The sequence below is a fragment of the Neomonachus schauinslandi genome, chromosome 9, assembly GCF_002201575.2.
Source record: "Neomonachus schauinslandi chromosome 9, ASM220157v2, whole genome shotgun sequence".
NCBI lineage: Eukaryota > Metazoa > Chordata > Mammalia > Carnivora > Phocidae > Neomonachus > Neomonachus schauinslandi.
Genome location: NC_058411.1, coordinates 51,784,725 through 51,928,903, shown reverse-complemented (window position 1 = coordinate 51,928,903; position 144,179 = coordinate 51,784,725). Strand labels below are relative to the sequence as shown.

The window sequence follows — 144,179 nt, the reverse complement described above, 5'->3', positions numbered from 1 at the left end:
TTAAGTATATAATAGATGTTAGTAGTAGTTGTTACTGTTAGTGAAAATTCTCAGAACTACCAAAAACTGATTTATAGCTTAACTAAATCATATTTTTCACTTCTACTTTGCTGCTGATTTCATTTGGATTCTCTTTTAGAATGAAATTATAAAAAAAAATTCAGGGGTGCCTGGGTGGCTTAGTCTGTTGAGCGTCTGACTCTTAATTTCGGCTCAAGTCATGATCTCAGGGTTGTGGGATTGAGCCCCACATTGGGCTTCACACTCAGTGGGGAATCTGCTGAAGATTCTCTCTCTCCCTCTCCCCCTCCACCCCTAAAATGAATAAATAAATCTTTAAAGAAAAATTCAAGGTTCATTTTATAGTAGGGCTTATGTGCTACACAGATGCTACTTACTATTTAAATAAATAGAAAAAAAGTTAACAAATCTATTTTGAAGATTTTATTTCTTTGAGAGAGAGAGAGTGTGAGCATGAGTTGGGGGAGAGGCAAAGGGAGAAGCAGACTCCCTGCTGAGCAGAGAGCCAGATGAAGGGCTTGATCTCAGGACCCTGAGATCATGACCTGAGCTGAAGGAAGATGCTTAACTGACTGAGCCACCAGGTGCCCCAACAAATCTATTTTGAAAAGGATAATTAAAATACATTAATGTAATTGAATGGAAAATATGTAACAATTTTTTGGTGTTTTTGTTTTTGTTGCAGGAGTTAAAGATAAAAAATTTTTCTATAGTCATCCAAAGTTAAAGAAATTAGAAGAAGTTGTAGTTGAACACTTCACGTCATGGAATAGTAAGTCATGTTTGTAGCTTCAAGGCGAAACAAAGCTACTGAAAGAGCTAAAACTCTGACTCATTAGTTTGTGCTCACACTTTATGGAGAAGATGGGCTTTTAATTACTCTGGATAATAAACCTAAAAAAAAAAGCTTTAAGAAATTTTGGGAGAGTGGGACGAGGGACATGGTGGGAATGCTAAGAACAAAGTATTCTATGAAAAAGAAAAATAAGCCTGGGGCAATAGAAGGCAAGCAGACAGTAAAGCAATATACAGTATAATGGTGGGGAAAAGTAAAGCAGGTAAGGAGATAGTCATGGAGGAGTGCTGTTTTATATAGGGTGTTAGAAAAAGCCTGTCTCTAGGGTGATGTTTGAGCTGTTACCTGATGGAAGTGAGGGAGCAAGCCGTGTAGATTTTGGGGGGATGATCATACCAGGCAGAAAGAATAGTAGATTCAAAGTCCCTAAGGCAATGGGGTGTTTGATACGATTAAGGATCAGTAAACAAACCAATGCCGCTGGAGTAGTGTAATGAGGGTAAGAGTGGTTTAGGCGAAGATTGAAAAGGTGGCCAGGGACCAGATCATATATGGCTTGTAGGCCAAGTCAAGACTTTGGTTTTTATTCTATAAATGTTTATGCTTTGTGAAACCATTATAGGGACATTTAGAGCAGTAGAGTGATGTGATCTGACTTACATTTTTAAAAGATCACTCTGGTAGCTTTTGCCGAGTATAAACATTAGCCATTTAGGAGACTATTGTCATAGTTTAGAAGATTACAGATGATGGTGGCTTGTACCAAGAAAAGTAGTAGTGGAGGTGCTAAGTGATTATAGATTCTAGATATATTTTGAATTTGGAGCCAACAGTATTTGCTGATAGATTAGACATAGGATATGAGGGAAAAAAGGAATCCTATGAGTGTGTGTGTATGTATGTTTTGAATAATTATATAAGCAAAGAAAAAATTAAGAACATACAGAAAAAAGAGCAACACATTTAGGTGCTTTTGAGATACCTAGTGGAACTGTGTAAGCATCAAATAAGTGAATCTGGATCTCAGAAGAATGGTCTGGGCTTTTTTTTTTTTTTTTAAGTCAGAGAGAGTGAGCACAAGCATGGGGAGTGGCAGGCAGAGGGAGAAACAGGCTTCCCTCTGAGCAAGGAGCCCAATGTGGGACTTGATCCCAGGACCTTAGGATCATGACCTGAGCAAAAGGCAGCCGCTTAACCGGCTGAGCCACCCAGGTGTCCCCAGGCTATTTTTAATCTCTTAACATATATATGAATAAATTTTGGAATCACAGCATAAAGGGTAATATTTAAAGTTTCAGGAATGGTTATGATCCCATTACCAGGAATACAGTTTAGAGACGAGAGGACCCAGAATGTAGCCCTGAAGAATACTAACATTTAAAGTTTAGAGGAGGGGTGCCTGGTTTTCTCAGTTGGTCAGCATGTGACTCTTGATCTTGAGGCTGTGAGTTTGAGCCCCACATTGGGTGTAGGGGTTACTTAAAAATAAAAAAAAAATTTTAAAAAAGATAGGAAAAAAGCCACAAAAGAGGTTGAGAAAGAGACTGGACAAGTGAACGGCAGAGAAGCTGAGGGAAGAGACTATTTCAGTAGGAAGGTGTGGACTGTGTTAGATGCTGCTGAGAGGTGTGGTAAAATGAACTAAAAAGTGAGCATTGATTTGGCAATATGGAATTTATTGAGACTTTGGTAGAGGACCTTCAGTACACTGAAGGTAGAAAGGCAGGCTGTAGCCGGTTGAAGGTGATAGGCTTTGCATTGAAAGTAGCAGTTGGTCAGGAGCTGGTCAGATGTAGAGGCTTGATAATTCAAAGGAGGTTTATCTAGAATAATTTTCTTTGCAACAGCTTTTGCTTTTTCCTTAGGTATTGTGAATTAACTTTACATGTGTTAAGTCATTTAATTTGTAGGGTTGTTATGAAGACTAAATGAGTTAATACATAAAATGCTTGGGGTGCCTGGGTGGCTCAGTCGGTTAAGCGTCTGCCTTCGGCTCAGGTCATGATCCCAGGGTTCTAGGATCGAGCCCTGCATAGGGCTCCCTGCTCAGCAGTGAGTCTGTTTCTCCCTCTCCCCCTCTACCTGCTTGTTCTCTCTCTCTCAAATAAATAAATAAAATCTTAAAAAAAAAAAATCAACTTAAAAAAATAAAATGCTTAGTGCAGGGGCGCCTAGGTCACTCAGTCATTAAGCGTCTGCCTTCAGCTCAGGTCATGATCCCAGGGTCCTGGGATCGAGCCCTACATCGGGCTCCCTGCTCAGCGGGAAGTCTGCTTCTCCCTCTCCCACTCCCCCTGCTTGTGTTCCCTCTCTTGCTATATCTCTCTCTGACAAATAAATAAATATTAAAAATAAATAAATAAAATGCTTAGTGCAGTCCCTGGCATGCACATAGAGATTAATATAATAGAAATCACAGGAAAGCTTAAAAAGAAAAGAAAACATACAGAAAACCCATACAACATTCAATTATTAACCAATTGGTGTGTGCAATTATTAACCAATTGCTATGTGCAAGTCTGTATACTTTATATTCCATTCATTTTAGATATGAAGAAATTAAAGCTTAAAGGGATTAACTAATATGGTTACACATCACCCAGAGAGTTAAGTGGCCCACCCTCAAAGATCATGTTCTTGTGTATTCTGCCTCCCAAGCACAGAGACCTTGAGATTAGCTTTGTGATTGACTATATAGGATGTATTCTATAGTTATCCGTGGAGAACTTGAAAGTATCATAGATTTGGGGACAGAATCCCATGGCCTGGATTGAGAGAGTGCTTTTTTTTTTTTTAAGATTTTATTTATTTGTTTGACAGAGACACAGCGAGAGAGGGAACATAAGCAGCAGGAATGGGAGAGGGAGAAGCAGGATTCCCGCTGAGCAGGGAGCCCGATGCAGGGCTCGATCCCAGGACCCTGAGATCATGACTTGAGCTGAAGGCAGACGCTTAACGACTGAGCTACCCAGGCACCCCGAGAGAGTGCTTTTAGTGGACAAAAAGAAAAGGAAATATTTATGAATTCAGTGGGAGCGCTACAGTTCTGTGATTCTGACTTAGAAGGTAAAGGGGAATAACTGGCATCAGGAATGAATTGAAGGACTGGCTAAAAGTGTTTCAGGTAATATTTTGCTTGATTTGTTTAGGATTTTATTATGACAGCCAATGAGAGGTAGGGAGCCAAGAATATTAAAATTATTAGAGAAGGTAGGAGGAAAACCAGCAAAGGTTTAAGATGTCTTAAATTACTTTTTTGAAAGAAATTCATTAGTATATAGTTTCAGGGTTGTCTTGAAATAGTTCTTGGGTATATGCTTTAAAAAAAAGTTCTAATTAAAGTATTTTTTTATTATATAGCTCAAAACACTTCTGAAAAGAAATGTGATGAGACCAGAGTTATGATCTTCTCTTCATTTCGAGACAGTGTTCAAGAAATTGCAGAAATGCTTTTACAGCATCAGCCACTTATTAGAGTGATGACTTTTGTTGGCCATGCCTCAGGGAAAAGCATGAAGGGATTTACCCAGAAGGAGCAATTGGAGGTAATTACTTTTGGAGATGATGAACACTAAAATAAAATTGATTAGCTTTGTACTTATGCCTCTTTTGTTTGAACTCATTGGTCAATCAGCTACTTCTTAAAAATAATTTTATAGTAGACATGTAAATAAACATAGCATATTTTTGAAAGATCAAAAAAGTGTTTTTTTGTGGTTTTGAGACTTTTTTTCAAATAAGGTAATGTATAGTGGTTAAGCAGAAAGGCTCTGAAATCATACTACATAGGTTGGAATCCTGGCCCTACCACTTAACAAGTTTCTTTACTTCTTGTGCCTCAGTTTTCCTTATCTGTAGACATAGTTCTTGGAGTTGTGAGCATTGAATGAAGTCATACTATAGAGCCTTCAGTAAGCATTGAATGAAATCATACTATAGAGCCTTCAGTAAATGTTTACTTTTATTTGTTTTAAGTTTTGTTAGTTATATATTCTAAAGAAATAATGAGCTTATTTTTTCTGTTATTTAAAAATCTTAATTTAGGGCGCCTGGGTGGCTCAGTTGGTTAAGCGACTGCCTTTGGCTCAGGTCATGATTCCGGAGTCCTAGGATCGAGTCCCGCATAGGGCTCCCTTCTCGGCAGGGAGTCTGCTTCTCCCTCTCGACCTACCCCCTCTTGTGTTCTCTCTCTCTGTCTCAAAAAAAAAAAAAACCTTAAAAATCTTAATTTAAAAATAAGTTTGCCTGAGTGGCTCAGTTGGTTAAGCATCCAACTCTACTTTTTTTTTTTTTTTTTTTTTGACAGAGAGAGACAGCTAAAGCAGAAACACAAGCAGGGGGAGGGGAGAGGGAGAAGCAGGCCTCCTGCTGAGCAGGGAGCCCGATGTGGGGCTCGATCCCAGGACCCTGGGATCATGACCTGAGCTGAAGGCAGACGCTTAACGACTGAGCCACCCAGGCGCCCCTAAGCGTCCCAACTCTTGATCTCAGTTCAGGTCTTGATCTCAGAGTCGTGAGTTCAGGCTCTGCATTGGGCTCCATGCTGGGTGTGGAGCCTACAAGAAAAAAAAGGAAAAAAAAAAGAAACATGTAAAAATATGGCCAGGGGTGCCTGGGTGGCTCAGTCAGTGACGGTTCTGACTCTTGATTTTGGTTCAGGTAATGGTCTCAGGGTCATGAGATTGAGCGCCGTGTCAGGCTCTGTGCTGGGCATGGAGTCTCTCTCTCTCCCTCTACCACCGTGCCCAGCCCCCTCCCCAACCCCGTGCACTCTCTCTCTTAACAAAAAAACAAGGTCAGAGGAAACCATTTATCCATTTATGCTCTGAATAAGAGTCATCAGTTTTCTAAGTGCTGTATATGTTTTTTTGGAAATTTTAGACTATTGATTTTTTTTCATAACTGTATACAAGTTTTTGCAGATTAGCTGTAGGTCTACATTTGAATAGTCACTGACAATTAGGTGTGTCTTTTTTTTTTAAATTAGGTGTGTCTTTAATATCTAATTATTTTTGACAGAGCTTGATTTTGTAAACATTAGTTAGAGGAATCCTATTCTTTAAATGTCTTTTATACCAGTCCTCATTGCACTCAGAAGAGTCTGTTTAAGCTGACTGTATCTGGTGAGGACAGTCTAAGAGGTTTTCCTGAGTCTTAAAGAGAATATCTGTACCCATCTCAAATCTGATTATATGTATTTTAAAAGGTTCAGATATCTAGCAGGTTATTATTACTACTCTTAACATTTATATATGAATGAAAAATGATGTGGATTTTTGTCGAGGGTTAAGCATTTTTTAAAAATTTTATTATGTTAATCCCCATACATTACATCATTAGTTTTAGATGAAGTGTTCCATGATTCATTGTTTGTGCATAACACCCAGTGCTCCATGCAGAACGTGCCCTCTTTAATACCCATCACCAGGCTAACCCATCCCCCCACCCCCCTACCCTCTAGAACTCCCAGTTTGTTTCTCAGAGTCCACAGTCTCTCATTGTTCGTCTCCCCCTCCGATTCCCCCCTTCATTCTTCCCTTCCTGTTATCTTCTTTTTTTTTTTTTTTTTTTTAACATATAATGTATTATTTGTTTCAGAGGTACAGGTCTGTGATTCAACAGTCTTACACAATTCACAGCGCTCACCATAGCACATACCCTCCCCAATGTCTATCACCCAGCCACCCCATCCCTCCCACCCCACCACTCCAGCAACCCTCAGTTTTTTTCCTGAAATTAAGAATTCCTCATATCAGTGAGGTCATATGATACCTGTCTGAGCAGGGAGCCTGATGTGGGGCTGATTCCCAGGACACTAGGATCATGACCTGAGCGAAAGGCAGATGCTTAACCAACTGAGCCACATGGGCGCCCCTGTTTGAGGCCTCTTTTGTGATCTAATATGTGATTTGTTCTGGGGAATGTTCTGTGTGCACTTGAAACGAATGTGTATACTGTTGTTTTAGGACAGAATGTTCTGAATATATGTTAATTCCATCTGGTCCAGTGTGTCATTCAAAGCCACTTCCTTTTTTATATTCTGCTTAGATGATCTGTCTGGTGATGTAAGTGGGGTGTTTCCATTTTAATAACTTTGGCTTGTACTCTGGGTGAGATGGGAAAAGAAGCCCTTGGAGAGTTGGAAGCAGAGGAGGGTCATGACCTAGTTTATATTTAAAAAAAAAAATCACACTGGTTGCTATCTTAATAAAGTATATGGGACTAAGGGTGCAAACAGGAAGACCAAGTGGAAGTCTTATTGTGATACCAAGTTAAAGCTGATGGTGGCTTAGACTAGAGTGGTAGCAGGGAAAGTTGTGAGAAATGGTTGGATTCTGGATATATTTTGAAGGTCAAGCTGAGGGGATTTATTGGCAAATTAGCATGGGGTATGAGATTGAGGAGTGTGAAGGCTGACTCCAAGGATGACTCCAGGAATTTGGCCTGAAAAATGAAAAGAGCTGCTATTAATGAAGATAGATAAGACTGCAGGAAGAGCAGGTTTTGGAGAGAAATATCAGGAGTTTGGTTCTGGATGAGTTAACTTTGGCATGTCTATGAGATTAGTGTTTTTCTGACTATGAAAATTGATGGAGGACTAGTTTATTTCCTCTTAGTATGTCACAGACAGATACTTTTGAATATTAGAATAATGAATTAATAAAAAAAGTAAAATTAATGAAAACAATGTTCACAGCCAAATTTCTTCTTATTAAAGCCAACAAATGTAGTATTGCTCTGTCAAGTTTCTAAATACCTACTCTTAATTTTTGTATTTATGTTGTTGTTGGCTAGTAATAAGCAGTTTGTGAACCACACCAGTAATAAACAGTTTGTGAACTACACTTTGAGTATCTTTGTTTTATTTTTAAAATTTTTTTTATCTTTGTAAGATTTTTATTTACTTGAAAGAGAGAGAGCGCAAGCGAGCACGAGCAGGGGCAAGGGGCAGAGGGAGAGGGAGAAGCAGACTCCCTGCTGAGCAGGGAGCCTGATGCCAGACTTGATCCCAGGACCTGGGGATTATGACCTGAGTCGAAGGCAGACATTTAACCAACTGAGCCACCCAGGTGCCCCTGAGTAGCATTGTTTTAAACATCAAGCAGAGAGATATTGAATAAACAGTCGAATATATAAATCATGACGTTTATTAACATGTATACCTTATATTATACATGGGAGATATGCAGGGAAAAATGAGTAACTTCCTAAGGTGGCTTAGAATTGACTTAAATACCATATTAATAGGGAAAGGAGAGGAGGAACATAGGCTTCTTAGGGCAGAGAGTAATTGATTTTTGGGAAAGATGAATGGGCCCTTAGAAGAATAGAAGGGAGGTGTGATAGTTTATAACCAAGTCTGTCTGGCTATAAGGATGGCTTTTAGTCTCCTCTCCTGTGATGAGTCAATTTTTTCTGGTTGATGAAAATCCCAGGGAGGGGATTTATGGACAGATAAAGGGAGAGCCTCTCCCTGCTTTTGCTGTTTTTCAAGTGTCTACAGCTCAAAATAATCAGTATATCAAAGCAGTATATTTTGGGGCAGCATGTCCTAAACTTCCCCAGTCATATTTTGGGATGGCTTATTCTGCTACCCTTCGTTGGAATGGCAGTATAGAAGGTAAGATAGGAATTTTAGGAGTAATAAAAATTTTACTTTAGGTAGACCTAACAATAAATTTAGGTCTAGGATATGATTAGCAGTAATTGCTCTGGGCTGTTTACCTGCCCATGGCCCTTTAGTGACAAATAATATCTGGAGTTTCTCATTTATGTGTAAACTTAGCAAACATTTTTGGCATCACAACCATTATGAAAGCAAAGACTTAGGATTGCCTTTTGCATTTTACCAGTCTGTTTTGGTTTATATTGCCATTTTGCTGCTACTTTTCCTATTCCATAGTATCCTGGGTTCTGATTTGTAATCTGATTTCACCATTTTGGGGTGAGTGGAAAAAGTGTGTTTGATCTACAAGTCTCTTACAGTTGTATTTGGTTATTTTTAAATCATTTTTATTTTAGGTTGTGAAACAGTTTCGTAGTGGTGGTTATAATACATTGGTTTCCACTTGTGTTGGTGAAGAAGGTTTGGATATAGGAGAAGTTGATCTTATAATATGTTTTGATGCCCAGAAGAGCCCAATTCGTCTTGTACAACGAATGGGTAGAACCGGCCGCAAACGTCAAGGCAGAATTGTTGTTATCCTTGCCGAAGGACGAGAAGAACGTGTAAGTGGACTTGTAGAAACATGATTTGATAATTGAAATTTGAGAAATAGAGCTTAAGATAAATGTCAGTCTGTTAACATTCAAAGTCCAAACAATCTGTAGGAAATTGTGGTTGATTTTTTCCCCCTACTTTGTAGTAGATTCTGGGTATTCTTTTCTTGTAATTAGGAGAATTTTTTAACTGGATTCAGTTTTGTAACTTTTATCCATATAAAATGCATTTTTCTACTTCAGTAGTAATTTAAAGATACTTAGATACAGAAATCAATATGTATTATTTTTTTTTTAATATTTGAAAGTTCTTTAATTTTTTTTTAAGATTTTATTTATTTATTTGAGAGAGAGAGAACACGAGTTGGGGGGCGGGGAGAAGGAGAAGCAGGCTCCCCGCTGAGCAGGGAACCCTAAGGGGTGGGGCTGGGGGAGGGGGCTCAATCCCAGGACCCCAGGATCAGGACCTGAGCTGAAGGCAGATGCATAACTGACTGAGCCACCCAGGTGCCCCTCAATATCTATTTTGTTTTACTATTTCCCTGTGCTTCTAAGGCCTGTTTCTTGTTTTTAATTTAGTTTTTTCTTTTATTTTTAAATACAGTGAACTGAGAATGGTTTTTACATTTTAAAGAGTTGCCTAAACCAATCAACCAACCAACCAACCAACCAACCAACTAACAACAATATGTGCCAGAGATATTATGTGGCCTGCAAAACCTAAAATATTTACTTTCTGGCCCTTTATGGAAAAGTTTGTTGATGCCTATACAAAGTGATAAGGAACTTAAATTATATTCATACTTTGCTACAATCTTGAGTGACAGACCTTCCTGGAATATGATGTTATACCTAATATTATTTTGTTTGTTACACTAAAGTTATCAACTAACTTGTAACTCAGTGGGACCATTTCCTTGAGCAAATATGTAGGTTTATATTAAAGATTTTTTCATTAATTATGGCAGTTATAAAAAATTGATTTAAAATGTTTTATAGACTCTTTAAAAATCATCCTGAAAAATGACTTTTTCCCCTGATACTTTTCATGTGATTATAGCATATTATGTAACATTCATTTTATCTGTAAAATGATTCCAATAAATTAAATATCTGGCAGCTTGTAAAAATCTATGTACTATCAATGTGTGGAATTAGGTTCTAACTGTATTAGCTTAGGCAAACCACTTAACCTATGTATTCAGATGTTAGTTTTCTTATCTGTAAAGTAATCATAATGGTCCACATTTAATGAGTACCTACTCTCCTGGGCAGTGTTCTAAGTGCGTCAGATGCATTATTTCATTTAATCCTGTACAGGGAATAATGTTTTTCTTGTATACAGTGAAGAAAGCTGAAGTGTAGAGAGATGAAGTAACAAGCTGGAATACGGGAATAGTATTAAAAAAAAAGGCAGTTTACATTTAATATATATAAATATTCACCTTATTCAAAAATAGATCCTAAATAAAAGGTAGATTTCCTTTGTGCAATATAGTTATGAAGGTAGGCTTTTATAATACTAAATTTTGAACTGATTTTCAAGAGTTAATTGAACAGGTCTCAAATTCAAGATAATAGATATTCTCAGTATTTAAGTGGATCAGAGTTTAATTTACCGTTTATAATAAATCCAAACAAATATAATAACTTTTTATTATGGCTAAGTGACTATTACAGAAATAATGTACTTTGACATTTTTCTTTGCAGACTTATAATCAAAGTCAGTCCAACAAAAGAAGTATTTATAAAGCTATTTCAGGTAACAGGCAGGTTCTTCATTTTTACCAAGGAAGTCCACGAATGGTTCCTGATGGAATCAATCCAGAATTACACAAAATGTTCATCACATGTGGTGTCTATGAACCAGAGAAGCCTCGGAACTTGCAGCGGAAGTCCTCTCACTTTTCCTATAAGAACGGTAAATAAAAAACTTTGCATTGGAGCCATGTATTTTTTTCCCTGTTGTTAGCAGGCTGTATGTTGATATATTTCCTTTTTGAGAAACTCAGTGTACATTCTAGGATGTTATGGGTGTTGGAAAGAATAAGAGATTATTCCTGTGGCAAAGGGAAGGAGACAGTGACAGAACAGAGTGAGAAACTCAGTGTTGGGAAAATTAAAATGTCCTACCAACCCAGAGAATCCTCTTTACAAAATGTAGAAAAGGAAGAAAACTTTTATTATTGAATAAGCACTGAATCAGATTATAGTGTGCATCGTAAACAATCCACTAAGATAATACAAAGACAGAAATTCTATCCTATACATCCCTTCAGGCGTTATGATTCTTTACATACATATTCTCAAGATTAATAGTAACTTGTCCTATGAGAGGATAGCAGTATATACTTTCATAGTTCATCCCCAAATCACTTGGTAATTGAGGTAGCCATTTCTGTTAGCTTCGTTGCCTTTATTCAAAGAAATAATAAGACTTCTGTTATCTTTGCATGCATATAGTGAAGAGAATGGTGCCTAGGCTAAACTTCCCTGTTGACTGGGAGATAGGGACACTATCTTCCTTGATGTTTACACTGCAGAGAGCGATCCTACATCCTTAAGAAAAACATCTATGGTTGAAACGCTAACTAGAGGCTTGCTCAGACTTTACAGAGATTTGCATATAACATCAAAGAGTTAAAAGATTTAAAAACATTAGGTGTCTCTGGAATTGCTTTAAGGAGACAGAATGGTTTCTTTCCCTTTCTGCGAAAGAGAAAACAATTTTTTTTTTTTTTAATTTACATGGGATCGTGTCCAAGATAGACCAATTTCCTGGTGTTTCTGAGTCAGTGAGAAATTCTTTGGTGCCAGGGAGTGTAGCTAGTAATGAGAGTGTTACTACTTTAAGAACTACAGAGATTTTGGTGATATCAAGAAAATATCTTGAAATTTTAATACTGTGAAGATGAGAAACTAAAATTTTTTTCTTTTAAATTTTACTTAATCTTTAATTAGGGCTTTTAAAGAATCACAACATTATAGTTATATTTTAAGATTTGGAAGGAACATTGGGGGTCATCTGGTCAAATTACCTATCAAGATAGGAGTGGTTTCTGCAGCAATTTTTTAAATAATATTTTAAGAAGAACAATGTCATTTTGTTAACTATAAGCACTATGTTATACACAGATCTCTAGAATGTATTCATCTTATGTAACTGGCACTTCAGATACTTCGAGCAACAACTCTCCATTTTTCTCTCCACCCAGCCCCTGGCAATACCATTCTATTCTCTGCTTGTATGAGTTTGATTATTTTAGGTATCTCTTATAAGTGGAATCATGCAGTATGTGTGCTTCTATGACTGGCTTATTTCACTTAGTATAATTTCCTATAGGTTCCTTCATAGGAAATGGTAGGATTTCTTTTTTAAGGCAGAATAATATTCCGTTGTATGTACATTCCACATTTTTTTTTAAAGATTTATTTATATGAGAGAGAGAGAGAAAGAGAGAGAGAGTGCACAGGCAGGGGGGAGGGGCAGAGGGAGAGGGAGAAGGATACTCCCACTGAACGGGGAGCCCGATGTGGGGCTGTATCCCAGGACCCCGAGATCATGACTCAAGCTGAGGGCAGACTCTTAACCAACTGAGCCACTCAGGCACCCCACCACATTTTTTGTATCCATTCATCTGTGAGACATTTGGATTGCTTACATCTCTTGCATATAGTGAATACTGCTACAGTATGCATGGGGTGCACATATCTCTTTGAGATCCTAATTGCAGTTCCTATGGTACTTCTATTTTTAATTTTTTGAGGAACCTTCATGCCATTTTCTCTAACAGCTGCACCTCTCTACTATCACACCAACAGTATATAGGGATTTTAATTTTTCCATATCCTCACCAACACTTGTTATGTTTTGATCTTTTGATAGTAGGCATCCTAACAGGTAGGAGGTGATGTTTCATTGTGGTTTTGGTCTGCATTCAGTGTTCTTATTAAATGCATATTCAGCCTCAACTTGAATATCTGTTAATGGAAATTGTATTTATAAGGGTTTATTTCCTATGTAGAAACCCTGTATAGAAGAAGATTCTTTCTTATGTTGAAAAATCTGCCTTTCTACCTTTTTCTCATTGATTTAGTTTTATCTTCTAGATACAAAAAATGGTTTTGATCTGTTGTTTACCTGTGTAGCAGTTCTTTATGTATTTGAATACAATACCTCTCAAGTTTAACTGTTGGTTCCACTGGTTTTCATACCATGAAGTTTCAAGATCCTTTCCCTCCTAGTCACTTGCTTTGGATTCACTTAAATTTGTTAATGCTCTTTCCCTTAACTCAGAGCTCTAAATCAGTGCTTTTTGGATATGCCTATTAAACCTCATACAAATCTACTTAATAGGAATATGCCTGTCCTTTTACAACACTTTGCCAAATCTTTGGTTAAAGTGAAAAGATTTTATGTACAGTTGATTCTTGAACAACACTGATCTGAACTGTGTGGGACCAATCCTATGCAATTTTTTTCAAATTTACAAATACAGTTCAGTAATGTAAGGGTACTTTCTCTTATGACTTTCTTAATATTTTTTCTACCTTTATTATAAGAACATAATAAATAATACATAAAACATACAAAACATATGTGTTAATTGACTGTCTATGTTATCAGTAAGGCTTCCAAACAAGAGAAGGTTATTAGTACTTAAGTTTTTGGGGAGCCAAAAGTTAACTGCCGATTTTCAGCTAGGGGCTTAGTACCCCTAACCCCTGCATTGTTTAAGGGTCAACTGTCTTTTGGATTCTTTTGAATTTATTTATTTATTTAACTTGATTAAAGTTTGCATAGATTATTCTTAGTGATCATTATATTTTTATAAATGTTAAGATTAACCATATGTTTAATAATTGTTTCTAAAATGTAACTAGAGATGGATGACAAATTTCTTTAGTAAAATTCGAGAACCTGTTTTTTTTTTTTTTAATTGAGACAATATTGGTTCATGTTTATTTTTTGTGCTTTTTTCCCCATTCTCCCTGATTTTTCAAGTGTTAGGGATTCATCTTGCTAAGGTATATATAAATGTAATCTTCTGTAAATTAGCATAATTCATCTGGGCTTAGAGATCTGAACTTACTTAAAGTGACTAAAAGAGAGGAATGCTTTCCTATTTTAAAAGTCTCAGATTGTTAGATCTAAGAGGAGCCTGAAAGATCACTTAGTTCAAACCCCTTATTTTACAAAAGCATATTCTTATACAGTGTTTGGAAATAGCTAAGACAGAAGTTTCCTGATTCCTAATTCAGTTGTCTTTCTGATTTTTTTTTTCTGTCCTCATCTGTATTAGACCAGAGTTACTACTTTATACTATTTACCCTTTTTCAGTTTGCTGATTATTTTCCTCTATAGAGATTATGGAAGTTAGAAAGGGTTAATTTAATATACTTTTTTTAAAAAAGTGTATTATTGTCATTTTTTAAAGCAGTAGGTCTTTTCTATCTACCTCTACCCCCCCCATTTAAGACTTAAGTTAAAAATCCTTTTTAGTCTTGACATCTTCCCCCACCCCCAACCAAGCTTCAAATAATCTTTCAGATAACAATGATAGAATCATACCAGTTTTCATTTGTAAGTTTTTTTGACTCTTTTGTGCCAGGTCTTAGATACAACATGGAGAGAGTCCAAAAGAAACCAGGATTGAGAGCCTACCTACCTGGCTCTGTTATATTTATGAAGTCATTATGGAAAGTTAGCTCCTGAACAGGAGGCTGTACTAGTACTTTCAAAGAGGTGAGAAAAGTGATAACCAGGATGATTATGTGAAAAATACTGGTTTTAAGGAATAGAATCAGTGGTTTAGTAAAGATGAATAGATATAAACAGGTGGAGAGTTTGAGTTGATGTTGTATATTTTGTGTTTGCTTAGCAGATTTTTTTAAACTTCTTTTCAATTACTTTTTCAACTTACAGGAATGAGGCAGAGTAATTCAAAGAAAGATTGGTTCTTATCAGCAGAAGAATTTAAATTATGGAACAGACGTTATAGGTTAAGAGACAGTGATGAAATTAAAGAAATAACATTGCCTCAAGTTCGGTTTTTATCTTTAGAAAATGAGGAAAACACACCAGTAAGTTGAACATGTTTTCAGATACTCTTTATAATGATTATGCAGTAGATTTGGGAGTAGAGAGAGTGTTTATGATCAGAATGTCAAGTTGCTTAAAAAATTAAGAATGTTAACAGTTTAAAAAGAATATTAAAGTCTAAGTTTATAGAACTAATTTTCTTATATTCTTTATTGTGTATATATTTTTACTTGAGTGTACTACATATACATAATATCTGCTCTTTTCCCATTACTTTCTACTATATGAGCATTTCCACATAGGCATCCTTTACATGATTGTTATGTTACTCTGCATTATACCCCTTGACTCTTTATTTTCCTGTTAAGTTTTTGAATTCTTTTCAGTGTTACTAACATAAAATTATGTTTGCTTGACTATTTATTTTCCTGTTATGTTTTCGAATTCTTTTCAGTGTTACTAACATAAAATTATGCTGTCATGAGTGTCTTTGTACAACTCTTTTTTTTTGAAATTGTGTAGAACTTTAAATTGGATGTTATTATTTCTCTTATTATAAACAAATTATTGGTGAACTTAATAAAAGTCAAGAGACTTGATCAAAGGTTACATATATGCCTAGAGAGCTGGAAAAACAACCTCAGGAAAGATTCCTTTTAGAAGATTTATAGGGTTTGAAATATGGCTATTCAGAATTTATATTCATTTACTACCAGGGAAAAGTGAGGAACGGCAGCATGAAAAAATTAAGATCATTATCACTGAGAGGTTATGAATGCCTCTTTATTAGATGAGAGGATATAAATCTAGCACAACAGTACTTTTGAAACCACACATTTTCTTAAATATTTGCTCTTAACATGGAACTGTATAAACAGGAATATAACCAAGTACTAACTCAAATAATAGTTACTTTCAAAATGTATTTAGAAGGGCATTTTTGTACTTTATGAAATTAGTTTCTTTAGCCTCCAGAGATTTTAGTTGAAAATACTCAAAGGAATTCAGATTTTTTATGTTAGGCTTATTATCTGTTTATTGTTTTTTTAATCAGTTTGTGAAATCTGAGTATGTGTATTTATCATATTTATTATTTTTAAAATCATTAAGACTCAAGAACCAACCATGGGAATTCATCAACTGTCTCTTTCTGAATGGAGAGTGTGGCAGGATCATCCTTTTCCTACGTATCAAGTTGACCATTCAGATCGATGCCACCATTTTATAAGCATTATGCAAATGATAGAAGGAATGAGACATGAAGAGGTAGGGTTTTATTACAACTTTCTCTTGCTGGGTATGATTGTGAAAAGAATACTTGATATTCATTCTTCTTAATTTTTTATGAATTATTTATTTGAGAGAGAGCACGTGGGCAAGTTGTGGGGAGGAAGAGGGGGAGCAGGGAGAGAGAGAATCTTAAGCAGACTCCCCACGGAACACAGAACCTGGCTCGGGGCTTGATCCCACAACCCTTAGATCACAACCTTAGCAGAGATCAAGAGCTGGTTGCTTAACTGACTGAGCCACCCAGGCACCCCTATTCTTAATTTGAAATCATTATTATAAGAAACAAGTATTTAATATAAAGAATTAGAATATTTTGTTTTTTTTATAAAGTTTCTTGTGACTCAGTAGGGAACCAGCTTTCTGCCTTAGGTGGAGAAGTAGACTTAATTAGAAGACTATCATCTGTCAATATAGATAAACCAGAGTAAAATTTTAATATACTTAATGATTTATATAAACCGTTAGTAAAGCTAAATTAGCATTCTTGCTAGATTGGATTTATTGAAATATTCTCCATCACATAGGTCATTTGGTATGTCTTTTATATCCTGGTGGTAGTTTAGAGAATTATTGATTCCTTGAGAAGCTTGATTATTCTTCCTTGGGAGAATCAGAATGATGAACCTACTCTGATTATGAAATCCAAAATTCCTGGGTTAGAATCCCAGGTCTACCGCTTACTAATCAAACAAGTTAACCTCTTTGGGCCTCTGTTTCTCTGTAAAATGGGAATAATGATAATACTTTCTTCATAGGGTTGTTGCGAGGATTAAATGAGTTAATATGTGTAGAGCATTTAGAACAGTAACAGGCACACTCAATAGATTGTAGCTGCTATTTTTATTATTAGCTATTATTCATGAATACATATAAATAATTAGTTGTGGATCCCAGCAAAACCTATGCTATCAAATTAACACATATTTATTTAGTGCCTTCTGTATGTCCTCTTCTATTCCAGGCCCTGTGGTACATCAGTGAAGAAGACAGATGAAATATTCTGTCTGTGGGGAGCATATACACTAGCAGGGAGACAACCTTCTCAAATTAATATTTATTGTATTTATTATTTATTGTTCAAAAATTAGAGCGTTAACTGTTTAAGTCCCTGAACAGTAGAGGAATCCTGACTAAAGTAGCCACTCAAGGGGAAGAGAGGAAGGAGGGTAGGTCATGAGTTGGGGGGACTGTAGTTTTAGATTTAGTGGTAAGTATGCCTTAGAAATTTACTGTAAGAGTTCCTGTGGCACCTGGGTGGTGCAGCTGGTTAAGTGTCTGACTCTTGGTTTCAACTCAGGTCATGATCCCAGGGTTGTGAAATCAACTCCACGCCAGGCTCTGTGCTCAGTACAGAGTCTGCTTAAGACTCTCCCTCTGCCTCTGCCCCCACCCCTAGTCTCTCTCTCTCTCTCTCAAATAAATAAATAAATCTTAAAAAAAAAAAAAAAAGAAAAGAAGAGAAATCTACTGTAAGAGTTCTTTGTTGGAAAATTTGTTAAAAATAGTATATTCCACCCTACAGCCTAATGGATTTACAGGTACACTTATTTCAGATGTTCTAAACGTTTTTCTTAGTTCTTACCCTTCTCAAGAGGGTAAATTTAACACATGTATGTGTAGTTTTCATTTATATATATTGATTACTGAATATCTATTTGTATGAAATTAGAATAGTTATTCAATTAAATGTTAGAAGTGAAGAACTTAGTGCTTATAATATTTATTTTTGAAGACTTATTTATTTGAGAGAGTGTGAGTGCAAGTTGGGGGGGGAGGGGGAGAGGGAGAGGAGAAGTAGACTCCCTGCTGAGCTCAGAGCCCGATGCAGGTCTCGATCTCAGGACCCTGAGATCATGACCTCAGCTGAAACCAAGAGGTTGTTGCTCAACTGACTGAGCCACCCAGGCACCCCTATAATCTTAGTTTATGTATTTATTAAATTTGTTCTTTCTGTAAATAGTTATCATGGGTCTTTCATGTATTAAGTTCTGAGGATACAAAAATATTAACTGATTAAAGATAATTTATGATAATTACACAGTAGTGCCATTTATAATTTTGTTTGATTTATTTGAATAATTTTTAAGTTAGGGGCACCTGGGTGGCTCAGCTGGTTAAGCATCGACTCTTGGTTTTGGCTGAAGTTGTGATCTCAGGGTCATGAGATAGGGCCCCCTTATGGGCTCCCCGCTCAGTGCAGAGTCTCCTTGGGATGCTCTCTCGCCCTCTGCCCCTCCCCCTCTCATATGTGCTCATGCTTGCTCTCTCTCTCTCTCTAAAATAAATAAATAAAATTTTTTTAAAAAGAGTAATTTTTAAGTTATAAAAAAATCATTTGATTTTGAGTAATCATTTGAGTAATGTAATATTGTTTAGAAAATAACATAAAGTAGAAGTCATCTCTTAGTAATGGCTCTTATTTCCTGTGATTTTTTTTTTTCATTTTCCTTCTTTCTAGGGAGAATGCAGCTATGAATTGGAAATTAAATCTTACTTACAAATGGAAGATGTTAGCTCAATATTTAGTGCTCCCAGGAATGAATATAATCCTCTTGCCAATGGCACCTTTACTAGTAACAAGAAATCTTCATTTTCAAGGAATATAAATCAAGGCAGTTCATTCTCAATGACAGAATCTGATGAAGAATGTGCTAAAATTTTTAAACAAACTCATATCAAACCTGTTAAAATTGCTTCTCTAAAAAAAAAGCCTCTAAAGAATTTAAAAAAGATCAGCCTTATGTAAAAGGAAATAATGATGTTATTATGGATTCTTTAGATACTGATGGAAGTACTACTATTGAAAATATTTTTCAGGTAGACCTACTAAATGATAAAAGGGCATCAGATACAGATGAAGTTGCGGCTGCCATATGTGCTATCCATGAAAATGTTAATCGGCCGCGTGGATTAATGGAATGTCAATTTACAAATAAATCTAGTTCATTTCCTGGAAATTTTTTAGATTCTGGTTATAACAGTTTCACTGATGAGAAATATGTTTCATCTAGCTTATTTCTTCCATTTGAGGAAGAACTTTGTGTAGCTAAAACAGATGACCAATTTTATAATTGTCTTTCACTAACAAAAGAGGTACTAGCTAATGTAGAGAGATTTTTATCTCATTCTCCTCCACCTCTCAGTGGACTCTCAAATTTGGAATATGAAATTGCTAAAAGTTGTGAACTTGATCATTTGCCCTTCCTACCTTACACCGAGTATTTACAAAATGATAAATCCACTTGTTTGATGTCATATTTACCTGTAAATTCTCAACAGGATTTAGAATTGAATTCACTTAAATTTATTAATCATCCTTCTGAAAAAAGTTGCTTTTATAGTGCAACTAATGATAAGATTTCTGATGAGCCAAGTTCCTATGACTATGTTGATAAAGTACATAAAGATAATAAAAATGAAAATATAGTATCCAGCAACCATATTCAAATAAACATAGGCCCTCCAAAGTATTTAGTTGAAGAAAAAAATTGTGATATGGATAACAGTGGCCCCCCAGTATTGCTCACTGATCAGGATGAGAGTTTACCACTATTCAAAGATGGTAATACAAAGTTTAATGACATGAGCCTTTCTCCCTCGAATGATAAATATAAATCTTCATGTGTGTCAGACAAAACTGCTTTAAGTGAAATGGCACTGGTCTCTCACTTCCTAATTTCTGATGAACTGTTGTTAGACGATAATTCTGAACCCCAAGATCAAATTATCTGTGATACTAATAGTTGGAAATCTCATGAAGATTTGAAAGGTGTACATAAGGAAAAACTGAAGCATGATGAATATGTTTTTGACTGCTCTAAGGACTTATTTTCTGTTACTTTTGATTTAGGATTTTGTAGTCCAGATTCTGATGGTGAAGTATTAGGACATGCATCAGATACAAATAAGAATAAATTTTTAGATCTCTCTGGAAGGTGTTTAGATATTAAGGAGACCAATGATGCAAATTATGTTTCAAATCAAGCAGTAATACCACTAGATCATGTTGCTAGTTCTACGAGTAGAACTATTACTATCCCATCAAGTGACGATAAGTGGAGTCCAAGTTTTGCACATTTTCCACAGAGTGCAGCAAAAAATAAAGGATTTCTGTCTCCTGGTTATTCTCAATTTTCTTTGCCAGTAGGAGAAAAAATTATGAGTACACCACTTTCTGAATCAAACACATTGAACTCATTTTCTAAGAGGAAAGAAATGCCTAGGACACCAGATTCTCATAAGGGAAAATTAAGTCTACAGAGTTTCAAAGAAACCTTGAATTCAACTTTTGGTGATTCAGGACTTTCTGTAGAAAAGACTAAAAGCAGGTCAAAAATCAGTCTTCGTCAATCCTGTCATCCTGCTGAAGGTAAGATTCCATCTTAATAAAGCACATACAACTCTGTTTACTATAGCATTGACTATATCCCTATGCTGTAATTTTTATTCCCATGACTTATTCATAGTTAGTATTTTTTACTTCACCTAATTGAAATAGAGGATTTAAGATTATTTGCCATGCTATATGTATACTATAATAGTTCATTAAAGCGGCACTAAAGCAGTTGAAAGGAAAACTTCCTGGAATGAGTTGGTTACTATACCTGAGCCTTGCATTTAATTCTAACTTCTTTAGAAGGTAATGAAAAACAAAACTGGTTGATTATACAGTGCTCATCTGTAAAAAGGATTTATTTATTTGTCTGGGTAAATTTTTTTTGGCACAGAGTGTGAGGAGAAATTTATTGTGTGAATTTGTATTATTTATTGCTGTGTAAAAAATGACTCCCCCAAACTTAGTGGCTTACAATAACATTTATTTGTAGTTTAGGAATTGGAGAGTTGCTTAACTGGATAGCTGTGTTTGAGGCTTTCTCATCAGGTTATAGGCAAGATTTCACCTGAGGTTGCAGTCACCTGAAGATTTGACGGCATGGAAAATCTGCTTCCAGGATAGCTTGTTCAAAAGTGGGGTGGTGGTGGGAAGGGGAGGCACATAGGAATCTCTGTCCATAGCAATTCTAAAATGCAGAAGAGCTGAGATTGGAAGTTCCTTGTTGAGGACTCAAGGCCCAGAAATAACTCCCCATGGTTCTTGGCTTCATCCTTTGGATGGTTGGTCCTTTTTCATAACATGTAGCAGAATTTCCTTAGCTGTTTCCTTTTAGTAAAAATTTGGGGATTTTTTATTTTATGGGGATTTTTAAAGGCCTCTTTTCATTTTATATTGTCTTTGCCCCTTCCTGTTGTTGTAGCTGGCTGTGTTTCTTCCCATAATTCTCGTATATCTTTGTGGATCTCTTGTGAATCTTATTGGGGTTCATTCCATTAGATACTAGTCATGCTCACAAATCCTTTGGGCAACTCCTCTACTTTGGGTTTCTGCTAAGATGTCTGGAGATAGTTCCTTAATCTTCTTGGAAGGCCTGTTGTTTAAGAGGATCTGTGAAAGACATCCTTAGACTATATAGAGGGCCTTTTATCTGACTGCACGGTACTGTGGGGCACCATCTTTGATCTTGGAGGTCTTAAAGCATTTACAGTTTCACCTTCAGCTTCACCTGGATAGTAGTCTCCTGGCAGTCCTCTAGATTAGATCTTTGCCTGGAAGATTTCTTAATTTAGTATTGTTTGCCAACTAGAGAAGCTGGGAATTTTCAAAACTAGTAAGTCTCAACTGTTTCATGTTTAGTAGTCCTTTCTTTAGGACTCACTATAGGGTTGCTTCTTATATCTTTACAGTATAGCATTTGGCTTCCTCCAAAGTGAGTGATGCAAGACAGACAGCAAGGATGACACCTCAATAACTTTTATGACCTAGACTCTGAAGTAACCCACCTTCACTTCCATTATATTCTTTTGTTAGAAGCAAGTGACTAAGTCTGGACCATACTCCAGGGGAGAGGAATTATGATCCAGCTTTTGAAGGAAGGCCTATCAAAGAATTTATGAACATATCTTGAAACAACCACAGGGCTCTTACAGAAGGTTTCCTAAAGACACAGAACGGTATCCGTAATCCGAATCTTATGGAAGTGCAGAAATCGAGCTTTGTTTAAGTACCTGAAAATTTGAAGTATTTGATTTTATACATCAGATTTTTTTTTTTTTCAAAGTTTTTATTTATTTGACAGAGACATAGTGAGAGAGGGAACACAAGCGGGGAGAGTGGGAGAGGGGGAAGCAGGCTTCCTGCTGATCAGGGTGCCCGATGCGGGGCTCAATCCCAGGACCCTGGGACCATGACCGGAGCCGAAGGCAGACGCTTAACAACTGAGCCACCCAGGCACCCCCAGATGTTTGTTTTTAGCATTCTTTCCACCCTCCTGAATATGTTCTAGTTACAACATTTTGGTGAATATCTTACCAATTTTTATTTCATGCTTGTGTACAAACACATGTATATGTAGACATATGTATATACATATATAAAAAAGAACCTCTTCAAATATTGTTTTGTAGCCTACATTTTCATGCTTTAACTCCTTTAGAATGAAAGTAAGACACAAAGGGCAAAGCGATAGTACATTATAGAGATGAATTCTGGAAACTTTGACTAATAGAATGAGACTTTGCACTCTCCCGGCCTCCTTTTGGTTAATTTGTAAAATTGAATCTGAGTCAAAAATGTGGTTATTAGCAAAAGTTATCATCTCTTAATTTTCTCACTGGCACTGTTTTATTTTTCTGTCTCATCTTATGCTGATTTTTTGGCCAAACTTCTGAAAATCTTTTTAAATAATGCACCCATCAATAAAGTAGTTGTGATTAGATAAACAAATCTATTAACCGGATTCATTTTTTTAATAAATTATAGATGAACACTTAACAAGCAATGAAAGTGAAGATGATGAGATTTTCCGAAGAAAAAGTAAAAAAACAAAAGGAAATGTTTTAGAATCCCCTGAGGTGAGTCATTTAATAATCACAATAATGTCATCTTGTAAAGGCTTTTTTCTCCCCCACCTTAAGTCTTTTTTTTTTTTAACCTTTTACCTAATTATCTACTTTATCTAGGATCAGAAAAACAGTGAAGTTGATTCCCCACTTCATGCTGTAAAAAAGCGCAGGGTTCCTCCAAACAGAGTAAGTAGATAATAGATAATGTAGAGTAATTAAAATTCTTTTAGAGTAATTATTACAAGAAAAATACATGTATAGGTGAATGTAGGTATATATGATCTAATAGGTGTATGGTTAACACAAAAATAGTAAATCCTATGTGATTGGAATTTCTATTTCAAATTTATACTTCTTTAAAAACTATTTTAGTCAGTATGCTTTAGCAGTTCCCTAAATATCTACTCTATATCTACTGTGTAAGATGCTGGGGACACTACTATGAATATTATATCCTGGTACTGTGAAATCTACCTAAAATCCACCTAAAATCTAATAGGAGAGACAGATAAGTAAACAGATAATTTCAATATAATTTTTATTTATTTATTTATTTATTCAATATAATTTTTAATAAGTTAAGTGATAAAAAATGATAAGCCCTTATCCTAGTCCTTGGGAGTTCTGGAAAGTTTCTTGAAGATAATAAATACCTTGGCTAAATCTTAAAGCATATGTGGCAGTGAGTCAAGGGAAAGCATTGCCAACAGAGCAAGCAGCTTAAAGAATGACAGGAAGCGGGGAAATAGCATCTTTATTATTAGATGGTAAAGACAAAGAGTGCCAGGAAGTAAAATTGGAAAAACATCAGGATCAGTTTTGGGAAGGCCTTATTCTTTCATTTCCTTACTGACTGGGTTTGAAAGAAGGAAAGGAAGGAGTTCAAGATGAGAGTCTGTTTCTTGGCTAGGGCTGTTTGGAATATGTGTTACAAATTTAGAGAAGATAAAAAGATGATAAATTCAGTGTTGAATATGTTTGAGTTTGAGGATTTTGTGGAATAGTGAAGTGCCAGTGTCTGGCAGGCATTGGTGACTATTTGAATCTGAAGTTTGGGTAGGCTAAGGATGTTCATTTGTTATCAGCTATAAGCTATGTGTAGGAAATGTTGAGATTAGGAAATCTTGTGTTTTTTAATTCTCTAATGTAATCTAGGATAAACTGCAAAATTAATAAAAATATGTAATCAATTCATACTCACTTTGTATACTCCTATAATACTTCACTAGAAAAATTGCTTTAACTTGCTACCTTAACTCGTCATAAATGAATTAAAATATTGATAATGCTGATGATCAATCCATTTTAAAGTAAAATTATTCCTGTTAATTGAAATTATTTTGGTAAATGTCTTATTCTTTTGATTGTTTTTATATTATTATTTTTAAAGATTTTATTATTTGAGAGAGAGAGAATGAGAGAGAGAGCACATGAGAGGAGGGAGGGTTAGAGGGAGAAGCAGGGAGCCCGATGGGGGACTCAATCCCGGGATTCCAGGATCATGACCTGAGCTGAAGGCAGTCGCTTAACCAACTGAGCCCTGTTTTTATATTATTTTGTAAGAGAGAAAGTGATAGGTTTCATTGTCAAAATTTGTTACGATTTTATTGGTTTCTTGGTTTGAAAGGACTCCTGTATGTTTGGACTGATTTTGATAGCTATATTTATAGGCTTAATTAATTTTTGTAAAGACCTTTAGGATCTTCTAGAGGAGGTAGTTAAACTAAAACAAGTTTTTATCAAATAAATTTGATATAATACTAAATTGAATTAATACTATACTAGTATTACTATATAACCTAATTTAGTGTTTTAGTACTTAGTATCACCTAACTCTTAAATTCTTTTTTTTTTTTAAGATTTTATTTATTAATTTGAGAGAGAGAAAGTGCACATGAGTGTGGGTGGGGGAGGGTGTTGGGCAGAGGGAGGTGAAGAAGTGAGCCTGACCTGGGGCTTGATCCCAGGACCCTGAGATCATGACCTGAGCTGAAGGCAGATGCTTAACTGACTGAGTCACCCAGCCTCCCCTAACTTTTAAATTCCTAAGTATTATGTATTTTTAACATTGCTCTGAGTTGTGAGAGTACTTTACTTTTCTAAAAAAAAAAAATGTTAGGTCAACTATTTAAAAAGAAAAAATTGAAAATAAAACTAATAACCCATGAGAAATACATTAAAATACAATTTGATTATATTTTCTTATGCAAGAATTCTATTGAATTATTATAGTTAGAATTATCATCTAGTGATGAAAGTGAGAATTTTCACAAACGACATCCACAATTAGAAGACTTCAGGGATCAGAACAGGACTGCAAAAAGGGGCATGAAAGTCCGAAAGAGTCACCTTAAGGTAAACTTTTTTCATTTTCTTATTCATATATATATATTTATATTTAATACATGTTATATATTTATATATATGATTGTATATATAAAGTTATATATATTAATAAAAATTAGATTTTACGTAGGAGTAGATTCCTCACTATAATTTCTTCATAGAAAACAATTCAAAAATTCAAAATATTTTGACCCTAATTTTACTGTTTTACTAAATGGAATTAAAATCTCAAGGTGATAGTTTTGTTTCTTTCTTGTTTTGAAACTATCTTTCTGTATTTTGTTATTTTAAATGACTAAATGAAACTTTATTGAAAATTTAAGACTCAAATTGAAAAAATACAGACAGAAATCTTGAGTTTTAGAATATTTGCTTTTACAGTCATTACATCGTTTTTCTTATTTCTATGCAATAATCAAATCCTTAGTAAAGAAGTCTCAGCACCTTTTTTTTTTTCTGAATAGTCTTTTTGTGGTGCAGTAGTTTTCCTGGCAAAATTAATTAGCCAGAAGACTCGGGAGACTTTATGCTTTTTTTTTTTTTTTTTTTTAAGATTTTATTTATTTATTTGAGAGAGAGAGAATGAGAGACAGAGAGCATGAGAGGGGGTAGGGTCAGAGGGAGAAGCAGGCTCCCCGCTTAGCGGGGAGCCCGATGCGGGACTCGATCCCGGGACCCCAGGATCATGACCTGAGCCGAAGACAGTTGTTTAACCAACCGAGCCACCCAGGCGCCCCGAGACTTTATGCTTATTAAGAAATATTCAGCAAGCTGACATGCTGACATGTGCTGTATTTTCCTTGTAATAGAATTATCAGAAATTTTAAATAGGTGTGCTACTTTGTCATTTCTTCTTGCAGTTTTCTTTTTCTTTTTTGTCTTAAAAGCATTGGCAAAAAAATCCATTTTACAGAACTATTTCCAGTTATTTAAGAAAGTAAGTGATTTCCTTAAGGGTGTCTCCATGTTTTCTAATTTGTCACAGCTTGCAGCTAGGAGGTTTTTAGATGACGAAGCAGAACTTTCCCAACAAGAGGCAGAGTACATTTCATCAGATGAAAATGATGAGTCAGAAAATGAACAAGACTCCTCATTACTTGACTTCTTAAATGATGAAACTCAACTTTCACAGGCTATAAATGGTAAAGATGTAATGATGCTTCTTTTTCTTTTAATTTTCAGTGCTTTTAATATGGTTATATTTAGATATTTTAGTCAGTTTTTAAAGAAATTTACAAGGAAGTAAATTTGGTATGTGTGAAATATTTGGTCACTTTCATTCAAATTCTGTACTATTTGCTATTTTTTTAGATTTGGTTGTTTATAGGCTTCTGCTAATTTGATCATTCTCACCAGAATGATCTGGCTGGCTCAGTGTCAAATGCTCATTTAACAAGTTTAGTGACTACTGTGTGCTGGTACTCTGTAAGGTTCTTGAGAAAGCTGTATCAGTGAACAAAGTGGACAAAAATCTCTGCCCTTATGAAGCTAACATGTGAATGGAAAGAGACAAAGAATACACATAATAACTGAATTATTTAGTACGTTATAAGACAAACAATTTACAGAAAAATGAAAAAAATGAGTAAGATGAGGATTTGGAGTGGCAGGGGCTGGGGATATTAATAATGGACAAGCAATAATTTTAAATAAGGTAATTAGGGGCAGGTCTCATTGAGAAGGTGATATATGATCAAAGACTAGAAGGAGATGAGGACTTGAGCAATGCTGATTGTTAACAGCAGATGAGACACAAACCTAAATTTATTAAATTTGCCAAGTAAGGGAGCTCTACTTTTGGAAAATGGTGTCTCCAAACAATGCCTGAGCAGATCTTATATATAATACATTAATTGCAGATGATTCAGATTGGCTGTAATAGAAATAGGAAAGATTCTGGTGTACTTCTCAGTGTTCTAATCTTTCACAGATCTTGCCATTTATTCTGCTCTTGTACTCTCTGTCATGATTTAAGACAACAGATTTTCCCAAGGGCTACTTTAAAGACAAAAGGTCTTAGAGACTAAGTTCTTGGTACTATGTCCTTGATACTGATATGATTTGCAGAATAAGAGTTCTTAGTATTATGCTCTTGATGTTCATGAACGGAGTGGCTTTTGGAGGTTTATAGTATAATCTTGTGGGGAATGTTGATGCAAAGACAACAACCAGTAGACAGGCCCCGAGGCAGGAATGTGCAGCATGTTCCAGAAACAGCTCTGTGACTGGAATTGAATGATAGAGCTGCGGAGTGGTAGGAAGTAAGATCAGAGAAGTAATGAGTGGCCAGCTCCTGGTCTGACTTATTGCAGCAGTATCACTTCAGCTTCCGTGTCGAGAATGGCCTGCAGGGGAGCAAAGGTGGGAGCAGAGACCATTTAGAAGGTTATTGCAGTAATCTAAGGAATGCTAGTGGTGTTTACCAAGGTGGTAGCAATGCGAGTGTGAGAAAGATTGGATTCGGGATATTTACAGCTGACAGGATTTTCTGATGGATTTGAGAAAAAAAAGAGGAGTCAGTGGGTTTGAGCAACAGGAAGGACATAGTTGTTGTTGTCGTCTGATATTGGGCAGGCTGCAGGTAGAGCCCTTAGGATGGAGAGAAGGGAGATCAGCAACTCCATTTTATTTTTTAAATTTTTTAAAAAGTTTTAAATTTTTTTAGTAATCTCTACACCCAACGTGGGGCTCAAATTCATGGCCCCAAGATCAAGAGTTGCATGCTCTTCTGACTGAGCCAGCCAGGCGCCCCTGAAACTCCATGTTAGACGTAGTGCATTCGAAATATGGAGGATTTCAGAGTTTTTTTGTTTTCTCATTTATATGACATTTGGGAAAAGGTAAAACTATAGGGACAGCAAATAGGTTATTTATTGTTTGTTGTAACGATGTATTTGTCAAGACACAACTGTACCATAAAGGAAGATGAATTTTACTGTATGTACATTATACAGAAAAAAATCTATGAAACAAAATTCTCTGAAAGCTCCTTGATTCTGAGTTCTAAGAAACTAGAAGTAAGGGTCTCACTAAGTTTATAGGGATTTAGCATGAGTAGGAAGTAATCAGGTGGATATCTAGTAGTTGATAGCTATGCTATGGAATGGAGATAAAGGAAATATTATTCAAAGAAAAAATTATACACCTGGTTCCGCACCCCATGGTCATTAAATTATCAATGTTATCTCTGAAAATAACCTAAGTTAATTAATCACTCCAAAAAATGTAAGGGAAAATGGGAGACAAAAATAAAATTGCTTTCTGATTATAACCTTAAAAAAAAGGGCAGACATCAATAAAAACTTACGCTTTTCCCAGTTTTCGCTTGACTGAAAATTATGAAACATGCTTACTATTACCTGTGCCTTTTGATGTTTTTAAGCATATGCTTTCTTTTTTGCCTGAATTTCTTGTGTTTTATTCAGTATTTTCTATATATCAAGTACAGTTCTCAAGTTCTTCATATACATTTATTTTTCATGAAAAGGCACTGTCTTCAAACTCATTTTCAGAGGAGAGAGATAGCTAAGGTAGAGAGCTTAAATAAATTGTCACAATCATCCAACCAGCTAGTCTGATTTCAAAGGCGAACTAACTTTACATTTTTTAATAATTGTTTTTAGACTTGTTTCAATACATATTAAATATTTTTTGTGTGAAATAATTCCACAAGGCTTGAATTATGTAAATTTGAGATAGGTCAAAGTTAAATACTTTACTAGTTTTCATTTAAATAATTTTGCTACTTGAAATTCTTATCTTTACACAGAGTCTGAAATGAGAGCTATTTACATGAAATCTTTGCGCAGTCCATTGATGAGCAATCGGTATAAAATGGTCCGTAAGAAACATAACATAAATATTTTCTCACAGGTATGAACTATAGAAATATAGTAGAGAATTTCTTGATGAGAGTGTTGAAATGTGTTCCTGTTAATGAAGCCTCCATTGTTTCTAAAACTAGACTGTTAGAGTATTTGGGATAATTTCTGCCCTGAGTCAGGAAGGTGGATTTAATGCCTTTTATTCCTAATTTGATCAAATTATCCTATCTTCAATTTGAGCCAATTAGAATGTACTATTGAATTGTTTTCCAGTTAGAAGAATATTTAAAAGAAGTGAATAGAACTTCATCATAACTGTTAAATATTTAATTCTTGTATGTTCTCTTGTTTCTCGAAAATTATTTTTTATAAAGATGTTATATTCTAAAAATTATAGATTATTTTCCATTTATGGGCAACATTTTCACATTAGTCTTCTTTGTTTACAAATTGCCAATATTCAGCCTGGTAATACAGTCATTCATATCTCTATACTTCCATTGTGTTTGTTATGTAGCACTTATCCACATTGTTTATAAATTATTGTTTCTTTTTCTGGCTACCTACAATGGACTATAAATTTTTAGAGGGTAAATCATTCTTTTTTAAAATCTCAGTCTCCCCCTTTTCTTTCATAAAGAATATAGTCAGTATATGTTGATTGAGTGCAAGTGACTGAATTGATAAAGTGAAATACTCATAAAGATCTCATGTACTTAAAAGAATATGTTAAATACATACTGATTTTATGAAAGAAACTTATAATGTATAATGTATTTTTACTATAGATTCCTGAGCAAGATGAAACCTACTTAGAAGATAGTTTTTGTATTGATGAAGATGAGTCTTACAAAAGCCAATCAAGTGAAGAAGAAGTGTGTGTTGATTTTAACATAACTGAAGATTGCTTTGCAAGTGGGAGTAAAAAATATAAAACCCGACATGCAGTAAAGCTAAAACAAATGGAGATGAGACAAAATTGTGCCCATTCAAAAAAGAAATTATCCAGAATTATTTTACCAGATGATTCAAGTGAGGAGGAAAACATTGTAAATGATAAAAAAGAATCCAGTATTATGGTTAACCCAAGTACTATTAATAAGAGCAAACAGCAGGACCATTGTTTGAATATAGTGCGTTTTGGGTCTTCATTGCAGTACAAGGACCATTCTGCTCCAGTTGTTAATCAGTCACCGAAGCAGAGACCACAGACACCACTTCATTTAAAGGATGCAGTTTCTGATGTCTCAGACTTCAAACCTCAGAGCTGTAATAAAATGGAAGCTACCTCACCGTCATTTCCTACTGCTGATTCACAGAAAAACTGTAGAAAATTTCCAATTCATTTGAAGGTATGGATCAAATTATAGAAAAAGCCTTCATATGTTTACCAAAAGAGTTTTTTAATTTTTTTTTTTTTTTTTTTTTTAGTAATCTCTATACCCAATGTGGGGCTTGAACTCACAAACCCAAAGTCTAGAGTCACATGCTCTTCCGACTGTGCCAGCCAGGTGCCCCTGGCCCTTGTTTTGCTTTCTTTTGTGTTTTGTGTTAAATAAGACAAAGAAAAATTAGCAAGTAGTGAAATCTTTTTTTTTTTTTTTAAAGATTTTACTTATTTTTGAGAGAGATCACAAGTAGGCAGAGCGGCAGGCAGAGGGAGAGGGAGAAGCAGGCTCCCCGCTGAGCAGGGATCCCAAATTGGGACTCGATCCCAGGACCTGGGATCATGACCTGAGCTGAAGGCAGAGGCTTAACGACTGAGCCACCCAGGCACCCCAGTGGTGAAATTCTTTAAACAAGAAAATAGCACGCTAAATTATATTGATAATTCATATAAGGATGCTTAGATTTTAATTTTTTTAAGTGTGATAATAGTTTTCTTAATAAAACTCTGTAAGGAAACTTGCTAGTTTTATAAAAAGAATGTAGGAAAATGGGCTTCCTGCAAAATAAATTTAGCAGAAATTATATGCTCAGAACTAGTTCCCCACAGATTAACTTTTCTTTCCCCCACTTCAGATATGTAACTCTCTCTATTGGGGAGAGAAGTTTAGGGACTACTGCCTGATTTCCTTCCTTTAAATTTCTCTCTTTTTAGAATGGCCAAATAGTCCAGTTTCTGGCTTCTCCCTGTCTTGTTATTGCTGAAATAATCCCTAAAGCCACTTTCAGTTTTTAAGAGTTTATAATTATAGTAGTTTTGTTAAAATAGGGGTTAAAGTTTCAGTAATTGGAATCTCTTAACTGTACATGACATTCCTTTCCTTGATTGTCATCTTGGAGAGAGACTTAGACCTAAACTTCTGTTTCTCTAAATATTTTATTCTGGGTGTTTCAGGCCATTCTGCCTTAGCAACATGCTCTTGTATCAACACTGTAGCTCTTTGATGTTTCCAGTTTTTTTGGTTTTTGTTTTTAAAGATTTATTTATTTGAGAGAGAGAGAGAGAAAGAGAGGAGGGGCAGAGGAAGAGGGAAAGGGACAATCTTGGGCTCCATGCCCAGAAGAAGAGGGACAATCTTGGGCTCCATGCCCAGTGGAGTCCAACATGGGGTTCAATCCCACAACCCTGAGATCATGACCTGAGCTGAAATCAAGAGTCGGAGGCTTAACCAACTGAGCTACCTAGGCATCCGAATGTTTCTAGTTTTAAATTGTCCCCAGGCTTTTTTGCACAAAGTTGTTTCTTCAAGGCATAATTAGAATAAAGGTGACTAGATCAAGTCTTGTAATAGATTGAAGAACTAGAGGCTAATTAATTTTCTGAGCCTCAGTATCCTTAGCTTAGTATAAGGATAATAATCCCAAGGGTCAAGGTAGATAATATGGCCCTGGGTTTAAGATGGTTCAACTTTAATAATTTTTTGACATTATGATGGTGCAAAAGCAATATGCATTGTGTAGAAACCATACTTAAAATTTTGAATTTTGATCTTGTTCTGGGCCAGCAGCTTGCAGTTTGATACTCTCAGGTCATGTTGGCAGCTGCAGCTTCCAGTCAGTTACACAATTATGAACATAAACAACTAATACACTTGTAACTTTCTGTATGCATACAGCCATCCTGTTTTTCACTTTCAGTACAGTATTCAATAAATTACATGAGCTATTCAACACTTTTATTGTAAAATAGGCTTCGTATCAGATGGGTTTTGCCCAGCAATAGGCCAGTGTAAGTATGCTGAGCAACTTAGGTGTATTAAATGCATTTTCCCCTTAATGATCTTTTCAATTTAAAAAAAAATTTTTTTTTTTTTTTAAAGATTTTACTTATTTATTTGACAGAGAGAGAGACAGCGAGAGAGGGAACACACACAGGGGGAGTGGGAGAGGGAGAAGCAGGCTTCCCGCTGAACAGGGAGCCCCATGTGGGGCTCGATCCCAGGACCCTGGGATCATGACCTGAGCCGAAGGCAGACGCCCAACGACTGAGCCACCCAGGCGCCCCTAAAATTTTTTAATTAACATATAATGTATTATTTGTTTCAGGGGTACAGCTCTGTGATTCATTAGTCTTACACAATTCACAATTTTCACCATAGCACATATGCTCCCCAATGTCCATCACCCAGCCACCCCATCCCTTCTACCCCCCTCCACTCCAGCAACCCTCAATTTGTTTACTGAGATTAAGAGTCTCTTATGGTTTGTCTCCCTCTCTGGTTTCATCTTGTTGAATTTTTTCCTCCCTTCCCCTATGGTCCTCTGTCTTGTTTCTCAAATTCCTCATATCAGTGAGATCATATGATACTTGTCTTTCTCTGATTGACTTATTTCATTTAGCATAATACCCTCTAGTTCCATCCTTGTCATTGCAAATGGCAAGATTTCGGTTTTTTTGATGGCTGCATAATATTCCATTGTATATATATACCACATCTTTATCCATCTGTCAGTGGACATCTTGGCTCTTTCCATAGTTTGGCTATTGTGGACATTGCTGCTATAAACATTGGGGTGCACATGTCCCTTCAGATCACTACATTTGTTATCTTTGGGGTAAATACCCAGTAGTGTAATTGCTGGGTCGTAGGGTAGCTCTATTTTCAACTTTTTGAGGAACCTCCATACTGTTTTCCAGAGTGGCTGCACCAGCTTGCATTCCCACCAACAGTGTAGGAAGGTTCCCCTTTCTCCTCATCCCCGCCAACATCTGTCATTTCCTGACTTGTTAATTTTAGCCATTCTGACTGGTGTGAGGTGGTATCTCATTGAGGTTTTGATTTGGATTTCCCTGATGCCGAGTGATGTTGAGCACTTTTTCATGTGTCTCTTGGCCATTTGTATGTCTTCTTTGCAGAAATGTCTGTTCATGTCTTCTGCCCATTTCTTGATTGATCTTTTCAACTTATGATGGCTTTATTGAGAGGTAATCCTATCATCATACATTGAGAAAGATCTGTATATGCACAGTCCTCTGAAAATCAGAAGCACTAGCTACATTTCTACATTGGCATGCTCTAACTAAAAAATGGATACATCTAGTAATACTTTGAGGACTGTGAAAAAGGATAAATAGATTTTTACAGAAATATGTTTTAAATTTTCTTCTGTTGTTTATACTACATTCCAGTGTAGTATGATTCTTCTCACTTGAAGTTAGGAGGGGTAAGAACATGAGATAAGTTTTTTTTTTATGGTGGGTTTTGCCTTGGGAAGAGGTAACTTTTTTATACAGTCAATATTTTTCTTTACAGTTTCTGAACTTCAGTATCATATTTAGGAAGCCATTTTCTACTTCAAAATAACTAAGTATTCCCAATGTTCTCTTTTGGTTCGTTAGTGCAGTTTTTTACATTTATTTTTTGTTTTTTTGAAATTGAATACTGAATTATTTTGAAGATTACTTCTCAGTGATCAGGACTTCCATCTTTAGCTTAGGATGTAGAAAACTGGAAAGAACATTGTTCCCATTCTAGTCACAACAACAACAAAAAGCCAGATAATCCACAGAATCATGGTTTTACTTGAAACTATTATGGAGCTGAGGTTGTAGGGAAACCAATGAGCCTCATTTCTAAGGAAAGACAAGTGTCTCCAATGAGAGACCAGTTGATTTGGGACAGTCACTGGGCATTATATAATTTGGTAAGAAGAATTCAGCTGAAAATTGCAAAAGGCAATGAACTAGCATGAGAGTTTAGAACCCTTGGGAGTTGCAGACAGAGAGGAATTCATAACCCCTCATGGGCTAGTCTCCGTAGAATCAATCAGGTGTTCCCAGGAAGGACTGAGCATCAGAGAAAGTCTCCTTGCTGATGCCACGCATTGGGGGAAGTGACCAGCAGTTACTGTGGAAAAGGCAGCAAACCCCATCTGGTTCTTTCTCCATTTCCCCTATAGAACAAAAAGGTTTAAGCTGCTGGGGATGAGTAGCCGACCTTATAGTTACACCTCAGACCCTAGGTGAAGATCCTTTGCAGATGGAGAAAGGCAAAAAGAAAAAACTGTTCTATATCTGAGACAGGAGTATGAAAACATCTTAGGCCTAGAACATTAGAGATCTCCAACCACTGGGAGGGAGGGCAGGATCATTGAAAAGATCCTATTTCTGAGACAGGGACACAAGTCCTGCTCAGGCTGAAGCAGGAAAGTAGAACTGCCCCCCGCCCTGCTGCCGCCATGTCACCTCCTATATCTAACGTTCCCTCCAACCAGGCTAGCAAGCACTAAGTAACAAATAAAAGCAATCAGCTGCTGAGAGGGACAAGAGTATGAAGAGAGAAACTCTCTGAGGTGCAGGCTCACAGAGAAGATCTAAAGCTGAGAGACCATTTAGAGGAATCATCTGAAAAACCCTGTCCCCACCCTAAATACAAAGTAACACTATGGGAGTTTGAAGCATCTGATCATACCTAGGGTAATCATAGCAATAAGAAAACCGGGACACCTGTGTGGTTCAGTCAGTTAAGCGTCTGCCTTCAGCTCAGGTCTTGATCCTAGGATCCTGGGATCGAGTCCCACATCGGACTCCCTGCTCAGCAGGGAGTCTGCTTCTCCCTCTGCCTGCTGCTCCCCCTGTTTGTGTGCACATGCTCTCTCCCCCTCTGACAAAAAAAACAACAAAAAAACAAAACCCTAAACTCATTTTGACTAGATTGGTTAAACCCCACACACTAAAGGCCTAGCCTTCCCCCCCCCCCCCCCACCCGCAAAAGGCATACTTATTTCTAGGCCATTTACCTTAATGACTACTGTCTTACACAAGATGTTTGGCTTTCAACCAAAAGTTACAACATATATAGAAGGAAGAAAAAAACATTCTCAAGAACCAGATTCAGGTATGACTCAGATGCTAGAAATACCAGACAGGGATTTTAAAATAACCTTGATTAATATGTTAAAGGTTCTAGTGGAAAAGTAAAACAAACATGCATGAACAGAAAGAGACCATCATTCCAGAAATGGAAAATATAAAGAACAAGAAAGTGGAAATTCTAGAAATGGAAAGCATGGTAAGAGTGAAGAATATCTTTAATGAGCCCATCAGTAGACTCAAACACAATAATGGATTGAGCCAACAAACTTAAAGCTAGGCCAATAGAAATTAACCCAATATGAAACACAAAGAAAGGGTGAAAAAGAAAAACCGCATGGAGCATCCAAGAGCTGTGGGACTGGTATCCAATAGTCTAAGATACACATAACTGGAATTAAGGAAAAGAGAGAATAGGTTAGAAGATATATTTGAACAGGCAATGGCTGAATTTTTTTTTTTTTTTAAAGATTTTATTTATTTGACAGAGAGAGACACAGCGAGAGAGGGAACACAAGCAGGGGGTAGTGGGAGAGGGAGAAGCAGGCTCCCCGCTGAGCAGAGAGCCCAATGTGGGACTCGATTCCAGAATCCTGGGATCATGACCTAAGCCAAAGGCAGACGTTTAACTACTGAGCTACCCAGGTGCCCCGAGAATTTTCCAAAATTAATTGGCAGATGAGTATCTGAGTCTGTTTTCAGTTCTTTTTGGTATAGACCCAGAGTGGAATTACTGGGTCATATAGTAATTCTGTGTTTAACTTTTGAGGAATCGCCAAACTGTGTTTCACATTGGCCGAACTATTTTACATTCCCAACAACAATGTATGTTCCAGTTTTTTCACATTCTGACATTTATTTTACTGTTTTGTTTTGTTTTTCATTATAGCCATCCTACTAGGTGTGAAGTGGTAGCTTGGTCCTTCATGTATATAGTCACTTTGATCATATTGAAGGAAGAAAAAACAGTTAAAAAGAGGAAATTGTAATTTAGTAAGGAAAATCAACTTCAGGTGTTAGAAGTTTATGGCACTAATATATATTTAACCTGATTGTTATCAATATTGTCCACCTTTTCAGGTTGGTAGTACACTGGAGGATTCAAGAACTTCAGTGGCAAACTGTTCCAATTCAAAACCACATTTGGCTAGCGCACATGCTTCTCTTAGACTTCCACAGGAAGGCCAAAGAACTTGTATTCTTGTAGATAGTTGTGAAATCACTTCTGGATCCGAAGTAATTTCTTCCCTAAGAGCAATTCATGGCTTACAAGTAGAGGTTTGTCCTCTTAATGGTTGTGATTACATTGTGAGTAACCGCATGGTGGTGGAAAGGAGGTCTCAATCTGAGATGTTAAATAGTATCAATAAGAACAAACTCATTGACCAGATCCAGTACCTACAGACCATGTTTGAAAGAATATGTGTGATTGTGGAGAAGGACAGAGAGAAAACAGGTTTGTATTTTTAAATGTTTTTGTTTATAAGGCTGTAAAGGAACTCAACTATTATTTAGTTCACTCTTCTATTGTCAGGATGTGGAAAACTCTTAAAATACAAATACCTGACTCAAAAATGTCACTTTATGTTTATATAAAGCCATAATGTTTTTCATTAGTCATTGTGTTTATTTTATGCTGCTATTATTATTAGCTTCATAAATAGGTTTCTTTATTTCTGGATTTTTTTAGTCATTGTGTTTAAATGCAGTTTGACAGTTAAAGGGTGAGAAATTGAAGGCAAGTGAACCAGTCATGCCTTTTTTCAGGAGCTCCAGAAAGGATAGGACCTTAAGGCAGTAGTGGGCAAAAGGAGGAGGATTTAGGGGAATTAGGACACAGGATTAGCAGTAGTTGGTGGAAGGAGGCAAGAATTACTGTAATCGATTAGACTGATTTCTTTCACTGGGCAGCTAGTTAGGTAGTGGTGCTTTTTATTGAAATTATGAATATCAGAGAAGAGCAGATTTGAGACATAAGGGTGTTCAGTTGAATATTCGGGAGTTCTTATTAGGGAGCTGAAATGGGTGCACAGGAGCTTCAATTAGGGAATTTCTTTGGGTGATACTTAATTGTAGGGGGAGCCCTGAGAATGATAGAAAAGGTCATGGAATATGGAATCAGAAGACACACTGAATTCTGGTGTCACAATAGCTATGTGATGTTGCATTGACAAATCACTCCCTCTGAGGGGTTAATAATATACTTGTCTTATTCATCTTGTGATATTATGAGGGCTAAGTGAAATCATGCAGGCAAAAGCCAGTATGGAAGAACTCAAGAATTATGCAGTCACACAGTATATAGTAAAAGGAAATAATGTAGTTTATATAAAATATTGAGTTGGTAATTGAGCATTGTACCTTTTTTTTTTTTAAAGATTTTTATTTATTTGACAGAGACAGACAGCGAGAGAGGGAATACAAGCAGGGGGAGTGAGAGAGGGAGAAGCAGGCTTTCCGCGGAGCAGGGAGCCTGATGTGGGGCTCGATCCCAGGACCCTGGGATCATGACCTGAGCCGAAGGCAGGTGCTTAACGACTGAGCCTCCCAGACGCCCCTAGCATTGTACCTTTTTATCCTCATGCTGTCACTGGTAAACTATGCGGCCTTGGATAAGTCACTCTTTCAGTAGCCAAGTTTTTTTTTTCTTTCTCCCTCCCCCACCCCCCCCACAAGTGAGGACTTCAGATTAAGTGATCTCTTGGGTCCTTTTAATGCTAAAATTCTATAATTTCCTCTTTACCAACATATCCTTTATATAAAGGAAATAGATTTAGAATAAAAGGAAAGTAACATGGCAAAAGTTACAGGAAAAAAAAAAGTTATGGAAAAAGTTTTGTTTTGTTTTTCCATAATGAAAAGTGCCCCCAAAAGAACGGAGGATAGAATATGAAAAGAAATGAATGGGAAAGGTTAGGGAAGTAATAGGCAAGAATTAAAGATGACGTTAAAATGGGTGTGCAGTGTTTTGAGTTACTCTTGGAATAAATATATAAGATTTTGTATCAGTTAAGCCAGTGCTTGAGCTATTCATCAGTGCTAGCATTATAAAGAATTTTAGAGATAAGTAATATGGTGTTGGTCTTCAGGAATGAATTAGCTAGGAATATAAGCTCTCTCCTGCCGACTCATCTTCCTGTTTAATTCCAACTGAAGACACTCATAAAGATAATTTTTCCTATTTTATCTCCCAGATACTTGAGAATCACTTTAAATCTTTAGTTGAGGCTTTCTTGTTAGCATAACATGGCACTAGTTTGCTTAATGGTTGTAAATCTTGGGATTTTAATAATATATAGTATTAATAATTCTACTTAACGTAAGTTACTAAGGTTTGCATTTTCCTAAATGTGAAATATTTAGGAGACACATCCAGGATGTTTAGGAGAACAAAGAGCTATGACAACTTGCTGACTACCTTAATTGGTGCTGGAATCCGAATTCTTTTCAGTTCCTGCCAAGAAGAAACTGCAGATTTGCTAAAGGAACTGTCTTTAGTAGAACAAAGAAAGAATGTTGGTATTCATGTTCCGACAGTGGTGAACAGAAGTAAATGTGAGGCACTTCAGTTTTATCTGAGTATTCCCAATGTAAGTTATATAACTGCATTAAATATGTGTCACCGGTTTTCTTCTGTGAAAAAGATGACTAACAGGTACGTCTGTTTTAATATTTTTAGATGGTTACTTTTAAATGATTCTTAGAAGTATTTCACAGAAATTTTAATTTTTTTTAAAAATAAAGATGTATAGCACCTGTTAAGATTATCTCATTTAGTAAAGACTTTTTGCTTGCCAGTATGTTACAGCCACTGCATGCAGGTGTGGATCTTAATGGGGGGTAAAAATAGGCACTGCCTTTAGGGAGCTTAGAGTCCTCTGGGAGCTAGACAGACAGCTCTTATATTTGAGCTTGCATTCTAACATTCCTGGGCTGTTTAGTTCTGGAACTAGACAAACGTGACAGTGTAAATTTTACTAGTTTTTGTCTAGTGCTTGAAAAGGAAGATTTCAGAAAATAGGTTATTTTAATTAAAATAACCTGTGTAAGATATTGAAATTATTATTATATATGACTTTAAATATAGAGAATATTTTATTTAAACTCGTGCTAAGGACATATTAACTCTTTTACGTTTGGTAGTCTTTAAGCAAGTAAGAATATTAAATTGTACAAGTCAAAAGTTCTAATTTATTTTTCAGCTCACCTCAAGAAATCTCCATATATGCACAAGTAACTCATCAGAAGGCTGAGGAAATATATAGATATATTCACTATGTATTTGACATGCAAATGTTACCAGATGGTCTTAACCAAGGTAGACTACAATCTGATGCATGATCATACTGCTCAGGTGAGGTTATGAAAGAACTCTGGCGATACTAAATGTACTTCAATAATCACTCCTGTGGTTTGTTATGATCAGTTTAAAATATGTAAAAGAATATTTTCCTATTTTATATTGTGTACATTTATATTTATATAGATTATAAATTATTTTAAAAGAAAACCTGATGTTCAGTAATCATTTTGATTAACTAGATTATGAAATTTATTTTTTATTGAATAAAAAAAGGTTTACTGAAGTTGCTATTAAGAAGGTAAAAGCTTGGGCGCCTGGGTGGCTCAGTTGGTTAAGCGACTGCCTTCGGCTCAGGTCATGATCCTGGAGTCCCTGGATCGAGTCCCGCATCGGGCTCCCTGCTCGGCAGGGAGTCTGCTTCTCCCTCTGACCCTCCCCCCTCTCATGTGCTCTCTCTCATTCTCTCTCTCTCAAATAAATAAATAAAATCTTTAAAAAAAAAAAAGAAGGTAAAAGCTCGAGTTAGAGATGTATTTTAGAAAATTTCCAGAGATTATAGTACTGTACTTGCCATTTGTTAGCATAATAGGTTGAGGTGTCTGACTGCTGCCAACTTAATGGTCATAAATAATTTTTCTATATACAAATGATAGTATCATCTAGAATATTTTATTTATTTATTTATTTATTTATTTTTTAAAGATTTTATTTATTTATTTATTTGAGAGAGAGAGAAACAGCATGAGAGGGGATAGGGTCAGAGGGAGAAGCAGGCTCCCCGCTGAGCCGGGAGCCCGATGTGGGACTCGATCCCAGGACTCTGGGATCATGACCTGAGCTGAAGGCAGTCGCTTAACCAACTGAGCCACCCAGGCGCCCTGGAATATTTTAAATGTCCTGAGTCTACATACATATTGTGTAAGATGTGAATGGTATGTGTATCATGAGTAACTAGGAGAGATGAAAATTTAACGGAGTATGATTATCTTACCAGAAGTGTCCCAATCAAGTATAGTCAAATCCTGCTAGTATGAATTCCAACCTACACTGCTTTTTTTGTTGTTGAAATATATTCAAAGGGTAATATTGGCTTAGACTTGGAAAATTGGTTAGTATAGATAAGCTGTTGAATGTGGACTTCATTGTGCCCATAATAGTCTGTCTGTGATGCTATTACTATTTTAAGATGTCTCCATGTTACCAGATGTCTCCATCTGCAACATCTGAGGCCCTCCTAGTCAGTCTAGTGCTAATGCAGCCTTTAACTATTGATCCCTCCACCCCATTTACAGTCCTTTATTCACTGCAGGGTAGTTGAACCAACCCCACAGTAGAGTTCTCCTTGCCTTACACCAGGCAGGGACTTCAGAGTTCATCTAATTCAAATTGCTTTTCTCTTTTCTCATCAGGTAGAAGTGAGGCCCACAAACAAGTGACTTATTCAAGTTTACTGGGAAATCTAGAACCAGAATCCAGGAACTAGATAGTTATTTTCACTAAAAAATTACTCTTAATTGTGAACTTAGCTTCTTTGTGGTAGTATAAATTCTTAATTCTTCTGAGAGCAGATTTCATAGTTCTGCTGTTCAATAATTCTGTCAAAGTCAGAGAGAAGTACTGGCTCATGTGCAGTTATTGATTTATCTCTCAGGCTCAAATTTACCCTTTAGTATCTTGCTTTACTATAATGGACTGGATTTTTTGAACATTTCTCCCTACAGTGGGCATGATTTAAGCTTTGTCAGTAGAAGGAAGAAAGGGGCTTCTTTCTGGTTCCAGTGTGCTGTTCTGCTGCTTTTTGCTTACATGGTGTCAGCGATGCATGTGGGTGGGGACATTTGGTCCCTACCTGGGTGCCAGAAGCATGCAGTTCCTTAACTTCACATTGACCTGGGCTGATGACCACCTTGGAGCATCTCCCATGCAGACACCAATGTGCTCAAATTCTTTGTGTCCAACCACCAGACAGAATATTTTATAAATTAACATGCTGTGAGAGACTTAACCTAGAGGATTTCATTTATTTATGCTTCTGTGTATAGAGCTCTATCCATATTTAAGCTGTAGTAGCCTTCTTTATACTCTCATTGGTAGCAATTAACTATCAGCCCTATTGATTATTAATCCATCTTTGAGGCCACTTTTAAGACTCCTTTGGAGGTTACTTTAAGCCGTACTAGCTTATCTTATGACCTGATGGAAAGAAATGGTATTAAGCAGGTACCTGGCAGGTGGGATACAATAAAGTAGACTAGGAGGGACACTGAAGGAGTTCCAACAGGACACAGGGAATACGGGGGCGGGAAAGGGGGTGAGGCCACAGTTTTTGGTGTTGTCTGTGCGATATCAAAATTATCTTTTTGTTTCCCATTATGGAATTTAAGTACCTTCTAACTCCTTAAAAACACTATCCATTAACATTAAACAGGATGGTATTATACCAAATAATGGCAACTTAAGTTATACAACAGTATTTCACTCTAAAATAATCCCTTCATTTGTTCCATCCTACGTCTAAAATCTTTGTGGCAGGAACAATTATGAACTCAGTCTAATATCTCATCAATATTCTTTTTAAATCTTGTGTTTCCATAAATTCTATAGTTATATAACTGCTGATTATTACTGACTAAACTCTTAAGAAACAAGAAAAATGTATTATTTTTTACTAAAAGTTCTGATATTTTTTGAGGCAACAAGCTGAACCAGTAACAAAGTGCATATTTGTTTACTTTCCATGATTCAGTAATCAGATAAGAACCAAAATAGAAATATTATAAAAGCAAACCAAGTTTATTTGAACAGTCTAACTGGAGAGAAAGGGTAAGTCGATATATACTATAACCACAGGAAAAATATTCTATGTCAAATTTCAAAACAGAGTGGCAGATTAAGCTAAAAAAAGGTTTATTTCTAAAGGAGCTATCTGAAAGGAAAATAATGTTTACTGTGACATGGCATATTAACTTGACTCCTTACAATGGTAGATCAACTACTTGAATGTTTGTCTAATCCACTTTTTAATATTGAGACCAAATGTAAGCTATGTCTGCATATGTAAATATGGTGTAATGCAACAAAATTTGTTCTCTGATTCTACCTAATAAAATACTGAAAAAGCAATAAATTTATATAGGTTTCATAGATATGCCAATCACAAGTTTTAAGAAAAAAATCAGGAGAAAGAGTGTCAGATAGTTTCAACAACATGTAATTTAAACATAAGATCAATTCTGGCTTGTATACCAAGTGGTAACAAATGCTTTTCATGAATTCAGTAGCCAGCAGTAACAATCTACTTTTCATTCTCCCTCCCCTATCCCTTAAGGGTAGCAACATTTTCTTGGAAGCTTTTAAAAAATCTGTTTGGAACATGATTTTCTTAAAGTAAACAGACTTGGATGCTTAAGAGACTTATCTAGAATATTTTAATATTGCAAAACCCAGAAATTTACAAATATCTATACAAGCAAAACAATTTTCCTTATACTTTAGTAAGCTGCAGCAATGAGGAATATTTACAGAATGATGTTTTACTTTGAATACAAACTCCTAAAACCTTTGAGAAGGAATCCACAATTTCATATGAAGGTACATTTTAAGGAAAATATGTGTATTCCAAAAGAAGATACAAAAATCTGCTTCTTGATAAAAATCCTGGAAATATTTTCTCATTTTTACTATGTAGAATCAGAGTTTGAAAAATAATCATCTTTCTCTTCTTCATCTAAAGACTCCATAGCATTAGTGAAAAGTTTTCCAATACCAGAGTTTTCTCCTAATTCTGTAAAGAGAAGTTTAATAAAAAAAGATTAATATACTTCTAAAAGTAATTTCAATGAAATTGAAAAGAACTGAGAAACTGAATAGTAGGTCTGCCCATTTGAGAGCAGTTAATTTTAGTACCATGTTAATAAGAGACTATCTTATAATAGATTAAGCTACAAAAGAAAAATTACCTTTGTTAAACAGGGTTTTTTTTCTTGATGTTGGAGTTGAAAAATCAGTTTCAACCTGCAAGAAAGTTCATGTTAATAGCTAAATAGTACCTCCTGTGAATTTTGCCTCAAACATAGACAAAAGAAGCATGCTTCATCCCAAGTATCTTGAACACATGCCTATAACGATACCTAATCACATTATAATTATCTGTGAAATGTCTAATTATCTTTTAAGTTGAATTTATCTAGGGCAAGAGCACTTATTCAAAGTTGTTTCCCACTGCTGGAAAACATGACTATAAGAAAATATTACAAACTAATGCTGCAGAGGTGAAAGGAGAGTGTATGGGCCTCTGACAGTTGCCAAAATCTAAGTACTCATTCCAGTCCATTACACTAGCAAAATTTAAATTCTTGTCTAAAATGTTAATTTATATGACAAATTTTAAGTGTGTAATATCTGCTTATTACATCAATGATTTTTAAACTTTTGGCCATGGCTGGCTACCTTTAAAAAATGAAAAGGAATAGAATAGAAAATATGACAGGGTATATCCACTGTACTAAGGGTAAATATAGTTCAAACTTTTGAGATACAAACTCATGTTCAGGTTGTGACATAAATGTACTGTTTCTTGTGAAGTGAGTCAAAAACACTACTCTATCATTTAGCTCTCAAAATCATTCAGTGGCATCAAACCAGTATCACGATTCCCATGTCAACGATAACCATACATGAATAAAATGAGATTAGAAAGCCCAAATAGCTTGTTTTATTATAAAGCTGGTATGGGGAGTCAGGTCTTGAAATCAGAATTTTTAACAGTAAATCCTTTGCTCTTTCTATCCTCACACATTAGCTACAAAATATTAGTCTATGAAAAAAATAGGACTAAATCACAAGGATATTATAGTTTGGTAGACTGCTGCTGACATTATGACCCATTAAGAAAAACAGAAGTCCAGTAGTGGTTAGGATGATGTCAGAAATACAAAGAAATAAAAATTCTTAATAGGAAGGGTCCTTATGGATCTATATCCGTGTGAACTTTTCATCACTGTGCAGAGAACAGACTGAGTGGATGAGAATCTTGCTACTACTCAGCAACATAGGCATTATCACCTGAAGCCTGTTAAAAATGCTGAAATCTCAAATCTACTGTATCAGAATCTGTTTAACAAGATCCCTAGGTGACTCCTATCCACATTCAAGTTTGTGAAACAGTTTGTCAAAACAACCCAACTTTTCACTGGCAAAATAGAGACTAGAGGCCAATGAAATCTTTCTCACTATGTTGATTCCAGGTCCTTTGCAACAAACCAAAATTTCATTCTCCAGTCCCAGAAATGTGGGACTGGAGAAAGGGAAGCTAAGAATCACTGAGTCTGTCTACACCCTCAATTTTGGAGATTTCTTTTAAAGAATTTAGTCTCCAGGCTGATTTTAAGTATCTGCCATTTCCAGTGGATAAATGAAACCCACAGAGATTGGATGTGATTATGTAATCCCAATGTTTAGTTTAGAAATTCTCTGAGAAGAATTATACTCTAGCAAGTGTGCAATATAAATATTTCAACATGGGTGAGGGAGGAAGAGATTGCCATAATCTGGTCAGAAGGAATATACAATCAGGAGATAAGGTAGTGGTCCACTGTACCTCCATAAATTATTATTCTCTAAGACTAACTATTTACTTTTAGGGCAAGAACTCTTACATAACTTATAACTTCCACAATTTGCCATATATTATAGTTGTTCAATAGATGTGATGAATAAATGAAGAATAAATAAACTTACTGTTTTTTTCTTGATATTGCCCCAGACAATGCCACCTTTACTTTTATGGGTTTTTTGCATACGAAAAACATATTTATCACAATCATTCCTGTTTGAATACAAAATTTTAAGTCAAAATTAACTACCATACTTCTATCCACAGCTTGAGTAGCAATTGACAAAATTAATTTAAAATGTGTTTTGATCTTTAAAAAGTATTATTTTCTGGGAAAAAGTATATTTTCTGGGAAGTATATATATATTTTTGGGGGAATAAAAAAACTGTTGGGACTACATCAAAATAAACAGCTTCTGCACAGGGAAGAAAACAATCAACAAAATTAAAAGGCAACCTATGGAATGGGAGAAGGTATTTGCAAATGACATAACTGGTAAAGGATTAGTATCCAAAATAAAGAACTTACACAACTCAACACCCAAAAAAGAAATAATCCAATTAAAAAACAGGCAGAAGACATGAATACAGTTCCTCAAAGACATCCAGATGGCCAACAAACACATGAAAAGATGCTCAACATGACTGTCAGGGAAATACAAATCAAAAGTACATGAGATATCACCTCACACCTGTCAGAATGGCTAAAATCAACACAAACAATAGGTGTTGGTGGGGATGTGAAAAAGGGGAACCTTCGTGCACTGTTGGTGGGAATGCAAACTGGTGCGGCCACTGTGGAAAACAGTATGGAGGTTCCACAAGAACTTAGAGGGGTGCCTGGGTGGCTCAGCCGTTAAGCGTCTGCCTTCAGCTCGGGTCATGATTCCAGGGTCCTGGGATCGAGCCCGGCATCAGGCTCCCTGCTCAGAGGGAAGCCTGCTTCTCCCTTTCCCACTCCCCCTGCTTTTATTTCCTCTCTCCCTCTGTCAAATAAATAAATCTTAAAAAAAAAAAAGTTAAAAATAGAGCTACCCTACAATCCAGCAATGACACTACTGGGTATTTACCCAAAGAATACAAAAATACTAATTCAAGGGGATCTTGCACTCCAATGTTTAGAGCAACATTATCTACAACAGCCTAATTATGGAAACAGCCCAAGTATCCATCAATTGATGAATAAAGAAGATGTGTGTGTGTGTGTGTGTGTATATATACATATATATACACACACACACACACACACACACACTAGAATATTACTCAGCCATAAAAAAGATTGAAATCTCTCCATTTGCTACACACATGGATGGAGCTAGAAAGTATGTTAAGCAAAATAAGTCAGAGAAAGACAAATACCATGTGATTTCACTCATATCTGGAATTTAGGAAACAAAACAGATCAACATGAGGGGGAAAAAAAAAGAGAGGCAAACCAGGAAACAGACTCTTAACTATAGAGAACAAACTGATGGTTACCAGAAGGGAGGTAGATGGGGCGGATGGGCTGAATGGGTGATGGGGATTAAGGAGTATACTGGTGATAAGCACTGGGTGTTGTATGGAAGTGTTGAATCACTGTATTGTACACCTGAAACTAGTATGTCTGTAATGTTAACTAGAATTTAAAAACTTAAAAACAAGAGCAAAAAAAGCATATTTGTCTTTTCCATTTTTAAAGAGACAATGGTGTACTGATGGACAAAATGCTTCAGCCTAACATTTTAAAGGAAACACTGAATAAGAATATTCTAGGAAATTACGGTTTAAATTATTGTTCATTGTCCCATTTGTGCTCTTTACAATCACTATCTTGCTGCCTGCCTCTCTTTTCCAAAATTCACTGAGACTTCTTGTCCCTGGACTCCCTTTTATGGACCTCTCACTCCTTTCTACTATTCACTTGCTTCCCTATCCAAATTGAATCTTACAGTTAACCACTTTAAGGATACACCTGGTGATGAAAACCCTCAATTAATTTATAGCTTCCAACTAACTGTTGAGTCATTTCTTTTTAGCTTATTTTCCCCCCTCTCATTCTTAGCTAATAGGCTTGGCTCAACTTGCAGACACAAATTGAAGCCAAACAGAACGGCTGTTCCCATTTCCCCTACAGTTCCTAGTCCTGCTTATGACAGTAAATACCAGCTGAGCACCAATTCTAATTCTCTCTCCTGGCTTCAGGATCCTTTATGATCAATTATCCTTTCCTTTATGATAATTTGGAAGCAACCTTAAAGCTGACATGTAGAAATTTCTAAATGTGTGACTGTATTAAGATATTAATGTGAACCACACACAGTGCTGCAGAGCTAGTCAATAAGCCTGGCCAGCTGTTCAGGGTCAGCACCTCATGAGTCTGTTGTCCTGTACGAAAAAATCACTTCTGAAATGATAAAACTGTTTCATTATTTAAAATAAAAAGGAAGCCAATTGGGCGCCTGGGTGGCTCAGTTGGTTAAGCGACTGCCTTCGGCTCAGGTCATGATCCTGGAGTCCCTGGATCGAGTCCCGCATCGGGCTCCCTGCTCGGCAGGGAGCCTGCTTCTCCCTCTGACCCTCCCCCCTCTCATGTGCTGTCTCTCTCATTCTCTCTGTCTCAAATAAATAAATAAAATCTTTAAAAAAAAAAAAAAAAAAAAAAGGAAGCCAATTATTAGAGCTGGTGAGTCAAGAGATAGTGTAGAGGCCTAGGAAACTCATTTTTTAAAAGTTTTAGGACATATATTCATGATACAAATGAGTCCACCATGTGTTCTATTCGGGGGGAAAAAAAGATGTATTTCCATCATTGTACAAGTGATATAAAAAAACAAAACAAAACACCAAAACACCAAAACTCACTTCAATGTAATTCTACAACCTAGAAGGATAATGGCTGGTGATGTTTTTTAGTCAAGAAATTTCCTTTCTGAATACATGTTATGTAAATTGGAATATTGTTTATAATTTAATTTCTTAGCTTTTAAAATCTATCGTCAACTGAACATTATTCTTTGTTTTTAAAAATTCTGGAAGGCATGATTTTTAGTTGTTACATATTATTCTATTATATGGACAAATCTAATTTCTTAACTTTATTGGACATTTAGGTCATTTCAGTATTATGTTTCATGATGAACATCTTTGTTCATACAAATGTACATACATACTTGCCCAAATATATTTCCTTATAACTGACAAACAAAGTTCAAGGGCCAAACGGATGAACATTTTAAAGCTTTTGATGATTTGGCCAAAGTGCTTACCAAAAACTTTGTCCAAAATTATACTCTCAATATACCTTCACCTGCAATGAATACTAAATCAAAAACAAAAAATATCTTGTGGATTGCTGGGGAAAAATTATGTTTTTACCAAATAAATGCAAATTAAAATTTCACTAAGCTTCAGGAGAGGACTGAATACTTTTTTCTCAGGCGTTATTATCTGACCTCTGCCTCACACCCATGGTGATTACTCTTCATAAAATCAGCATTGTCCTGCTTGATTGCCAAATGGAATGGCTTATTTTCAGGCCTCATATTTATTACTTTACATCTTTTCTCTGTGTCATTCAATTGCTGGTCGCCCCTGATATTTCTTAATTTTATTTGTATTTCAAGTAGTTCCTATATTCACATAGTTCAAAATTCAAAAAGTTTCCCTCTTATTCTCATCTCCAAGTGACCTTAGTTCCCTTTTTGTAGGGATCACTAATGTTTTCAGTTTCTTATATATTCTTTCAGATATATTTAATCAAAGAAAAGCAATTACATATATATGCACATATAACATATACAAGTACACACACAGCCCCTATTTACACAAATAATTCACTGCATCTAACTTTTTCTCTTAATATATCTTGAACATTTTACCATAATAGTACATAAAAAATTCATTAATTTCTATGGCTACATAAGGTACCAGAATTTGATTAGCATTTGAGTTGCTTCCAGTCTTTTGCTATTATAAACAATACTCTAATAAGCTGTGCATTCACTATTTGAGAAGCAGGTCTGATAGGTCAAAGAGCATGTGTACAATTTTGACAGATATTGAAAAATTGCTTGCACAGACTGTACTAATTTACCTTCTCACTAGTAATGCATGAGAATGGCTTTCCATTCCTCTTAATTTGTAGGAGTGCTGCATTAGGAAAATTAGGCTTTTCCTTTGATGAGTTCCATATAATCTTTTGTCAGATCACTGCTTATCTTTTGATTGCTTATGGTAGTTGGTACGGGGTAAAACTATCTGGTTGACTTTACAATTCTTTTTGTTAGTGTCTTCTGAGTCTTGCATCATAGTTTGAAAAGACTTTCACTAATCAATGATTATCAAATAATCCTCCAAGGTTTCTTTAGGTGTATTTTATAGTATAATTTGTTATGCAAAACTCTGATCCATTTGGAATTTATCCTGATGTAAAGTGTGAGCTGTGTCCTACACTACTGAACATATATCCCTACTTGTTCATCCTTGACTTCTAGGAGCTATTCTTTAATTTTTTTTTAAATAACTCTTCTCATTACTGACATCTACTACCCAACTCATGAAATGCTGATGCAGAGAATTACAGTATCATATGCATATTTACCTATTTATAGAGGCTAGCATGCCAGGACTGACATGCTGACACTGAGGAGTTTTTGCCAGTGGAAAGACAACTGATGATGGAGTTGTTGGATTTTTGTCCATACTTGGCAGAATATCATCCTCTTCTGCACTGTCCTGGAGACTTGGCAACTAGAAAACAAATATTTATTACCAGCCAGCAGACAACCCTAAAAATGGAATTTCTCATTATCACGAAATGTTTTTGGGTGGGCTAATAAGTTGTTTTCCTCCTTATAATTTTCCAACTGAGATAACTAAACTAATAGTGGTTACAGAACAGAGCCTTGGCCTTTAAAAAATTTTGGTTCTATTGTGTTAAACAGAGACAATGATGCCTATTTCTAAAAGTTGTGAAAAGACCAGGGGTCAGCAAATGTTCTCTGTAAAGTGTCAGATAGTATTTATTTTAGGCCTTGTGGTCCATACAGTCTCTGTCCCAAATATTCAACTCTGCTGTTGTAGCATGAAAGCAGACATAGCTAAGTAAACAAGGAACATGTCTGCGTTCCAATAAAATTTTGTTTCTAAAAAATGTGGCCTGCCAGATGGGACGCATGGGTCATGGTTTGCTTACCTCTGTGTAAATAGAACAAAACAGAACTAATTCATTGATTATTATGCTTGGCACTTAATAGGAACTCAAGCAATAATAAACTTTTCTGTATATACATTTCCAATAAACAGTTCAATCCTTCATTAAGATTTTACCTTCCTTTACATTAAAACCTTACAGAAACCTAAAATGATGGTAGAATTATATAAAGGATATAACCCCTAAAGGACCGTGGTTGTTATGCAGGGAACATAGTAAGAGCCTCAGATGGCTCCCTTAAAATACCTCCCTTTATTATCTATGCAATAAATCATTACATAGGCTGAAAGACCCCAGATAATGATGTTACTAAATTTTTAAAGCATTGTGTAGCCTTTTAATATTGGAGATGATGTAACAATATTAAGAAGTAAATAAAAAAATAACCCCCGAAGTTCAGCTCACCAAAACAACTCTGAATTTTTACACTTCTATCAGTTGTCTGTATCTATCCATTTTTGCATTAATCTTAATACTCTTAATATTTACATTTATATTCTAGAAATAGTCTCAAATTTGCAATTAATATTTATATTGTATTTGACTGTTTATGAAGAATATCCTTATTGGATATATACATTGCTTCCAGTTTGCTGCTGTAAAGATAAACCTGCAATGAATAACTCTGTCAAGATTTTTGGCTTTGGGGCACCTGGGTGGCTCAGTCGATTCAGTGTCTGCCTTCGGCTTAGGTCATGATCTCAGGGTCCTGGGATGGAGCCCCGCGTTGGGCTCTCTGCTCAGTGTGGAGTCTGGCTCTCCCTCTCACGCTCTCTCTGTGCTCTCGCTCTCTCAAATAAATAAAATCTTTAAAAAAAAAGGATTTTTGGCTTCTTTTGAATTTCTTAGGGTAAATTCCAATGAATACAATTAATTTAATGGTTCTTGAACATGGCCATGATGCTTTCCAAAATGTATGATTCATTTTACATCCACTGATGTATGGCTACATCAGTATCTCCACTGCTTTTGTTAGTGGATATTTTAACTTATTTTTACAAAAGATTCTGTAACTTAGAATATATACATATGGTTTACTTAGTTGTCCTTTGTCAGCTAATATAACCACCTCCCCAAGTATTCACTCAGTCTTTTAAATTTTTTTCTTGCCCACTTTTTCCCTGCAATCTTGACAATTTTTTTTAAAGATTTTATTTATTTGAGAGAGAGAGCGAATGAGCATGAGCGGGGGGTGGGGCAGAAGGAGAGGGAGAAGCAGACGCCTCACTGAGCAGGAAGCCTGACACGGGGCTCGATCCCGGGACCCTGAGATCATGACCTGACCCAAAGTCAGACGCGTAACTGACTAAGCCACCCAGGCACTCCTTGACAAATTTTATTAATTCTAGTAACATCTGAATTAGTTCTTCATATTATAAACATTGGCTTTGTTTGTTGTGAATATTTTTTCCCAATCACTGAAGTTTTTAGTTATATGATTTTTCATACTACAGAAATTCTTTTATACATTCAAATGTCAACTTTGTGCTGCCATTAAATCCCTCCACTGAATTTACTATACAGTAGGTAATAACTTTATAAGTTTGCCTCATTGCATATGAAATTTTCAATATATACATTTAGCCTATTTAAACATTTCTGGGTTTTCAGTTTGGCTCTACACCCATTACCTTTGAAACTCACTAACGGGTAGACTCTGGACACTGATGAGAAGAGCATGTACTGGCAGACGGCTTCCTACACTATACTTTGGGTCATGTCTGTGGAACTATCAATCCTTGGCCTAAATATTAGGGATGAACACTAACAATACATAAAAATGAAAGATGTAAAAGTCAATATAAAGAAAGCAATGATTTCATGCACTTAAGACTCTTACCAGTACTCTTTGATTCTGCAAAGGTGTTGTACTGAAAAAATCATCATGATCATCTTTTGGCAACTGTTCCAGAAAATCCCTCATTTGCTGCTTCCTTTTAAGAGTTCCCACTTTGGCAGTTATCTTAATAATTTGCTTCTTATCAGCATCACCTATCTTGCCTTAGGAGTCAGCAAAACATTTGATAAGGATTTGGTCATTTATAGTAACTGCTCTAAAGTTAACAGACTTTGTAAAATCTAAATTATATATTTATATTAAGTAAACTCATCCTCTGTTAATAAGTCTCCTATATAACAAAAGATTCTTTCTGTACTGGGATCTATGCAATATAATTAGCCCACAAGATACTCATGAAGAAACTACGTAAGATTAGCCAGGGTGAGGTGGAAAAGGTCTTTACCCAGTAGGAAAGGAAGGTTACCTCCTACATTCCCCTTGCTGAATGTCTAATTTATTGATTTTGTAAAAATATAAACCTTACTGAATTAGGACAAGGACAGGATATTCCCAAAGGTTAGTATAAGCTCTGTCATAAACCCTGAGCAGGAATGTGTACTCCTGGGGAATATGAAAACTAAATTTATTTTGAATTTTATTATGAATTTCTACCCAAGTGACCTCAAATTAAATTAGACTCTTAGAACAATAATCCAGATACTGAAATCTTTAGATCTAACTGCAGATTTCCTAGAACAAATTCAAAGCACCTGGCTGCTAAGGCTACTATTAATGGAATTAACTATCTAGATAAGACTAAAAAATTAAACAGATGATCTTCAGAATTCTTTCTAGCTTTAAAATTTGAAGAAAACACCTATAAGACAATGATACATGGATAAATATATCTAGTGAGTGATTAGAAATCAATACTGAGAACTAGGCAAAAACAATTTACAAAGGTTACCATTTTGGCCTTTGGGATTGACTGTTTTTTTCTTAGTGACAGGTTTCTGGGATCCTTTTTCTCTGGGATCTTCCATGTATTTCCTCTGGCATTCTTCAGCAGATCGAGAACCTACAGCCATAGCTACATCTGACCAGAAACCAGATTTGTGCTTTGGAAGAGATGCAAAAGCACTATGGAAGACCAAAACCAGTTAAAGAACAAGAAATTCAAATCAATAAAAACAACCTCCTGAATACATACCACTAAATCAGTGAGATTTATTGAGCTAAAGGAATTTTAACCAAAATCATTCTAGATAACTGGGAAGAAGATACTATTCCTTCCATTCAGTAACTTACTTGAGTGCTTAAAATATGAAGATGTAATTTTACATATCTGGTAGGTATCTTCTATTTTGTTCTATTCTATGAAACCTGAAATTCATCTCAGGTCTTTCAACATCTTTTTCCTAAGTCCAACTATCAGTGATTTGATCTGCGGGACTCTAGCATGACTAACTTTTCAACACTGTTGCTCAAATCTTACCAGTGCTAAGTATATTGGAAAATGAGCTCTTAGTTATAAATTCTTATTAAAAAGTGTTATTCTTGCTCTCATTCTATCAATTTTACAGAGTGCAATATTTTACATATGATATTTGAGGGAAATGAAAATTGAAAGAGAAAAAAAACTGTAGTCAATATAAGGTAGTCAACCAAGTTAATAAACGAGTTATATTCTGAAAGTTTATTTGTAAATATTTAGAAACTGGTACACATATTTCTGCTTCTCTCCCTCCTCAAACAGATTTTACATATTGTGGTTAAGCTGACATTTCAGCCAGAAAAGATCTACTTAACTCACCAATTAACCTATGCAGCATTATGCTGGTAAATTTTAAAAACCAGCTCTCTGGGGTTAAAAAGCCCTTATTTGTAGTGTTTGCCAATTTCCATATTGTAAATACCTCTATCGTGGCTGATTTCAAGCTACCAACGTGATGTCCCTGAATGTGGAGTAAGAAACGTGTGATAGGACACAATTACACAGAATTTCCACCATACAGATACAACTCATGTAAAGAACCTTAAGGCTAGATGATAATAATAAAATGTAAAATAATCTGGAAATGATGAGTTTAGGGTATTACTTAATAAATTTATCTAATTGTAAATCTATATGAATCAGCTCTTGTGAACAGGTACAAGTTGACTATAGAATACCACTCACTCCATTCATAAAAGGAAGACAAATACTTAGAGGCATTAAACACTAATGAGTACTCTACTTTTTTGCATAATTAATCAATTTTCTACAGGTGTTCTAAAGTGGAGCGCTAAGAGGATTTGGAGGTCAAGCTTCCCTATTTGTGTACATCGTTAATTTGCAAGTACAGAACTGCCAGAAGGACTATCTTTCATAATAAAAATACTTAATGCATTTAATAAAAAATTAGTCTGTAATTAACACATCTCTACTTTATCCCAGATAATTTTAAAAAGCATATGTCACTGCAATCCTACTTAAAACTTGCTTTTATAGGTGACAGAGGGAGAAAAATACAACTTGCTTTTATAATTCACTAGCATAAAAACCAAAGTATTTAATACGACTTTTACATTGTTCTTGTCTCTCTAATCTCATCCTGTACTGTTCTGCCCTCATTTTCTGTACTCTGGTTATTTTGGCCTTCTCTCAGTATTTCTAAATATGTTTTCTTCCTGTTTCATTTAAAATGAACTTATGTAAATTTGGCTTAAATAATTTTTATTTGTCCTTCACATCTTAGTTCAAGTATCTGCTTAAGCTAAGTCAGGTTTCCCTGTTATATTTTCATAAACCTCTTAGAGTGATTATTTGCTAACTAGGCTATAAGCATGATGAGGAGTATGTAACAGTGGGCTGCAACTAAGAATCACTTGAGGAGCTTACATCAAATGTACAACCAAGCAAATAAGTTACTAAAATAAGCAAATAGATTTACAGACTCTACCCCTGAAGATTTCAATTTAGTAGGTGTGCAGTGGAAACACTTTGAATTTTTCAAAAGCTCCTCAGGTGATTGTTCTGCTATGCAGTCAGGATTGGAATTGCTTTATGTTCCAAGAAGCATTAAGTATTATATCTAATTAAGAAAGAAGCCTTCTATCTAGTTAAGTAGGGTAGTAGGAATAGGTGATGACAAGGAAGGGTTATAGGAAGGAGTGACTGACATGTGAAATAAAATATGAAGGATGGATAAAATATAACAGGTGAAAATAAGGCAACAGTACTGGCAAAATGAAGATGAGGAGACAGGACATAAGGTTAGGGAATAGAAAGTAGTCCATATTTGTAATATGGTAAATTTCAAAGGCATGGCTGCAGGTTAGAGCTTTGAGAAAAACTAGAAAAGCAGAGCCCAAACCCAAGCCTGCCATATCTAAATATTTTAATAGTATGCAGTCTAGGTACCTTAACATTTTTTTTAAGGTATCATACTAGTAAAATTGTCTTTTTGGATATGGTTCTATGAATCTTAATGAATATAAAGATTTGTATAACCACGATCACAATTAGGATGCATAACAGTTCCATTACACTGGAAAAATTCCTAGTGCTTCCTCTCTGTTGTCCACCACTATAACCACTGGCAATCATTGATCTGTTTTCTTAGTTTTTTCCTTCCAGAATGGAGTTCTGGAAATGGAATTATACAGTATGTAACCTTTTGAGCTGGCTTTTTTTTTTTTTCATTCAGCATACTGCCTTTGAAATTCATTCAGGTTGTTACATATATCAATGGTTCTTACTTTTCATTACTCAGTAGTCCATTTATTCTGACTGTACCATGATTTATTTATGTAGAAAGTTCCATAGAAATCAACAGAGATGAGCTCCATAAAACCACCCCATAAAGCTGTTTGTGAACTTCTGTGCTCACATCACAAATTTTGACATATTTTCATTTTTGTTCAGTTCAGTATCTTTTCTCCCAAGACTTCTTCTTTGACCCATGGATTATTCACAAGTGTGTTATTTAACTTTCAACTGCTTGGAAATGTTCCTGTTAGCTTTCTTTTATTGATTTGTGGTTTAATTCAACTATGATGAGAGAACAAACACCCTATGCATGACTTCAGTCATTTTAAATTTGTTGTTTTTATGACCTAGTCAACGTTCTATCTGGTGAATGATCCACCTACCCTAGGAAAAGAATGTATTTTTTCCCCTATTGTTGGGTGGACTGTTCTACAAATGTTGGTTAGATAGTTGGTTGATGGTGTTTTCAGTTCTCCTATAGCCTTGCTAATTTTCTGTCTACTAGTCAGTCAATTACAAGAGAAAAGCATTGAAGTTTCCAACTACAAATGTGGTTTTACCTATCTTTTCAGTTCAGTCATTTCTTTAGTTCTCTGATTTTGATTCATGTATTTTGAGGGGTTTTTTTGTTAGGTGTATATGCATTTAAGATTGTTGTCTTCCTGGTGAACTGACATTTCTTTTATCCTTGATAATTTTCTTGGTACTAAAATCTTTGACAGGTTTTAGTACAGCCATTTCAGCTATGAGTTTCCATGGTATTTTTCTATCCTTCTACTTGTAACTTACCTATTCATATTTGATGTTCTCTTACATGCTACTATAGCAGGGATGTTTTTGAATTCATTCTGACACTGTCCTAAATGGTACATTCAGACCACTAACATAATGTAATTATGTTTGGATTTAGGTCAATCATTTTATTTGCTTTCTGCTTTGTTCTGTTTCTATTTCTCCTTTTCTATCTTCTTTTGGGTTAAACTTTTTTTTAGTGTTTTATCTATTATATATTTGAAAATACCTCTGTCTAGTTTCTTAGTAGTTGCTCTAGGAATTGCTACAATACTTAATAGTCTACTTAGAATCAATATTTTACTGCTTCAAGTAGAATAGAAAATTTACCATCATAAGTCTCTTCATCCTTCCTCTTTATCTTGTAGTTGTTTTACGTATTAAATTTACATATACTCAAAACTCCAACATAAAATGTAGTATATTTGCTAACCAATAACACTTTAAAGAACTCAAGAAAACAGTCTGTTGTATTTATCCAGATAGTTACCATTTATCTTGTTATTCCTTCATTTCTGATATTGACTGCCTCCTTCGTCATTTGCAATCTGTTATTGAGCCTATCTAGTAAGTTTTTTATTTCGATTATCCTATTTCCCAGTTCTAAAATTTTCATTTGATCCTTCTTTTTTATCTTCTATGTCTGAGATTTTCTAAATTTCTGTCCAAGAATGTTTTAGTTCCTGGAGCTTTTTTTTTAAATTTTTGACTAAGGGGCGCCTCGGTGGATCAGTCATTAAGCGTCTGCCTTTGGCTCACGTCATGATCCCAGGGTTCTGGGATCCAGCCCCACCTCCCATTCCCTGCTCTGTGGGAAGCCTGCTTCTCCCTTTCCCACTCCCCCTGCTTGTGTTCCCTATCTCGTTGTCTTTGTCAAATAAATAAAATCTAAATAAACAGATAAATAAATTTTTGACTAAAAAAGTCTGCTTTTATTGGCTGACTAAGCTACTTGAGAGGGATGAAGTGGGAGGAGTGGGTGGCCGGGATGCTCGGCCTGCAGTGCTTCACAAGCCTGTAGGTGGTGAAGAACTGGCCCAGGTGTGTCCAATCATCTCGGGCTTGATTTCCATCTGGTTGAAGGTCTTGCCCTTGTAGACACCCACCAGGCTGCCCACCCTCTTGGGCATGATGATCATGTCCCGCAGGTGCTCCTTAACCACCTCGCGCTATGCCTTGTGGGGAGCTTCCTTCTTGGCCTTCTGCAGGCGCTCCAACAGTGAACGTGGCTTCCTCCGCAAACCGTGGTTCAGCCTCCGCTGCTGCTGGGCGCTGTACCAGGGGCTCCTGGACTGTCCAGCAGCTGGTCGAGGTCTGCGCCGCAGTAGCTTAACTTGGAGGGGGTGCGCTTCTTCTGCTCCACTTCCGCCATCTTGTCAGCTCTTCTAAAGGCTCCTGGAGCATTTTAATATACCTGCTTCAGGGTCTTGTCAGATAATTACAACAGCTGTATCATCTCAGCATTAGCATTTTTTTTTTTTCGTGAGTTGAAATTTTCCTCTTTCTTCATATACTGAGTAATTCTGGACTATTTCCTAGGCATTTTGAAATACTGTAAAACTCTTGGTCATGTTTATCCATGGAGAATGCTTATGTTTTTGTTTTAGTAGGCAGTCAATCTGGTTGTAACCTGAGCTATTAATTCCAATCAGTCTTCCGTGGTTGTAATTTTAGTATGTCCTATTTTTAAAGCTTTGCAGTGCTATTAAAATAATCCTGTGTGGGGGACACTGAGTGGCTGGCTGGCTTAGAAACTGGGTGGCAGTCTACCTCTTAGTTCAGTTGTCAGTCTTGGGTATGCTGTTTAGGATCAAATCCTCACATGTGCAACTCAGGGGTGAGCCCAAAAGTTCATCAACAACTTTATATAGGGTTGCTTTCCCTAGCTCCTCCCTTTGCAATTTTTAGTTCCCCAGGGTTCCTGTTTTGGGTTCTCTGGCAGAAACCTAGGGTTTTAGTTACCCAGCTCTGCAGTATACTTCATACAACTGTATCTTTCTGCAGTGCCAAGCACAAAGGACAGAAAGAGAAAAATGCAACACACAGGTTGCCCTACCTTTTTTTTTTTTTTTTAAAGATTTTACTTATTTGAGAGAGAGAGAGCATGGGGCTGGGGTGGGGAGAAGGGGCAGAGGGAGAGGGAGAAGCAGACTCCTCACTGAACGGGAGCCTGACACAGGGCTTAATCCCAGGACCCTGACTGAGATCATGACCTGAGCTGAAGGCAGACACTTAACTGAGACATGCAGGCGCTCCAGTTGCCCTCCCCTTTTGAGACCTATATGTAATTGGAAGGTTTCCTACTTTCAGAGTTTTAGGTACATGTGGGATCCACATGCTGCTGTGATTTTCACCCTTGCAGGATTACATGGAGACTGTGACGTAAGAGAAAGGAGAAAAGAAAAAGAGAACTGGGGGACTTCTACTGTTTCTGAGTGTTAATCGTCCCCTTCTCCCCAAGCCAGAAGTGGAGGGCTTTTCTTTGAACTCTTAGTCATGCCTCAGTGCCCACTTCTAAGTTTTAAGTGGCCTTAATCTAGGTTAAGGAATACCAGAGGGAAAACTAGAAATATGCCCCCACTTCATTTCACTTAAAATTCTGGTCTTTCCCGATCAGCCTGCTACTATGTATCTTCCTTTTTTTTTTTTAAAGATTTTATTTATTTATTTAGACAGAAAGAGACACAGCGAGAGAGGGAACACAAGCAGGGGGAGTGGGAGAAGGGGAAGCAGGCTCCTGGCCGAGCAGGGAGCCCGATGCGGGGCTCGATCCCAGGACCCTGGGATCATGACCTGAGCCGAAGGCAGACGCTTAATGACTGAGCCACAAAGGCGCCTCTACTATTTACATTTCCTGAGTCAACAAAAAGCTGTTCCATGCATTCTGTTCATAGCTGCACAGAAAAAAAGACAAGAATTTGCTTTCCTTGTCTTATTGGGAACTGGAATCTTAATTTCAGGCATTAAAATAATCGTAGATGATATGGATATACAGTAAAGGTTGAAAACCTTTACTATAACAAAATGATGGGAGATATAGCTGGAAAGGATAAAGTAAAAGTATTGTATGCTGTCAATGCAAGGCAGAAGGATCTCTATATAATTTGAAGATTGGTAAGAACGCAGGGAAGGTTTCTGATGTTAGAAGGACAATTTACACATTAAAATTAATCTGGAGATACACAAAACAGATTACACAGATGCAAACAAAGTAAAAATACAAGGCTACTTCCATGGCAGGCATTAGAAGTCTGAAAAAGAGTAGTGTGAAGAGAAAGGGTGCAGATGGAATGATCCTGTGGAAAAATCTATAGCTCCTTGAGAACTACTTTGATTTAAAAACAAAAATCAATAATGATAAAGTTTAAACCTAGTTGACTGAAAGTATTACATTTTCAGAATCAGGAATGTCAGGCCAAGTAGATTGGCAGGGGAAAATAAGTTTAGTTTTTGACATACTAAGTTAGAATCTCTTGCAAGTGAGATTTATGGAGAGATGCCCAATAGGCAAAGGGAAATACAAATCTTTTTTTTAAGATTTTATTTATGAGAGAGAGAAAGAGAACACGAGTAGGGAGAGGGAGAAGCAGGACCCCGGGATCATGACCTAAGCCAAAAGCAGACGTGTAACCGACTGAGCCACCCAGGTGCCCCATGGGGAATACATATCTAAATATAAGAATTCAGGACTAGGGATACAGATTTGGGAATCCCTGTTCAAAGAGTAAAGTTAGAACTATGGAAGGAAAAGATCACTGAAGACTACATTATCATAGTAAGAAATCAGCCAAAACCAAGAACTTTGGAGAAGGAAAATTCTCTGCCTGAAAATAAGACAGAGAAGGAACATTTGGGAAAATGAAAAAGAAACATAGTGGCACAGAGATTTCAAGAGTGTTTCAAGAAGGTAGATGTGAAAATAAATTCTAAATGTTATAAGGTTAGGGAGCACTCAAGCAAATGAATCCCTGATCGTGGTATGTTTCTATATTCTCTCTTATCAATCACATCTTCCTTTCTTTCTATTAGATCATTCCCATCAGCACACCACCATACTCTGGCTTGAGTCCTCTTACAAACAAACGAATAAGCAACCAAACATACATTTTCCCTTATCTTCACACTCTTCTATTACCTATCCATTTTTTTGTTCCCTATCACTGCCAATTTCTTGTGTTATCAACCTAGGTTGTCTTTACTGTCTCATTCACTCTCCAGTGCTCAACTATGCTCTAGCTTCCAATGCTACTGCACTACTCAAACTGCCTGTCAAGTCTATGCAGCTAAACCCAATTCTTGTCATACTTGGTTTATTAGCAGCACTGACCATGAAACCTTGGATGGATCACCTAATTTTTGAGGCTATTTCTACTCTGCAAATGCAGGGGAAAAGACCATATTAAATAATCTGCAGGTCTGAATTCAGCTTTAAGGTTTTGTAATAGTAAATTTAACTATAAAATATTTCTTAAAATATAATGATCTGAGACAGCAGCATTTCTCTGTTAAAATTTTTTTCCCCACCTTAATTGAGGTATAATTGTCAAAATTGTATAAAGTGCACATGGGATCACTTGATATACATGTTCAGTGTGAAATGACAACAATCAAATAACACATCCACCCCCTCACATAGATACCCTTTTCTTGAGGGGGAGGGTAGCTGTCTTGAAAGATTAAATGGGAAAGAAAGGAAGATTAACTTTTCTTTTGCTTATATGCAAGCTGTAGTACCTAGTAGAAAGTTATCTAGTTAGTACCTAGTACCTAGTTAGAAGTTATCTGTATTCTCCCTCCATTCTTTGTATAAATTTCTCTCCACGTGTTTTTGGATATCTTCCATATTAATGATTAGAGGTCACTAAATCAGCTTGTTATTGGAATTTTTAGGTCTTCAACTGTTTTGTGGCCACTCTAGATATTTCAGAGTCAAATATAACTACTTACCAATGAAGTTTCTCTAATTCCTTCTCATTCCATTCTTCATCCTGAATTATACCAGGAAAACATTCAAAGGAATGCCTATTTGTCTCATTAGATCCCATCGCCTCAATAATTGGAGACTCATTCCTAATACCAGATTTCTGAAGATTTTCTTTAGCAGAACATCTAGCTTTCTTTTGTTTGATATAAAATTCACTTTCACTTTCTTCAGTTTCAGATTCAGAAATCACTGGGTTTTTCTTTGTGGTGGTTCTTGTGCTTTTCCTCGGGTGAACCACTGTTTCTTTGGTATTCCTTACTCTGGTTTTCTTAGCAATTTCAGCTTTCTTTCTAATTCCCTTTTCTGTTTCGCTCTCTTCACTAGACACATCTGATGAAGACTGATGCTCATAAAATGACATAGATGCATTTCTGATTTTCTTCAATTTTGGAAACAACCTTGTATTTTTCTTAAAATCAGAGGTGACCGTTTGTTCCTTTTTAGGACTAGATATTTTGATTTTCTGGTTGACTGTGACTAAATCACATTCACTGCAATCTTCCTTTTTTTTATTTTTATGATCCACACTATACTCATTTGCATTTTGGAAGGTCTTTGTGGGCTTACTGGACAAATGTGCAGTTCCATTTAAGTCTGATTTACTTTCTTTTTGATGCTTTGGCACTGCAAAATCTGTTACTGCTTTAATGGTGCCATAGGACAGATTATACTTCATGCATTTTTGTTCTATCACTTTTTTAGACTTAAGTGGTGTCACTAAAATATAAGCTTCCTTCTGATTAGGAGCCATATGTTTTCTTTCTTCGTCTGAGAAAAACAGTTGTCTTGAGGTTAGAATGTCAACGGATACATTCGATTCTTCAGTTCTCTCTTTAATTTCATAAGACAAAACCAAACATCAAAATCTCAAATTAGCTACAAACAAAATAAAGCACAAAATTTTTTTCTAAAATATATTTTTTCCCCCATAAATTCCATTGTACACACTACTGTCATTATTAGTCTTCCTGAAGTACCAGTCTGTTCAGATTACTGCCCCTTCAATTGTAAACTTATTTTTTAAATCAACTGGCCCGTGACTTCTTACAGTCTACTTAGTATACAGATAAACTCCTCTGTCTGGCCTTCAATGTAGTTCTAATCTCACTGTACTCAATCTGAACCATATTCTATGTCTACGAGACCACTATTTCTCCCAATTTTCTTGATTCTCAACTTTCACTAATATCATCTACTTGGAAAGTTTTCTTCACTCACAAACCAAATCACTACTTGCTTTATTTATTTTTAAAGATTTTATTTATTTTACAGACAAAGAGACAGCCAGAGAGGGAACACAGGGAGAGGGAGAGGGAGAGGGAGAAGCAGGTTCCCACAGAGCCGGGAGCCCAATGCGGGGCTTGATCCCAGGACCCTGGGATCATGACCCAAGCCAAGGCAGATGCTTAACAACTGAGCCACCCAGGCACCCTTCGCTACTTGCTTTAATTCCATTCTCTAATCTGCCTCGTCCACAAACTTTGTCCTGATTCCCTCAACTGAATGAAAGTTCTTGAAATTTCCAGATTACTTTTAAATAATACTATGTTTGACAATGTGCCCTGCATTATAAACACAAACTTGTCTTATCTTTGAACTAGACTGCAAAAAAATCCTTAATAGTAAGAATTTTGTCTTCATTTTTGGATTTTTGTTGTTGTTGGAGTTAGTACATAGCCTTTCAAATATGCAATAAATGATAAATAAGTGTTAAATCAACTCTTTAGAGATAAAATATTTAGGTGACATTAAGAAACCACTAGGGTTGCTAAAACCTTACTAGGTATGTAATTCCTTACATGAAATGCAAGCTATCCTAGTTAGGGGAACAAGGAACTCTATTGTGTGGCCCCATTATCATTCCTAATGGTGGCAATGGAAATACAGTTTTGCTGAGTTGCCCAAACTCCATGAAGCATCATGGGATAACAATCAAACCAGAACTTGGGAATCTTTATTATATTGTGTCACTAGTTAAAGAAAGAAAATTAAAATGAGAGAAATTCTCCAATTTGCAACTTAAGAAACCAGAAGCCAAACTAACTGAACTTCTAATTATAAATTATCCAATTGCAATTATAATATATACAAATTATAAATCATCACACCAATCATCATAGTGAAATACTGCAACAACCTACACATTATGTACCATTTTACAAGAATGATAAAATGAAAGACTGATGAGTAGAGAGAAAAGAAGCCACTAAATTATAATTCATGGAGAAGTGGTACTAATCAAAAGTAATCAAGAAAGTTTCTACAAGATTTCTCAAGGGAATCATCTATCTTCCTGAGGGAAGTGTTTTCTTTTAATTCCTCACATAAATCTGATTCAAATGTTCAATTGGCAATTTGAAAATTTTGAACTTTCTAATTTTAAACAAAATACTTTTATTCTGAATATTTTTATTCATTTTATTAAATAATCTGAATAAAGATTCATCCTATCTGGATACTTTAACCTAAATTGCATGATCCTGATAGTCTAAATAGTATTGTTTTTCCTCTCTACTTCTTTAAACACTTAGTAAATGTTCTTCACTTTCACTTCCTTTCACTTAAAAGAAACAAACTGAGGGTTGTTGGAATGGTGGGGGGTGGGAGGGATGGGGTGGCTGGGTGATGGACACTGGGGAGGGTATATGCTATGGTGAGCGCTGTGAATTGCGTAAGACTGTTGAGTCACAGACCTGTACCTCTGAAACAAATAATACATTATATGTTAAAAAAAGAAGACTACGATAGCAGGAAGGGAAAAATGAAGTGGGGGAAATCAGACGGGGAGACAAACCATGAGACTATGGACTCTGAGAAACAAACTGAGGGTTTCAGAGGGGAGGGGGTTGGGAGGATGGGTTAGCCTGGTGATGGGTATTAAAGAGGGCACGTTCTGCATGGAGCGCTGGGTGTTATACGCAAACAATGAATTATGGAACACTACATCAAAAAACTAATGATGTATGGTGATTAACATAATAAAAAAAGAAATAAAATAAAAATGCTACTAAGCTGATGGATTTAACTCAATATGAAATTTTAAACTTGCTAATGTATAGAGACAAGGCTCTTTAAATTCTGGTATGCAGGATTTCAATGAAATCGTACTGAAAATCGACACACATAGCTAAATGATGGCATTAATTTCATAAAAAGATTCATAGTCTTTAAACATTTCTTTACAATGTAAATCAATAAAGATATATCACCTTAAACATTCCAAAAAGCGTATTTAAAATAATGTATAGTTTTGTTATTAAAAAATTAGGGGTGCCTGGCTGGCTCAGTTGGTACAGCATGTGACTCTTGATGTCAGGGTTGTCAGTTTGAGCCCCATGTTGGGTGTATAGTTTACTTAAGAGAAAAAAAGTTTAAAAAATAAATAAATAAAAATTATTTAGTATCTAGATTAAGGGAGGCAAACCTGCAAGTAAATATGGTATGTAAGGTAATAGATTATTTTATTATGCAAATTATGTTATATAGAAAAACAAAACCCTATTGTACACCTGAAACTAATAACACAGTATATGCTTCAATTAAAGAAAAAAAAGGTATTCTAAAAAAAAAACCCATTAAAAAAAACAACAAAAAACCCCCCAACATTTATAAACATTGAAATACCTGGTTTACCATTTTAGATTTGGAAATTTATGAGACCACTTATTATATATTTAATATAATTTTATTATATATTTAATATAATATTATGTACTATTATTATATTAACAACATTTCAAGTAAGAGCTGTCTGCTTAATATAAAACCTATAAAGATATATTACCTTGCTTCTGACTTTTAATTATCGTTTCATTTGTTCTTTCACAATTTCCAAGTTTCTCTGAAGACAAGTTTTCACATTCTTTCTTTCCAACTAATTCCTTCAAAACAAAAAGACAGCTTTTTATTATTTTTTTAAATTTTTTTATTTATTCATTCGAGACACAGAGATACAGAGAGAGAGAGAGAGATTGAGAGCATGAGCAGGGGGAGAAGCAGACTCCCCATGGAGCAGGGAGCCTGATGCGGGGCTCGATCCCAGGATCCTGGGATCATGACCTGAGCCGAAGGCAGACGCTTAACTATCTGAGCCACCCAGGCGCCCCAGCTTTTTATTTTAATAAACCTATAAACATGACCTCAAGTATTTTCACAGTATGTATCAAGAATATAAATATCTAGGTACTTTTAGTTCTACAAATTTCATTAATGGAGGCATTCAGAAACTCATTTGCCAGAGCTTAAGCTTTTGGAAGCACCATGTGGATAACCAGTATGTTAGATATTTCCTTTATTGATTTAATACCTGTGATATGTCAAGTGTGCACACGTGTGCACACACACACACATTTTATTTAAGCCTTACTCTAAGAGCTAAACTTTGTTAGTATTGACTGAACTTTTCCAATGAGACACGGAGAAAATAAATATCAAGAGATTGTCAAGATGAACAAAAGGCTGATATTTAACAGAATTCATGATTTCTAGTTTGGTCCCAAACCTTTTTAGTAGCATCACACCACCACTCTACATTATCACAGTGTACAGTAAAAGCTTACCTGATTAGATAAGTCATTTCCTCCTCCATTTTGAAAAGTATTATTTACTTGGTCATCTGGGAGACTTAACGGTGGTTTATTTTGGCAATTACCATGGCACACGTTTAATTCTGTGGCTCCTGGCAACCTACCGCGCTTAGCATTTTTCACTTCTATGTGTACAAAGATGGAGATATCAATAAATTATTATATAGAAGATAAGCTGCCTTTCCACGTTAAAGAATTCACTTTCAAAAACTATTATCTAGAAAGAGTAGTAAGTTAGTGTTCATACTTTTTTCCAGCAGGGGGTAGGGTGGGATGTGAGGCAGATTATAGTTTTGGCAAAGAGTTGACACAACAGTTCTGCCAGCTACCTTTATAGCAATGGTCATTCAAAAAAACATGCCATTCCCTCCATGAAAGCAAACTGGTTTTGTCTAGTAACAAAAATGTAATTTAGTATAAAAATTTAGGCATCTGTAATATAGGTCTAAGGTAGGTTGTTAGCCTAAATACTTAAGTCTAGGAAACAGAAAGAACAATCATCTTTCATTGACATGTTCATTAGTGTTCTTGATTCTGATGAACTAAAATGTAATATTTAAAGAAGTAAGCAGAATGCTCACTATGAGCAGACTGCACTGTAGTTTTTCAAGTATAAAAAATAAGAATTTTAGGGCAGTGTAAGTCAAAAACTCAATATAATATAAACAGATAAATGTGGAGCTCATGTAAGAATTTACCACCATACCAGGAGAAGAAAAAAGAGCAAACATACCCAAATGACAACAATCAACGTCATAAGTAGTGCTGGCTCTTTGGAGGACATCTGTTTGGTTTTCTCTTGCATTATTTTTTGATGATTTTCGTATATCAGGGACAAATCTTCCAGTTTTCTGTTTTTGTCTGGCCTTTCCCTCTTTCTTTTCACAAGCCCTAAAAACAAGTATAGTATTTTTCCTCTAATATTTGTTCTCAAAAAACAAAAACAAAATATACAAATAAAGTCCCTCAGATAAAGCTTCCCCCCACCCAGCAAAGATTACCTTTAATCTACATTATTTAAGCCTTTATGACTTCTACCTCTTCCCCCACAAAGAACTGAAGGACAACAGCTTAAATCAAAAGAATCAAATAAAACCTTGTAAGTGTTTACTACTCTATGCTCTTTTATTTTCTACTTAGGCTAATACTGTAAGAAAATTACAGGACAAATGTTGCCAGTTGCCTATTTTTGGAAATAAATTTTACTGAAACACCGCCACATTCATTCATTTAAGTACTGTCTATGGTTGCTCTTCCGTTACAAAGGCAGAGTTGAATAGTTGATAGAGACAGTATGCCCATAAAAACACTTCCTATCTGGCTCTTTACAGGACCACCCCCTCCCCGCATTATAAGTTATACAATTATACTATGATTAATTAACTTATATCACTGTATCCCCTATGAGTTCCTTTAATGGGAAGAATTAATCAAATTTTCTTTGCTTTCCCTGTGCCAGCACAGGGTCTGCTAAGCAACTGACAATAACTACTGAAGGAATGAATGAAAGAAAAAAGGACCAAGAACTCTACACTCATGTTTAACAGCAACATGCCTCTTAAAGGGTGGTTGAATGAGGATGCTCCCTGAAATGTCAACAGTGTTATTTTCTTTTAGATTTATTCCATATGACAGAAATTCTAGTAAAGTATTACTGCTTTCTAAAAATCCAAAATCAGAGAGAACTTCAAAACTAGCATTCCCTGCCCCCCCAAAAGAAACTAAAACCAATTTACATTGGTTATATGAACAGATATATTTGTAAAAGCCCCTCAAATTTTATACCTAAAATGGGTGCATTTTATCAAATGTAAATTATACCTTAATAAAGTTACTTTTTTAAAAGTTAAGAAGTACTTTACCTTAATTGTTCTAGAAAATTATCAATATGCTCTTTCCATTTTTCTGGAAAGCCAAACATAAACTTCCTTATGAGATAGTTTGGATATCCTATTTAACAACAAACAAACAAAAATTATCTAAAAGCCGAGAATTTTAAAGACATGTCATTGGTTCATCATTGAAAAAATATATACTTATTGCTCACTTTGTGCCAAGCACTGCCACAGACATTAAGGATTCAGCAGTTAACAAAACAAAAATTCCTGCCTTCATGGAATTTGCCTTTTAGTGTGAAAGAGAAAGCAAACCAATAAATAAACATCTTGTTTGTTAGATGGTCACCAATGCTATGCAGAAAAATTATGTAGTCAATGGGCAAAGGGATGCTAGTGTTTTTATGCTGGGGAAGGAAGAGGGGTGCAGGCAGCATTTTTAAAAAGGACAGTCAGAGAGGTTCTCACTGAAATAGCATTATTTGAGTAAAGCTTTGAAGGACATGAGGGAGGGAGCCATGTGGCAATAAGGTATTAAAACACTAGAAGCAGAGGGAATGAAATAAAAGGCTATGAGGTAAGAGTGTGCCTGGCCTGATATAAAAATTAGTATAGTTGGAGTGGAGTGAAAGAAGCTAGTACTAGGAAACTACTCAGAAGGGAATAGAGGCAGTAGGGGAACACAGAAGATGGTAAGGCTTTGGGGTCATTTTATGGACCCAGTCTTTTACTTTGGGTGAGATGGGAAGCTACAGAAAGACCTTCAGCAAGGGAGCCACAGGATTTGACTTACTTTAACGGGACTGTATTAGCTGCTATTTCAAGAAGTCTATGGAAATACAAGTGAAGAAATAATGAGACCAGTTAGGATTCTGCAATGGCTCAGACGAAAGACAAGGGAGGTCTGGACCAGAGAGGTCAGCAGAGGCCTGGCTTCCCGATAAATTATGGAGATAATGCCAAAAGGATGTACTGACCCACTAAGTGTGGGTGTGAGAGAGACTGAAGATTCAAGATGCCTCCAAGGATTCTGGCTAGCCACTGGAAATAGGAAAGACGGGGGATCTACCTAAGCAGATTTCAGGGAGAAGACCAGGTTTTAGACATATCAAATTTGAGATGCCTGCAGACATCCTAGTGGAGATGTCAAATGGGCAGATGGAAAATGAATTGAGTGGCTTGGGGAGTTTTTTTGGTGAGAGATAGAAATTTGGCATTTGTCACCATACAGATGAAAGTTAAAGCCTAAAAGAAATCAGCACATCACTGAGTGTATACAAAGAGCCATAGTCTACCCCATTACTTAGAGGCAAAGAAGAAAGAGCAAAATAAGCAAATAAACTAAGAAGGCATAGAGAGTAAGACAGCATGAAAATCTGAATACGGTGTTCCAGAAGGCAAATAAAGAAGTATTTCAAGGAGGTAAGTAGGACTAACTGTGTTAAGCATATACTAGATTTAGCAATGTGGGGGCCCCTGGTAACTCTGATAAGGACTGTTTGGTAAAGAATTGCAGTTTAAGGCATGATTAAAGAGAATTTTTTAAAAATGGGAAAGAATTCAAGGAATCAGAATCTTCTGAGCAGTTTTTGCTGTAAATAGTAGCTGAAATAAGTGAGGTTAAAAGGGTTTAAAACTGTTTTGACAGGATAAGGGAGAATACTGGAGTGATATCCTTGAGTGAAAGAGGGAAAATGGAAAGAAGGGTACAAATGGATAGGCTGACACAGACAGGAACATGGACAGTTCAGAACAAAAGCAGATACAGACGCAAGCAGCTCAGTAGATGTGATGGTGAAGTTCTCTTCTGAGTGTTTCTATTGCTCAAGTGCTCCCCTCCCTCCCCCAGCACCTCTCCTGTGAGAGGAAAAAAGGAGGTATTGAAAATTTGTAAAAATGAGCAATAGCCATCAAGGAGGACCGGAGAGTGAATGCAATAGGGAAATGCGGTAGGATGCCAAGTGGCACCAAGAGACAACTTGTTGCTGGTAATCACAAACTTAAAGTAAAATAATCAGGTGTGTTCTTCTTCAGCCACATTACTGTGCACAAGGCATAGGCAGAAAATTAGATTATAACAGGACTGGGGTTGTGCTGGGCAGGTTCAACAAACTAGAGAGTTAAATTATAGCCTTATAAAACAATTCCTCACAAAACATTTCACTTGTATTTTTAAAAATCACTGGACTTATTTAAATAAGATTATTTAAGTAATGATTAAATCAGAGAAGAATAGTCAACACATATAATAGTTTTACATAATGTGGTCAATTCTGTTTTAATTTTTTTGTTTTGATTGATTCATAATTTTAAAACACCTAATTAAGAATAAAAAATAGATATCACTTAGAAATACGATTAATTGCTTCATTTAAAGTAATTTATAATAATGACAGTCATTACCTGCTTCCTTCATGGAAATCCGGTCTATCATCCCTTTTAATATATAAATATTTCCTGATAAAGTCCTAAGTCTGTTGTGCTTAATCCGTTCTATAATGACATTACTGTGCCAATATATGTTAGGGATGTCTCTAGGAGAAAATTAAAGGCCAAAGTATTCACATTTTACCAGTAATCACAATGTATATATATAAGTATACAAACTTTTAATAATAGAAAGTAATAAATTCGCACTCCAGCTACATTAGCAGTATTATTCATTTAAATACAAAACATCTGAGGGCCAAACATTGTAGCAGAACTCAACTGCCTAGCTAATGTGATCCTCAGAGTATGTACCAAGAAACTGTACTGTGGCCAAACCAAATCACTAATAAAAAATTTATCATTAGCAAGGAAGCAGGGGCCTTCTCTAAATAACTGGTGCAGACAATGCTTGCAACTTCATCTTAACTGATGCCAAGTTTCTAAAGAATGTTTTCCTGTCCCCTCCTCAGGGCCTATACTATGTTAGCTTTCATGCAGTTAAATAGTTTGGATTCCTCTAATCCTGCAGGGTTTTGTTTTGTTTTTTACCCTCACTACCCATCCAAGTATTTTTACCTTCCTCTTTGAAAAGTACCAAAAAGAGGTTCCAACTGGGAAAAAAACAAACTGCAAGATCAAATCACTAACCCATAAATCTACTCTTCATATTTCCTTAAATGAAGCTAGGAATATGAAATAGAAAGAACAAAATATAAAGATGTATTAGATAAACACTGAACATTCCCAATTCATCAGATAACTAGTAATAATCACACTAATTACAAGTGTAATATGACAGTTAAGTTCCTTTCATTTAGTCAAATGGGATTAAACTCATACATATTTTAATATAGTGATCTTGTGCTTTTTTGTTTTATTTTACTTAATTAACATTTAAATAACCTCTGAAACAAATAATACATTGTATGTTAAAAAAAAAAAGAAGAAGAAGAAGATAGCAGGAAGGGAAGAATGAAGGGGGGGAAATCGGAGGGGGAGATGAACCATGAGACACTATGGACTCTGAGAAACAAACTGAGGGTTCTAGAGGGGAGGGGGGTGGGGGGATGGGTTAGCCTGGTGATGGGTATTAAAGAGGGCACGTTCTGCATGGAGCACTAGGTGTTATACGCAAACAACGAATCATGGAACACTACATCAAAAACTAATGACGTAATGTATGGTGATTAACATAACATAAAAAAAAAGTACCCCCCCCCAAAAAATAAAAATATAAAATAGGCAAGATACAGAAATTTTAAAAATATAAATAAATAAATAGCACTCCAAAAGCACTGTTCTCAAGTCTTACAAATATTAACTTTAATATTCAAAATAACCCAAACAATAGGTAATATTATTACCATTGTGCAGAAACTGAGACTGAAAAAGGATAATAACTTGCCCATGTTATATAGCTAATAAGGCAGCAGCAGTGGGATTCCAACAAAGGCAACACAGACCACCTCTTTGATTATTAAGGAAACTGGCCCAAGACAAGCAGAAATAGAATGGGCAAGACAAATTTTAAATAAACAACTTATAAACTTCTAGGTGAGCACCCTGAACAGTGATATATTATTTTATTACAACCTTTTATTACAGTTTTTTTTAACCACTAAGAAATTGGTTTTGAAAAAGAGACGATGTTGCTAATAGAGTAGCAAAATTAGGCAAAGCCCACTTACCTGATGATGCTTTTGCTTTAGTAAGAACCAGAGAGTGCCAATGATTATTTTATATGTAGCTGTATGGCAAAGTTTTAAATAATTCTGATTCCTTTTCTGGATCAGTAATTTAGATCTGGTTGTCCCAATTTAGATGTGAGAATCTGGACTGAAATGCATGTAGTAAATATTAACTACCCATATATAATTAAGCAGAGAACACCAGTCCACTTATTAGAACCTCTGAAAAAAATAAAGCACTGTGTATACAAATTTGAGTTGTTACTATTCTAAAAGGAACTTAACAGGTGAAAACAAGAAATCTGGTTACAATCAACTTGGCCAGCTTCTGCACAGTCCTTTTACTTTTCTGGCTTTAGTTTGTAACCTTGTTACAAAGTCTTTGTTTTATAGGAAGATGCATCTCCTTTTAGCTCTTATACACTTATAAATTTTATTAGAATAAGGAAATGTTATACTTACGTCAATTTTCCTTCTACACATATAGCAGTATTATTATTAATGATTTTAATCATCCATTCCTGTAGCTGGACCACCTAATCAACATAAAATGAAGTATATATTTCCTATGTTACTTGTAGCAAAAACATTACAAAATCAATTTACATCAAAAGAAAAAAACTCATATACTTAGTGCTCATCTATGTAAGAATCACATTCTATTTTAAATAGTAATAAGGTAAAAACTCTTGTATACAATAAAACAGAAAAGAGGGAGACTGAATGGAGGTTGTACTGCATAATTTTTTCTCCAATCCAGAATCAGTTCTACATCAAATATTCTTAATATCCAATATCTCAACCACTGGAGAAAAAAAAAAATCCCCGAAAATTCTAAGGTATCCATTAAAGACAAAAGACCTAACTTAGATAAAAGAGTCAGTTGTGAAGTATACACTTCACCATCATTCTTATCCCTAAAAAATATAGCATTTTTCTTTTTTTTTTTGCAAAGTTGATTTGGAGTTGCATTTAATTTTCTTTAACTACAAAGGTGATTGCTAATAATCTGTATTTAACAGCATTCTATTCCAGAGCAAATATCTAAACAGCTTAGAGAATTATTTTAGGACAAAATCTTATTGTAGAGGAAAATTTCTGTGAATGTCTGTGTTGAGAAATTGCTTCTACTGAGTAACAACACAGAATTATTTCTGATGAGAAATTCAGCAAAAGTCAAACATAACTAATTTGAGTAGCCTCTACTCTACATACAAACTCTACATACAAAAAATTATAAATTTGTAAAGACAAATTCTTCAGTGGTAGTTTTATGCTGAGCCAGAAAAAGACGCTAAAATGGAAGGTGCTCCTAGTTATTGCACTTCTCCTCAATTATGTTTATTTTTTATTTTATATTTTTCCTCAATTACAAATAGGCAATGAAATTCCTTTTTTATTTTTAATACTTCCACACTTGGAATTATCTAAGATAGATCATGTGTTCGAACAGTCAGATGGAGATGACATTAAAAATAAAAAATGTTCCAAGCATCTTAGATTCAATGACTCATGTTATCCTCATAACACTAGGAGGCAGGTAATACTTTATTCATTTTGTAGATAAAGAAAGTGTAAAGTCAAGTTAAGTAATTTGCCCAGGTCACACACAGCTAGTTAGGGGCACAGATTGGTTACAAATCTGGGAATCCTGGCTCCAGAATCTTGTAACATCCTGCTTACATAAAATATCAAAATGTTCATTCATATTCATTCAGCAAAATATTTCTGACCTCTACTATATGCCAGGCACTGTTTTAGGCAGTGGGATTTGGCAAGAAACAAAATGGCTGCCCTATTAGACCAAACATTCATGTGTGTGTATGCTAATGTGCACTCACGGGGGCTGGGGGGTGGATGTGTAGAAGCAAGTGGGGTGGTGGTGGTTATATCCAAACAAATGGACAAATAATGTCTGGCAGTGATTATCATCAAAAATAAGTACAAGACATGCTTACTTAGATATGATAAGGAAGGTCTTGGAATAGAGAAGTGAATAAAGTGAAGGATAAGACATATGGGTTACCTGGGAATAGATTCTTCCAGGCAAAGGGAACAGGTACAAGTCCCCAAGTAGATAGCATAGAGGCCACAGTAGCTCAAAAGGAATAAGCAAGAGAGCAAGAGAGGGGAGTAAGAGATGAGGTTAGGCATGTCAAGGACTGAATTATGTGGGAGTCCTGTAAACTATAGTAAAGGCTTAGGGTTTTCTCTTGAGATAAAAAGTTACTAGAGGATGGGCGCCTGGGTGGCTCAGTTGGTTAAGTGACTGCCTTCAGCTCAGGTCATGATCCTGGAGTCCCTAGATCGAGTCCTGCAACAGGCTCCCTGCTCAGCAGGGAGCCTGCTTCTCCCTCTGACCCTCCCCCCCTCTCATGTGCTCGCTCTCTCATTCTCTCTCTCAAATAAATAAATACTTAAAAAAAAAAGTTACTAGAGGATTTTGAGCAGAGTAGTGACATGATTTAATATTTTAAGGGGTTACTCGGGAGAAATTGGACTATATAAAGATTCTGGCAGGGCACCCGGAAGGCTCAGTTGGTTAAATATCAGACTCTTCATTTCAGCTCAGGTCATGATCTCAGGGTCATGGGATCGAGCCCTATGTAGGGCCATGAGCTCAGCGAGGAGTCTGCTTAAAGCTTCTCTCTTCCTCTCCCCCTTCCCCTGCTCGTGTACACTCTTTTCCTCTAGGGTAAACAAATAGACTCTTAAAAAAAAAAAAAAAGATGATGATGATGATGATTCTGGCTTCTGTCTGAAAAACAGAAGGAAGGAGAGAGAGGCAACAGGGGGAGCAAGGAGACCATTAGGCTATTGTAGTAATCCAAGAGATTATGGTGTCCTGGACTAAGAGGTAGTGGCTGAATAGTGATAAGTGGCCAGATTCAGGACAGGAGAGCCAACAGGATTTCCTCACAGTTTGGATGTGGAGTATGATAGAAAAACAAGAGTCTCAAATGAATCTAAATTTTTTAACCTAAGTATTTGGGGGAGTGGTATTACTATGTACCAATATGGGACACAACAGAGAGCAGTTTTTGGGGAAGAAATCAAGAGGTTAGTTTTGGACATACTAAATCTGAGATGCCTATTAGATATCAATGGAGAAGCCCTATAGACAATTGAATATGTGAGTGTGGGGTTTAGGAGAATGTTCTGGACTGGAGATATATATTTGGGAACTACCTGTAGAGAAATGGAATTTAAAGCTACAGCACTGGATAATACAGTCTTGACAGGAAGCAGCAGGGGAATGAGAAGAATGGCCAGTGAGATAGTAGAAAATCAAGAGTAAGATATCATGGATTTCAAAATAAAAAGCAATATAATGTTTTAAGAAGGATGTTTTGATTCACTGTGTTAAACCCTTGTGAGCAACAGAATAATAAGAAATAATAATTATTGGGTTTGGTGATATGGAAATCACTGGTGAACCTGCAAAGGGCAATCTTCATGGAGTGATTTCTGAATGTCCAAAGTAGAACATATTTAAGAGGGAATAAGAAGAAGCAAAAACTGTGAATACATATACCTCTTTCAAGGTGTTTCACAGTAAACGGAAACAAACAAAAAAATGGGGTGATAGATGGAATAGGATAGGGAGTAATAGGAAGGTGGACTTTTTCTTTGCACTTTTTTTAAATGCAGGCCACATTTCAGCACATTTAAATGTTAACGGGAATTTTCCAGAAGAGAGGAAACACCTGAGGGTATAATTAGAGAGACAAAGTTCTTTAGGTGGTAAGAGGAAATGAATTGGCCTTGAAAAGGGAGCACAGATTGTTCATCCATTACAAGAGAAGGGGAAGCAGAATATGTGGAGAGAGCAGCAAGTAGATTGGTGGATTTGGTAATGGGAATATGAGGTTCAATAAATTGAGAATGAGGCAGAGAGAGGAGATTTGGAAGTTTTAAGAGAAAAAGCATGAAATATTATTCTAGGCAAGTCAAGTGGATTAACAAGTGAAGTGTAGCAGGACTGATGTTCAATACTGAGAGCCCACTTAAGGTTTGCTCTCAAATTTAAAATGAGACCAGTGTGGTTGTGCATTTTGTTCCAGCCACCTGTTGCCTTTTTTTCTTTTTTCTTTTTAAGATTTATTTATTTTAGAGAAAGAGGAGGGGGGAGAGGCAGAGGGAGAGTCTTAGGCAGAATCTGTGCTGAGCACAGAGCCCAACATGGGGCTCAATCTCACAAACCTGAGATCACGACCTGAGCTGAAACAGAGTTGGATGCTCAGCCAACTGGACCACCCAGGTACCACTGCCTGTTGCTTCTTAGGTATATGAGTGAAATTTAACTAGGATCACAACTTGGTCAAAAGAGAACAGAGGGAGGGGCGCCTTGGTGGCTCAGTTGGTTAACCGACTGCCTTCAGCTCAGGTCATGATCCCGGAGTCCCAGGATCGAGTCCCGCACTGGGTTCTCAGCTCATCAGGGAGTCTGCTTCTCCCTCTGACCCTCTCCCCTCTCATGTTCTCTCTCTCTCAAATAAATAAAATCTTTAAAAAAAAAAAAAAAAGAGAGAGATAACAGAGGGAAAAGCAAGAGACCCGAGAGTTAAATCAAGGGAATGTTACAATGATGGGACCATGGAATCTATAAGGTAAAGAGGGAAATGAGGACAGGAGAGCATTGATGGACTAAAGGGTGCCTTAGTAAGGTGGAGTATTGATGTTAGGGGTAGAATGATCTGGAAAGGCAGGAGTTGGAGAGCAGGATGCTTGAAAGTGAGAATCTGGGTGCATACTGGCAAAGACAAGGTACGAGTATGACTAGGGTAGAGGGTAATGGTAAGGGAAAGGTCATTTAAGATCAAGAATTCAAGGAGGCTGGATGGATCATCTATATGGATGTTAGTGTCACCAGAGTTGATGACAGAAATAGTAGCAGAAGAAAAAGTAACAGGTGTTAAACGCTTTAATAGTAATGCAAGGTCTTGACTAGCAGGTTGTATTATATAGGACTACAAGAAGGAACAGGGAGTGATAAAGTCTTATAGCACTTATTTCAAAGAAGCTGAGGAGAGGGGGAGGGATTGTATTAAAGAGAAGGAAATGGCCTGAAATAATAATGAGAAACAAAAGAGATACATTATATCCTCGTTAGGTCCAACATTGTGGGATATGGGAGAAAAAAGAGCCATCATTTAAGAAAAGAAGCCATATTTTGGTTAGAGCAAGGTTAAGAAATGTTCACAGAAAACTGAGAATTTAACATTTTGCTGATGATACACCTTGAGTTCAAGAGGGTATAATGCAATGTTTGGAGATGAGAGACAGACTGGGTCAGAACTAGGGGATATACAGAACTGTATATAGATAAGAGTCTTGGGAGGCTTGATCTTCTTGTAGTAAGTAAGATAAACAGCACTGTAGCAATGACAGAATTAGTACTGTGGGATCTCCCATTACAGTTGTCTTCAAACTTTTTTGCTCAACTCACCTCACACATTTTTAAAGCAACATCTAAAAATTTTCATTGTTAAGTCTAAATATTTGCAAATAATGCAATTTCCAAAGAATACATTGAGATATAAAACTGTAACTGTTGTGGGATGCCCGGGTGGCTCATTTGGTTGAGCGTCCGACTCTTGATTTCGCTTAGGTCATGATCTAGGGGTCTTGGGATCGAGCCCCACATTGGGCTCCACACTCAGCAATGAGTCGGCTTGAGGATTCTCTCCTTCTCTGTCTGCAAACCACCCCCACCCCTCATGCACTCTCTCTCTCTAAAATAAAAATAAATCTTAAAAAAAAAAAAAAAACCCAAAACTATAACTGTTACATCACACTTCCAACATGGGGCTTGAACTTACAACCCTAAGATCAAGAGCTGCATGCTTTACTGAACTAGCCAGGCACCCCTCAAATTTAGATGGAATTTAAATACCACTATCATCCTTTTAAAAATTTATGGACAAACCTTTAACAATTGGAAAATTTACATTCTATCTTTCTCCTTGAACTTGTATTCCATTCCACTTCAGAGAATTTATCCTAATGTAACATAGTGTGATAGCCTAAAGTGTTTTATTGATCACTCTGTATTATTTTACAATAGGAAAAATTCTCAAGTCTTCAGAAGCTATAATCCCTTTCTCTTTTAATTGCTGTTAATCATACTCCAAGAATCAGAAAAAAAAAAAATTAAGAACAGAAATGAACTCAGTGTTCATCCCCAAAGAGAGTAAGTAAATTGTTGAAGATTATACAACTAGTAATAAAGCAAGGTTAAGACTTAACACTTGGATTCTCTTACTTTCAACCCAGTGCTCTCTTCAACTAGGCCACAATGCCTCTACACTAAATAATAAAACAAAAAAATGAAGCTACTGTTAATGACAGCTTAAGAGCTCAGTTCTTGAAGAACGAGAGGGTAAAAACATAAATGTAAATCTGCCTTAAGTTGTCCTACCTTATTATTTTTAACTCCATTTGTAAGAGTTTGAAGTGTATTTGGAGGAGAATGATTTGAAGCATTTCTTTTTGATTTCCGAGGTATTGTTATATGAAATCTTGGAGTTGCAAGCACAATTTTACATGTATCATTCATGGAACCCAGAAGATCAGTCTCTCTGGGCATTGTGTTCTCATTAATTTCCTGTTGTGAAGTCCTTTCTGTTGTCATCTTACTATCAGAAACCATTGACTGACCATTTTTAACAGGAACACAGTTAGTATTGAGAGTGTCAACAGTAGTATTTTGGGATTTTTCAATAACAGAATCAATGCCTTCTAAAACAAAGGTGTCCTTTTTAGACTTCGTGGTTACAAATGTATTCTCCCTTGAGTGAAGAATGTGTTTAGCCAACTGAGCTCTAGGTAATGCCTTGCTGGAGAATCCTGCAGCTGAAACATTTTCATGTTCTTGGTTCAGAAATGGAGCCTCTGCAAAAAATACAAGACCAAACATTTATAGAAGAATTTATAGAAGAATCATATGAAATTAAAAGAGAGAAACAGAATAATATCAAACTGTTTATATTAAAAAGAAGTGTTCAGGTTAGGAATGCTCCACCCTTCTGCTCAGTCTTTCTCTGAAAGGGATGCCTACATAGGGAGAATAATTATCTAGAACATTCAACTATACATTCAACAAAACAAAAAGCACTTTACCGTAAGTTAAATTATGCAGAGATGCTTTCTTTTCCTGCTGACATTGACTCTTTTGCTTTATCAGAAGGAAAGTACTATTTGATGATTCTAGAGGAAATTTTTTCACTGAGGTTTAGTTTTTTTTTTTTTTTTTTTTTTTTTTAAAGAGGAAATTGAATTGTATTAGTCACTGAGAAGAAAAAAATGTCTTTTACTTACATTCAATAATGATCAGATCAATACAGTATACTTCTGTAAGATATGAGTTACATTCCCCTTTTTATCTTCTCGTGCTTTCATCACATTCTCTGTATCTACAGTATGCTGAGAAAGAATTTTTAAAAAACTCTACATGTTCTAACTTGCCAGCTCTAGATAAAAGTTTATTACTGGACTCAGAAGCTTAGTGATCTGGAATAAAATTCTGGTGCTGCCACAAATCAGAGAGGTATATCTTAAGATTATATATGAAGTGCCATCCAGTCTTGAAAATTCTGCTTCTGCTTCTGGTTGCTGTAAATTTCTAAAACACGAAAGAACAGTTGAAGAGGTGTAGCTTGTATGTTAAAAGTTGCAATGTTGTGACTCAATAGCAGACACAACCATAATTTATATGCCTTTGACATCTCTTTAGTAGACCTTCAAAGACAAAAATCTGGTAGGCTTATCTACTAGACAAGTAGGGACTAATAGTACTGCTTAACATTTTATTCTACTTTATATCCTAGATTGTTAAAGTTTTATTTCTTGAAGGTAGAAATGTTTCTTTCACACAAAAAGGGGAAGGTAACAGACTTAAAATTGGAAGAAAAACTGAATTACTTTATATGTTTAATTTCAAATATTCTGACAAAAATTGATAGTGATTATGCTTTAGTAAATATGCAGCTTTAGCTTTAGAAATCTTAATATAAAGATTTTATTATAATGATGTGTATCATAAAAGAAGAGTAAGATTCTATTTAACTAATTCTACTAGAAATGGCATGGCAATGCAGTAAAGACAAGTAGGTAATTCAATCAGCTATAACATACTATAGAATCTAGGTCATTTATCTTAGAGTACAAAGTCCATGCAGATTCTCCAAAAGGTCTCTGAAATTACATACAAAATTTGTGCATTTTCTGGGAAAAGAGTCATCGGATTCTCAAAGCAGTGAGTTATTTCTTCCTCTCTAATTCCACTTGACAAATAAGACATGCTTTAATGTGCATTATTTGCTTCTCCCTTTTCTCCCAGACTGTATGAAACATAGATTTTGTGTACTCCCTTACCTCCATCCTAAACTCCCTTAGAAACTCTTTTTGTATCAAAATATATCACTGTCTTTGAAATACAACAATATATCCACAGTCTATTGTGTAGTAAAGTGCATGGGCTTTCAAATAAGTACCTGTATTAATTCTCAGCACATCACTTACTACCTGTGAGATGTGGAGCAGACATAACCTCTTCATAAGCCCCATTTCCTAGACTATTAAATGAGCATCTACCCATAGTGTCTGCTGAAAGGATTAGGAGATAGTGCACGTAAAATATGTTTATCAATTACTGCAACTCATTAAAATCTTTATTTCAAATGTCCCAAATTCTGATCATTCTACCTTTCCAGATCATTCTCTCAAATCCAATGCCTATCCTACCACCTAACACTTCTTCACACTTCCTCATCTCCCTCAGGTCCTCTTTTCTCTGTATAACTAACTTAATTTTCATGGTCCCCTTATACACACACCTCAACTCCTTTGTCCTCTTCATCCTAGTTGATAAAATTACAATCTTGATAAAATCCAACTCCCTGCCTATTCCCCAGCAGCACCTATGCAGGGCTAAAGGAAAACTCAAAACCACATTGACTGCTCTCATTTAAGTTCATGCTCACAAGTCTCAAGTAGGTCCTTAATGTTGCACGAGAAATCAAATTTAGGCATAGACCATTTACTCTTCCACTCTCCTGTATTATTTAAACCCCCACCTCCTCAAACTTTAATACCAGTTTCTCATGCTCACTTTCAGCTGATGGCTTTATTGTCCACTTCAGATTATTTCTTAAGTCATATAACACTGCCTATCTTCTTGTTTGATTTATGATCTGTTTATGTTCCTAGCTAAGGCCAAAACTTCCACTTTTAGATTCTGTTCCCTCTCAACTACTCAAGGGTATCATACTACTAATTTTAGTTTTTCCTTCCCGACTGGATCAGTCCCAATAGCATACAAAAATGTTCTTTCACCATACATTAAAAACAATAAAATATATGTGTGTGTGTATATATATATATATATATATAAGTAGGCTCTAGGCCCAACATGGGGCTTGAACTCAACAACCCTGAGACTGAGAGTTGCACACTCTACAGCCAGCCACCCCAAAACTATTTTAAAACCATACTTCCCATATTTCTTTCCTCTCTTCAAAGAGTTGTCGATACTTACCACTGTCAATTTCTCTCCTTCACATTCTCTCTTGAACCCTTTTGAATCACGTTTTTGATCCTATCACTCCGCCAAATCCCCCCATCAAAGCCACCAATGACCCTCATGTTGCTAAATCCAATGGTTAAATCTCAGCCTTCACCTCACTTGGCTGATTAGCAGCATTAGATACAGTGAAAGACTCCTTCCTTAAAGCATTTTGTTCTGGGGCGCCTGGGTGGCTCAGTAGTTAAGCGTCTGCCTTCGGCTCAGGTCATGATCCCAGTGTCCTGGGATCAAGCCCCGCATCAGGCTCCCTGCTCGGCCGGGAGCCTGCTTCCCTCTCTCCCACTCCCCCTGCTTGTGTTCCCTCTCTCGTTGTGTCTCTGTCAAACAAATAAATAAAATCTTTAAAAAAAAAAAAAAAGCATTTTGTTCTTTTGGCTTCCAAAGTATCACTTCCGGTTTTTCTTCCTCCTTCTAATCTTCTTGTGGTTCGTTTATTCTTTTTTTTTTTTTTTTTAAAGATTTTATTTATTTGCGAGAGAGAGAATGAGAGACAGAGAGCATGAGAGGGAAGAGGGTCAGAGGGAGAAGCAGACTCCCTGCCGAGCAGGGAGCCCGATGTGGGACTCGATCCCGGGACTCCAGGATCATGACCTGAGCCGAAGGCAGTCGCTTAACCAACTGAGCCACCCAGGCGCCCCGTGGTTCGTTTATTCTTAACTTCTAAATTTTGGGGTGCCTCAGGACTCATCCTTGAATGTATTCTCTTTCTACAGTTATTCCTTGATGATCTCATTTAATCTCTTCAAATACCATTTAAGTGCTAATGATTCCCAAATGTATTTTTCTCACCGGACCACTTCCCTAAATCCCAACTAATTTTTTTCAACAGCCTAATCATATCTACACTTCAATTTTTAATAGATATATCAAAATTAACATACAAAAAACTTAATTACTGGGCACCTCCCAGCCCCGTCTATCCCATTTCAGTTAAATTACTCCATCCTTACAGCTACTCAAGCAAAAAAACTCAGAACCAAACAAACAAACAAAAACACCCTACAGGTGGTTTTACATTTTTTATATCTTTATAAAAGATATATAAAAGATATATACCTTTTATATCTTTTTAAAAAGATTTTATTTACTTTCTTTATATAACTTTTTTATCTTTACATTCCACACCTTTGTATCTTTTACATTCCACACCCAGTTTATGAGCTCTTCCTTCAAAATACACCCAGAATCCAACTACTTATTATTTTCACTGCTACCACCTAAACCAAACCAACACCTTACCTCACCTAGATAAATGCACTATTTCAAATTGACGGCAAATGATATTTTAAAAATATAAGTCAGATCTTCTCATTTCTCTGCTCAGAACCCTCCACTGAGGGTTATTTGCTCACATAAAAGCCCAAATTCTTAACATTCACCTATAAGGCTCTACATCATCTGACTCTATCTGTCCCCTCCTCCCCACTTCTGTCCACTCACTCTATGATACACTAATCTCATAGCTGGTTCTTGAATTGTTGAGGAATGCTCCTATTCCAGGGTATTTGTATCAGCTGTTACTTTGTCTGCATCATCCTTCCCAATTCTTCCAATATTCTATCTGTATCTATCACCTCCTTTAATTTTTTGGCTCACATGCCATCTTCTCATTGAACCATATCCTGACCGCCACATGGAAAACTGCAGCCCACTCAACCCTCCCCATCATCCTTACTCTGTCTTTTCTTTCCATAGCACTTCTCTTCTATTGTACCATAAAAACTATTTAAATCTGTCTCTCCCACCACCTAAATATGAGCTAGTTACACAAGGGTTGGGACTTTTGTCCATTTTGTTCACTCTTGTATCCTGAGTACCTAAAACAGTATCAGACATAATAAACACAACACATCATAGCTTTTCAATCAACACATAATAAAACTAACCTCTTGGTGAACTGTTATCTGATTGCGATGATTTGTTGTTTTCCTTTTCTTTACAGACGTAGGTATGCTGCAATACTCTTTTCTCAGCTCCTTTAGGAGTAAAAATTTTCTTTTCACTTTTCGGTGGTTCCAACAAACTACAGTTTCCTGATGCTTGTTCTTGCTTGTCACGCAGTACTTTTTCTTTCATTCTTTGAAATATTTTTCCTGGTGATTCATAGTTTGCTTTGTTTTTTAATCTATCCTTATTGGGCTTTATAGCACTGATATTAAGAGAGCTGTTAGAGGTGGTAGCCTCTGCTAGCATGGTGGAATGAAATATATTTTTATTATTAAAATTTGTCACTTCTAGAAAATGATTCTTTTTATGGTCACTCAATGTTAAAGAGGGGTTCTGATATTTTGCCAAATCTTTTACAGGAGTAAGTGTGCCTGCAGGAATGCTGTCAAAAAAGATTGCATGCATGGGCGTATTTCTTCTTTGAGAAGATGTCTCTGAAGACAAATAAATTCCTGGATGTTTCAAAGGTGTTGCGATCATCTTGATAAACAGTAGAAACAAATTTTCTCTAACAGATAATTCACTTAAACACAATATTCAGGATAGCAGACCTTCATTCAGCAGGGGCCCAGAGGAACCTGTAATTCAATGTGAAATCAACCTTTATCATGCTTTGGTGCAAAAAAGTTTATTTGCTTTCCATAACAATATTATTCTAATTAAAAGGCTTAACTGGTTCATAACAATACTGGATAATTTATAGCTCACAAATCTAAGGCTTTATATTTTTGTTAAAGACTCATTTTATTATTATTTTAGATGAACAGTTTGGTCTTTAAATTTACTTCTCTAGAAAAAGCAGTATTCATCAAATCATCTACTTAGTAACTATAAAAATTGAACTTCGAGTATCTGATTTTTAAAATACTTGAACCTCAAGTCCTGGAGGTTCCAATCCAATATCTGCATCAAAAAGCATTAAATCACATCTGTATATGGCACTATATTAGACTATAAAAGATTAAATTTCACAAACATCGCTTTTCCTTTTAGGCACTTAAATTTTAAGGCAGCAGCTAAGATGATACATCCTAATGAAAGCTGAAAGATTCACTCAAGTTTTTAATTAAATAATTCCCAATCCTGATTTTGTTATGCTGCTGAACATTTTAACTATGAGGTTTTGGTTGAAAAACTCTCAAATCAAAAGTAAACTATACTCATTATGATTTTTAAAAAAATTAATACTATTTAGAATTTTTAGAGGAAATCATGTACTTGAGCATACATGGTCTTAGACTTGTTTTAGCTTGTTTTTATAAATATATTTTATTTCCCACACCTACAAATTAAGATTCTAGGTGATGAACCATATAGTTGCATTTTGTAATACTTGGTAAATAAATAAAACATTTCCACCTAAGGAGCTTGGAACTTACTAGTTTCAACTTACTGCATCTCTACTGCTGTATTTATAACTATTCTAATCAGTATTTGACATCATATAAACAAAAAGTGTGCCACAGAAAATACAAATGCAGTCAGATCAAAGAAATCAAGTATCTCTAAGTAACTTGTGTGAGAAGTATGCAAGTTAAAAATTCAGACACAAATAGCATTTTATCCAACAGTTTATAAGAGAAAAAAGGGAAATATTCCTCAATAACAAGAGCTGACAAAGGCGGCTATCTGGGCAATCTAGTTCTGTGACACAAAAACTACTGAATTCTTCCACAGAATGTTAATTCAGTAAATATATACTAATAATGCATAGATTTATGTGTTTGGCAACGTGCTAGTGATAGGAATCCTGTGCTGAGAGTTAAAATACTCACTAGTGGTTCACTTTAAACTCTCAAAATAAAAAAATGAATAAATTGGGACAACTGCACACTAAAAATTGGAAAAGTATGTACAGGTTCACATAATCTCAATTCTTCACAACCTAATGAAATGCTCAACAGGAAGTATAAAATGCAAATAAACTAGTCGAACTGAAAACAGGCCCAATCTGTAGTAGACAAACATTACTGTTTTCATCTAAAGGCAGATAATTATGGTCCCACTGAGAGGCTCGAAGAACCAGCAAATAACTCCTCTTTCATGTTGCCCAACCTCTTCCCTCCCAATTCAAACATGTAGTAGGATGGAGGTGAGTAGTCAGGATTCTGGAAAACCTCAAATTCCACCCCCCCTCCAAAAAAAGACACAGAAGATTCCTAGGAGCCCCTCCTTCCCACTGTGTGATGAATAGCAACTCAACAGACACCAAAAGAGTTGGCAATAGTTGTGGTTTCAGTGTGGTTGGTGGAAAAGAGGATGTAGAGGAAAAAAAATTATCTAGGATTTTCTGACCATAGAGGCTTTGCAGAATAGATACAGAAGAAAAACAGGAAATCACCAGGTAGAGGCCAAACCCTTAAAGCCCCATTCTCCTCCTAGTTAACAGAAGAGCAAAACAAAGAAAACAGATTATGATGTTCAGACTCTGATGGAAGAGACAGATGTTAGAGGATGGGGATTCAGTAACAGGCATTCCTCAGGTTGAGGAAAAGAGTATCCTGAAGGCCAAGCACAGGCTTAACCTAACAGATGGAGGTCACTAACAAGAAATTGTTAGTTCCTTCTTGGACTAGAGAAGAGAAGGTGAATTCTAAAATGGTATGCTTGTGCTTCACTAACTGCTTAAAACTATTTGGAAAATCTAATTGTTGCCATTTATTCTGAAAATTGACAAATGCTGATGTACTAAGAAAAAAATTGCTATTTATTTAAAATAAAGACTGGGGCATGAGAAAACCATTGTATGAAAAAGCTAGCTATGAGCACTTTATAGTGTATGTAAATATATAGGTAAGGCTAAACAACTGTTTTTATCATGGATATGATTCTAAATGTAACTATTACTCTTCTTCCCAAAATTACATGAAAAGTTCTTCTAGGAATTTACTATAGTGGTAGCAGTAATAATAATAATAATAATAATTATTATTATTGTAATTATAATGGAAAGGGTAAAAAATCCCAAAGCACACTAACCAAAACTGGGAGGTGGAGATGGGAAAAAATGAGAGGAATTTTAAGTTAACTGGCAAATGATACACTTGGGGGGAAACAAACAAAAAACCCCAGCACTTGACATACAAAGGAATTGATTCAACTCAATTACTATAAATAACATTCAAAGTGACCAAATGAATCAATTTAAAAAAAATGACCAACACAGAAAATGGCCAGAAGGCATGAAAGGCAATTAATAAAGAATACAAAAAGCCACGGAGTCAAATGACACTTCATTTTACTAATAAGTGAAGAGATGCATATTAAAACAGTGGGTCTTCTTGTTTATCAGATTGGAAAAGATCAATTTCAAAATATAGGTGTGCATGCTATCGACTAAGAAATTCCATTTCTAAATCTTTTTCTTACAGAAACAACTACATGAAGAATGCAAATATATAAGTGGTACTAACAGTCAATATTTACTGCATGTACATCAGACACTACATAACCTTACAGCAATTCTGGAGAGTTTTGAAGATGGGGAAACTAAGGCACAGGTAGTTAAATAACCTACCCAAGGTCCCACTGACAATGATTAATAGCAGGACCTAAGTCTGACTTCAAGGCCCAAGTCCTTAAACAAGCACTATACAGTTCACTGAAGTACAGGACAAACTATAAACAATTTAGATCTCCACCACTATGGTGCTACTACACCCATACAATTGAATTCCATGTATTCAATAAAAAGATATATTCCTGAATATGTACTGACAGAGAAAATAGCTAGGATATATTAAATAAAAAAGGAAGGAGTAGAAGAGGACGTACAATTGCATTGCTGTAAAACACATGAGCATAAGCATAGGGAAAAAAAATCTGGAAGTGTACCAAACTGTGAACAGTGTTTAACTTTGAAAAGTGGGATGAAGGGGCCCTCCATTTTCTAAATAATTTTATTAACATCTACGTATGTTTGCAACCATTGTGTAATTTAACCAGAAGAAATGAGCTCGATGGTTCAACTGTTTCTATAGCACCGTGGATCACTGGGTCCAAGGGCAGTGATGCACACAAATCACTCTAACGTAAAAGTTTTTTACTCTAAGTGATTTTAGAACAAAGGCCTCGAGCGTTCACCATCGAAACGAATCTGAACGAAAGTAGACACGCAACAACTATGTACACAACGAATGAGCAGTTTTGAGACCCCTACCAATGCCAAAAACGCACAAAAGCCCACGCGGGCCGAAAACGCTGAGGGGCTGGGACTCTCAGCGCCAGAGGGGACCGATGGCAGGAGGCGAGGGGACCGGGGCAAGTTCATACCTTGGGTGAAGGGCCTGAAAGGGCTAGAAGGCGGCAGTCCGGGCTTGGCTTCGCGTGGAGTCAAGGCTCGCGCCTCTGGCCCAAATTAGCTCCAGCCCCCCGCAGCCCGGCCTCAGGTGACCCTCACTTCCTCCGCGAGGTTCCCTGACACCCACAACAGTTTGGGAATTCAAATTTGAAGAGCCCGCCCTTCAGCCAGCCCCTACTGGCGCGCTCAGGAACTGCGTCACCGTGCGACTCGAGAAGACGGGGTGGCCCCTACCGCGCGGACAATGGGCTGTTTCCACAAAAGGAGGGTAACCCCAAGCTGCCAAGAGTACCGAAAGCGCCGCTCTAGTCTTCTGCAGAATTCGTTTCGTTTTCACAGGGAGCGCGCCCCTAGCGCCTTTCGCCGCTCCTCCCGTTATGCTCTGCGGCAGGAAGGCTTACGTCAGACGTCGCTTGCGCTCTCCTGCGCTACCGCGGTTTTTTAAGTTTGGCCTTTCTCAGCTACCCTCCTCCCCCACTGGTTTAATAGCTGGTGGTGTTATCTGTTGCTTACCTGTCTGAAGAAACAGCTTTCCGAGTACGTATGAGAGAGCTTTTAGTTTTCTATGGCCGTATCATTTGAGAATGAGAAAGAACGTTTTGTCCTTGAGAGGATAAAAGACTGAATGCAAAGTTATACTTGCAATGGAATGTTTAATTTGAGCTGTTTCCCCAAGCTGTTCCCCAAGTGATGTTTTCTGAACCTGATTTTATCGAATCCCAAAAACTTTAATCTTGACGACTCTGTTGCAAAGCAGTTTGTGACGGTGCACTGAGACTGAGCCCTGCCAGTGATGCTCTACTCTAACCACCGCGGATTATGGTGCATCCTTCACCTCAGCGCCTTGGCAAGACGCATTCGCTGGCTGGAAGCATTGCACACGGCGCCCTGTTTCAGTCTTGGGGGCGGAGAAGGAGAAGCCAGAGGAGTAACAAATGTTTTCCGTTCTAAACCCCTCCGGCTCTGATCCAGCATCTTCTCTCCATTAACTCCGTCCCCCTCCCCAACAAGTCAGCATGGGACAGGAGAGTTCATTGTATTCCTCATCCAGGAAAATTCCGCAGCATCCTAGAACCATATATCGCATTTTTCCGTTAACACTGGACTGAACTGGTTGTAATGGATTAATTGTTTAAAGTGACTTTTGCAATCCCCTCGTCTAAATTCTGTTTTCACTAAATCTTGTGCACATCGAATATTCAGAGTTCGAAATATAAATCTAAAATATGCAAATAAATGCAAGTAAGGAGAAGAAAACAGTTGAGGTGAGGAGAGGAAAGCAAATCTACATAGATAATATGAAGTTTCTGTCTGCAGCATAATGAGAAAATGGCTGGACATTAATTTGCACCAGATTTTTGGGAAAAGCTAGACTTAAGATATCTGTTAAGTGACATGTATGAAAGCGTATGAAATGCACATTGTGTGAGAGAGACTTTGAGGAGATAGGCATTCATATTCCAAAGCATCTGAGATAGAAATATGAGAGGTCTCTATGCCTGTTATGGAGATGGCCATGGCTCACACTTTCAGCCAGAATAGGAACCTTATAATATTAAGGGTAGACACTCAGAAATATAAACTTTTATTTTTTAAATAATCACTTTTCATGTGAGAAATAACTAGTATATACCATGCTCCAGGGTGAACAGCAACAGCTATTGATATAAGGATGACTAATGATTTTCCAAACAAAACTGGAGGAAACAGTTGGTGGGTAACAAACTATGATGAGAAGGCATACAAGCAAAGGGACAATGTTCATTTGTCCATTGGGACATCAACATAACTGCCCTGGATGGGCCTTCCTTTAAGGTTCAGTCAGCCATTTGTGATAATCTGTCCAGGCTTAAGTCTGTTACTCATGTGAACGCATGCAGACCCACTTAGGGTCCAAAGGACAGACAGAGGAGGAAGGGAATGGAAGCCTCACACTGTGTGGGAGCTGCTGCCAAGGCATCTGGGTCTGCTTAGCCTGGAGGAATAGTCCCAGGACAATGGTAAGTTCCAGCAGGGTACTAATTGACCATAGAGCATTTTGCATTTTGGGGAGAATTAGAAAAAAGATGCTCTTTCTTCAAGGCCGATAGCTCTCAACCCAGGGTGATTTGTACCCCCCCTCCCCCCAGCAGGGCATTTGGCAATGTTTGGAGACATTTAAATCATAAATACCACAAGTGAGAGGGATGCCACTGGCATCTAGTGAGTAGAGGACAGGAATGCTGCTAAACATCCTACAGTGTGCAGGACAGCCCCTCCACTGCAAAGAATTATCCAATCTAAAATGTCAATAATGCCAAGGGTTGAGAAATCCTACAGTTGTAAGCCCTGAAACACGATTTTAGATTCTTTTCACTCTCAGTTGTGTTTCCCTTATGTAAGATTCAACTATACAGTCACTACTGCTGTGTCTGGGCCTGGAGGAGGGATGAGGATGCAGTCAAAAGGGAGGTTACCCAGGCTATGTGAGGTATTTAGAAAATTTAGAAAAAACTGCCAGAGATTGCTGTGTAATAGAGACAGTATTACAAACATATAAACATACTACAAATTGTAGAAAGTGCTATAAAGATATATCAGGTTAGATCCTGAAAGAAGCTGTTGGTAAGATAGACTTAGGAGTACCAGAATTTTTTTGGGAGATAAAGCCTGTGAAGATTAAGGGAGAGGAAGAAGGATTGGGCCTAATAAATCTTCAGACTTTGATATATACCTGACATTTGTGGAACAAAAAGGGGAAAGGAAGCAGAACTGGGCAGAGGGAGCCTAAAATTGCAATGCAGATTTGACAAAGTGTTGGCTAACCCAACAGGGAGACTTGGGGTAACCCATCAGAGGTGTCCTAGAGTGGGCGGAAATGAGCAGATCCTGGAATCCATAATGGTGGAGGCTGCCTGGGAAGAAGATGGCCTTGACTCAAAGGCTTAAAAAAACATTTTTTTAGGGGAGGCTGGCTGGCTCAGTCAGTAGAGCTTGTGACCCTTGATCTCAGGATTGTGAGTGTAAGCCCCACATTGGGTGTAGATTACTCAAAAATAAAATCTTTAAAAAAAAACCATTTTTAATTAAATTTTTTGGGATTGAGATGTAATTGTTGTATAACATTATATTAGTGTCAGATGTATGACATAATGATTTGATATATGCATATATTGCAAAATAATCTCAATATGTCTAGTTAATATCCATCAGTACACAGTTGAAACTTTTTTTCTTGTCATGAGAACTTTTAAGATCTACTCTGTTAGCAACTTTCAAATATACAGTAAGTATTATTAACTGTAGTCACCATGCTGTACATTACATCCTCGGATTTATTTATTTTGTAAATGGAAATTTGTACCTTTTGACCACCTTCACCCATTTTACTTCTCCCCACCCCTGCCTCTGGCAACTGCAAATCTGTTCTCTGTATCTATGAGTTTGATTTTGTTTTTAGATTTCACATAAAAGTAAAATCATATAGTTTTTGTCTTTCTCTGTCTGACTTATTTCACTAAGCATAATGCCCTCAAGGTCCATCCATGTTGTTGCAAATGCAAATATATGTATATATATATCTCACATCTTCTTTATCCATTCACCCTAGTGGTTATTTCCATGTCTTGGCTATTGTTAATAATGCTGCAGTGAACATGGGGGTGCATATATCTTTTTGAGGTAGTGATTTCCTTTCCTTCAGGTATATATCCAACAGTAGAATCCTGGATCATATAGTAGCTCTATTTTTAGTTTTTGGAGCAATCTCTGTACTATTTTTTTTAAGTGACTGTGTCAGTTTACAATCCTAACAACAGTATACAAGTATTCCCCTTTCTCCACATCCTTGCCAACACTTGTTATCTCTTGTCTTTTTGATGATAACCATTCTAACAGGTGTGAGGTGATATCTCATTGTGGTCCTGATTTATATTTCCCTGATGATTAGTGATGTTGAGTGTCTTTTCATGTACCTGTTGGCCATTTCTTTGTCTTCTTTGGAAAAATGTCTATTCAGTTCCTCTGCCATTTTTTAATCAGATTGTGGGGTTTTGTTTTATTTTATTTTACTTTGCTATTGAGTTTTTTGAGTTCTTCATATATTTTGAGTATTGATCCCTTATGAGATATATGATTTGCATGTATTTTCGCCCATTCTGTAGGTTGCTTTTTCATTTTGTTGATGGTTTCCTTTGCTGTGCAGAAGCTTTTTAGTTTGATGTAGTCTCCCTTATTTATTTTTGCTTTTGGTGTCAAATCCAAAAAATCATCAGCAAGACTGATGTCAATGAGCTAACCACCTATGTTTTCTTCTAGGGGTTTTATAGTTCCAAGTTTTACGTTCAAGTCTTTAATCCATTTTGAGTTAATTTTTATAATTTTGAATTAATTTTTGACTTGGTTTTATGGGTAAGATAGTGACCCAGTTTTTTTCTCTTGCATGTAACTGTCAATTTATTGAAGTCAAAGGCTTTAACAGATCCTAAAGGCAATGCAGTTGGAAGCTGTTAGCTAACTGCACTCCTCATAGAGCAGTGGCACTTTTTTTTAAAGATGAAGAATATCTCCTTTTACCAGTTTCATTTACTCCTCACATTTTAAGGGACTGAAATACAGAGCCATCTGTTTATATTCCACATGATTTGTTTATCTTAGGGAGATAAGGGTTTTTTTCTTCTCTCAGAAGATGAGGGTGTAGCGGTATAGCAGTTGTTATATAAGCTTTAAGATTCATAATTTCAGGTCTCTTCTCCTGTTGTGTGAGAACCCCCTTTGTATACATGCAGACATAACCATCTGGCTCTTATCACATCACCCCATACAGGAAGAATGGGGCTTGGGACACCAATGTGGTTATTGCTCTAAATAATAATAGTAAGTCCTAATCTAGAAACTTTGTGTGTGCTATCAGGACAAGAGAAATAAATATAAGATTAAAACCTTTTATACCACTAAATGATTTCATATCATTATGTAAACCATATTGCAGGTTGTTTTATTACATTAATGGATTGAGGTAGCCTTCTGTGGGACAATATTATTTAAGCTGAGGCCTAAAGAATGTTAGGAATTACCTAGGTGAAGGAAGGGAAAAATTCCTGGCAGAGGGATCATCTGGGATGATGATATTGAGATGGAAAGAGTGCAATGGTTTGTTCAAAGACTTAAAGGATAAAAGCTAGCAGAAGAGTGGTGATGGATGATGTTACAGAGGGAGTTAAGAGTCTGATCATTTTGAAGGAGCACATTAAGAACTCTAAGGAAAAAGGAAAGACATTGAAAAATTTTAAAAAGGGAATGACAAGATAAGATTTGTTTTAAAGAGATCACCTTCGCTGCAGTGTGGAGGTGATCATTTTCTAATGCAGAAAAGAAAAAAATAAATATTGATGGAAATAGAAGAGGCATGTGGGACTCAATGAAGTCTTTTGGCAAATAACAGAAAAGAGACTGACTTTAAAAAGACAGGATGACTCAGGTATACTCTGCCTATAATTGGGGACAAATTATTTTTTTAAAAGATTTTATTTATTTATTTGTCAGAGAGAGAGAGAGACTGAGCACAAGCAGGAGGAGCAGCAGGCAGAGGGAGAAGCATGACCCCTGTTGAGCAAGGAGCCTGATGTGGGACCTGATCCCAGGACCCTGCGAACATGGTCTGAGCCGAAGGCAGCCACTTAACTGAGCCACCCAGGCGTCCCAATTGGGGACAAAGTAGATATTGTAATCACCTTATATTCTTTAACTACAATTTATTGAAAGCTTAAGTTGCTATTTTAGTTTGATTTTAGCTTTTCATTTTAAAATAACTAGAGATTGATAGGAAGTTGCAAAGATACTACAGAGAGCTCCTGAGTATCCTTCATATATTTTTTTTAATTTAAATTTTAGGGAGTTAACAAACAGTCCAATGTTGGTTTTGGGAGTAGAATTTAGTGATTCATTACTTATATACAACACCCAATGCTCATCATAACAAGTGCCCTCCTTGATACCCATCACCATTCTAGCCCATCCTCCACCTACACTCTTCATCTATTTTCCTCCAGTGGTTACATTGTATGTAATTATAAGTATATTACAGTATCAAAAATAGAAATTTGACCTTGGTACAACATATATATAGCTCTATGTCAATTTATCCTATCTGTGGATTTGTATAACTACTACTACAATCAAAGAAACAAAACTATTTCATTACCAGGAAGATGTCCTCATTCTAATCTGTGTAGTCACATCCAAACCTGCCCCTTCCACCTCCCTGCCCAACAAACCTGACACCACTAATATGTTTTCTATTTCAATAATTTTGTCATTTTAAGAGTGTGTATAAACAGATTTGTCATACAACATGTTACCTTTTAAGATTGACTTTTCCTCTCACTCAACATAATGCCCTTGAGATCTGTCCAAGTTGTAAGTATCAATAGTTTGTTCACTTTTATTTATAGATGTACCCACAATTTGTTTACCCATTCATCTACTGATGGAGATTTTGGTTGTTTCCAGTTTTTTGGTATTACAAATAAAGCTGTTATAGGAGTCCATGGGTGGCTCAGGTCATGATCCTATGGTCCTGCAATTGAGCCCCATGTCAGGCTCCCTGCTCAGAGGGGAGTCTACTTCTCCCTCTCCCTGTGACCTTCCTCCCTATTTGTGCTCTTTCTCTCTCTCTCTCTCTCAAATGAATAAAAAAAAAAATCTTTAAAACAAGCTGTTATAAACAATCATTTACAAGTTTTTGAGGGATTTAGTTTTCATTTTTCTGGGATAAATGCCCAGGAGTGTAATTTCTAGATCATATGGTAAGTGTATGTTTAGTTTTTTAAGAAACTGTAAATTATTTTCCAGAGTGGCTGTACCGTTTGACAATTCCACCAGCAATGTATGAATGATTGAGTTTCTGAACATTCTTACTAGCATTTGAATTTTAGAATGACAACTTTGGCTCTGTGTGGGGAATTGATTAGAATGGGATGACACTGTAGATGGGAAAACCATTTCAGAAAATTTTGTAGCAGTCAAGGTAAAACATGATAAGAGCCTAACACCAAACTTTGGAAGTGAGGATGGACAGATTGAAGAGAGATTAAGGGAGTATAGTTGATAGAAGTAAACAGCCAGTTTAATGTGGGACTTGGCGGATGGAAAATTTTAAAACAAAACTTTCTTGTTTCTGGTTTGGGCAATTTGATGGATAATGGCACCACATAGAAGTAGATAATATCAGAATAATATTGGTTTTGGGCTAAGAAGATATATTTAGTTTTGGACTTGGTGATTTTGAAATTCCTGTGTAGCATCCATGTGGGAATGGCCAGTAGACAGCATGCTATATAGGTCTGAAAATAGCATACTCTGGGCCTCCTCTCCAATCACTCCTCACCTCACATATCTAGTATAGTTCCTAGAACATGGTGAGCTGTTTCATGACTCTGGGCATCCATTTATGCCATTCCCTTTTGTTTAGGAACAATGCAGCTCAGAATGGAAGAGTGCTTTGAGGAGAATTTAATAAGGGGAATATTTACAAATAGGACCCTTCAAGGGATGGTAAAATACCCAAAGACTAAAAATAGCTGGAAGCCTTTATCTCCCCCAGGCCTAAAGATGCAAGGAGAAAGGACAGTGTTATTGGAACCTGGAAAAATCTATAACTAGGTATGAGAGTACACCTAACAGTTGCTGTATTTGAAAGCAGAGGAACACAACCATTGTCAAAAGTATGTGGTCCTGTTGTCGGACGGGGCAGAATACATAGCTCAACCCCTCTCTCCTTCCACCTTTTGTTATTCGGCTGGAGCCTCTCTTTGGCTGATTTCAAGTGAAAGTCAAAGGCAAAAGAGGCCTGGGTGACAGGCCAGAGAGTGGTGGAGAGCTAAACAGAGAACAGTCAGCACAGAGATAAACTTATCTGCTATTGTTTTCTGAGAGGAACATGGGAAGAGTGCTAGGGATGTCACTTTTCAATATGAAGACTTTCAATTAATCTGTTGTCAGATGGCAACTAATCCCTCAGCTTTAACAGGTATCCTCAAGTCTTCGGCTGGGGAAGGTCAGGAAAACTTTTTCTTAAAATGTAGATTCTCAACCATTTCTCCTGTTTTCAGCTCAATTCAACCCTTTGCCTTCAGGTATACCTGGAGCGTTATTACAGTTCTTGAAATTTTCTCAGATTTGCATTATAAATCAGCTTGCTTCTTACTAGTTTCCTTACCCCTGAAGGTTAGGTGTCTGATATTTCTTGTCCACTAGTTCAGTTTTCACTGAAACATTTTACTAAAGACATTAGCTTTACTATTTCTGGTTAGGAAACAAAACTGCTATCTGCTCTAGAGGGAGACATCATTTCTATCTTTCAAGATTGTTTGCTATACAAACATCCTTGAAAAGATATGCTGGAACAAAAGCTGTCAATGCTTCTTTACAACACATGCAGAAGCACAAGGGATTGCTGGAAAATTGTCTTGCAGCAGTAAGCAGGAGTCAATTCGTGGATTAGCCATTTTTGAAAAGAAGAATAGTTTTCTAAATTTCTGGTTGGTAGAGACCCCATATCTCTTCAGAAACAGACAGTGGTAAAGTATGCATTATTTTCTTCCTCCTTTTCAGGCAATCTGCTTCATGATCAGAATTTAAGTGCTTTCCTCAGGGAAGTTCCATCTGTCTCATAGGAAGTACGATTTCTCTCAGACTCCAGCATTGAAATGCTTATCTGTCTTAGTTTTTGGTACTGATGAGATTGTGTGTGTGTGTATTGCATGTGTGTGTGCAAGTGTGTGTGTGTGTGTGTGTGACTTCATAAGGTATTTAATTAGAAATTTGGGAAAGATTATATAGAAAGAATAAGTAAAAGGTTAGAAAAACCTTTCTCTTTCTTTGTGGCCAAATTCGACTTTGGGTTAGCTTTCTCATTATGTTTCCTTGGAAAATTGATAAAGGTAGAATGTCAACTGTGTAACCAGCAATGTAGTTTTTGGTAAAAATGACCCTGACTGGTGAATTCACCTAGACTAGGAAAGTTGTGAACTATAAATTCCTGGAGTGAAGCCAAAACTCTGGGCTTTTCTAAATAACTCAGTAACTGTCTTTTGGGGGGAACCTAGAAATTATGCCCATGAATATTGGTTCCTACTGGGACATGGAGCTTCTAACCCAGGATGACCATTGCACACGTCCGTGTGGATCTCATTCTCTTCCACTTGAACTGTTTATTTGGGGGTCGTCAATGAGGACAAGCTCCTGGGCTAGTGGATTGCTTTGAGGACTCCTATATAAGGAAAATGTCTGATACTACCTTTCTGACTTGCTATGCTTTTTGTCCTTTCATCCATTGATTCTAAGTGTAAGCTACTCTGGTCTTGTGAGTCTAAATGTCTAGATGAACTCAGAGGTGAGCAAGAGGGAGTACTGCTGAGCATTTAAAAAAAAGATATAATTTTAAAAGAGAAGTCTGACCTTAGTTTGTAAAGTACTTTAGAACCATCATACTGATCCCAGGACAGGATTATTAATCATTTTTATTAATCATTATCTGGAGAGAAAATTTCCAGACAAATTTCAAAAAACTTTTATTTGATGGCATTACTCTTCAGGAAGATCAGGAAAATACTAGAGCAATATTAATAGGACATTTGATATGGACTTCTTAAATTTGAGAACATGGGATGATATGCATAATTTCTGAAATAACTGGCTGAATGATACCCACTAGTGGTTGTTTTGACAGCTCTCTGCTCCAACCTGTGAGACTTAACATTAAATTTTTTTTCTCCAGTTTTATTGAGAAATAGTTGACATAACATCACTGTATAAATTTAAGGCATACAGTACGATGATTTGCTTTACATGTGTTGTAAAAATGATTACATAATAGATTCAGCTAGCATCTATCATCTCACATAGATATAATAAAAAAAAGCAAGAAGAAAAAATTTTTTTTTCTTATGATGAGAACTCTTAGGATTAACTCTCAACAACTTTTCAACATGTCATACAGCAGTGTTAACTATAGTCACCATGTTCATTACATCACTAATACCTACCTATCTTATAACTGGAAGTTTGTACCTTTTGACTACCTTCCTCCAATTCCCCACCTCGCCGACCCTCCACCTGTAGGGACCACAAGTCTGAACTCTTTTTTTATGTAAACTCATAAACTTTTATGTAAACTTTTAGATTCCACGTATAAGTAAGATCATACAGTATTTGTCTTTCTCTGACTTACTTCATTTAGCATAATGCCTTCAAGGTCCATCTATATTGTTGCAAGTGGTAGGATTTCCTCATATTTTATGGCTGAAATATTTATGTATGTATGTATGTATGTATTTATTTATTTATATCTCACACTTCTTTTTTTTATTTTTTATTTTTTTAAAGATTTTATTTATTTGTTTGAGAGAGAGAGACACAGCGAGAGAGGGAACACAAGCAGGGGGAGTGGGAGAAGGAGAAGCAGGCCCCCCGTGGAGCAGGGAGCCCGATGTGGGACTCAATCCCAGGACTCTGGGATCATGACCTGAGCTGAAGGCAGACGCTTAACGACTGAGCCACCCAGGCGCCCTATCTCACACTTCTTTATCCATTCATCCATCAATGGACACAAGGTTTCCCATGTCTTGGCTATTGTAAATAATGCTGCTGTGAACATGAGGGTGAAAATATCTTTTCAAGTTAGTGTTTTTGTTTCTTTTAACTATAGCCCCAGCAGTGTAATTGCTGGATCATATGGTAATTCTATTTTTAATTTTTTGAGGATCTTTCATACTGGTTTTTATTATGACTGTACCAGTTTACAATCCCTGTAACAGTACACAAGTGTTCCCTTTTCTCCACATCCATGCCAGCATTTGTTATCTCTATTTGGGTCCTTTGCCCATTTTTAATTGAGTTATTTGTGTTTTTTGCTATTAAGTTGTATGAATTTTTTTTTTAATTTTTTTATCATTTGAGAGAGAAAGAGAGCGAGCACAAGCAGGGGGAGGGGCAGAGGGAGAAGCAGGGAGAAGCAGACTCCCCACTGAGCAGGGAGCCCGATGCAGGGGCTTGATCCCAGTACCCTGGGATCACGACCTGAGCTGAAGGCAGATGCTTAATCGACTTAGTCACCCAGGCACCCCCTATGAGTTTTTTAAAATATATTTTGAATATTAACCCCTTATCAGTTGTATGGTTGCAAATATTTTTTCCTGTTCTGTGGGTTGTCTTTTCACTTTGTTGATGGTTTCTTTTGTTGTACAGAAGCTTTTTAGTTTGATGTAGTCCCAGTTGTTTATTTTGATTTGATTGCTTGTGCTTTAGGTCTCATAGCCAAAAAAATAATTACCAAGACCCCTGTCAAGGCTTTATTCCTATGTTTTTTTCTAGGTGTTTTATGGCTTTAGGGCTTCCATTAAAGTTTTTAATCCATTTAGACTTAATTTTTGTGAGTGGTGTAAAATAGAGGTCCAGTTTAATTTTTTTATGTGTGAATATACAATGGTCCTAGCATAATTTATTGAAGAAACTGTCTTTTCTCCTTTGAGCATTCTTGGTACCCTTGTCAAATATTAGTTGACCGACATTTTTATTAAAGATTTTGATGAGGATGATAAAGAAAGACAAATCAAACGTGCCACCACTATAACTCTAGGGTAGAGAGCAAACATATGATAAAATCAGGATCCAAAATGTCTTCAAAAGGTTTGAGTAATAGGATAAATAAACCAAATAGGATTTAACCAGGGAATGAAAAAGTCTTATTGGGGTAGGAGTAAGGTCTTACATTTGGGTTCCTCAAAGCAATAACCAACTGCAGAAATGTAATGTAGAGGAGAATTGACAAGAAAGTAACATGTACACCCTAAATATTCTCAAATATTCTAGCTTTCTGGGGTTACTTTTTCTTTTAACAGTCAAGTAAAATTAGTCCATATTCTTTCTTGTGTAACTTTGAGAAATCCCAGAATTTTGGCACGACAGGCAGGTGGTGGTTGGGAGTTTATGTTCTCTCAATGGTCTCTTGGACAGACCATCTTCATGCTCTTAACTCCTACTTTTTACTTGTCTTTTCCTAGTGAATTCTCAGTCTTTCTATTTCTTTTTCTCTCTTTACCACTTCCAAGAGAGGAAGGGGATAAAAAGCCCTGATTGAGATGCAATGTTCTCTACATTTCTTCTAGTCTTTGATGTGGAGTAGCTGGTTAGTTTGGTTCTTTGGACTGGTGACTATTGAGATAAGATTCATTCTATCTGGCTTTCAGGGTGCTCATGTGTGCTGCTAGAGTGCATGGTCTGAGATATTTTAGGGTGCTTGAAGTATCCCCACACCATGGCCTCTTCTTTTCTATCCCAAGGATCTCAGACTTCTGTATCCCATCACTGGAGACCTATGTGGGTATAGTGCTTAAAAGGACTGCACATAGGGAACCAGGGTTCCTGCCTCCATTTCATCCCTCCACAGTTGCCTCCAGTTGATACTCCACTGTCCCTTTGTGCCATGTTGGAAGTTGTTGTTGTATATAGAGCTTTTTTTGGTCATAGAGATAGAAATGTATCCCAATATAATTTTGGGGAGAATCCAAGTATTTCACTTTATCAACTTTAAAACATTATTCTGAAAAGGGGTCCATAAACCTCACCAGACTTCCAATGTGATGTATTTGGAGATAGGACCTTTAAGGATGTGATTAAGGTTAAATGAGGTTATTCAAATGGGGCGCTAATCCAAAAGAACTGGTGTCCTTATAAGAAAGGGAAAGAACACCAGAGCCTTTTCTCTCCATGCACCACGGAGGAACTACTATGTGAGGATGCAACAAGAATGAGGCCATCTGCAAGCCGGGAAGAGAGCTCTCACCAGAAACCAAATTGACCGGCATATTGATCTAAGACATCTGGCCTCCAGAACTGTGAGAAATTTCTAGCATTTAAGCTACTTAGTCTGTGGTATTTTGTTATGGTGACCCGAGTAACTAAGAATTGAGAAAGAATAGGAAGAGAAAGAAGAGAACATAAAAGGGTGTGCAAAAAATTTGGGGGATGATGGATGTATATTTATTTAATTTATTTTTTTTAAGATATTATTTATTTATTTGAGACAGAGAGAATGAGAGACAGAGAGCATGAGAGGGAGGGTCAGAGGGAGAAGCAGACTCCCCGCCAAGCAGGGAGCCCGATGCAGGACTCGATCCCGGGACTCTAGGATCATGACCTGAGCCGAAGGCAGTCGCTTAACCAACTGAGCCACCCAGGCGCCCCTGGATGTATATTTATTATTTAGATTCCATTCAATCTATATACCAACTTGGGAAGAATTGACATGTTAACAATATTACTTCCAATAGATGAACATCATGCATGCCTACTTATTTAGATCCCCTTTAATTCTTAATTCTTAATTAGGGCTGCTGGCCATTGTATCTGTATTCTCCACCCCTACCAAAAGTCACCTGAAGAGAAGGTGGAAGATTTAATCTTTCCAGAAAGAGTTGGTGGTCATGGCCTTAATTTCTTTGTGAAAAAGATATCAGGGTTTTGATTGGCAATTTATTTAGTCAATAATAAATGTGACTATATGTAGGAGTCATTTGTTGATTGCCTCTCTAGCATCCTTTCACCCTCCTTTTGGTAACAATATCTAGAATCTAGTGTTTTTGTTCCTAGAATCTAGTCTTTTCCCACCCTCAGTACTAGATAGTTCTAAATGGTGCTTCACCCCTGGCCCTAAAGATGAAGTAAGTGACCAAGGCTTTAATCAATAAGTGTATTGCAGTGCCTAGTTGGTGTTTGGTTCAGGGTAGACAAATTATCTAGGTCACTCAAAGTAAATCTTAGGAGGTTTGTTACTAGGAATGTTACTGAATCCCAAGTGTGGCTGCCTGTTGCTCGAAATGGAAAGACTCAAGAGATGAGTGTTGACTGGAAAGGAATATGAGCTTTATTGAGGAGGCCAGCCACCTGGAGAAGGTGTACTCTTGTCTAAAAGCCAACTTTGAGGTTTCTGCCTAGCCAAAAAAGCTTTAAAGGGACAGGGGGTCATTAATCAGTGAGAGGGTGCCGTGGCCTGTAACACTTCCTGATTCTGTGTAGATTTAGTGGTACCTATTTACAGCTTTCAGAGCTTGAGGATTGTGCAAAAGGACTAATTTCTGTTCTGTGATGTGTGAGGGCTTTCTATTCTCCTTCTAGAAAGGACTGTAAGATTTATTGGCACACAAGCAGGGTTAGTAAATCAATCACACGAACTTAAGAACACATATTAAAGATTACCATGCTAGTTATGAAGATCCAGACAGCCTGAGGAAAGTAGAATTTCTTGTTTCTCATGGACTTAAACAAAGAGAATGTGAGCAGGTTCTGTGGTTATCTTGACACCATATATGAAGAGTTTTGTCTGAGAAAAGAATAAACACAGAACAAATGGAACCAAAATATGGAGAGAGCAAAACTAGGCTGAGAGCAAAACTGACTTTTTCTTTCTTTCTTTTTCTTTCTTTCTTTCTTTCTTTCTTTCTTTCTTTCTTTCTTTCTTTTCTTTTTGATTGAAACTATTGCAAATGACTTTATTTATTTATTTATTTTATTATGTTCAATTAGCCAACATATCAACCCAGTAATACCCCTTGGCTTCTTAATTATGTGAACTACTTGTCCCTTTTTTACTCCTTAAGCCAGTTTGAATTGGCTTTTGTCACTTGTCTTAACCCATATGTAACTCAAAAAATGTATGTAATATTCGACAGCATTACCAGAAGTATTTGGAATAAATGCAGTAATTGATATCCCTGCCCTGTTCTGGTCCCAATATATCAGTCCTGGAGTATTATGTTTGGTATAAGATACCATTCTCAAAGAAGGAGGTAGAGGAAGAAGAGGAGAAGGAGAAAAAGGAGAAGAGAAAGAAGTATAATTATAAATGGCCAAAGTGAAAAGAGGCTCAATCTTTCTTACAATTAAATAAGTGAACAAAACCAGCAATGAGACAGTACATTTGACAACCATATTGGTAAAGATTAAACTGTGATTATGCTCAGTGCTGGTGAGGGCACTTGCCCACACAGTTGTTAGAAATGTTTACAACTTTTCTTTTTAAAAAAAATTTTTTTTAAAGATTTTATTTATTTATTTGAGAGAGAGAATGAGAGACAAAGAGCGTGAGAGGGAGGAGAGTCAGAGGGAGGAGCAGACTCCCTGCTGAGCACAGAGCCCGATGTGGGACTTGATCCTGGGAATCCAGGATTATGACCTGAGCCGAAGGCAGTCGCTTAACAAACTGAGCCACCCAGGCGCCCCTACAACTTTTCCAGAGGGAAATTTGATAATAACTATTAAAGTTTTAAATGTACATATCCATTGAACCAACAATCCTACTTTTGGAAATTTATGCAAAATAAGTAATTGCACAAGTATGCAATAATATATGTACAAGGATAAGTGAAGTATTGTTTATACTGATGAAATGAAAGATTATCTAAATATTTTCCATAGATGATAGGTTAAATAAAAAATGGTGCCTTACACAAATGAATACTTAAAACTGATGAGAGATGTAGAGTTTTTGCCACAGAAAGAAATCCATGATTATTTTTAAGTTAAGAAGCAAAAGAAGTTAAATAATAGTAATTGTACTATAATCACACTTACTTGAACATATTTTTGATGCATTTTAAAATTTTGAAAAGATATTCTTTGAATTAGCTAGTAACTCCTACGGTGGCAAATTCAACTAAAATTAGTTTATATAGAAAAGGATATTTGTTGAAAGGACTGAAGGAGCTCACACTAAAAGAAATTGCTTTGAGATTACTTAAAAATAAAATCTTAAAAAAAATGGGGTGCTTGGCTGGCTCAGCAGGTGGAGCATGCAACTCTTGATCTCAGGGTTGTCATTTGAGTCCTAGGTGGGGTGTAGAGATTACCTAAAAATAAAATCATAGGGGCACCTGGGTGGCTCAGTCCATTAAGCCTCTGCCTTTGGCTCAGGTCATGATCCCAAGGTCCTGGGATCAAGCCCCACATTAGGCTCCCTTCTCAGTGGGGAGCCTGCTTTTCCCTCTTCGTCTGCTTCTCCCCCTGCTTGTGCTTGCTTTCTCTCTGTCAAATAAATAATAAATAAAATCTTTAAAAAATAAAATCACAAACAAAAGAAAGAAAAATAATTTGCTTATTTTATTTTATTTTATTATGTTAGTCACCATACAATACATCATTAGTTTTTGATGTAGTGATCCATGATTCATGAACTGGACAGCCATCCCTGTTGTGTCTATTGTATACATTAAAATGTTAACTGTAGTTATTTTGAGGAGGTGAGATTAGGAGGGAGGCTTTTACTTTATATGTTATATACATCTATATTAAAAAAATTTTTTTACGGTAAGAATATATTACTTTCATATAGAGTAAAACAAATTATTACAATTTTGAAACAAAAAGATAAATGATAAAGTGGGTGATGTACATTAAGGAGAGTATATGATGTAATGAGCACTGGGTATCATATAAGAATGATAAATCACTGACCTCTACCTCTGAAACCAATAATACATTATAAGTTAATTAATTGAATTTAAATTAAAAAATAATTTAAAAAACTTACTATTGAACACTACTGAAAAGAATATTCAGAGGAACATAATAGTTCTGTTTAAATATTTACTGGCTACCTTGTAGAAAAGGATTTGTAAAGCCCCAAGGAAAGATGCATGGCCCCATGGGTTAGAACTAGAAAGAATGGATGGAAGCCCTAAAGAGGAGTTGGCTACACATAAAAATTTTCAAAGTTAGAATTTTCTAAGAATGGAGTGCATTGCCTCAAGAAATACTAACTGCATAAACTGCATTATGTAGACTTTCTTGTTCTCTGGCTTCTAGTTGGTTTAGGCAATGGGAGGCACCAACAAGAGGTTGTAGGCTGTGAGGAGGGAGAGAGGAGAGATCAAGGCATTTCTTCCTTCTCTCTGGCCTTGCCTTAGAGCTGTGTTCTGGCTGTGGTTGAAGCTCTACAACTACAGGCTTCCATTTTCCTAACTCCTCCATCACTCCAGTTCCAGCTGTCCCTACAGGCCTAGAAGTGGTAACAGTCCCAGAGTGCTCAACATCGCTGTTGAATCTCTTAACTCTTCTCATACATCTGTGGGTAGTCTGTTTATTAAAATATCTTCAAACCTCAGCTGAGTGTTCTTTTTTTTTTTTTGTCTTTTTTTTATTATGTTATGTTAATCACCATACATTACATCATTAGTTTTTGATGTAGTGTTCCATGATTCATTGTTTGCATATAACACCCAGTGCTCCATGCAGTACGTGCCCTCTTTAATACCCAACACCAGGCTAACCCATCCCCCCACCCCCTTCCCCTTTAGAACCCTCAGTTTGTTTCTCAGAGTCCATAGTCTCTCATGGTTCGTCTCCCTCTCCAATTCCCCCCCTTCATTCTTCCCTTCCTGCTATCGTCTTTTTTTTTTTAAACATATAATGTATTATTTGTTTCAGAGGTACAGGTCTGTGATTCAACAGTCTTACACAATTCACAGCGCTCACCATAGCACATCCCCTCCCCAATGTCTATCACCCAGCACCCCATACCTCCCACCCCCCACCACTCCAGCAACCCTCAGTATGTTTCCTGAGATTAAGAATTCCTCATATCAGTGAGGTCATGTGATACATGTCTTTCTCTGATTGACTTATTTCACTCAGCATAATACCCTCCAGTTCCATCCACGTCGTTGCAAATGGCAAGATTTCATTCCTTTTGATGGCTGCATAATATTCCATTGTATATATATACCACATCTTCTTTATCCATTCATCTGTCGATGGACATCTTGGCTCTTTCCACAGTTTGACTATTGTGGACATTGCTGCTATAAACATCGGGGTGCATGTACCCCTTCGGATTCCTACATTTGTATCTTTGGGGTAAATACCCAGTAGTGCACTTGTGGGATCATATGGTAGCTCTATTTTCAACTTTTTGAGGAACCTCCATACTGTTTTCCAGAGTGGCTGCACCAGCTTGCATTCCCACCAACAGTGTAGGAGGGTTCCCCTTTCTCTGCATCCCTGCCAACGTCTGTCATTTCCTGACTTGTTAATTTTAGCCATTCTGACTGGTGTGAGGTGGTATCTCATTGAGGTTTTGATTTGGATTTCCCTGATGCCGAGTGATGTTGAACACTTTCCCATGTGTCTGTTGGCCATTTGGATGTCTTCTTTGGAAAAATGTCTGTTCATGTCTTCTGCCCATTTCTTGATTGGATTCTTTGTTCTTTGGGTGTTGAGTTTGATAAGTTCTTTATAGATTTTGGATACTAGCCCTTTATCTGATATGTCATTTGCAAATATCTTCTCCCATTCTGTTGGTTGTCTTTTGGTTTTATTCACTGTTTCTTTTGCTGTGCAGAAGCTTTTTATCTTGATGAAGTCCCAATAGTTCATTTTTGCCCTTGCTTCCCTTGCCTTTGGCGATGTTTCTAGGAAGAAGTTGCTGTGGCTGAGGTCGAAGAGGTTGCTGCCTGTGTTCTCCTTTAGGATTTTGACGGATTGCTATCTCAAATTTAGGTCTTTCAACCATTTTGAGTCTATTTTTGTGTGTGGTGTAAGGAAATGGTCCAGTTTCATTCTTCAGCATGTGGCTGTCCAATTTTCCCAACACCATTTGTTGAAGAGACTGTCTTTTTTTCCATTGGACATTCTTTCCTGCTTAGTTGAAGTTTAGTTGACCATAGAGTTGAGGGTCCATTTCTGGGCTCTCTATTTTGTTCCAGTGATCTATGTGTCTGTTTTTGTGCCAGTACCATACTGTCTTGATGATGACAGCTTTGTAATAGAGCTTAAAGTCCGGAATTGTGATGCCACCAGCTTTGCTTTTCTTTTTCAACATTCTTCTGGCTATTCGGGGTCTTTTCTGGTTCCATACAAATTTTAGGATGATTTGTTCCATTTCTTTGAAAAAAGTGGATGGTATTTTGATGGGGATTGCATTGAATGTGTAGATTGCTCTAGGTAGCATTGACATCTTCACAATATTTGTTCTTCCAATCCATGAGCATGGAACGTTTTTCCATTTCTTTGTGTCTTCCTCAATTTCTTTCATGAGTATTTTATAGTTTTCTGAGTACAGATTCTTTGCCTCTTTGGTTAGATTTATTCCTAGGTATCTTATGGTTTTGGGTACAATTGTAAATGGGATCGACTCCTTAATTTCTTTTTCTTTTGTCTTGTTGTTGGTGTATATGAATGCCACTGATTTCTGTGCATTGATTTTATATCCTGCCACTTTACTGAATTCCTGTATGAGTTCTAGCAGTTTTGGGGTGGACTCTTTTGGGTTTTCCACATAAAGTATCATATCATCTGCAAAGAGTGAGAGTTTGACTTCTTCTTTGCTGATTTGGATGTCTTTTATTGCTTTTTGTTGTCTGATTGTTGTGGCTAGGACTTCTAATACTATGTTGAATAGCAGTGGTGATAGTGGACATCCCTGCCATGTTCCTGACCGTAGGGGGAAAGCTCTCAGATTTTCCCCATTGAGAATGATATTCGCTGTGGGTTTTTCATAGATGGCTTTTATGATATTGAGGTATGTACCCTGTATCCCTATATTCTGAAGAGTTTTGATCAAGAAAGGATGCTGTACTTTGTCAAATGCTTTTTCTGCATCTATTGAGAGGATCATATGATTCTTGTTCTTTCTTTCATTAGTGTATTTTATCACATTGATTGATTTGCAGATGTTGAACCAACCTTGCAGCGCAGGGATAAATCCCACTTGGTCGTGGTGAATAATCCTTTTAATGTACTGTTGGATCCTATTGGCTAGTATTTTGGTGAGAATTTTTGCATCCATGTTCATCAGGGATATTGGTCTCTACTTCTCCTTTTTGATGAGGTCTTTGTCTGGTTTTGGGATCAAGGTAATGGTGGCCTCATAAAATGAGTTTGGAAGTTTTCCTTCCATTTCTATTTTTTGGAACATTTTCAGAAGAGTAGGTATTAAATCTTCTTTTAGTGTTTGGTAGAATTCCCCTGGGAAGCCGTCTGGCCCTGGGCTTTTGTTTGTTGGGAGATTTTTGATTACTGCTTCAATTTCCTTAGTGGTTATAGGTCTGTTCAGGTTTTCTATTTCTTCCTGGTTCAGTTTTGGTCGTTGATAACATCTCTAGGAATGCATCCATTTCTTCCAGATTATCTAATTTGCTGGCATAGAGTTGCTCATAATATGTTCTTATAATTGTTTGTATTTCTTTGGTGTTGGTTGTGATCTCTCCTCTTTCATTCATGATTTTATTTATTTGGGTCATTTCTCTTTTCTTTTTGATAAGTCTGACCAGGGGTTTATCAATCTTGTTAATTCTTTCAAAGAACCAGCTCCTAGTTATGCTGATCTGTTCTACTGTTCTTTTGATTTCTATTTCATTGATTTCTGCTCTGATCTTTATTATTTCTCTTCTCGGGCTGGGTTTAGGCTTTATTTGCTGTTCTTGCTCCAGCTCCTTTAGGTGTGTAGGGTTAGGTTGTGTATTTGAGACCTTTCTTGTTTCTTGAGAAAGGCTTGTATTGCTATATACTTTCCTCTTAGGACTGCCTTTGCTGCATCCCGATGATATTGAACAGTTGTGTTTTCATTTTCATTTGTTTCCATGAATTTTTTTAATTCTTCTTTAATTTCTTGGTTGACCCGTTTCTTCTTTAGTAAGATGCTCTTTAGTCTCAATGTATTTGAGTTCTTTCCGACTTTCCTCTTGTGATTGAGTTCTAGTTTCAAAGCATTGTGGTCTGAAAATAGGCAGGGAATGATCCCAATCACCTGATTTGTGACCTAGGATGTGATCTATTCTGGAGAATGTTCCATGGGCACTAGAGAAGAATGTGTATTCCATTGCTTTGGGATGGAATGTTCTGAATATGTCTGTGAAGTCCATTTGGTCCAGTGTGTCATTTAAAGTCTTTATTTCCTTGTTGATCTTTTGCTTAGATGATCTGTCCATTTCAGTGAGGTGGGTGTTAAAGCCCCCCACTATTATTGTATTGTTGTCAATGTGTTTCTTTGCTTTTGTTATTAATTGCTTTATATAATTGGCTGCTCCCATGTTAGGGGCATAGATATTTACAGTTGTTAGATATTCTTGTTGGATAGACCCTTTAAGTAGGATATAGTGTCCTTCCTCATCTCTTATTACAGTCTTCGGTTTAAAATCTAGTTTGTCTGATATAAGGATTGCCACCCCAGCTTTCTTTTGGTGTCCATTAGTATGATAAATGGTTTTCCACCCCCACCCTTTCAATCTGGGGGTGTCTTTGGGTCTAAAATGAGTCTCTTGCAGACAGCATATCGATGGGTCTTATTTTTTTATCCTATCTGATACCCTGTGTCTTTTGATTGGGGGATTTAGCCCATTTACATTCAGGGTAACTATTGAATGATACGAATTTAGTGCCATTGTATTGCATGTAAGGTGACTGTTACTGTATATTGTCTGTGTTCCTTTCTGGTCTATGTTACTTTCAGGCTCTCTCTTTGCTTAGAGGACCCCTTTCAAGATTTCCTGTAGGGCTGGTTTTGTGTTTGCGAATTCCTTTAGTGTTTGTTTGTTCTGGAAGCTTTTTATCTCTCCTTCAATTTTCAATGACAGCCTAGCTGGATATAGTATTCTTGGCTGCATATTTTTCTCATTTAGTGCTCTGAATATATCCGGCCAGTCCTTTCTGGCCTGCCAGGTCTCTGTGGATAGGTCTGTTGCCAATCTAATGTTTCTTCCATTGTAGGTTACAGATCTCTTCTCCCGAGCTGCTTTCAGGACTTTCTTTGTCTCTGAGACTCGTAAGTTTTACTTTAGATGTTGGGGTGTTGACCTATTTTTATTGATTTTGAGGGGGGTTCTCTGTGCCTCCTGGATTTTGATACCTGTTTCCTTCCCCAACTTAGGGAAGTTCTCTGCTATAATTTGCTCCAATATATCTTCTGCCTCTCTCTCTCTTTCTTCTTCTTCTGTGATCCCAATTATTCTAATATTGTTTCATCTTATGGTATCACTTATCTCTCGAATTCTGCCCTCGTGATCCAGTAGTTGTTTATCTCTCTTTTTCTCATCAGCTGAGTGTTTTCTGTTTCCTGCTGAGACCTATACTCTGGGACTGATGAAGGCGGGTTAGAATACCCTTTTGTAGGGACAGAAGTAGTCACCCTCATTAAAAAAGAAGCTTCCTGACAGATGACATTAACCATCCAAGTTTTTTTCCTTTGGAAGTCTTTACAAAATGAGAGGAATCTTCTCTCTGGAATGGTTTATGTCTGTTTAATAGATGAGATTAAAATATGAATAACTGTCATATGTATGCATACCCAAATAGTTGTTCAACAGTTCCACTCAGCCATTTCAGTGCTATTGTGTAGTTTAAAAATATATAAAAATGTCTTTTGTATTTTTAAAGTGTCTCCTCCCTCCCCCCCCTTTTTAAAAATCTGAGTCATCTTAAAGAAGAGTCTTGTATTGTGGAGAAAGGGGAACCCTCTGACACTGTTGGTGGGGATGCAAGTTGGTACAGCCACTTTGGAAAACAGTGTGGAGGTGCCTCAAAAAGTTAAAAATAGAGCTACCCTATGACCCAACAATTTCACTACTGGGTATTTACCCCAAAGACAGATATAGTGAAAAGGAGGGCCATATGCACCCCAATGTTCATAGCAGCAATGTCTGCGATAGTCAAACTATGGAAGAAGCCAAGATGCCCTTCAACAGATGAAGGGATAAAGAAGATGTGGTCCATATATACAATGGAATATTTATTACTCAGCCATCAGAACAGATAAATACCTACCATTTGCATCGACTAGAGGATACTATGCTAAGTGAAATAAGTCAAGCAGAGAAAGACAATTATCACATGGTTTTACTTATTTGTGGAACATAAGGAATAGCATGGAGGACATTAGGAGAATGAAGGGAAAAATGAAGGGTGGGAATCAGAGAGGGGGACAAACCGTGAGAGACTATGGACTCTGAGAAACAATCTGAGGTTTTTAGAGGGGAGGAGAGTCGGCGGATGGGTCAGCCCGGTGATGGGTATTAAGGAGGGCACGTATTGCATGGAGCACTGGGTGTTATACGCAAACAATGAATCATGGAGCACTACATCAAAAACTAATGATGCACTGTATGGTGACTAACATAACATAATAAAAAAAAAAAGGAAGAATCTTGTAGAGGTATTTCCTTAGGTTTTGTTTATGATTATCTAAACTTAGCAGTTGAAAATAGAAGAAATGTAAAATTTATTTCAGCTGGGTTTTGGGGACTTTCTTCTGCAGATGTTTTTATTCCTTTGGAAAATAGAAGCCAAGGCCATGTGGATGTCCAATGTTCAAATAGTGAGTATGTTTTTGTCCAAGGTGTATTATAAATAAAAAGATAATTTCATTCTTATCCACATAATCCAGAGAAGAATGGTACTGATGTATTAAACTGGTAATTGAACCAATGGAATTCTTCTCTCATATTTCTGCCTCTGTCTTAGGACAAAATATGCAATAAAAGATAATCCCTCTTCTCCTCATGAAACAGTCTTGAAAATCACCACCCTTTTCCCCTCTCTGGCCCAGTCTTAAGTTAGGTGATGAGCAATAAAATGCTCAACACTTTTATCACAGTCTGAGGTTACTGTGGTGAGCCTTATATCTGTTCTATTAAGATGACTTTTTCAGACTTTTCTGATTCTCCTAAGGATGGGAAAGATGGGAACTAGTGCAGTAAGCTGTGGTCTTTCATATACCACATCTAAAGGAACAAATGCCAAGCACGTAAGCATTTGCTACCTTTGGGTCAGTAGTTTTTGGCTTTCTTCCAGTTTTACTTTTTAGGGCCTACTCTTACTGAACTGAGCCTGACGGGATTATAGGGGAAGAGACATGGAAGTTTACCAGAGGAAGAGGAATCAGGGAGGGTCTGAAGGGGTGTGTGGAGAAGGGAGGGAAAGGAGCAACTTTGTCTGGAATTGAGCATTATGCATTAGTTAGTTTATCTCAACCAACGAGTGTCTGATTAAACATGGTTACCAACCTCCAATATCTGTGATTCTTGGCTGGGTTTTACCTTTTGGGCCAGTATACCCTAAATATACAGGGCATAGTAGAATAGAAACCTTGAGGAACTCCATCAATGTATTTGTATTATTTCAGTCTTGTAAAATACACCATTCCCATGATTATAGAAGTCGTTGGCAGCTATTTCCTGGTTTGGTGTTCCATGAAGCATAAACCCAAGGACCTTTAGATTAGCTCATGAATAGGTGATATTTCTGGATGTAAATCCATCTTTGTGTCTTACAATCTAGTATCTAAGGTGTCTAAGGTGGCTTCATTTGGTGTTCCTGTCTCGGGGCTACTGTCCAAGATCAACATTATCTTCTATCTTTGAATGATGACTAATTCTCCCTACCCGTGAATGGTAGACTATGATTTTGATTTGTCATGACTTACAGAATGTATTTAATCTCATGAAATCTTATTTTCTGTCTGCGCCCTTTTCTTTGTTACAGTAAAGTGTTTCTAGTGTGCAGATGTTGTAGTAAAGCTTATACACCTCCTATAAGACCCAGAGACCAAGATTTTGTGACTTTACCACAGTATGTCAGGCAGGGACAACACCAACCACATTTTTGGCAGTATTAGTTTACTATGACTGCTGTAACAAATTATTGGTTTAAAGCCACACAAATTTGTTTTTTTACAGTTCTGATGGCAGAAGTCCAAAATCAGTTTCACTGGACTAAGGGCAGGGTGTAGGCATGGCTAGTTCCTTCTGGAAGCTCTGAAGGGGTAATCTGTTGCCCTGCTGTTTTCAGTTTCTAGTGGCCATCTATATTCCTTGGCCTGTAGCCCCTCCTTCCATCTTCAAAGTGTATTACTGTAATCTTTGCTTCTATCATTATATTGCCTTCTCCTTTGACTCTGACTCCTCCTGCATCCCTTTTCAAAGAACCACAGTGATTATACAACTTCTCCAGCTGTTCCCCTCTACCCCCTCCCAATAATCCAAGATATTTTCTTCTCTCAAGATCCTTAACTTAATCACATATGCAAAGTCCCTTTCACCATATATGGTAACATTCACAGGTTCCATTAGAACATGGATACATTTGGGGCCATTATTCAAGCCTACCACATCTGTCAAGTCTCTTTCCAGTATCTGCCTTGGCTGCAGAGAACAACTTTACCTGAAGTCACATCCTGTGTGGGCAGCTTGCATTGGGTGACTGAATGAAACAGAGGTTTAAATGCCTGGCCATTTTGGCCCAGCCCAGGATAGTTTGATGGGCAATCCCTGTTTCAGAGCTTCATGCCAAACTGGCTCAGGCTTTATTGGATCTTTGTCATAATTTCTTCCTCTCCTCAGTCCTGTTTTCTCCTCTTCCCTTTCATTGGCATTGGCCATTAATCAACATCTTGTACCTCAAACTCTGATCCCTCTGCTTGTAGAGAACTTAAACTGCTGGCAGTTGGTACTGGGAGTAGGCTAAAAAAAAAACCATTGGCAAGATGGCATTTTAGAGCTGGATTACCCACTACCTGTCAGCCAATGAAGAGCCTAAATAGCTTCTGACAAAAGTGGTGGTTCATTGTTAAGCTTTTATCCTTAGCAAATTGGGAGGGTAAACTGGAAGAAGGGAATGTACTAGTGGGTGAATATATTAGGTATTTGAGATTTATGGAGGAAAACTCTGTATATACATATATACAGATAACAAGATTGAACGGCTATTACTAAATACTTGACCTGATAACTGTTTTTGTAAAATAAAATTTAATTGGAATATAGCTATGTTGATTTATTTATATATTGTTTATGGCTACGTTTGTGCTACAATGGCAGAGTTGAATAGTTGCCACAGAGACTGTATGACCCACAGACTCATACACAAAAATATTTATAACCTTGCCTTTTACAGAAAAAATTTGCTAGCTCCTGGTTGGATGCTGGAGTGGTAGTCCCTATCACATCTCCATTTAATTTACCTGGCCCCTGCAGAATCCAATGGATCTTAAAGAATGACTGTAGACTAACACAGGCTCAGCTAATCACCGTGCCTGCTGAGGAACCTTTGCTAGAGTGGATTAGTTTGGCCTTAGGTATGTGGCGAATGGTCACTGAGTTGGAAAATGCTTTCTTTTTATTTCAGTTAGAAAAGAGAATAAGAAACAGTTAATAATCATATGGAATGGATAATAATTTCATTTATAGACTTGTCCCAGGGAATTTTTAAGTCTCCTGCCTTTTGTCATATTTTAAGTAGATATGGACCATTTTGACATTCTGCACCATATTACTTTAATGATATTATGTTGATTGTGTTGGATTTGCATGAGATAGCTAGCACAGTGGAGGCATTGGCAAGACATGTACTCTAGAGTGCAGGAGACAAATCCTATGAAGATTCAAGTGCCTACCACATCTATGAATATTTTAGAGGTCTATTGATCAGTGGTGTGCCTGGATATCTTCTTCAAAGTAAAATGCAAATTATTGCATCACCTATCTCCTACATTAAAAAGGAAACACAATACCTAGTGAGCCCCTGAGTTCTGCAGGCAGCATAACTCTAGTCCTAGGGATAATTTTCTAGTTTATATACATAAAAGGCTGCCAATTTTAAGTGGGATCTAGAGTAGAAAAGAGCTCAGTGACAGGTGTGGGCTATGGTATAAGCAGCCCCGTCACTTGGGCCATGCAGTTTGGCAGAATCCATTATGTTAAAGGTGTTGGTAAGAAAAGATGCTGCATGGAGTTTGTCACAAGCACCAGTGGGCAAATCATAATGTAAGCCCCTTGAGTTCTGGAGCAAGGCCATGACATTTTCAGTGGAGAATTATATGCCTTTTGATGTGCTCCTATTTCCTGGTGGAGGCATGATGCCTGGTCATGGAGCATCTAGTGACCATCTATCTAGTAATTCCCATCATGAGCTGAATCCTGTCAGACTTCCCAAATAATAAGGTCAGACAGGACCAGCAACAGTATGTTGCAAGATGGAAGTGGTACATTTGGGAGTAAGTACAAGCATGACCAGGTGGCACAAACAAGCTTCATGAACAGGTATCACAGACCCCCATGGCATCATTATATCAGTACCCTTCCCTCAGTTAATGCTTCTGATTCTACGGGGGATTCTGTATGACCACCAGAAGGGTAACAAGAAAACTCAAACTTGGTTTATGGATGGGTCAGCTTAGTATGTAGATGAAAGTCAAAAATAGCCCTACCCAGTGGTGGCCTTGAAGACATAAGGTCCTGGAAACCATTGTCTACTATATCCTTTACACACATGCATTTATCCTATCTTACTGGCACATTTTTTTCTTCTAACCATAGTTCCTGTCTCATTATATTTTAAAATCATTAACCTTTCAAGTAATTTTATGGAATCTTCTTACTTGCCTCTTTTAAGAATTTTCACCCATAACTTTGTCAAGTTTCCTCATTTTCAGAGAGAAGGAACCTTATTCAACATGTAGATTAGTTACCCTTTGACTGAAGAACTGTACATCAGTGCCAAAGCTCATGACCCTTCCAGTGTAATTTGTTTCCTGAGCTATGAGTTCATTTCATAAGACTTAGCTACTTCAGGGTTTTATCTTTATGGTGATTATAGGAGTAATATTAAACTCAAACCAAGAAGTGCTTATTAAACATGATTCAGGAAAAAGAAAATGTGTTTAAGGTAGTTTTTGATGGTAAAAAAAAATAGTTTATTGAAAGACAAAACAGGTTGGAACTTCATGATCAGACTTTCATCCACAAAAAGATAAGTGCAGAGAGAAAGAAAGGAGAGTACATACAGAGAAACTGGATGTTAAAATCAGATAAAACCTAGGGTCATGAACCTATTTATATTCTTGACCCTCTGCATGGACACTGTGGAAGAAATTCTGAAATTTCCTTTAAGGAATATGTGTGTTTTGTACTGTTAATTATTTTCTGGAATTTTCCTCCAAGCCTCATTTGAAAATACTGTAACATATATGTTATCTTGTAAAGCAGATCTTGTTTGATCAGATGATAATTCAAAGCTGCTGCTGCTGAGGATGATGATGATGATTATTATTTTGCTCTACTGCAGAGCATTTTCTCCCTGTAAAATGTGTATGAAAAATTTGTGAAGGAAGTTTCTCACAGAAGATATAAAATGAGCAATTCACCTGAATCCATGAATTTGCCAGAACTCAGAAGAGTAGTACCAGAATTTAACAGGTTTCCACTAGGTGGCAAGCCTCCTCTTTCAATTTCTCAGCAGCATCAAGCTAAAAAATTGCAGCTATTTCAATCTTACATGTTTGCATGAGATAGCTGCACTTGTATAAAAAAATGAAAAAGGCCCAATTCACAAACTTAGCAAATTTAGAATCAAGTTATTCAAACTGAAACTGAAAATATACTGTGATGTTCAAAGTTTTATCTGAAGAATATATATTCATTCATTAATTGACAAACACTAAGTGACTCTTACGTGTTTTTCATGCTTTGTTTCAGTTACTTCCCTCCGGACAATAATATTAAATGTTTTTATTAGTCTCATTTTTTTGGGAACTGAAATAGCATTTATTCCAAGAATGCAAAGTTGGTTTAATGTCAGAAAACTCAAACAATATAATATATAATATTAAGAAAAGAGAATAACAATATGATCATCTTAATAGATGCAGCAGAAGCATTTGATAAAATTTGATAAAATAAAACACCCCTTCATAGTAAAAATTCTCATAAAACTAGGAATAGAAGAGAACCTATTCACACTGACAAAATGTATCTACACAAGATTTACAGCAATACCATACTTATGATGAAACATGAAATTCTTTTCCCTTAAGATTGGGAGCAAGGCAAGGATGTCCACCCTCACCACTTCAACTTAACACATATATGAAGTGCTCAGGACAAGGCCTGATTCATAGGTGTTCAGTGAATGTTACTAGCTTCTGGGTCACATGAGGTAGATGTTCAGCTCTAGTAGATTTTACCAAATAGTTTCCCAAAGAGGTTGGTGCAGACTCTTTTTAAAATTATGATCTTTTTCTATTTTTAAAAATTGAAAGAAAGGTAATGTACAAAAACATTAATAATGGTTATTGTGGTAGACCACTTTTAATATTTTCTTTTACCTTTTGTACATTACCTTTGTCTTTTTATTGCATGTTTATTAATTAGCTAGGATTATGGTTTTATGTACTTTTTTTTTTATAGATTTTTTTTTTTTAAGATTTTATTTATTTATTTGACAGAGAGAGACACAGCGAGAGAGGGAACACAAGCAGGGGTCAGTGGGAGAGGGAGAAGCAGGCTTCCCACCGAGCAGGGAGCCCGATGCGGGGCTCGATCCCAGGACCTGGAATCATGACCTGAGCCGAAGGCAGACGCCCAACGACTGAGCCACCCAGGCGCCCGTTTTATGTACTTTTGTATCATGTTTTAAACTTAACATTAAAAAATAAACATTTTCCCATGTTTCAAAAAACAAAGTTTTGTACATGTGTGATTTTAATAAATTAGGAAAATAACTTTGCTTTTATTTAGAAATTCTGAAAAAATATTTTGTAGTCTGTCAAATATTTTTAAATGTCATTTATAGTATTAAATAAATCATATCTTGTTATGAAATTAATAGCCTACTTTATTTTAGGGAGTTTTGTATACCCTGTTTATTTCTATTTTATTTATTTATTTATTATTAACATATAATGTATTATTTGTTTCAGGGGTACAGGTCTGTGATTCATCAGTCTTACACAATACACAGCGCTCACCACAATGCATACCCTCTCCAATGTCCATCACCCAGACCCTCCACCCCCCACACCTCTCCAGCAACCCTTAGTTTGTCTCCTGAGAATTACGAGTCTCTTATGGTTTGTCTCCCTCTCTGGTTTCATCTTGTTTCATTTTCCCCTCCCTTCCCCTATGATCTTCTGCCTTGTTTCTTAAATTCTACATATCAGTGAGATCATATGATAATTGTCTTTCTCTTGATTGGATTATTTGTTCTTTGGGGTTGAGTTTGTTAAGTTCTTTATAGATTTTGGATACTAGCCCTTTATCTGATATGTCATTTGCAAATATCTTCTCCCATTCTGTCAGCTGTCTTTTGGTTTTGTTGACTGTTCCTTTGCTGTGCAAAAGCTTTTTATCTTGATGAAGTCCCAATAGTTCATTTTTACCTTTGTTTCTCTTGCCTTTGGCAATGTGTCTAGGAAGAAGTTGCTACAGCCAAGGTTGAAGAGGTTGCTGCCTGTGTTCTCCTCAAGGATTTTGATGGATTTCTGTCTCACATTTAGGTCTTTCATCCATTAATAGATGCAGCATTTTCCCAACACCATTTGTTGAAGAGACTGTCTTTTTTCTATTGGATATTCTTTCCTGCTTTGTTGAAGTTCAGTTGACCACAGGGTTGAGGGTCCATTACTGAGTTCTCTATTCTGTTCCATTGATCTATGTGTCTGTTTTTGTGCCAGTACCATACTGTCTTGATGATGACAGCTTTGTAATAGAGCTTGAAGTCCAGAATTGTGATGCCACCAGCTTTGCTTTTCTTTTTCAACATTCCTCTGGCTATTCGGGGTCTTTTCTGGTTCCATACAAATTTTAGGATTATTTGTTCCATTTCTTTGAAAAAAGTGGATGGTCTTTTGATGGGGATTGCATTGAATGTGTAGATTGCTCTAGGTAGCATTGACATCTTCACAATATTTGTTCTTCCAATCCATGAGCATGGAACGTTTTTCCATTTCTTTGTGTCTTCCTCAACTTCCTTCATGAGTATTTTATAGTTTTCTGAGTACAGATTCTTTGCCTCTTTGGTTAGATTTATTCCTAGGTATCTTATAGTTTCGGGTGCAATTGTAAGTGGGGTTGACTCCTTAATTTCTCTTTCTTCTGTCTTGTTGGTGTATAGAAATGCAACTGATTTCTGTGCACTGATTTTATATCCTGCCAGTTTACTGAATTCCTGTATGAGTTCTAGCTGTTTTGGGATGGAGTCTTTGGGTTTTCCACATAAAGTATCATATTGTCTGCAAGTAGTGAGAGTTTGACTTCTTCCTTCCCAATTCAGATGCCTTTTATTTCTTTTTGTTGTCTGATTGCTGAGGCTAGGACTTCTAGTACTATGTTGAACAGCAGTGGTGATAGTGGACATCCCTGCGTGTTCCTGATCTTAGGGGAAAAGCTCTCAGTTTTTCCCCATTGAGAATGATATTTGCTGTGGTTTTAAAATGTTTTTCCCTTAAAATTTCCTTAAAAAGCTTTACTGAGGCATGATTGACAAATAAAACATATATATTTAAGGTGTACGATGGTTTAATATATATTTTTATTTAGAAATTATTACCATAATCAATGAACACATCCATCACCTCACATAGTTACCATTTGTTTGTGTGTGTAATGAGAACATTTAAGATCTATTTTTGGGATGCCTGGGTGGCTCAGTCAGTTAAATGCCTGCCTTTGGCTCAGGTCATGATCCTAGGGTCCTGGGATTGAGTCCCGCAATGGGCTCTTTGTTTGGCGGGGAGCCTGCTTCTCCCTCTGCCTGCCGCTCCGCCTGCTTGTGCTCTCTCTCTCTGGCAAATAAATAAATAAAATCTATAAAAAAATAAAAAGATAAGATCTATTTTCTTAGCAAATTTCAACTATGCAATACCAGTACTACTAACTATAGTCATTATGCTTTAAATTATATCTCCAGAATTTATTCATCTTATAACTAACTAAAAATTTGTACCCTTTAACCAACATCTTCCATCTTCCCTACCTCCCAGTCCCTGGTAACCACTGTTCTACTCTCTGTTTAGGAGTTGCATGTTTTTAGATCCCACATGTAAGTAAGATTTGCAGTATTTATCTTTCTGAGTTATTTTATTTAACATAATATCCTCTGGGTTCATCTGTGTTGTCACAAATGGTAGGGTTTCCCTTTTTGATGTCTGAATAATATTACATTGTATACCACATTTTCTTGACCCATTCATCCATCAGTGGACACATAGGTTGAATAAATGTCCATATATTGGCTATTGTGAACAATGCTTTCCCGAAGTGCTAGGATTTGAATGCCACAATACAAATTGATAAATGTTTTTGTCCATTAATGGTCTGTGGATTTCTTTAAATGAAGTCCATGTTAGAGTCCATAGATATCAGTGTTCTGCAAAACTTCCTGGGATCCAAGGTTCCAGAATCTATTAGTCTCATTTTACAGATAGGGAAATGGAAGCTTTGAGAGATTAAATCATTTATTAGCTCAAGATAAACTCTCTAGGTTCAAGTCTAGATAGTTTGATCCAGAGCCTTTTCTCCTAACCACTACATCTTAGTGTTTTTCATAAACATAGTAAATTAATTCAAAGTATTTAGCACAGTACTTGACACATAGTAGTGCTTAAAAGTATTAGTTATTATTTTCTTCTCTCTTACAGACATTAGCAAGGTTAAATCTTCTAGCATGACCTTTGTGAAAGACTGTATAAAGAAATAAAAATGATTGCAAAACACTATGCTAGAACAAATAATGTCTGGACAGTGTTACCTATATAAGCATGTGAAAGATGAAAAGAAATGACATAAAACTGCAAATTTACTACAGAGAAAGACAAAGATATATCTATACTTTTATCACATGAGAAAATTGCAAAAATCATAACTTCAGTAACAAACTGTTTCTGAGTGCTTCTTGTTGTAGAAAAATTTTATATGAATGCAAATTCAATAAAATGAAAGTTTAAACACAAGAATATAAAACAACAGAATGAAATAAAAGGGCAAGTGCACAAGGAAATTCACTGAGATAACAATTTAAATCTAATAAATATAATAAAAGAATAAGGAACAGAAATGATAGTTAAAATTCAAATTAATGTAATAGAAGAAAGGCATAAGATCACAGTGAATGCAAAGCAGATGCAGATGAAAACAATTAAGAAGAGAAAGACAGACATGGGTGATTGACAAGACAATTGGTTATCTCTGAAGTAGACAACAGATGGCAAAAAAAAGTATTCAGAGATATAGTAATGGAAAATTGCTTTAATAAGGTAGTGCACACATCTAACAGGAAAATTTGATACTGAGCATCAACACTAAGACATGCCCTGGTTATTATTGAGCCTCCAGGATTAAAAAAAGGAAGAGTTTTTTAGACATCAAGCAGAAAAAGCAAGTTACTTACAATGGGGAAAATTCAAGTTGATGTCAGTGTTTTGCAGAAACATTAAATGCTGCAAGAAATAGGTATGCCTACCACATTCTTAGACAAAGGAATGTTTGTCTAAATATTCAAAATATTATATCCATCAATGTTATCATTCAAATATGAAGGATTCAGAGAATGAACATTGAAGAGTTTTTTTTTTAAAGACTTTATTTATTTCACAGAGAGGAAAAGAGAGAGAGAGAGAACACAAGTAGGTAGAGTAGCAGGCAGAAGGATAGGGAGAAGCAGACTCCTCGCTGAACAGAGAGCCCTGTGGGGCTCCACCCCAGAACCCTGGGATCATGAAGAGCTCTTAAAAAAAAAAAAAGAAAGAAAAAAATCAGCACCAAGCTCTCATCAAATCGAGTCCAGCTAATCAAGCAATTAATAAAATATAGAGAATCCAGGGGTGCCTGGGTGGCATAGTTGGTTCAGCGCCCTACTCTTGGTTTTGGCTCAGGTCATGATCTCAGGGTCATGAGATTGAGCCCTGCATTGGGTTCTGTCCTCAGTGCGGAGTCTGCTTGGCATTCTCTCTCTCCCTCTGCCCTTCCCCCTGCTTGTGCTCTCTCTCTCTGTTTCTCTCTCTCTAAAATAGATAAATAAATCTTAAAAAAATTTAGAGAATCCAGGAATGGAGACACACCTAGTGTTTGTTAGTGTACTAGTTACTGGGTTTAAAAGGTGAGTAAGGCATTTCTGTCCTTAAGGAACTTAGCTTAGTGGAAGAGAGAGATGTCAATAAACTTGAATACAGCATATTAAGTGCTACTACATTGGTAGAACAGAGGAAAGAATAATTCTACTGAAACCTGAAACTTGAAGGATATATACCCAGGAAATAAGGGGGAAGCAACAGAGAGGACCATTTTAGGAAGGAGGAACAAAGGGCAAAGACTTGGCTGCTTGAGTTGGCAGAGTGGGACGGCTGTATGGCAGGACATGTGGAAATAGCAGGATATGAGCCGGGAAAGTCATGAGCAGCTAATGAAAGTATCTGTGTATTTGCTAAGGGGTTTGGACCACTGGAGGGTTCAATCTGGAAATGATTTTTGTTTGTTTGTTTACATTAAAAAAAAGTCACTCTGGCAATAATGTAGGGAGGAGTTAAAAATGTTTGTTTAAAATCCTGAAGTGATCACTTGCTTGAGTTTAGGAGTAGTTTTGCTCAGAGATGGGACACAGGGTTCTCTCCACAATACTTATGTGGGGAAAGGTGGGGCAGAAAGACAAAGGGGAGGATGTTAATAAGATCTACCTCATGACTCTCTATATCTGTCATTTCCACAACAATATGCACAAAAAATTCTATTTCCTATTTCACATGAAAGCTTACATTTGACATTACAATTTTCTTCTTGCCTTTGTCTTGGATGTGCTTCTTTGATATTAGTGTAGCTACTTCATTTGATCTTATTTAGTAGCATCCTTTGCAACTTTAAAAGCAGTAAGCATACTGAATGTGTTATCATATCCATCAGATTTGTTTTCCTTGGTTAAGTACAATTTTCCTGTAACGCTCATTCTTGCCACCACTATCAGGTATTTATTCATTATTTGACAAGTTCATACAAGTTTTTATTCCAGTTAATTTAAAAGGAATGCAGGACGCAACAATACATCTATTATTAATGTGCTTTAGTTATTTAAGTGGGAGCACAGGGTCCTGACTTTGGAAGATCTGAGCTAGAAGAGATTTTTAAAGTCTACTTTTCTTAAACTTCAATGTGCATAGGAATCACCTGGGAATCTGTTTAAAATGCAGATTATGACTTGGAGGTAGGGGTGGGGCCAGAGATTCTGCCTTTTTAACAAGCTTATAGCTGAGGCCAATGTTACTGATCTACAAACCACATTTTGAGTAACAAGGTGCTATGATACAGGTAAAAATACCCATAAATTTTATTCCTGTAATTGTGTAATAAATATTTGTAATTTAAAAATTTTCTATTTGACCATATCTTGCAGATGGTCCATAAATCCATCAGAAAGTTCAAGAATTGCTACTGATAGAGTGCGCCATTTAAATTAAAAAAATGGACCATTGCCTTCTGAGTACTGTGTTTGCTTTATATGAGTTACACTAAAGTTAATTTTTTTAAATTTAATTTTATTATGTTATGTTAATCACCATACATTACATCATTAGTTTTTGATGTAGTGTTCCATGATTCATTGTTTGCATATAACACCCAGTGCTCCATGCAGAACGTGCCCTCTTTAATACCCACCACCAGGCTAACCCATCCCCCCACCCCCTCCCCTCTAGAACCCTCAGTTTGTTTCTCAGAGTCCATAGTCTCTTAGTCTCTCATGGTTTGTCTCCCCCTCCGATTCCCCCCCTTCATTTTTCCCTTCCTACTATCTTCTTTTTTTTTTTTTTTAACGTATAATGTATTATTTGTTTCAGAGGTACAGGTCTGTGATTCATCAATCTTACACAATTCACAGCGCTCACCATAGCACATACCCTCCCCAGTGTCTATTACCCAGTCACCCCAGCCCTCCCAACCCCACCACTCCAGCAAACTAAAGTTAATTCTACTGAGTAAGTCATGTTAATTGTCTCACAATGTCTTGAGGCGATGTCACTCTGGAAACTGGGGCTTTCTTTTGGGGGGTTAGTCCCCATTACCAGTTAAGCCCATGTAGTCACATACTTTTCCAAGGAAAAGAGAAGCAGTATTTTTCTGAGCTATAGTCACCTCAGGGTATCTACAGATAAACACTCAGTGTGTTATAAAAATAAATCCTGATATTATGTGATTTCATCAGCATAAAACTCATTTGGAAGAAAAAAAAAACACTTGAATTGTGTAGTAATATTTTAAGTTCAGATTTCATTTATATTCAATTCTTAACAGCTCTCTGGGTAAAATATAAAACTTTCTAAAGCGAATAGAAGGTAGAAAAAGTAGAATTAATTATTGGCAAACATTTTGTTACTCAAGTGAGTAGCTACCACTTTGTTTAAAAATAGCTTCAGAGTCATGTTTGGAACTGTCTTCTGACATGCTTTAATTTAGCATAATTTTAGCAAAGTTTTCTCATCTCTGACAAAAGGGTTTGTTTTGGCTGGAAAGGAGCCGCTCCTGGTTTTCTTTTCCCCATGCATCTCACACACAGCCTGTGAGTAATAGAAATGAAATCGTGTGGTAGACTACTCACCTGGTTCATAAATGTGGTATTCTTCCTTTGCCATTTGTGCCTTTTGTCACACTGAAAAAGACATCAAAAAAGGGCAGAGAGCACATAGTTTCTCCTGAAAGTGTCATGCAGCCCCCTCTCTCTTGACATGTATTAAGATTCAGGCAATAAGAAGCACTCTCTTTATGGCTCAAAGGAGTGTTATTTTGGCCTAACAAGGGTTTTCTTTTTGTTTTTTGGCTTTTTTTTTTTTGGTCTCTGAACATCTGCAACTCCCTCAGGATTGTGTTGCACACTAAAAATAAAACAAGTATAGCTTGTGATTCACCTCCTTTTCACCAAGTCAGGGCTGTAGATTCTAGGGAAGATTCAGTGACATGAGTTATAAAAATGGAAGTAAAATTGCTGAATCCAAAATGAATTTAGAAGATGATCATAGTAACTTAGGTATGCCAAAAATCAAGCTTAATATCTGGAAGCTCTGACTTCTTTCAGATTTTACATGAGGAAATAATTTTAATGTTGTATTGTTACAGCCCTCATGATTACCTGGAACCCTTAGGGATTCTTTATGTGGAGCTGTGGGCCACAGATGTTAGTATGAGAAATAATATGCATTAGAGTTATGTTTAAAAGAAATCAGCAGATCATATCTCCTCCACATCAGTCTCACTCAAGGCAATACTTTTAATAAATACTCAGCACAACTCAACTACCATTGTGAAGAGAAGGAATAAAAAATGTAGGCAAGGGGCGCCTGGGTGGCTCAGTCGTTAAGCGTCTGCCTTCGGCTCAGGTCATGATCCCAAGGTCCTGGGATTGACCCCCGCTTTGGGCTACCTGCTAGGCAGGAAGCCTGCTTCTCCCTCTCACACTCCCCCTGCTTGTATTCCCTCTCTTGCTGTCTCTCTCTGTCAAATAAGTAAATAAAAAATATTTTTAAAAAATAAAATAAAATAAAAGACCAAAAACCTGCAAGGCCAATAGAAATTAATTTCTAACAATGAAACTTTGTGGGAGTTGTGGGAGAAAGAGTTCTGCCAGGAGAGTTCTATTGTAGTTGTCTGTCTATTCATAAGCCTATACTAGCTAATAGCATTCTTGCCTACTTTTTTTTTAAAGATTTTATTTATTTGACAGAGAGAGACACAGAGAGAGATGGAACATAAGCAGGGGGAGTAGGAGGGGGTGAAGCAGGCCTCCCGCGGAGCAGGGAGACCGATGTGGGACTCAATCCCAGGACCCTGGGATCATGACCTGAGCCGAAGGCAGACGCTTAACGACTGAGCCACCAAGGCACCCTGGTTTTTGGTCTTTTAAAGGTTTAACACTAAAATATAAACATGCTTTGAAAACATAGTATATTAAAGACACAGAAATTGGCTTGAAGGCTGTGGTCAAATAGTGCCTAAAATTTATCTCTAATAATGTGTCTTTTTTTTTTTAAGATTTTATTTATTTATTTGACAGAGAGAGACCAGCGAAAGAGGGAACACAAGCAGGGGGAGTACGAGATGGAGAAGCAAGCTTCCCGCTGAGCAGGGAGCCCGATGTGGGGCTCGATGTGGGGCTCGATGTGGGGCTTGATCCCAGAACTCTGGGATCATGACCTGAGCTGAAGGCAGATGCTTAACGACCAAGCCACCCAGGCGCCCCTAGTAATGTGTCTTTTGAAATGTTGGGGTCAATATTTTAAAATTATTTTATTAAAATGACATACTCATTAAATTGGCAAATGATGAAGCTGGGAGGCATAGCTAATATGTCAAATGATAGAATTAAAATCTAAGTGATCCTGATTAGCTGGAATGGGAGATGGGAGGTTAAATCTAAGAAAGTGAAATTTCTTTTTTTTTTTTAAAGATTTTATTTGTTTATTTGAGAGAGAATGAGATAGAGAGAGAGCATGAGAGGGGGGAGGGTCAGAGGGAGAAGCAGACTCCCTGCCGAGCAGGGAGCCCGATGCGGGACTTGATCCTGGAACTCCAGGATCATGACCTGAGCCGAAGGCAGTCGCTTAACCAACTGAGCCACCCAGGCATCCCGAAAATGAAATTTCTTAAAACTGAATGTAAAGTGCTTCACCTAGGTGGGAAAAAAAAAGACAACAAAAAAACCTTGTGTATAATGTGGTACATGTGAAAATATGTGAAAAAAATTTAAGGATATTGCTGACTGTAAAGTTAAAATAAGTTGAGAGTGTGATGTAGTTGCCTAAAAATAAAAAATAAGAAAGGTAGTAATCCAATCACTGGTCCTATCACAGAGAAATAATACCTTCCCCTCTCTGTAAAACACATACAGTTAGTTTTGGGTTCATATTTTGAAAATGACTTTGACCAACTGGAGTGTATCCAGAGAAGAGTGTGCTGAAGCCACATCATAAAAGGTATAGGTGAGGGAATGAAAAATGTATACAATGGAGGAGAGAATAATTCCTGCCCGTTGGAGCTCATATTTTGGTAGAGAGACAGATCTATGAACAAATAATTCATAACATAACATGGTAAGTGCTTTGGCAGTAGATGATAGGCAATTCACTAGGAACCAGCATTTGGGATAGACTGATCAGTGAATTTACAAACATGTAGCAAGCAATTCAGATAATTCAAATTGGCAACAAGAAAACCATGATGATGCCATACTGATTTATTGTTAACTAAAGCATATGCTCAAGAAAGTCTGTTCTTGGGTCAATCTATGGGAAATTTGTACTAAGAGGAGCTTCCCTTAACAATATATGAAAAACACCAGGTCATTTTATTTGCTAGCAAACTCAGTGTGAGTTCATAGTGTGATATGGCAGCCAAAAAAGCCTATACTATTTTTTAAATCTAACAATAGATGTATAGTACCTGGAATAACGACAATAATGGAATAACACGAGTGTTTCTGACATGTATAAAGTACCATGATTTAAAGGGAATATTGACAGTATAAGCAAGATCGTGTTCCAAATGATATGAAATACAATAAGAAGGAACTGAGTTGTATTTTTTTTTTTAGCTCGCAAAAGATATGACTTATGAGGAGCCTAATCAAATATTTTAAAGCTACTTAAAGTCATGTGGAAGAATGATTAGAACTACACAGTTGTAGCTCCAGAGGATTAACTAAGAACAAACTAGAGAAGTTAAAGAAATGGAAGTTTTGTCTCAGCCCCAAGTATATGTGAAGGACTGACTTTAATCTAATAAATTCCCTGTGTATAATGGCAGTGATGATCTAAAGTTTCACACTTCCTGTATCCACATCTTTTGCCATGTAACTTAGCAGTGCCTCCCACTATGGGCAGTTTGAGCTGTCCTGCCCCTTAACTCTGGGCTGAACCATGTGACTTATTTGGCCAATGGGATGTTAGCAGATGTGACTCAAGCAGAGGACGACGTAGGCTTGCATGTTGGGGTTTGTTTTCTCCTGCATCTTTGCCATCACCATAGGAACATGCTTGGGCTAGACTGTTGGAGAGTGAGATGCACATAAGTCATCCTAGTCTTCCCAGTTGAGGCTTTTATAAATCAGCTGAGGGCCAGCTGACCCCTAGACATCCAAGCTGAATACAACTAAGTCCAGAACCGCCTAGGCAAACCCAGTTTAAATCGCTGACTCGTTTGTTTATTATAAACTGGATAGTTACATTTTTAAGTTCCTGTGTTTTTAGGTGGTTTGTTATCCACTACTATTGTGGCAATAGATAGCTGACACATTCTCTGTTGGTTGGTCATGTTCAAGAAGGAGATGGATGGCTACCAGTCAAGATTGTTGGAGAAAAAGATACTTGGCTAGATACTTAGACTAGATAAGTTTCAAAGATGGTTTCTTCCTCATGGAATACAATGGTAAATTAACATAATTATACTTAATGAATAATTGCCATCTGCCAGGCATTGTTTTAAGGGCTTTACACATATTAGGATTTACTCTTATGAGGTAGTTACTCTCATTATCTCCATTATAATACTAAGGAAACAAGCACAGATCATGCAACTAGTAAGTGGTGGATCTAGGATTGAACCTAGGCATCTCGTTCTGGATATCACACCCTTTACCAGCACAATGTGCTCACATTGGTGCATGAGCTATTTCTAAAGCCCACTGGAAAGTATATATTATATATTTATTAAGAGTAGGAAAAGTAATCACTTCTCTGAATGCATTTTTTTTTGGATATAGGAAATTTTCAAAACATGAGTTATTTTGGATAACATTTGAAAGAGGTTCTTAATGGTAAAATCATTGGCAATCACTGCTTTAAGCAGTCTTCCAACTTTAAGATTCTGTGGTTCTTAGATACAATCTATTTTAGTGTTAATACACAAGGGTTTACTTTTCTTCAAAATAATAATCTAGTGAAAAGCATTGCATACAAATTTTCTTAGACCACTTGGTTTATACTAAGTACTTCATAGGACCATTTATGAAGAAAACATAAATTTGCAAGTGATAGTAGAAATGTTCTGCTTATCTACTAAAAAAGATGTGTTACAACATAAAAAAATTTAAAAAGAAAATACATGTTAGTCAAACTATGGGTGACAGCATTGTATTTTAATAAAACCCCTTTATTTCACGGATTGTGTGAGTAGAATTAGCAATAACTTTCAGTTGGTAAATTTAACATGCTATGTCAGTGTTTGGTTATGTAGCTATTTGGGGAAGATGGCTTAATCTTTCATGTCTTGCTGGATGCTATTATTAATTATACTATTTTAATGGTAACAAAATCTGTATTTTGATATGTTATCTGAGGCAAAAGATAAATATTGAATAGGATTAAATATGAACTGTTGAAAAATATCTTTTGTAAATTTAATGACCTTATATGAGTTTAGCAGATGAACTCTGTTTTTAAATTGTTTTAAAAATTATATTCTCTTCTACACTGCTTGTTTTTCTAAAATCAACACAGTATGGAACTGGCACAAAAACAGGCACATAGATCAATGGAACAGAATAGAAAACCCAGAAATGGACCCACAACTATATGGTCAATTAATTTTTGACAAACCAGGAAAGAATATCCAAAGGAAAAACAACATCTCTTCAACAAATGGTGTTGGGAAAATTGGACAGCAACATGCAAAAGAATGAAACTGTACCACTTTCTTATACCATACACAAAAATAAAATGGATTAAAGACCTAAATGTGAGACAGGAAACCATTAAAATCATGCCAATTTTTAAACTAAAGAAGTTGGCAGTAGGGTGGTAGGCTCTCTTTTGAATGTTTGTTTCTTGAAAAAAACCACCACTATTCAAAAACTATCTTAGGAGTGTCTGGGTGGCTCAGTCGTTAAGCGTCTGCCTTCGGCTCAGGTCATGGTCCCAAGGTCCTGGGATGGAGCCCCACATCGGGCTCCCTGCTCGTGGGAAGCCTGCTTCTCCCTCTCCCACTCCCCCTGTTTGTGTTCCCTCTCTTGCTCTCTCTCTGTGTCAAATAAATAAATAAAAAATCTTAAAAAAAACCTACCTTAATGTAAGTGATCTCCAACTTTCTTCATACATTTCAAAAAGGAACAAACACATTATCTTTCAATATGTTAAACTATTTGACCTAATGTTTATACATATGTATTTAAAAAAATAAACATTTATTGGGATACTTGGATGGCTCAGTCAGTTAAGCATCTGACTCTTAATCTCAGCTCAGGTCTTGATTTCAAGGTATGAGTTCAAGCTCGGAGTTGGACTCTACGGTGGGTGTGGAGCCTACTTAAAAAGCAAAACAAAGAAAACCCCATTTATTGTGATGATCTGTCGGTCAGTTGAACCTTCTTGGCAGTGTTGCATTGGCAGTTTGAATTGGGATATCCTGGACCAAGGCTGTTTTAGTAATTTTCTCTGGATCTGCTCACAATTTTTCTTTTACACATGTGAATGGATTTTCTTATTTGCCTGAAGGCAAACTAAGTGAAAAGCAAAAAAAACTCATCGGCAGGAAAAATTACTTAAATGACAAGAAATGCAGAGCTATACTAGGGATAGAAACATGGCTATTTCCCCATTCTGGGTCATAGTAGAGAGCAATAATTGATAACTCTTTTCAGCCGAGTCCAGACTCAGATTTGAAAAATCTCGTTGATTTTGAAATTATGTAAGAAGTTGTTATAATATATTTAAAATTCTCCACTCTCTTACTAAGCAAATATAATCTTTCCTTGGTTTGAAATGATGCTTCATTGATTTTTCTTAACACAATGCTCCAGGCAGCTGCTGCCAATTGATTACAGCTATAGATAAGTTCAAAACCTGTTTATTATTCTGGAATTATACTGAGTTTAGAAAAGTCCAGATGATTGATCAGAGTTTTAATGTAATTAAAATAAAATAGCTACTGATCATTCCCTAGGACCAAGCACTGGGTTCAATGTTACATCTGCATTATTTCATAATTCTGACAGGATCCCCATTATTTCATAATCCCCATAATGGTAGGTGTTATCATTATTCCCATTTTACAGATGAGAAGACTGAGATTTAAAGGGATTAGGTAACTTGACCAAAGTCATAGAGCTAGTAAGTTGGTGGTCAATATTTAGATTAGCTCTGTCTGATTTTCTGACTTCATAACTCAGACTCTTAACCATTATTTGCTATCAGTTCTTTTCATTTAAGTTTTGGTGGTGTATCAAGAATACTGTTTTAGGCTACCTCCATACTGTGCTGATTACACTTTTATGCAGAGTTGGCTTGTTCTCTGGAAGTAAGGTGGAGGACTTTTTGCTCTTTTTGTGAAGGAAAGAAATGAGCCAGAAAGCACATTATGGTAATTATTTCTTATAGCATAGCATTAGGAATTGAACATCTTGTTGATTTTGAAATTATGAAAGAAGTTGTCCTAGTATATTAAAAAAAATACCCCCCTTTGAAATTAAACAAGTATATTTCCTTGGTTTGAAATGATGCTTCATTGGTTATGAAAAGTAGTTTAGTCGGTATTAAACACGACCCTTTAACATGGGTTGAGAAATGAAACCAAAAACTTAAATAGTGCCCTAAAGTGCTACTAGAGAACCAACAGTGTATGCAGTCCTGGAAAATATTAATTCATAAAGAATAATAGATGTTAATGCTCTGCTTAGCATTTCAATGTCACAATTAAAAATTCTACAGGATAGTTAACTGAATATTTTATGCTTCTAGAAAGGGCCTTGATCCTCAGAATTGCATACTAATTCTCAAATTTGTTTTATATAATGCAGAATCCCTTTAAGGAATTAAAAATTAATTTATAGTTCAGAAGAGGACATCATATATTTTTATCAACCTTTTAATGAAAGAAATATCTAGAATTAATATGTTAACTACAAATTTTATGTGTAAGTCAGAGTTTTGAAGCTTAAGCTATTCATGCAAATTATCATAATTCTCCCACGTAATGGAGCTCCATTTATACAAGCAATAATTATTATTTTTCTAATTGTAATGTCATTGAGTTGTCAGATGAGGATGCAAAACATTACATGCCCCAATTTTCACTTATTAATAATCTTATTTGGCCCTTTCCCTTTTTTACTTTCTAAGTTTTGAGTTTTTAGCCTGTCTTTATTTTTCTCTTGATGCTAATTAATGAAATTCTAGTACTAGCACTAAAACTGTAGGGACTTCTAATTGCTGATAAAAATATCAGCAAGATAAGAAGGATAAAATATTCCCTCTTCCTTTGTATCTGCAGAAACAAACACAGTTTTATTTTTTGTCATAAAACCATCCTTTCAAATTTTACTTCTAGCAAAGAAGTCTTTTTTTTTTAAAAAAGATTTTATTTATTCATTTGAGATACAGAGAGAGAGAGAATGAGGAGGGGGAGAGGCAGAGGGAGAGGGAGAAGCAGGCTCCCTGCTGAGCCAGGAGCCCAACGTGGGGCTCAATCCCAGGACCCTGGGATCATGACCTGAGCCAAAGGCAGACGCTTAACCATCTGGGCCACCCAGGTGCCCCTAGCAAAGGAGTCTTGTAAGATGCCTGGATTTCAAACATTGTTGCTATGCTCTGGGAAAGTAACCTATAACCTCTAAAAAGTCTACAAGTCTATTGCTCATCTTACATGATAATTTGTTGTTCTGAAAATAATACTTAAAACAACATTTCTGTTTTTTGAAAGGTAAAAATATTCCAAAGTTGAAAAGCTTTAAAAGTTTAGGTTGGAAGGGAATTACTGGTACTTCCTTTATTTCTTATATGCTGAGAGGGGAAAAAGATGAAAGCTGTTGGTTTCCATATTTGAACACAATTTTTGAAAGTCTAATCTATTTGATTAGAACTGTTTGTTAAATTTATGACTGTGTCTTACTGAAAGAGAGAGGTTAAAAGGATCTTATGAAATTACTGTAGTGAATGCCACACCATGCCAGATTCTCCTTATTGGAAGAGATGGGACTGCTACTTAGTAAAACATCAGCCCAGCTCAGCTCAGGTGGGAAGACAAATGGCTGTGGTGCTGAGTCAGTCAGGCACAAGTCAGGGATCAGGCTCCCATGCAGACAGGGCTCTGGGTTATTGCTTCATTGCTGACCAAGTAGGCTTTGCATGCACCACAGCTTTGAGAAGAGCTGAACAATTGGAGGAGTATTCTTTGGAATTAGGGCTTCCTTTTCTCTCTTCCCTTCTTAATTTAAGATGAATTTATATTAGTCTGACCTTGACCTAGAGAAGTAGGGAACCTTTTAAGGAATTCTGAATTTTCCCATCTTCTCATGAAATGTTCTCTCTCATTCTGATGTATAGCTTCTTTCTCTACCTTTCCCCTAAGCCACTGGGAAAGCAGAATGTAAAGTATAAAAACCAGCCTCTCTTTAAACCACTGAGTACCTTCCCTGAGGGAGATATTGATAACCAATTCCCTTTTCCTTGTATTGTTTCTCATTCCCTTTCTGGAAATAACCAGGAAAGAAAATGAGTGGCTGGGTTTTTGTTTTGTTTTGTTTTGTTTTTGAGACTTTTAGTTAATAAGGTGTGGATCTTACTTTACCTAAGCCTGATGAGAGCAACTTTCTAAACTGAGCTTTCTATATCAGAGAAGCTTGCGTGCCCATCATTATAGCATGTGCTGTTCTAGAAATGCTAAAGCAGTTTTCAGTATATGTAAATCTCAGTCTCAGTTCACTTATGGTAAACTGTGTTATTGAATGATAGATTGAGGTCAGAAAGAAAGAATGGTATCTTAGACCATTAGGTTGTACCTTTTCACACCAAGTTAGGTTGTCAGTTTTTATTTTCTTATGAGAAATACTATCTATAAGAACCAGATGCTATAGTTGTTGAAGTCCTTGTTGCATCTGTAATGCATTTACTGAACCCCTTGGAGTGAGCAATACTGAGATAGGTCAAGACAGTTATGTGGTGTTTTCAGCCATTTTAACATGAAATGTTGATGGACATACAGTTAGCCCTATTTGCAGTATCACATTTGGTTGTGAATATGAAACTTCAAAATGATGTATTCCAGTTATGAAAAAAGCCAACATGAAACCCAATATATGAAATTTCAACTTTATGCATTGCTACAAATATTCACTTTACAAAAAGGTTTACCACAGGTTAACTTTAAGTATTGTGTTTCAAATTCATTTTAAATGATTAAAATAGAAGATTTGTTTTGAATACACAATAAAAACTTTTCAAACAATAGCAGTACTTCTATCTGTTGAGGACTAAATAGTATTACAGGATGAATAATCAGGAATATTGTAATAAAGAAATATGGTAAGGAAGAAAAGATGAAGCCTTCATTAATTGCAATGACAAATACAATTTACTGTCTGATGTCTCTTTGATATTTTTACTTTTGGATCCTGATTATTTTGAATTTGGATTTGGATTAGGTTGTGTGTGTGTGTGTATTATATATAATCTCATTATGTCATTCTTGGGAAATTGTTTCCATTACTAAACGTTATTGTGTAGAGTTCTAGTTGTAAAAAACCAAAAACAACAGCAAAAGCAAACAAGCAAATAAACAAAGAAACCCCACAAAAAACCTTCCCCCAAAAGTGGGATAACCAAACCCTTTGTTGATATTACCTATTGAATCAGGGCAAGAGGTGATTCAGAGTTGTTCTTTCTGCAACACTATGTGGATATGAGTGGTCGTAATTAGGAACTTTTAGTTCTGAGTTATGTTTATAGCCTATTGTTTTACGGAAGAAAGCAAGAGAGGGAGAAAAAGGAGAGCATTGAGACAAGATATCAAATAGCAACGATTGGGGGCTTCTGGGTGGCTCAGTTGGTTAAGCGTCTGCCTTTGGCTCAGGTCATGATCCCAGGGTCCTGGGATCAAGCCCCACATCGGGCTCCCTGCTCAGCAGGGGGCCTGCTTCTCCCCCTCCCTCTGCTTCTCCCCTGCTCATATTCTCTCTCTCTGTATCTCTGTCTCGAATGAATAAATAAAAAAACCTTTAAAAAAAATAGCAATGATTGTCCATTTGCCAGGGTCCTGGACTGCAAGCAAGGTCTCTGAAGCTCTACCAGTATTACTATTTTTGTGGTAGATGGGCAGGTACAGCCTTGCACGTTAGAGATGTTCAATAAATTCTTTTAAAATAAAATGCTATATCTATCAAAGTGATTTCCTCCTTTTAATAGTTTAATATCTTTTCTTTTTTAAGCTTTTACTTAAATTCCAGTTAGTTAATATACAATGTAATATTAGTTTCAGATGTACAATATAGTGATTCAAGACTTCCATACTTCCCCTGCTGAATAGCTTAATATCTTTTCCATCACTTTCTTGGACATAACAGATTGGGAAAGATTGAATTGCCAGAGAAGCTGGTTTTTTTCACATCTACACTGAGTTCATAGCAAACACACCCATGTATGTGAGGGAAATATCCTAGGATGACTTTAACTTGGGTTCTTGGGTACCCTGTATTTATGCTTTATACATAGAAAAAGCATGACAAAATTTCCTGATTTTGGCCCTAAATTTTGAGTATTATATGTTAGGTTCAGATACAGAAAGTAATTTGCTATGAGAGAATGGGAGCAAGTAGAGTATTTGCTTTGTTCTAGACAGTTATCGCTGCTGCTTTGCATGACTATGAACATGATAATTAGTAGTAGAGACCTATGACCAGAGCAGATAGAAGATTGTGTTGGGATTGAGATGATGTACCACCCCACATACTAAATTTTTTTTTCTTTTTCTTTTTTTAAAGATTTTATTTATTTATTTTTTTTTAGAGAGTGAGCGAGAGAGAAACAGCATGAGAGGGGAGAGGGTCAGAAGGAGAAGCAGGCTCCCCGCTGAGCCGGGAGCCCGATGCGGGACTCGATCCCAGGACTCTGGGATCATGACCTGAGCTGAAGGCAGTCGCTTAACCAACTGAGCCACCCAGGCGCCCTAAATTTTTTTTTCAAAAAGATTTTAACTCATCCCTTTTGAACAAGCCCTAAGCATCTTCAGTCAATAGAGAAGCAGTGTGATAGATGGAAGGATCAGATGATGGACTCTGTTTGAATCTTGGCTGTGTTTTTACCTTTCAGAGCCTCCATTCCTTATTTGAAAAATGAAGATGAATAATATTCTCTACAGCATCAAAATGTAGCCTGGATTAAATGTTATAATGTATATGTAAGTGCTTTTGTAAAATTGCTAAGAGCTATGAAAATGGCATTTAATAGTACTCCCACCCAGCCGCTCCTCCCTCATGCATTTTTTTCTCCTATTTATGTCATTTCTAGGTAGTGTAATGACCATATTTGGGGATAAAGAGGTGAGACTAAAGTGAAATTGATTTATTCTGCTCTGTGGGAAGTTCTGTATGCTTCCTTTAGCCTTTCCATTTCTTTTAGATTTAGGGTTTGTGCAGATGAAAGATGTGTGGATGAGAAAATGATTTTCTCATGAAGATGTTATTCAAATAACTTTATACACACAACCCAGAAGTGTAGCAAACAATGAGTTTTATGAATTTTTCAGTTAGCATAGATAGCATATAACATATAATGCACATCATGTAAAAAAGAAGATAAAGAGAAATTATAAAAATAATGAGCAGTAATGGTGATGAAGGTGGATAAATATTCAGGGCAGTTTTGGCATCAGTGGGGCTGACCTTTCCAGGGGTGCATAAGCAAGAAACAGTAGGATAGGAATGAACAGGGAAGCCATTTCACAAATACAATGGTCTGTGTTTCTTGTCAGCTGTCCTATTGGCCACCTGACTGCAGGCCTTTACTTAATGCTCACCGACAGCTTATCATAACTTGCAGTTTGTTTCTTTAGGGCATTCTCCCCACACCCTCTGAGGTAATTGCCTACATTACATCTGTTCTATCAGATAAAGTCTTGTTAACCAGATTTATTATGGACAGGTCCAGTATTGCCCATCTTAACAAGAAATACCATTTTATACTTACATATTTTGTACATAGACACATAAACTCTTCAGCACCCACAGGCATATATACCTTTATTTGTAGGCCTGGGGAAATGACAACCATTATATAATAAATAGTGAGGGAGAGTGAACTCAACATGTAAATTTGGAGTCCTCTCCAGATCCTTCTATGAGAGGAGGCAAGTTGAACAATCATATTAAGAATTGACACTGTTCTGGGGTGCCTGGGTGGCTCAGTGGGTTAAACAGCTGCCTTCGGCTCAGGTTATGATCCCAGGGTGCTGGGATAGAGCCCCGCAACGGAGGTCCTTGCTCAGCGGGGAGTCTGCTTCTCCTGCTCCCTCTACTGTTTCCCCTGCTTGTGCTCTCTGGCTCTCTCTCTGTCAAATAAATAAATAAAATCTTAAAAAAAAAAAAAAAGAACTGACACTGTTCTGATATTGTCAGGAGATCTGGCAGATCAGATGACCTGTCCTCTCCCTTCATCTGCTGAAAATTATGTCAATATAGCATTGTATAGCTAGGTGTCAATATGGTGAATTTCCTTTGTTCATCTCATGCCCTCTTAATAGATTAGATCAGTGTTTTTCAAATATTTTGACTTGTGACCCACACTAAGAAAGCATTTTATATCATGACCCAAATACATGCAAACCTGAACACAAATATATAACATAATTTTAAAAAATAGATTTCATGATCTACTAAACAGTTGCAAAGAACAGTTTAAAAACACTTCACTAATTGAAAACCAGTTAGCTGAGATATGGAGGCTAATTTTCTGTAATCAGTATGGCTCCTTCTGGAAACAAGGCTAAGGTAGAATGGTGAAGACTGATTTCCTTCATTTATTCCTTTATACATTTAAGATTTGTGAGGCTTGTCTTGAGGGATCAAGGAGTCTCATCATGGCCTATTTGAAAGATCAAAGAGTAAGTTAAGCCATTGAGCCAGACTGGTTTTAGAAACCTCTTAGGAAAAACACAGCAAGGTTTCTTTCCTGACACGACACCCTCCCCTCCTCCTTCTCCTTCCCTCTCCATGTTACATGGATGTAGGTATTATATTGACAGGGGGGAGCACTATGAAACTTATAAAGTTATTATAATGTGGGGACTTAAGAAATCTTCATGAAAGTTGCTCTCTATGTCAGGCTGAGACCGTATCTTTGATCTCTGTAATCACCAATAAAATCTCAGATTCTGCCAATCTAATTATCTCTGATTTAATTATGTTACCCCAGGACCCTTGAAGCTCTTGCTACTGGGGAGTGTTATGTGGGGCAAGAGATGGGTTCCTGTAGCTTCAATAAAGTAGAAGCTAAACTTTGGTGGTACGTACTGTTTATTTCAGATAATTTAGTTTTTTCCTATATGCTGAGATAGTCTCTAATTATTTCATGATTATGAATTGTGTTTCTTCCAGGGAATTTCTTGAGAACGCTTATTTATTTGTTTGTTTATTTATTTATTTATTTACATAGCTCTAGGTAACTACTAGACTGCCCAAATATTTTTTATTAGTTAATTTAGAAGGAAAAGAAGGAATCCAAGTACTGCTGTTCCACTTTTAAACTAGGCTCCTATCTTTGCCGTATGCCCATGAGCAAAATATTGTGGACTTTACAGTGTATTCTTTCTTCTATTTATTTTTTACAAACCTACTACTCACATGTTTTCCTAAATCTCCACTCCTGATTCCTCATGTTTTTCTCCCAAATCTGCCCTCAGATCTTTTATTTAGTCTAGTATAAAAAACTAACTATAAATTACAGTGTTATCCCCAGAGGCATTTGTGCTTTTTGAACTAAAGGAAGAATTGTAATCATCAGCTAGTAATAGTAGCCAAGATTTATTAAGGATTTACTATGTTTTATGCACTACTCTTAACGCTGCATGTAGATTAACTCATTTAATTTTCACAGTAGCACTATCAGGTAGGTGTTATTGTTATATTTGCTTATAGATGAGGGAAACAAAACCACAAAGAAATTAGGTAATTTGCCTTAATTGAATAGACCTATAAATGGTGGAGCTGGGAGTTGAAACTGGGTGATTTGGTTTCAGCATTCTCATGCTGTCAACCACATTATGCTACCTATATCATTATTGAGTTATTTCTTTGGAAAATTGATTGTTCTAGGTCCATGAAGTCATATATTGACTAAAAAAAATTCCAAGCAGACTCTGCTTCCAACTCAAGGCAAGCCATTTCACTACATTGAAGTCTATGGTAGGCTTTTGTTTTTGCTCTATGCCTTCTTCTGGCTGGGAGTTGGGACTTTGCCCTTTGTCAGAATGTATCTTTAGAAACAATTTGATTATAAGAAAAACAGTTAAGATGTAGTGTTCCTACTGAAAGTTTTAATTAATTGGTGTGCCAATTATTTAGCCATTACTTTTCAGCTTCAAATTGACCCTCTGTTGCCCCAGCATGCAACTTTATCCGGGTATCCAGAATATAGTCTTGGGCACAAAATTTAAGGAGGCTGACCTTGCTTTTAAAAAGCAGGAGATAAGAGAGTGCCTTCTTAAGTTTTGTGCCCCAGGCACCCCACTTGCTTTACCTTAGTTCCTGACCTGAAAACTACAACTAATGTCTCATTAGACTCTTTCATAAAATGTACTTTTTATGTAGTTTTTAATCACATTGTTGAGCAACTGTGTATTTTTCTTTTGTTCATTTGACATTACAACATAAGCATTCTCTCACGTTAGCAATAATCTTTCAATGAGTATATTCAATAGTTCTCTTTGAATCTATCATGTAAATATTTATATAATCATTACAAGCACTATCACACACATCATCTCATTTCAGTTTTTACAATTTTATGAGGTTAGTGGACAGATGTTATTGATTTTTACAGATAGAAAAACTGAGGTTGGGCGCCTGGGTGCCTCAGTTGGTTGAGCGACTGCCTTCGGCTCAGGTCATGATCCTGGAGTCCCTGGATCGAGTCCCGCATCGGGGTCCCTGCTCGGCGAGGAGCCTGCTTCTCCCTCTAACCCTCCCCCCTCTCATGTACTCTCTCTCATTCTCTCATTCTCAAATAAATAAATAAATCTAAAAAAAAAAAAGAAAAACTGAGGTTTTGATAGGTTAAATGTCTTGCTCAGGATCATAAAATTACCACATAGCAAAATCAACTATTAATAACTGCTAATTGTTATTGCTGTTAATAATAATAACCAGTAGTGTTCATTGAGGGCCTACTATTGAGTGTCAGAGCTGAATTCTTATTTCCTCTTAAAGACTGTGCTTTTCATTATACCATTTTGCCTCATTAAATCAGGACACGGAAGCTTGTGGCATAGGCTTTCCTTTGTAGGAATTCAGAGAAAAGGAATGCTCTGGGAGGCCTTTCTGAAGGTCGGATTTGAACTAGACCTGAAATGGTGAGTGGGAACTGGGAGGAAAAGAGGAAGAGCAAATAGGGAAGAGATGAGAGAACAGAGTAGAGGCGTTAGTGGAGGGGAGTTGTGGAAGGGATGGGAGGAGCAGGAGTTCATCCTAAACAAAGGAGCCATTGCAAACAAAACCACGGAAGAATAAATACATCATAAGAAACTGTGAAGCCCAACTACTTTAGTGTGATTGATGCATGTAAGGAGGTGAGGCCAAGTGAGAATATTGAGGTTGTTTTTATGGCCCTTATAATTGGAATGATTTTTTAGAAAGTTTACTTCCACATGGAATTTATATCTGTCTGTAGCTGTGGTGGAAGCTGAGAGCAACTCTTTCTGTTGAATTTAATTTCTCTTTTGAGTTTCCAGTTTACTCTTACAGATATACAACATTTACCCTTTCCTCATTCTCTGTATTTAGAGATTATCACCCTGGAACAGACCAGGGGTCTTATAGAGTAGGGTGAAATCCCTCAGTAACTCACTTGATCACATTTGTAGTACTATTCCTCAGGGGGAAAAAAAAATCTCATTTCAATCCCAGCTAGAAGTCAGCTTATTCATTAAAGCCTCAGGATTGAGACCCTTTGTATAATTTTAACAAGAAAATACATTGTAAGAAATTCATGCCTTGACAAAGGGACAAATCAGACAGGCGTCTTCCATCTTTAACTTCCATGAAGTTCTTTCCACAGTGACAGACTGACACATAAAGTTTTATTTCTAGGATGCCTTTTATGTTTAACATTTAAAAGAAATTGTTTGTGAATGATCAAATAAAAAACTTGGTGAATCAAATAGGAAATATTTGCTGAGTATACTATGTGCTCAGAGTGGGCTATTATGTGTAATTTTTTATGTTATGTGTGGCTGAACTCTTCACTGGTTTGCTGCTATTCTTTTTTAAATCCTGGTTTTTAAAAAATCATCTTAAATCATCTTAATTATATGCTTATTTAAAATTACATAGTAGATGGCCTCTGCATATAGAAAATTAAGTGTGTCAAATAGGATTCTTTGGGCTGCAAGTAAAAAGAGCCTAAACTTAACTAATCTAAACAATGAGGACATTTATTATTTCAAATAAAAGAAAATCCAGAAGTAAAGTAGGCTACAGATTTGACTGCTTTAGTGATATGCTAATGTCATTGGAACCTAGGCTCTTTCTGTTTTTCCATTATGCTATCAGTAGTATTGGGTTTCAAACCAAGGCTGGTTCCCTTGTGATTTTACCTGGCTACAGTCTGGGCTATATGTTTTCTTACTCACTTCTAGCTATAGAGAGATACCAGGTTTTTTTTTTTTTTTTTTTTTGCCACTGCCTTAGAAGAAAAGAATAATATTTCTAAAAGCATCTAGCATTTCTCTTATGTCCAATTGGTAATAATTATGCCACATACTCATTCCTGAACCAACCACTGGCAAATTTGAGCTTAAATAAATTTCTGAAGTTGCAACTTATATTACTTAGTGGAAGAATGGGAGAGTAAATATTGGGTATCTATTATAAGGGTCACCACAATGACTTTATTAAGTGGTCCTGGGGTTTTCTGCTATACTTTATGGCTTACATTATAATCTTTCATATTGTATCATTTTTATACAAAGCACAATATATATAGTACAAGGTGTCTGTTATAGAGGCTTTTATTGGATATAAAATGTCTTTCTTTCATATTTTGAATGGTTACAATAGCCTGCTTGAATAAATTTCATATATTTTGGAATCCAAAAGTTAAAATACTCCTCCCCTGCACTGCTATCCTAAGTCAGGAAGGATTCCTGAGGGAGGGAACAGAGTGCTAATCCTCGATTCTTGGATATAATGCCCAAATTCCATAGAACAAAGGTTGAATCAAACAACAGGGATAAAATACAAAATAGACTATGGTAAGCATGAAGTTGGCAGCAACTACAGAATATTCTCTTCCAGAAACTTCCATGGTATCTACTTTAAACCTCTTTTTATTGTGTATAGTCTTTGAGTCTGTGTTTTGAGGAGAGATAGAGGCTTAAGTGTGCATATGTTCATACATGTGTATTGGGAGAGGGAGAGAATTTGTTCCTTTACAATAGGGATTACTATAGAAAAGGATAGTAAGTTGATATTCAGAATGCTAGTCCTAAGCCTAGCTACACTAGTAATAGAAAAACATATTCCATTCTTTTTTTTTAAAGACTGTATTTATTTATTTGTCAGAGAGAGTGAGAGAGAGAGAGCGAGTGCAAGCAGGGGGAGTGGCAGGCAGAGGGAGAAGCAGGATCCCCGCTGAGCAGGGAGCCTGATGCAGGAATCAATCCTAGGATCCTGGGATCATGACCTGAGCCAAAGGCAGATGCTTAACCGACTGAGCCACCCAGGCATCCCAACATATTCCATTTTTTTTTCTTTTTTTTTATTATGTTATGTTAATCACCATACATTTTATGTTTACATATTATGTTATGTTAATCCCCATACAGTTTTTGATGTAGTGTTCCATGATTCATTGTTTGCGTATAACACCCAGTGCTCCATGCAGTATGTGCCCTCTTTAATACCCATCACCAGGCTAATCCATCCCCCCACCCTCCTCCCCTCTAGAACCCTCAGTTTGTTTCTCAGGGTCCATAGTCTCTCAGGGTTCGTCTCCCCCTCCGATTTCCCCCCCTTCATTTTTCCCTTCCTGCTATCTTCTTCTTTTCTTTTTTTTAACATATAATGTATTATTTGTTTCAGAGGTACAGGTCTGTGATTCAACAGTCTTACACAATTCACAGCGCTCACCATAGCACATACCCTCCCCAACACATTCCATTCTTGTGCCACAATACACTTTGGAAAATATGTTGCTCTGATAATTTGGTGAGAAAACCAAATGCTAAGATATTTATTGCTGAATGTAATAATTCCTTTATCTTTATTTTTTTAAATTTTATTTTATTATGTTATGTTAATCACCATACATTACATCATTAGTTTTTGATGTAGTGTTCCATGATTCATTGTCTGCATATAACACCCAGTGCTCCATTCAATACGTGCCCTCTTTAATATGATACTTTATGTGGAAAATTCCTTTATCTTTAGCTGCTGTCAGTAACTTGGGGCTTTGGCTGTTCTAAACTTTTACTATATCAAATATTGTGTGAAAGAAGCTACAGACTTGGGATTGATATTGTGTTTCTCAATTGGAATGGGTTCATTTGTTTATTCAATGAATATTTATTTAAATATTCCAGTGGGTCAGGCACTGTGCTAGGCGCTGAGGATATGCTGGTGAACAAAATGATCCAACTCTGCCTTCATGGTTCTTATAATCTAGTAGAATATGGTTAGAATCTGGGAGGTGGGTTTGTTGGTGATGTAGATTCTTGAATATAAAAAATGGAAGGAACCTCATGGTTATTTGGGTCCGTACTTAAATGTGATAGAGTAAGAGATTAAAGTCTAAACAAGTTTCATTATTTGGCTGGGGCCAAATCAAGTCAACGGCAGATTCAGAAATAGAATTAGTGTTTCAGCTCACTTAACACCCAGGATCCTTTTTGATGATATTATATTTTTTTATGCTGGGTGAAGTGTTGGACCACAAAT

At 36.6% G+C, this 144,179-nt stretch overlaps 2 protein-coding genes and 1 pseudogene across 2 annotated transcripts in view; 1 reads left to right on the top strand and 2 right to left on the bottom strand.

Annotated features, from left to right (window-relative positions):
* Positions 1-10,967, top strand: part of FANCM (FA complementation group M) — a 27,922-nt gene extending 16,955 nt beyond the window's left edge. Inside the window, exons 8-11 of the mRNA XM_021701467.1 lie at positions 707-793; positions 4,178-4,362; positions 8,840-9,046; positions 10,749-10,967. Of these exons, the coding sequence (XP_021557142.1) occupies positions 707-793; positions 4,178-4,362; positions 8,840-9,046; positions 10,749-10,967 (698 nt within the window). The remainder of the gene's footprint in view (positions 1-706; positions 794-4,177; positions 4,363-8,839; positions 9,047-10,748) is intronic.
* A 32,683-nt stretch (positions 10,968-43,650) lies between these two features.
* MIS18BP1 (MIS18 binding protein 1) lies at positions 43,651-88,521 on the bottom strand. The gene is made up of 17 exons (XM_044917894.1): positions 88,466-88,521; positions 84,133-84,771; positions 79,783-79,893; positions 79,082-79,554; positions 73,123-73,196; positions 70,946-71,076; positions 68,570-68,657; positions 67,441-67,598; positions 66,681-66,832; positions 65,906-66,002; positions 62,085-62,952; positions 53,562-53,734; positions 52,655-52,815; positions 50,203-50,351; positions 45,743-45,830; positions 43,963-44,017; positions 43,651-43,787 (listed from the first exon to the last, which is right to left on the bottom strand). The coding sequence occupies exons 2-17, from the start codon at positions 84,671-84,673 to the stop codon at positions 43,684-43,686; spliced, it is 3,423 nt and encodes a 1,140-aa protein (XP_044773829.1). The 5' UTR covers positions 84,674-84,771; positions 88,466-88,521; the 3' UTR covers positions 43,651-43,683.
* LOC110590603 lies at positions 58,086-58,658 on the bottom strand (annotated as a pseudogene).
* Positions 88,522-144,179: the final 55,658 nt, after the last annotated feature.

Coding starts and splice junctions, on each gene's coding strand:
- MIS18BP1 (XM_044917894.1), bottom strand. CDS start 84,673: ATGATCGCAACACCTTTGAAACATCCAGGAATTTATTTGTCTTCAGAG. Junction 53,735..62,084: donor GAATTAGAGAAACTTCATTG/GTAAGTAGTTAT, acceptor GGTCTTCCATAG/TGCTTTTGCATCTCTTCCAA. Junction 45,831..50,202: donor ATGCTAGCCTCTATAAATAG/GTAAATATGCAT, acceptor GTATTCAAACAG/GAATGATTGTGATAAATATG.